Source organism: Eutrigla gurnardus, assembly GCF_963514095.1.
Source record: "Eutrigla gurnardus genome assembly, chromosome: 12".
Taxonomy (NCBI): domain Eukaryota; kingdom Metazoa; phylum Chordata; class Actinopteri; order Perciformes; family Triglidae; genus Eutrigla; species Eutrigla gurnardus.
In genome coordinates, this window is record NC_139926.1 from 16,348,281 (window position 1) to 16,492,459 (window position 144,179).

At 41.3% G+C, this 144,179-nt stretch overlaps 6 protein-coding genes and 1 pseudogene across 12 annotated transcripts in view; 4 read left to right on the forward strand and 3 right to left on the reverse strand.

Moving 5' to 3' along the window:
- Nucleotides 1-189: 189 nt before the first annotated feature.
- ttc21b (tetratricopeptide repeat domain 21B) lies at nt 190-11,569 on the reverse strand. The gene is made up of 29 exons (XM_084023521.1): nt 11,417-11,569; nt 10,957-11,086; nt 10,745-10,855; nt 10,490-10,656; nt 10,214-10,336; nt 9,811-9,968; nt 9,085-9,169; nt 8,834-8,932; nt 8,527-8,719; nt 8,335-8,432; nt 7,802-8,002; nt 7,457-7,586; nt 7,220-7,377; nt 6,869-7,093; nt 6,454-6,692; nt 5,987-6,059; nt 4,064-4,174; nt 3,833-3,971; nt 3,124-3,230; nt 2,782-2,970; nt 2,462-2,572; nt 2,289-2,370; nt 2,036-2,186; nt 1,798-1,959; nt 1,507-1,702; nt 1,080-1,304; nt 806-926; nt 648-715; nt 190-567 (listed from the first exon to the last, which is right to left on the reverse strand). The coding sequence occupies exons 1-29, from the start codon at nt 11,438-11,440 to the stop codon at nt 490-492; spliced, it is 3,954 nt and encodes a 1,317-aa protein (XP_083879647.1). The 5' UTR covers nt 11,441-11,569; the 3' UTR covers nt 190-489.
- Nucleotides 11,570-17,996: 6,427 nt separating this feature from the next.
- Nucleotides 17,997-34,661, reverse strand: scn1laa (sodium channel, voltage-gated, type I-like, alpha). The gene is made up of 24 exons (XM_084023520.1): nt 34,578-34,661; nt 34,354-34,482; nt 33,569-33,660; nt 32,303-32,533; nt 31,830-31,893; nt 31,539-31,680; nt 29,784-29,990; nt 29,337-29,606; nt 28,060-28,431; nt 26,830-26,962; nt 26,504-26,742; nt 26,234-26,407; nt 25,789-26,145; nt 25,119-25,598; nt 23,374-23,506; nt 23,128-23,282; nt 22,821-22,994; nt 22,604-22,726; nt 22,224-22,499; nt 22,069-22,125; nt 21,644-21,778; nt 21,413-21,517; nt 21,041-21,311; nt 17,997-20,913 (listed from the first exon to the last, which is right to left on the reverse strand). The coding sequence occupies exons 1-24, from the start codon at nt 34,655-34,657 to the stop codon at nt 19,736-19,738; spliced, it is 5,577 nt and encodes a 1,858-aa protein (XP_083879646.1). The 5' UTR covers nt 34,658-34,661; the 3' UTR covers nt 17,997-19,735.
- A 172-nt stretch (nt 34,662-34,833) lies between these two features.
- On the reverse strand, nt 34,834-38,579 carry LOC311022443 (sodium channel protein type 2 subunit alpha pseudogene; annotated as a pseudogene). The gene is made up of 3 exons (XR_014599310.1): nt 38,455-38,579; nt 35,315-35,631; nt 34,834-34,968 (listed from the first exon to the last, which is right to left on the reverse strand). The product of XR_014599310.1 is annotated as a sodium channel protein type 2 subunit alpha pseudogene (transcript).
- A 1,376-nt stretch (nt 38,580-39,955) lies between these two features.
- On the forward strand, nt 39,956-43,183 carry slc38a11 (solute carrier family 38 member 11). Its single transcript, XM_084023506.1, has 11 exons — nt 39,956-40,072; nt 40,358-40,432; nt 40,514-40,648; nt 40,784-40,849; nt 40,945-41,051; nt 41,132-41,211; nt 41,389-41,459; nt 42,048-42,209; nt 42,289-42,401; nt 42,717-42,848; nt 42,925-43,183. Exons 1-11 carry the CDS (start codon nt 40,018-40,020, stop codon nt 43,156-43,158), a joined length of 1,230 nt encoding a protein of 409 aa, XP_083879632.1. The 5' UTR covers nt 39,956-40,017; the 3' UTR covers nt 43,159-43,183.
- Nucleotides 43,184-45,081: 1,898 nt separating this feature from the next.
- Nucleotides 45,082-65,755, forward strand: cobll1b (cordon-bleu WH2 repeat protein-like 1b). Of its 2 annotated transcripts, XM_084022483.1 has the most exons (14): nt 45,082-45,388; nt 45,618-45,698; nt 57,758-57,946; nt 58,842-59,046; nt 59,163-59,388; nt 59,497-59,541; nt 59,638-59,732; nt 59,902-60,138; nt 60,220-60,340; nt 62,170-62,392; nt 62,490-62,578; nt 62,747-64,104; nt 64,987-65,136; nt 65,231-65,755. In XM_084022483.1, exons 1-13 carry the CDS (start codon nt 45,348-45,350, stop codon nt 65,098-65,100), a joined length of 3,024 nt encoding a protein of 1,007 aa, XP_083878609.1. In that variant the 5' UTR covers nt 45,082-45,347; the 3' UTR covers nt 65,101-65,136; nt 65,231-65,755. The 2 variants fall into 2 exon arrangements, with proteins under 2 accessions (XP_083878609.1, XP_083878610.1); XM_084022484.1 differs by lacking the exons at nt 45,082-45,388; nt 45,618-45,698 and adding an exon at nt 50,960-51,174.
- A 154-nt stretch (nt 65,756-65,909) lies between these two features.
- Nucleotides 65,910-89,620, forward strand: grb14 (growth factor receptor-bound protein 14). 3 transcript variants are annotated; one of them, XM_084023526.1, is made up of 15 exons: nt 65,910-66,016; nt 69,339-69,553; nt 70,517-70,646; nt 81,479-81,635; nt 83,150-83,271; nt 83,427-83,501; nt 83,598-83,786; nt 84,850-84,960; nt 85,059-85,154; nt 85,515-85,577; nt 86,957-87,073; nt 87,431-87,500; nt 87,609-87,696; nt 88,111-88,204; nt 88,353-89,620. In XM_084023526.1, the coding sequence occupies exons 2-15, from the start codon at nt 69,366-69,368 to the stop codon at nt 88,497-88,499; spliced, it is 1,647 nt and encodes a 548-aa protein (XP_083879652.1). In that variant the 5' UTR covers nt 65,910-66,016; nt 69,339-69,365; the 3' UTR covers nt 88,500-89,620. The 3 variants fall into 3 exon arrangements, with proteins under 3 accessions (XP_083879652.1, XP_083879653.1, XP_083879654.1); XM_084023527.1 differs by lacking the exon at nt 65,910-66,016 and having other exon boundaries at nt 69,189-69,553; nt 83,649-83,786; XM_084023528.1 differs by lacking the exons at nt 65,910-66,016; nt 69,339-69,553; nt 70,517-70,646 and adding an exon at nt 80,682-81,154.
- Nucleotides 89,621-130,079: 40,459 nt separating this feature from the next.
- fign (fidgetin) overlaps nt 130,080-144,179 on the forward strand; it is a 20,936-nt gene continuing 6,836 nt past the window's right edge. Inside the window, exons 1-2 of one of the 3 annotated variants that reach the window (XM_084023522.1) lie at nt 130,080-130,236; nt 131,120-131,154. In XM_084023522.1, coding sequence (XP_083879648.1) covers nt 131,130-131,154 — 25 coding nt within the window. In that variant the 5' untranslated portion in view covers nt 130,080-130,236; nt 131,120-131,129. Of the gene's footprint in view, nt 130,237-131,011; nt 131,155-144,179 lie in introns of those variants that run through there. The other 2 variants (XM_084023524.1, XM_084023523.1) reach the window with 2 other exon arrangements.

A 144,179-nucleotide genomic window follows, 5' to 3' on the forward strand; every position in this document is an offset into this window, starting at 1 on the left:
ATTCATCCCAATATATTCCTCACAAGATAAAACATCTCAGCATTGGTTTTCATTTAAGTGCTCATTTCAAAGACAATATGAATAGGATCAAATTAAAAAATAGGTCTTTACCAGATCACTAGGATTGATAAACAGAAATTTTAAAAACCCATTTTTGTTTTTGCTCCAAAATGTTTTGGCTTTTTGAGGAGAGAAAGAAAAATGCTTTGAGTTGGGTATTTGCCTGAAGCCCTCTGCACTGTTTTCCCTCAGGATTGCCAGCACCAAACAACTCCTATACTCAAATTTACATAGCCATGTGTTTAAGGGGATTTTACCCCAAAGAAATAATAGAAACAACTGCACATTCTTTTTAAACTTGACTCCAATAAAACAATAAAAGTGGATTTAATCAAAGTAAGACATTTTATTACAGAAACATTGGCTCCATCTCTCTCTCTCACACACACACACACACACACACACACACACACACACACAGCTCCAACACTAAGGCCTCAGGCCAGTGCGAGCCTTGTCCAGGATGTCCTTTCTCATTCTGGGATAATTTGGATGAGCAGCCAGAACCTGTGGACGGAAGCAGAGATTATTCACGGGATGAAAACAGATCTGACCTCTCACACCGTAAGCATCCGCAGGTGTCTCACCTTATGACACACATCTATGGCATCGACGTGCCTCTTCGCTTTCAAGTAGTTGAAAGCAAGCTTGTATCCTGAAATAACAACAGCCATTACACGTTAGAAATATAAGTCTTATAATCCATGTATGAATAGGACTGGACATGTGATTTTGGTTGACATACCAATAGTCGGGTTGGTCCGATTTCCATATTTCCAAGCCAGTTCATAGTTGAGTGCTGCATCACGGAATGCCTGCTCTTTTTCCATGATGTAGCCCTGATATTCATACGCTTTGCAGCATGACTGGAAAAAAGTGCAATTATTATCGCAAAAGAAATGTACATAAAAGACCACCTCTACGTCACAAAGTAATCTCCAGATTAAAAGGAAAATGAGAGGAAAGGGTGAATTGTAAACCACATAATATTCAAACATTGACAAGATTTTCAGGCTGACCATGTTGCGTTTGAGGCATCTCTTCAAGAGCTCCCCAGCCATGTCGTACTTCCCCGAATGGATGTAAATGTCTGCCAAAAGCAGCCAGCTCTTCTCGAACTCATCGGCGTCGACAATGCTCCAGTTCATCTTAGCTATGCGTTTGAGCTGGTTCCTGGCTCGGGGAGTCTGCTTCAGCATCATATAAGCCGTCGCCATGGCCAACAGCGCTGGCACGTGTTCTTTCTGAATTCAACCAAAGGCTCCTGGTTAGACCGGATCAATCCGACAGCACCTCCCCCACCGTCCCACTTTCATTTCTTCACACCGAGACCAACTTAAATGGAATGACTGACATTAAGAGGGAGCCCGCATGAATGCACAGCTCTTGGTTCATATTTACACAAGAGAGAGTAAAGTATCTGCGCGCCATGTGGAGTTTACTTACCTCTTTGTTTGCAATCTCTGTGAAAACACTGAGGGCTTTCTCTATATTGGCCTTCTGTTTCGTGGCCAGAAAGCAGTAGTTCTCCAGGATGCAGAGCTGTGTGTGTCCTCCTGCTGTCTGAGGCTTTAACTCTTTCAGCAGCTTCTCGGCTGTTCTCACAGCAAGCTGCTCTGACTCCTGCTTCTCTGTGGAGTTTCTGGGGAGAGAAAAAGGTGAGCATTAATTGTAAATAAATATATACACACACATATATACTGTATAGAATCTCTGTATGTTTTTACAGCCACTTACCCAATTTCACCATCTAAATTTTCAAATACTTCTCCTCCTAAAGTGTCATTGTCAGGGTTTAGGTAGATTTCAATCATGTTATACACAGCGTTTTGACCCCAATCATTGTCTTTCCGCGCTTTGTTGAAGTGCCGCAGGGCATCATTTGGTTCTCCCGTGAACCTGCAAGCACAAGTTTAGTCACTAATCGTAAAGCAGACGTGGCTATTTTCTGTAGAAAACGCTCCTCAAAACATACCAAAGGTAAAGTCCTTTGCAGTAGTTGAACCCAGGGTCAAACTTAGTCCTGGAAGAATATTTTTCTGCCATATCAAGAAATCTGGGAACTTCTTCCAACTTGCCAGCCCTCCTCAACAAGTCAATCAGACGTGACAGCGTCGGGTAATTGTCTGCAAGCAGCAGGTGTTAGTTATGTTGGCTTAACATTTCAAAAATCACAAGTTTACATTTACGTTAATCACGAATGTTATTGAAACGCGGATCGGTTGCACCTGGTTTGCGCTCCAGGAGTTGTTGAAAGTGGAAAACTGCCTGCTCATAATCCTGCTTCCTAAACATAATATCAGCCATCATCTAAGGACAAAGACAAGAAATAACTTTTGTGAATTTGTTCCAAAAGGAAAGGTGTAACAAAACCCGTGGTGAAAGACAGACAAAAACAAACCAGGGTTGCATCTTCGTTAAACTGGTCACTCTTCAAAATGATGCTGCACTGCTCCTGGCACGCGTCCGCCTCATCTAGAGTGAGGTACAACCGTGCCAACTCCAGCATCACCTAGGAACAAGGGGGCGCATTCATCTGAATTCCTGTGACAACATTCTTGGTAGAATAAGGGTAGGGGTAGATCAATTGGACCTTTCCCTGAAATCAAACTATCAACAACTAAGATCACAAACACAAGCACCAGACTCTAAAAGATGCCAGTGCTTGTTAACCACAGCTGCAGTGAGTACACAGGACGTTTTTGATTCCGCTGCACTGACCTTGCGATCGGTCTCACAATACACAAGAGCTTCTTTGTAGAATTTGACTGCTCTCTCATAGCCCCTCTGACTTGTGTAGTGTTGGGCGATCTCAGCGCAGATCTCGGCGGCGAGCTGTTTCTGCGTGGGGACGGCGTCAGGCTGCTCCATCTGCACCCGCTTCAGCACCTTGGCCTGAACATCCCGGGCCTGCACGGAGAAATCACGAACATCATCCTTATCGTGATAAGTTCTGTCTTTTAAGGCACAACAGTCGGTGTTGCTTGGAAATCATAAGCGCACTATTTGATACGAAATGTGCAACTATGAGTGTCAGAGAGCCACATAACTGCAAATGCTTACTTTTTGTAGGGAAAGTAAAGCTTCTTCATTCTTCTCAACCTTATTTTGGACCTTTGCCAAAAGGACCAGATAACGGCAATCATCTGAGAGGGTCGCCAGTTCATTTACTGGGAAGGACCAGGAAAAAAGTTAAAAAGACAACAAAACGATAAACAACTACAAAAAATCAGTAAAACATAGTAGGGAGGTGTTTTAATTTGCTTTACAAATCCCAAAAAATCATATTAAAGAGGCTGTAGCAGACTCTTAAAAGTCTTTAAGCTAGAGTGAAGCCACTATCAATATGAAATTTAGGCTACATGTTTGTCAATTTTGACCTCTCGCCTCAAGATATGGTGTTCCTCAATGTTTTGGTGTGTTGATGTGGTGTTTTGGAGGTATTTTTGATCATTTTAATCAATTCTCGAGTGGTTAAAAAAATATGAAATTTTGCACCAAATCTGTGTAATAAATGGTATAAACCCCAAAATTGATGCAACAGGTGAGCGTGAGCATCTTCAGGTTCCCAGCTTTCAGATGAAGTACACAACTTCTATTTGGAATCTATTGTTGACTTGAAATTGCCTCCTAAAGACCCTCTGTGCCCACCCAAAAAGGACGTAATGGGTCTATGTGGGTCTTAAAGGGTTAAACATTGTTTGTCATCATGACTGAGTCTTCCTGACGTCAGGAGTTTACTGTGTGAGAAATACTGTGACGTCTTACGTACCTTGCTCGTGGACCAGAGCTTGATGCAGCACATTCTCACAGCGCTGATATTGCTTCATCTTCATCAGCAGCTCAGCCAGGTCATAGCGCAGGAAGTTCTGTTGCTCCGTCTTAAGGGCTGCTTCATAGTAATTTATTGCCTGTGTAACAGCAGCCTTGTGTCAACACTGGGGGTTTTTTTCTCTCCTGCGAGTGAATCGTGTTTAACTTTAAGTGAGCGCACAAAACAAACCTTGACGTAGTTATGAGTCTTCACCAGGGCTTTCCCAATCTTGCTGGCTAAAGCACCATCTTTGGGGTTTTTCTTCAGAGCACACTCGTAAACCTCGATGGCTTTCTCAGGCTGAGGATGACAAATGACACGGTTAGTGATGTCACAATTTGTTGTTGGTTTTACGCTTTTGTAAATATTATTCAGGTCTTGTTGCGAACTTCTGGTAAACACATTAAGAGCTGTTGGGAATGTTGGCTACAGATCCAATCTCTGAGCTGGGAAAATGTGTTTGAATGATGCTATCTTACCAACATCACAACCAGACTATGTGTCAACATGCCTGACCGGGAAAGCTTGCCACGCATCCCATAAACCCCTGCAGGTGATCATACCGCCTCCTCTTTTACTTCCCGAGTCATAATAGTACTGAAAATACTCAAATAAATCCTAAATAATATGGAAAGGGTCCATGAATTGATTTTCAGGCAAAGGGAGGTACGAACCACGTTAAAATCCTTTTCCTTATCGGTCACAGGTGTTAAACAATGGAATGTGTTCGATGAAGAAGTCAAAAAATCAGCAACACTAAGTGGCTTCAAGAAACAGTATGTAAATTCAACCGTTGACCGGTACAGATTAATACATGAGGGTTGATAAAGGTCAGAGGCAGGAATCAGCAGACGCTGTGTTGAGACGGCATGGGAGCATAACAAAAAACATTCTGTACCCAAACAATAAGTTGACCCAGAAGCTCGTATGGTCCAAGGCCAATGTCAGTTGTACGTAGCAGGATGTTGTTATAATGTGTATCAACAATGTGGAGATAAATTAGGTACGAATACAAACTGTGACACTACTGTGAGCGATCAGAAGTTCTGAGCTGTGAAGAACTCGACTGAGCCTGTAAATCGACACGTAATCTGTATGTACTATCTAGAGCTAGACTTCAGCTCTGTATACTACCTACTACTGTAACATGGGACTAGATAAGCTTTGGCTTTTCCTGCTTTCCCTTTCGGCCATGTGTAATGTATTATTTGAACAAAGATGAAGTGTGATGATGACGATTTCATTGACATGCCCGAAATAAACAAATAAATAAAATAAAATCTATTTTTAAAAATCTACTAAATGTGTTCTTTCCTAAGCAGTACTTTAGGATTTAACTGCTTGCTGTTGCCGGATTTTTAACAGTTTGCTCTCTTCATTCTCAACATATTTTCCAGGACATTTAACTTCTTCTCCCATCTCTGAGAGCTCAACTTAAAACGACTAAATTTCCCGGTTTTCCAGGGCACATGGAAAACCGAGAACAGCAATTATTGAGCGCCAAATTATTGAGATAAATGCATTTGTACTCTGCCAAGAGAGGAAGTTAGATGTTTATGTAATGTACAGGGAGGGCATCTGATACGCTCACACGTTCCTGATTATTAAAGATGGAGACACCCTGTGTCTAAACAGCGTTTACTTAATTATAGATAATGTTTCATGCCATAACCTCTCAGTTTGATAACTTCACCAGAAATGTGGTCAATTCTTGACCTGCTGTATAGGGGCTCCTCTTTCACAAATATGTGCACTAGCATTGTGGAGCATTCCTTTTACGTTCTCTATATTTTACAGAAACGCACCCCCAAAACTAGATCTTGGTGATGAACTTCATTACAGCTCCAACACAGAATGAAATCAGCATTTACACAGACGGTAAGAAAAGGATAAGTATAATGAAACTCATGAAACAAATGATATTACATGGATGCTACATTTGTATAAAACCTACATTTATACTCTTTCCATGAAGGACAACTTACACCCATGACTTGTTGGAAAAGGTAGAAAGGTAGACCTGACCAAAATAAAACAGCAAATAAACAAAACAAGATTATGCTCATTTAAAGATCCGCTGTGTAAAATATCTCATAAGACATACAGACTTACTTCTTGAATGTTCATGTAGGCATCACCTAGTAGCAGGTATGTGTGAGGGCTGGGCAGCTTCTCCACCATTTCTCTGGAAAAAAACGACATCATATAACATATGGTGCACTTCATTATGTAGACATACAGTATGTCTCTGCTGGTCATCTACATCTCGGCAGTTGATACAAGCAGCATCAGGGACTGCAGAAGACTGGAGGCAACTGTACACATTTCATCTTTACTGGATGAACGTCTTCAGTTAAATTTTGATTTGATTTACTTTATGCTTGTGGTCTCCTGAATCCTACTACGGATGCAGCTGGATGAAATGTTGCTGCACTATAGCTGGATATCCTAGAGTCGTGAACGTAATTGAGTTTCAGCCATTACTGTTCAGACAAACATCTACAGTGCATTAGGTTTCAGACGGAGCGTAGGTCGCTCGTATGTTCAGCTACTATCTTACATTAAGTTGCACTGCTCACCTGTAACAGCTTGCATACAGACGTTTCTCCTTTCTGTGGTTCAGGTATATCTCGGCCATCTTCTCCTTGGCTTGGATGTAGTAGGGCTGCTCGGGGGTGATGTTTCGGAGCATGCTCAGTGCCAGCTCCGTGTCACCACGCAGCAGAGCCAGGTCTGCATTGGCAATAGTGACACGTAGTTCCTCAGGGGTTCCCGAAAACTCATTGATGGCGTCCTGCATCACCTTTGCTGCTTCATGCTGAAATATTAAATCCATTCATAAGTGTATGCTGTGTTTTGTTTGGTTTTCCTTCCTTCGAGGTCAGGCACTACTGGATTGAAAATCTTAAAAACACTCACAGCAGGCTACACTGCTTCACATCCAACGTAACTAACAATATCTGGAGTGCTTTAAATCAAAACTTCAAATGTTACCTGTTCTCCTTTGAGCCACAGGGCCTCAGCTAACTCCAAGAAGACGGAGAGACAGTCAGCAGGACTCAGCTCAATCTTCTTGTTCTTGGACTTGGACGAGGCTCCCGCTCTGCGGACACCTGGAAGATTCATGGCCAACTGCAGTGTCTGAATAGCCTCCGTCAGATCTCCCGATTTCTTCTTAGCCTGAGCCATAATCAGGTGGTACAACGGATGTTCTCGGATCTGGAATGGACAAGAAGTCACGACCCGTTTCCACATGCAATCCTCGCAGTTATAAGAGCTTGAACGCATATCGTCTCGTAAACATTTAGGAGCCAATAACACTGTCCATGTCGATGGTTATCTTACCTCAAAGTTATGGCTGAGGCAGAGTTCCAGAGACTGGGAACACAATGTTAAGTTTCCCTGCAGCAGATGGATCTGTGCCATTAGCAAATGAGCATCTGCATGAGAGGGACACTGGTCCAGACAATGTTGTAGACTGCTCTGAGCAGCGTCGATGTCACCTGAATGAACACAGAAGCGATTTAAAATAGCATTCGCATAAAATAAAAAAACAAAACATAACTTGAATGCAGTGCTCACCGGACTGATATCTGACTTTGGCTAGCAGGAAGACCCCCTGAGGGAGACCTGGCACAATCTTGACCACCGTATCCAACAATGTGGCACAGTGCTGGAGCTGGGGAGCAGGAGGCTGGCCCTGGGCTGGAGGCTAAGACAAGAACAGTAAAGGTTTTATTTACCGCAGAGATAGTTTGGATTAGATTTGAGTCTCACTACAGCAGGATGCACATCTTTGTCATTCTCTGGCCAACCACTAGAGCCAAAATAAATACCTAAACCGATTCTCTTGCACTGGCTCAGAATTTACACAGACATTTTACGACCAAACGGACAGCCCGTCATTGACGAGTCTCCCATTCGTACCTTAGCAGGACAGAGTGCAAGATACTCTTTGACGATCTCCAACAGGAAGTCAGGGTTAAGCTTCTCCAAGTACTCCACCCCCAGAGGCAGGCCCTGCAGTGTGGAGAAGTGTGTTTCCACTGCATCGTTCAGCAGATTGGTCACCTCTTCCTGGGGGCGGCGCTTTTTCACTGCCAGAACGGCGCGTAGATGGAGTAGCTCCTGAGGGTGAACATCTTTTTAATTTACTTATAGAAGGAGAAAGGCAAGATGGTTGGATTCAAGGATAGAGGTCGAGGAAGGTAGCGGAGAGGAAAACTTGACGAGGCAAGGTACAAGACGGACCAAAAACACAAGCTTAATGACAAAACGCCTCACAGGAAGAATGACTGAAGAGCAAATACTGAAGACCTACAGGAACAGCTGCTGCCTGTCCTGCCATGTGCTCTTGCATAGCATTTTTTCTAAACCATGATAAGCTACTTCCTCTCGGATACTCTTACAAGAGCGAAAGACATTTCATGTTGTCAGTATTTCTATAAAAAAGACATTACCCCTGATTTTCCAATAGTTTGTTGAATCTCCGTGAGAAATTCCAGCTGCTGTTCTGCGTCTTCAAGGTGGCCCTCTATCAGCTGGCAACGAATTATACCTGCGTTAACAAAAATAAAAATGTTCCAAAATACAGAGCATGTATGAACTCAGAGTGTCATGTAGACAACACTTGAATAACTGTAACACAGTACCAGTCAACGCAGGAACACTCGTCTCATCCAAGGTCATGGCTGTCTTGTACCACTTCACAGCCTCCTTGATTCTGCCCTGAAGCACCATCTGGTAGCCCAACTCCGTGGCAAAATCGGAGTCGCCTGATGCCACAGAGAAGGCTCTTTCCACCATCCTCGACGTCTGCTCAAGCAATTTCTCATTTCGTCCACACTACCGACAAAAAAGGACAACTGTGAGTGCTGAAATTCCATACGAGTTAAACAAGTTCGGAAGTGATGCAACAAAAACTGTAGCATTTAGAAAGGATACTGAAAATGGTCTTACAACTCGTGTGAAGGCGAGAGACATCTTGTAGAAAAGCTCTGGATTATGTGGCTCCTGAATCTCCAAGCTGCTGATGAGGTTTGATAGCTGCTTTACTGACTGCAAAGAGGGATTTAACAACAGCTTCTATGAATTGATCAGCACTTTGTCACTGCTCCATCATAAATTAAAATAATCAATTTTTATTTGATTTTAATTCCTGCTGGATTGCATCTCTACCAGTTAAGAGAATGTGAAAATGTGAACATCACCTCAGGAATATTTCCAGCTCTACATAAAGAATGTAGAGCTAGCATCCGTAGTGCCTCCAGGTTATTCTTATCCTTCTGTAAAAGCCTGAAATATGATACAAGGTGTGAATTAAGTCCAACTCCTACACTTGATAAGCTTGGATTTCTTTGAGTAATAGTAATAGAATAAATGGTGCTGCTGGAATACTATGTTGAACTCCTAGACACATAACATTAGAACTAAAGGGAACTGGGAAGGCTGCCAAAGGAGGTAAACTATACTGTATGCTTAATGCATGCCTCCCACTTCACAAGTCCCAGTGAGGGCACCACAGCAGCTCTAAGCTTGCTGCAACTTGAGTAATCGCTCGTCTTCTTCTTCTTCAGCGAACCTGCGGCAGTGAAGCCTCGGAACTGTGTTAGACTTCTGCACTTTGGCTCAAAGGCCTTTTTATGCTGTCTGACCCTGGCCAAGGTCCAGAGGGGCGAGAACAAACAATAGCTTAATCAGTATGCACTGGTTTGAAGCATCACGCTTGTGTCCCATTTGCAATTGAATGGTGAGCCATTTGTGAAGGCAGACTGTGTTGTTTTTTTCTTCTCTTCCAACCCTGGTGGTGATTCAGAATGTTTTGGCACTTTATGATATCACAAGAGACACGGTAAACCACCTAAGCCGACCCGAGGGTTTACGCTAACAAAGATGCAACCGTGTGTGTGATTTAGGAGAATTCTCTTGACAATCACCTGTGTGATGCATCTATGGTTTGCTCCCAGTCTTGAAGGCTGAGCAACAGTTTCATCTTCTTGATGAGGGCAGGCAAGAACCCCGGGAAACTAACAACGGCCTGGTTAATCATCTCCAATGCCCCGGAGTAGTTCTGGCGGTATTCATAGTATTGTGCCTAGGACAGACAAAACATCATTTAGGGTGCATCATACACCCAAGCTGGCACAAAAGATGACTATGTCTTTAAATAATTGAAGCAGTGTTCAGGGACACGTTAAAAAACACAGTTGGAAATCCATTAAGTACTATAAGAGGCATAGGGAATATGAAAAACGATAGCATTGTAATATATATATATATAATATATTCAGCTGTAACTGGGGAAGAATATTCAATATGCGTTTGTGATTTCCATTTTACCTTTCCCATCAGGGCAAAAATATCTGCTTTCTCTTTCAGTCCCTCATCAAAGTACTTTCCAGCCTTTCTGGCGTAGGCGTCTTTAGCAGATGTCACATCTATCCAGGCTTTTAGGATTATCCCCTGAACAACAAATCACATTCCACGAGTTCACATTCCGCCATGTTAAAAGAGTCCCTGTTATCACTTTATTCACTCCATAACATTGCAAAAAAAAATGGAAAAGTAACACTGATGGGATTCTCAAACATATGAAAAAAAGAATGGGAATCTCACCTCTCTAGAGCCACTGGAGAGTTTGATCATTCTCTCTATGTACTCCCTCGCTTTATCATTACGCCCTAATAGCCAGAGAAACATCCCAGCGTAGTACAGACTCTTGGGAGATGCACTTTTACGATCCTCTTTGACCTTAGCATCCAGTTCTTGAATTACTTCTCTGTCTGTGAATACAAAGACACTCATTAGACACTAAAACAAATGTGTCACGTCCTTTGGGCAAACATCCGTTACATGATTGTGCTGGCTTACCTGGGTTCATCTTTTTTTTCTCCGCATACACAAGGGCCATTAATGTGCAAAGAGACACATCTCGACCATCTCTGATTGTGTCCAACTCTATTGAGGCTTCTTGAACTTGGTCTGTAGTGATGACATAAAATTGCATGTATAGCAGGTGACAAACACAAGTCTAACCGGAAACAGAGCCCATATATGATGTCATTGTATGCGTGCAGACATACCTTGCATCAGGATACCATATGCGTGGAGAAAAGTGTAGATGGGATCGTTGCTGAATTTCCTCTGAGCAGCTGCTGCAGCGTTGACAGCGTGGTTGTAATACTTGTCATAGCAATAGCATCTGATCAAAGCCTGTGGAAAACCGAGAGAATGCACTGCGTTTGTATGTTACACGTTTATAAGTGTAGTTAGCTAGCTAGGTTATTTAAAGTAACATGGAAACCAACGTTAAAAGAGCTTGGGCTTTGTTTCAGTGTCATTATGTCCGTTAACTTAACGATAACGTCATTGACAACAACGTTAGCTGGTGTCGTTCTTTGCCGACAGCTATTGCTAGTTTTCACACGTCTCCCGATTGTGGTTAACGTTAACTGGTAGTTTTTCTGAATTGTTTTGCCACAACCCGCACTAGCTTAACGTAAGCGTTCACGTTATCTGTATCCCCAAACAATGTCCGCTTACCAACGACGTCTCTTCATCCTCCATCCTGCCTTCAACGGTTACCGACGTGACAATAACTGTCAATGTACTCTCTGTGTTGTACTTTAGGTTGACAACGATAATATTTTAGGATTTTGTTGTCTTTTCCGCCATATTGAACCGACTGCTTCAGCGTTGTCCGGTAACTTAGTAACAACTACAACACTGTATGTTCCCTGAACTTTTTCTTCCAGGCACTATTCTTATTTTGCTGGCTGCTTGTTTACCCCCTCCTTTGGTGTGTTTGGCAGATCTAAATCCCAGCAATAGTTTAATGGCTTCTTTAATGAAAGAGAATACTTGGTGAAGTTGTTTTGGCGATACTTGGTAAATTACGTGGGTCTCTTAGCCTGGAAGTAAGCCTCGCAGTCTTGAGTCAGGGGTAAATAACTCAAACAGGACGCCATCTTTACATTTGAGTCGTGCTAGTGTGGTCTTTGTATCGCCAGGTGGCGCAGTCATCCTTTTAAAAATATGTGATACTACTACTATTACAAGTACCACAAAGACAATAATAATAATAATAATAATAATAATAATAATAATAATAATAATAATAATAATAATAATAATAATAATAATATTTGTAATATTAAAATTGTGATCTAAGGTATGACTGGTGTAGATGGGTTAAAGAATTAAGAATTCAAAAAAACTTTACACAGACACACACACAAAATACTGTATTCCGAGGTTGGTTGAATCTACTTTGAATATATGGAAATTATGTCAGGGAGCTCACACGCTTGGGTTACACCCATACATCATGGCGTTACACTTTGGATTCATGATCAGTAAGCCTGCAGTTAGGCTGGCTTTCTGTTAGTTATGCAGTGGAAGCATGTTTGCATCCAGCCCGTAGTAATTGGTGGCCCAATCTTATGCAACATGCATTGACTGTTGAGCGTGAACTCTTGATGTCTACAGTGTTGAATCCATGACAGGAGCAGCCAGTGACCAGCATGGGTGCAACTGTTCCAAGAGAGACCTTTTCATGCCTTGTCAGATACTATTTAGCACTAACTCTGGCACATAATCATTACTCTCTGCTGCGCACATCAATGGAAGAGTAAATCAGGTTGGTATCGAGCCCTGAGCATGTGCAGCAATGGCAAAAGTCTGTCTACTGTACCACACGATTTAGCACCCAGCTTTAAACACATACTGTTACAGGTGATATCACCACAATGGGTGCACATGACGTATAATACTATCTATTTGGCATGAACTATTTTCTGTTTATTAATGCATTCATTCAAATTAAATCGATCATATTTTCCATCATACTCATACAGAGTAGTTAGGCCTACATGGTAGGTAATCAAGGTGTTGTCCTTAGCAGAGGGCAATAAATACTGCATGTGTTGTTGCACTTACAAAGAATGCATTTGAAAACCTATTAGAGGAAAGACTGTGGAATATGTACCCCCTGGGACATGGTGCTATAGCATTCTAATGGCTATACCCATTGTGGTTTGTACAGGCCATTATTGATCAAAGAGCCATGCCCAATAATACAAGCAGCTCACTTGCAAATTAACTCTTTTATTTCCTCATCCATATGTGTTGCTTGTCATTTGACTGTTCTGTTTGCTCTTCATTACACAATATGCATGCATGTATTAATTAACCTAAAAAACAGGAAATATGTAGCTGGTCAAAGATTTCTGTTTCCTATTGCAGTAACTATATTATTGTAATATGTCATGAAACATAAATAGAAAAAAGGATGATCTGTGGTATTTGTTTGCATGTGTTGTGAGTTTCTGAGGGAGTGGTTCACTTGAAACATTGAGTGTGTGTGTGTGTGTGTGTGCGTGTGTGATTTAGCAGTTGAGATAAAAGTGAGTGTGTGTGAGTGTCTATTAGCACATAGGGAAGGTAGGGGGGTACTCACCACTACCTAATCTAATGGGATTTTCCTCCCATCTTTCTGCAGCAAATGAAATTACAAAGGCGTTATGGGCAGCATTCTCAGATTTCTCTTGGAATTGTTTTTCCCCGTGTCCCTCCGTGCATGCCAGTGGCTGAATCCCGAGCCAAACAGACATCCTCTCACACAACATGCACAGAGCAGCTTCCGAGACTGAAGGGGTGGAGACGGCAGACCAACTTCCGACCTTCTACCCTAATGCAGTCTAACAAAGGAGCTTGATGTCATGTTGCTGGGCAACCGATGAGGAGAATCTGCAGAATCACTCTTGATTTACTGGTCATTAAAGTAGGCGATCTGTAACCCCACCTGTTGGAGCTGCGTGCTGGTTTCAGTCATAGGCTGCATATCAAATCTATTGGCTCTGTCAGTTGACATTATAGGGAAAGATTATAATCGTTTTTATTGTTTTATTTTACAGACTAAGAATGTAATGACATTACAAAAATACTTTAATTATATTTTTTGTTTTTGTGTCTATGTCTATCATGCATTATTACCATAGTTGTAATATTCTTGTTATAATGCATTAATATCACTGTTATGATGCATTATAATGTGATTTACTGTTAGAGGTACTGGTTTTATTTAAGTAGAAAAAAAACCATATTTCTTTGCAAGAACAACTAGAAATGATTATGAACACGCAACTGTATGTTGTATCTTGCTGTATGAGTCCTGCTATGAAGCATTATTTTTGAGTGTGCATAACTATTATTATAAAGTGCTCTAATCAGATTAAAATGCATTATAAGTATGTTTATCATTCATTACAGCCATTATAGTATGTATTCAGCGGCAGCTCAACTGTTCTGCAAACAACATGTGAGCCATAAGGCACTGTGAGTGGGTGTGGCACAAAACTGATAATCACATCAGCATGAGACAGTATGGCAGGAATAATCAGCACTTTGCCATCAGCCTCTTGTTTACTGCCCTCAGGATTCAGCAGTCACAATAGGTAAAAGCGATGTTGGACTGTAATGAATATTTGGACTGTTATTAATAATTAATAAAATGTTCCACCCACTTAAGATGCTAATAGTTTCCGGCAGGAGCCACAAGGCGCACTCAGAAACCAGACTGATGTTTGCTCAAACACAGCTGAAATGAAAATATTGCAAACTGACAATTTTCAGTTCAGAAATTTGAAGGAAATTTTGCAAGGACTTGCTTCCAGTCATGCTTTTCAAAATGTCTTGATGGACACTAATGCTAATGATGGGTTGATAGTTATGAGCATTAAAAGAATGTAAAACTGTAAAAGCTGATGCTTAGTGCTTCTGATTGTGGTTAACACTTAAATAAAATCCCCTCGCTCAACTGGAAGTTAGCACAACAGTCTGATGATTACTCAATTTCAGTCAACCATGACAGTGAATAGTTGCCGGGCAGATATCAACGTCATCAGTCAACAAAACAAAGAAGTACAGGTGAAGAAAGGCATTAGTTCCTAAAAATGCTGCTTTATTTTACATTTATAAATAATTACAGTGAAAATCTGGACATCATGTTTGTTAATTCCATTTTAATAATAAAAAAAAACTTGGTGTGCTCTGACTTTGTAAAAATACCTCCATAACGGCTCAACACATCAAACCGAACCCAAAATGTGGTCTTGAACAAAACAAATCTTAACAACAGAAACATGAATGAATATTATTGAGAATAGTGTCAGCGGACACATGATCTATGTATCAGGTGTACTCATGTACTATGTAAAAGTAAAATGACATAAACTTAAAAAACATCAAAATAAGAAAGATACGGAGTAAAAACAACTGTTTTTTGTTTGTTTGCCCGTCCTGTTGTTTTTAAATGTGCAATAAAAATAAAGTTGACTTGATTTGATTTGACTTGACTATGCATTACAATTTCATATCCACCGCACATTGACAAACTACACTTTGCACTTAAACTTGTCATCGGGATCGGTTCATTAGCCAATACAGTCGGCAAGAGAGTACTGAGTCACCGGAATGTGGAATAAGACCGTCTACTCATTTACTGCCGACACCCGATTCCACCCACTCAGTAAATGAACTGGGTTCACAGAACTGGTTCTTTGAATTTATTTTGGAGCATTTAAATAACTTAACTTAAATAGTAAGGCAGCTTGAGCGTCATCATCCAGCTATTTTACCCAATTTATCCAGTTAAAATGAACCTGACAATGTGACTTTCTCCCTCAGGAACGCTCTGCTTCTCACGAATGTCTCTTCCTCCCCTATTTCCCTCACTTAGGCAACTTTTACGCCTTTAGTTCTATAGATGTGAATTGAATAATATGACAAACTCGTATTATCACAAATGTAAAACAGAAAGGCAGTAACTTACGCTTCACCAGAGCTAGCCCAGCCACGCAGCAGCTCCATATCAAACAGTCTGTTGCCAAACCAAATCTTCTTTCCCCAGAGTTGAAAATCGCCTCTCTCGTCCAAACCCGCGGAATCAAAATGCTAAAACGCTAAACGCTAAAAATGTCAGATTAAAAAGGACTTTGCATTTTCAGGTTCATGTGCAGTGACTACAACATTTAAATACACTCAACAAAAATATAAACGCAACACTTTTGTTTTTGCTCCCATTTTTCATGAGATGGACTTAAAGATCTAAAATTCATTCCAGATACACAATATTACCATTTCTCTCAAACATTGTTTGTTTCACAAATCTGTCTAAATGTGTGATAGTGAGCACTTCTGCTTTGCTGAGATAATCCATCCCACCTCACAGGTGTGCCACATCAAGATGCTGATCTGACATCATGATTAGTGCACAGGTGTGCCTTATACTGCCCACAATAAAAGGCCACCCTGAAATGTGCATTTTTTTGCTTTATTGGGGGTCTGGGGACTCAGAACCAGTCAGTATCTGGTGTGACCACCATTTGCCTCATGCAGTGCAACACATCTTCTCCGCATAGAGTTTATCAGATTGTCAATTGTGGCCTGTGGAATGTTGGTCCACTCCTCTTCAATGGCTGTGCGAAGTTGCTGGATATTAGTGGGAACTGGTACACGCTGTCGTATACGCCGGTCAAGCACATCCCAAACATGCTCAATGGGTGACATGTCCGGTGAGTATGCTGGCCATGCAAGAACTGGGACATTTTCAGCTTCCAAGAATTGTGTACAGATCCTTGCAACATGGGGCCGTGCATTATCTTGCTGAAACATGAGGTGATGTTCATGGATGTATGGCACAACAATGGGCCTCAGGATCTCATCACGGTATCTCTGTGCATTCAAAATGCCATCAATAAAATGCACCTGTGTTCTTCGTCCATAACAGATGCCTGCCCATACCATAACTCCACCACCACCATGGGCCACTCGATCCACAACATTGACATCAGCAAAGCGCTCACCCACACGACGCCACACACGCTGTCTGCCATCTGCCCTGAACAATGTAAACCGAGATTCATCCGTGAAGAGAACAACTCTCCAACGTGCCAGACGCCATCGAATGTGAGCATTTGCCCACTCAAGTCTGTTACGGCGACGAGCTGGAGTCAGGTCAAGACCCCGATGAGGACGACAAGCATGCAGTTGAGCTTCCCTGAGACGGTTTCTGACAGTTTGTGCAGAAATTGTTTGGTTATGCAAACCAATTGTTTCAGCAGCTGTCTGAGTGGCTGGTCTCAGACGATCTTGGAGGTGAACCTGCTGGATGTGGAGGTCCTGGGCTGGTGGTTACACGTGGTCTGCGGTTGTGAGGCCGGTTGGATGTACTGCCATATTTTCTGAAACGCCTTTGGAGACGGCTTATGGTGGAAAAATGAACATTCAATGCACGAGCAACAGATCTGGTTGACATTCCTGCTGTCAGCATGCCAATTGCACGCTCCCTCAATGCTTGTGGCATCTGTGGCATTTTGTTGTGAGACAAAACTGCACATTTCAGAGTGGCCTTTTATTGTGGGCAGTATAAGGTACACCTGTGCACTAATCATGATGTCAGATCAGCATCTTGATGTGGCACACCTGTGAGGTGGGATGGATTATCTCAGCAAAGCAGAAGTGCTCACTATCACACATTTAGACAGATTTGTGAACACTGTTTGAGAGAAATGGTAATATTGTGTATCTGGAATGAATTTTAGATCTTTAAGTCCATCTCATGAAAAATGGGAGCAAAAACAAAAGTGTTGCGTTTATATTTTTGTTGAGTGTATGATGTAATTCTATAATAAAACATACTCTTCATTCATTCATTTATTACATAAATAAAATGTGTCTATATTTTAAGTATATTCTACTCATCTCTGAATTATTATAGTACAATGTAGAATTTACAGTTAATTTAATACATTTTACTCTACAACAAAGTTGGCTTTGTCAGTGTATATTATGTATATTTATATATATAAACAGAGGATATAAAGAGACACAGTCTGACAAAAAGCAGTACACAGTTTCACCAGAACATAGATGATAACAGGGCCATTCCTACTGAATAAAGACTAACTTTTGGTCTGGGAGGATATTTGTCCTATAATCCACCTCGACTCCCTCTCACAGTCACCTCACAGATAAAAACATTCATGAAATGAAGGACGTTACATACATAAAACAGACATAATGTATTTTATGTAATGAAAATAAATAAATGTTTTAGACATACTTGAGGTACATGTCATCTTTATTCTTTCGGCGTTTCAGTGAAATGGGTTATAGCAGTGTCTTGCATGCAGTTTATTTATACACTACAAGCATTATGCATATGAACGATGGGAGATGTTAAAGTCTATGTAATAAAAACATTCTTTCATTATGCATAAAGTATAGTGTACGTACTGGATGTTTTAATTACATGCAAAATATACTTACATGAATGGAAATATACTTCTATAACATGGATAACAACAGATGAAGTTGTGACACAGTCTAGGGTGGTTGTCATGAGACGAGCTGACAAAAGCAACAACACTGCCACTATAAAAATGTAAACAGAAGTAGGAAACATGAGATGTGTGATGCCATGTCCTTGAGACAATCATTCGGAATATTCTGAGCCATCTTTCCTTCAACTAAGATATTTATCATGATAAAGATTGAGAGGTAAACTGCGAAGAAAAAAACAACAAAAAACAACAGTTTATAAAGCACACAAAAACATAAACGGCCCAAAGTTTCCAAACAAATATGCAGTAAAAGATTGAAAAGTAAAGGTTGGAGAGCAGCGTCATATAATCATATCATCAAACACAGGGCTTTGACATATGAAGAAAAATCACCGTCCGTGTAACAGTTTTTCAGACATTTACATTGTTCACCTGCTAAATGTATAGTATCCCCATCTGCCTGAAAAGAACAGATCATTGAGAATATATTTGGTTTTGTATCGTAATTGTTCCATAACTTCATAGTCTTTACATCGAGGTCCATCAGTAAAAACAACCATGAAAGAAAACAGACAAAGGGAGGTAAAGGTAGAAACGAAGAGGAGACCTGTATTTTGAGGAAGTCAAAAAAAAAAAGTGAAGTGATGGTGCTCTCCTGTTTTTAGCAGTTTCATGATAATAAGCAATATTGTAAATGGTACATATAGCGGGCTGAGATGAAGGACGTGAATGATTTTTGGATGATTCAACGAAACTGAATGTGCAAAGTATTTCTGCCACTGATAATCAAACATAATTGACACAGCAGGGGTGGATTAGCTTGGACTGCAGGCTAAACTCATGTTTCTGTATTAAAGACACAGTCATGTCGCGACTGTATTCTTTGCACCATGAAGCATGACAGACAGGGAGAGAGCGGAGGTGAAAGAAGTACACTCTAGCATGCATTATCATGGACAAACCTTCATGCAGGTCGACATTTCTAACCGCAGCTGGATTGGTCAAGTATTCTAAGTGCTACGAGACGAGGCTTAAAGCAGTGCTGCTCTTTGTAAAGACTACCCCTGAAGGAACAACCCTTTTGAAAAGTAAAAGAAGTGTATAAAAAGTCAAGTAACCTAAGCTATGAATTCTCAAAGTAATAACGTAAAAACTGTTTTTTTTTTCTCTTTGCCTGAAAAAAGGTAGGTAATACAACAGTCAGTGATATAACAATAATTCAAGACACTGGGTAGCAGAACTAGCTGCAATAGAAGTCAAAGCATTAACTAATGTGTCTTTCAGAACACTTCAGCGCTAACAGCCAAAAGGCATCCTTGCTCCGGAACACGGACAAAGTAGTCCACAGCTACGGCCTGAAAGAGCCACCTCCCACAAACCCTTTAGACTCATGTAATTATGGTCATTCTGGTAGAGATATCCAGACTGAGGGAGTCCATTGGATGGTTTAAGTCACTTTCAAAGGTTGTAAACATTTTGCCATTCATTAAAATGTCTTTGTCGCGTCTCCAGCACCCGTTCAGTTATAATGCTCACTGACATCTTTGCCCTCAACCTCTTTTTCGCTTTTGTCTTTCTCATATTTGTTTCCCCCGTTTGTTGTCACATTGTTGCATGAAGGCTGAGGGGCTGCTGAAGGTGTCAGTTCACTTTTATCAGCGCTGGAAATGTCTCGGAGAAAATCCTCTTTGCCGGTGTGCGTCGCATCCTTTTGAATGCTGTCGGATGTGCCAGAGGGCTTCATGGCAACGTGATTCTTTGCGTACTCTCTGAACGCTCTCTGGATGACCACGGCCGACGTGTCCTCCTGCTTGCGGCGGAGGGTGGTAGTGATGGGCTCGTAGGACAATTTGGAAGGATTGGAGGCCATGAAACGCTCCTCCATCTGGGCCCTCAGGATGTCCATCTCCCCGCCCTCGCCCAGGACCCGTTTCGTGAACGCAAACAGGATGTCCAGGCAGTGAATGCGTTCACCGCTCACCATCGGTAGATCCATAGAGATCAGTTCCATCTTGTTAGGCATGGCTATGCGTAACGGCGGGTCCAGAGCATCCGCAAATTCAGACAGCCTTCTGTACTCCATGAACTGTGTCGCGTGAGGATCAAAGCGCTCCCAGACCTCGTAAAACGTTTCGAAATCATCCTCGCTTAGTGGGTCGGCGCTCTCCTCAGTGGCCACGCTGAAGTTCTCTAGGATAACCGCAATGTACATATTAATCACAATCAGGAAACAGATGATGATGTAGCTCACAAAGAAGGCAATCCCCACAGGAGGATTGCCACAGTCCCCTTTAACACGACTGCCGGGATGCTCTGTGCTATTGTTACAATCATCTTCGTGATTGTTGAGAATGGGAGCGAGTAGGCCGTCCCACCCTGCTGAGGTGGTGATCTGGAACAAACAGATCATGCTGTTGCCAAACGTCTCAAAATTGAAAAGGTCATCAATGCCCGACTCCCTCTTGACGTAAGCGAAGTTCGACATGCCAAAAATGGCGTAGATAAACATCACCAGGAAGAGTAACAGGCCAATGTTGAACAAGGCAGGAAGTGACATCATCAAGGCAAACAGGAGTGTGCGGATTCCTTTGGCACTTTTAATAAGGCGGAGGACGCGGCCGATCCGGGCCAATCGGATGACTCTGAACAAGGTTGGCGAAACGAAATAATCCTCTATCATCTTTGAGAGAAACATGCCTAAAGAAAGAAAGCAAGAAAAACACATTAATCAAACAAAACACGCACACAGACAAACACACACACACACCTATATATAAATGAATGATTTGATTTGATTTGGACTGCAATGAATGGTGGGTCGTACCAATGATCGACAGGACGACGACGATGAAATCAAAGACATTCCAACCATTTGTGAAAAAGTATTGGCGAAGTGCGATCATCTTCAACAGACATTCTCCAGTGAAGATTACAATGAAGACCAAATTAATCCAGTAGAGAGTTGAACTCTTTTCCTCGGACTGTTGTTCAGTTTCCACCATCATGGCTACCATATTAAGCCATATTAGAACCATAATGACAATATCGAATGCTTGTTTTGTGGTGAAGTCAAAGATGTATCCTTGAATTTTGTTCTGAAATAGACACAAGGCGGAAAAACACAAGTACATTTTAGGTGTTATGAAAGGAAGATGGGATTTGTAGTACAGATTAGATGCAGATTAAAGTTACACACCGCCGGTCTAGGAATAGGCTTTTGTGGTTTCTTTGAACCCAGCTTTTTCATGGCATTGTAGTATTTCTTCTGTTCTTCAGTCATGAAGATGTCTTGACCTCCAAAGTAAAGAGGAGATGTGAGGCACGTTAAATCACAGCAAAGGTGATTAATGCATCTGCATTAAGAGGAAGTGCTTTTACATTTTGCATGTATTTGTCAAACTGTTTAGAACGCATATCTGATACTTATCTTTTTCTTTTGCTGATTGAAATTGTCTATGATGACACCAATAAAGAGATTGAGTGTGAAGAAGGCTCCAAATATGATGAAAACAACAAAATACAGGTACATCTTCAGGTTGATCTCATATACCGGTTGTTCTTCCTGTTATAATAATGACAGAAAACAGAGACATTAGTACATTTATGTCATAATCTTTAAGATTTAAGTCCTGGATGATTAGGCTGGTGCTAACAGCAAGTGTGATTTAATAGTACAGCCAACACTCATAACTTGTATGAGTATTTGTTTCCAGGGAATCCAAAAGCTCAGTTGTTCAGTTGTTTAACTATTTTAAATCTTCCACACTTAGATTAATAATTTGGTGGTCTGAGTTCATGAACATAAAAGAGATTATAAAAATGTAACAAACAGTATGTTAAATGCTAAATCACCTTGCTCCTTGAATCCACAGCAGCATACATGATCTCCGTCCAGCCCTTGAATGTAGCCTTGATAGAAATGAATGATATCCACATTTGCATAGATTCAGTTTTCCAATCAAGCAAAGTATTCACATATACAGTACATATCTTCAGTTGCCACTTACCACTTGGAGCAGTGCAAGGTAACCAAAGCCAACATTGTCAAAGTTGATTTTGCCGTTCTTCCAGCGAGCAACCTCTTTGGGAAAGTCTATACACTGGGACTTGTTATTAACGTCCGATAGTGGGAAATCCGTATTCGAGGTTCTGTTGATACATTTGCCGTACTTCCCCTCGAATAAGTTGACTCCCATGATGCTGAAGATGAGCCAGAAGATGAGACATACCAGCAGAACGTTGAAGATGGAGGGAATAGCTCCGAGCAGGGCATTGACAACCACCTGCACGGCAACACACAAACACAATCTGTCTGTGCAGCAGAGATTACAGGGTACTTGATGCACAACACCGTATGCTTAATGGTCAGGGGTCCAGTGACTCTTACCCTCATGCCTTCGAACCGAGACAGGGCTCTCAGAGGCCTGAGAGCTCGCAGGGTTCTCAGAGACTTGATGGGACCAATTTCATTATACCCCATGAAATTGGCGACCATACTGATCACCGAGACCTACAACACACGCACAAACACACGTCTTAAGAAAAGTGTTTTCAAAAAGTAAGCGTATGTGTCCATCTGTGTTCTCAGACGTGTTTCAACCTACATCAACGATGAGGAAGTCCAGCCAGCACCAGGCATTAGTAAAATACTTGGCATATCCATATGCGACCCACTTCAGTAACATCTCCAGAATGAAAATGTAGGTGAAGATTTTGTCTGCAAACTCCAACACCGTTTTAATGGTCTTCCTCTTCTCGATGTAGACATCCTCAAACGCCTGGATGTGAAGAATGTGTGATGTAACTCAATAAAATCACTGACAAGGGATACAATATACAAATACACGAAATACACAAATCAGGTATTCAAAAACAACTTTGTTGACATGTTTTCCTGCACATTTGTCTTACCAGTGCTCCGCTGCTCAGCAGGATCATGAAAATGATGAAGCTCTCAAACCAGTTGTGCTCCACGATCCGGTAACAGGTCTTCCTAAGCGTCCACCACACCTTCCACCAGCCCACGTCCACGTTAACCTGACAACACTGGAACTTTTGCACACATCCTAAGAAGAGAGAAAGGGGAGATGGTGATTTACCGGTATTAGATTACGCTAAGGCTGTAGTGGGTTAAGTGGTGGTCGTAGTAGTACTCACCATCAGGAAAGCAGGCATCAGGTTCCAAACATTCTTCCAAATCAAAGTCTACAGACTCTCCTCCCTCCCCGCCTGGCAGACCGTCTATTGTGCTGCCTTCAGAGGAGCTGACCTGGCCATCGTCCTCTACGTTCTGCCAGAGTAAAACCAGTGTTAGATGAGCAAACATAACAGTGCCTTAAGGGGATGACATGCTGAATATAAAATACGTTTATAACGTTTTTAAATAGGAGTCTATATGGTTTCTAGTGCTGCCCAGCCACTCCATAACTCCACTTAATGTGGCAGATAAAGGGAATGGTGCCACTGATTAGTCACTTTAATTTAATATTATTTAATTACATAGTAGACGTTATTAATTTAGATAAACATAAATGATATGGGCATACTACAACCATCTGCCTAGCATGACTTTAACCTGTCAAATATTTGCTTAGCCAATTATTGACACACAAAACATCTACTTGTTGTATGATGCATATGAAATATAAAAGCAGATTACATTTAATAAGGGAGAAATATCCAATTAAATCATTGAAAATGTGCAGCCTGGCAGTGTTCTACAGTAGCCTGATGTTGTATGGCTTTCTACAGGGTGTGTCTCCTAATAGCTGGTAGATGAGAACAGCTTGAATGCCTTCCTGGAGGATGCAGCAGCACTTGGCTGCCCTGGGACCAGCTAATGCCGAGCAGGCAATGATGTAAGCATGTTAGTGTGATATATGGTGAGGACTGAAGTCAATGTGTTGATGGTTTGCGCTTCAATCTATCAGTTTTCTGTCAGATGCACTTGAGAAAAATTCAACAAAAACATGAAATATAATGTTGTGTTGGATTATCTAAAGCATGGTTTGCAGAAAATGTTCGTATGTATGTGGTGAAATCAGAAAAGCACTGTTATTTTTAAATTACATATTTCCTGTTGCAGGATGCGAAATCGAAATCTCAGAAAATTAAACACAACTAAAATAAATTGTATTTAAATTAATTTGGCTTTCACTGACATTTGAATGAATAAAACTATTGCAGCATCAACCAAAGTACAAACTGAGAGCTGGAGAATGAATTAAGTCAAAACAAACAAAATACATGGATGATTTGTTAAAAGATTACTGGATGGTTATTTTAATAAATGATGTCCATGATAATTGTAATGTGTAAAGTGTTCTTACAAGTTCTTGAGAGCATCTGTATAGCAGCAGCAAGTAAGGAGCTGCTTTCCTTACAAATCTACATATAGATTGTACACACAGCTATTGAAATCTGAGACAATATTTATATAAATGAAATTCACAAATTAAATAAACAAGGAGCAACAACAATCATATAATACACAGTGTGTTTCTTGTACTTCTTTCACATTTGTGAGCTTGCTTCCGACGCAAAGCACAAACAGCCCCCTTAAGAGGAGGATTCAGCTCCCAAGCACTCAGGCTTAAATGGCACATAATGTAATCTACACACTGGTATTTTCCTGTCCATGGCCTCCCCTCGTTAAAGGATTGTGGTATATGAGACCTTTAGGGAAAACCCACGTCACATGCTCATACCCCAGCGCCATGGACTTAGTCAAGTTGACTACTGCGGTGATTGATCATACCGTGTAGCTACAACAACACAAGCAACAAAACAGAAATCCTCAGCCGTCCATCACACATCATAAACATCCGTGATAAGTAACTACATTTCTAACAGACAAGGCACCTCGACAGACCAAAGGGAACAATCCAAGAGAGCATCCTTACCACATGGCATCCTGGTACATCAGAGGAGGCACTGCTGAAGTCCTCCGTGTTGAGGTTTTCAAAGTCTGACTCCCCCACAGCAATCGGAACAGTGACAGTCAGACTAGGATTGTTGATGAAAGACATTATGGAATCATCACTCTTGCTGCTGACTATGTACTTGTCTCCACTTTTGTCCACTCCGGTCACGTCCCCGTTGCCATTTATGGGAAAGTCGTTGATGGTATGGTTGGGTACGCCATTCGGTCCTAAAGGTTTGTGGAGCTCATCCAGAGATTTGTCCTCACCCTTCCCTTTTTTCTTCTTCCCGAAACAGACGCTGCTGCAGGTGCTACGGAGCAGGGACTTGACGAAGGCGATGCCTCTGTGAATCCGTCCGATGGCGACCTGCAAGTTGTTCATGTCGCCGTCATCTTCCGTCGCCCCCAGTTTGTCAGCGCTGAATGAGCTCAGCAGCAGGGCCAGGAATAAGTTCAACACCTATCACATAATGACATGACTTCATGTGAGATTTCTTCATCTTTTTAGCTGCTGTACTTTCTGATAACAACAAAACTTGCGTCGCTATAAAACTGCAATCATGGGTGGTTATTATTTACATCCATCAGCTAAATCTACAAGAGCTGGACAAGTTGGGCACATGAATTGACCAAAAGAGATGAAAATGTACCACAAGGTTTCCAATAACCATGACCATCATGTAGACAATGATGCACATGGCCGGCTCAGCCACTTCCATACAGTCCCACATGGTCTCTATCCACTCTCCACAAAGCACTCGGAACACAATGAGGAATGAATGGAAGAAGTCATTCATGTGCCAACGGGGCAGGGTGCATTCGGTATTGATTTTGCACACACAGTCCTTGTAGCTTTTTCCAAACAGCTGCATGCCCACCACGGCAAAGATGAAGACGATAATGGCCAGCACCAGCGTCAGGTTGCCCAATGCCCCCACCGAATTACCAATTATTTTGATCAGCGTGTTAAGAGTGGGCCACGATTTCGCCAACTTGAATACTCTCAGCTGTAAAAAAAAAAAAAAAAAAGGTTATTTCAAATCTTTTGGCGCACAAAGTGCGAAATTTCGGCTATGTGATACATATATAACTTACCAGTCTGAATGACCTCAGAACGGACATGCCGCCCACCTTTTCCAAGCAAAGCTCCATCAAGCTCAGACTGACAATGATTCCATCAAAAATATTCCATCTCTCCTGGAAGTAAAAGAATGGGTCCAAAGCAATGATCTTGAGGACCATTTCAGCTGTGAAGATGCCAGTGAATACCTTTATAAAAAGGAAGGATGACCATTAATAAACATGTTTGTTGTTGGGTTTTTTTAAACAAATATGTTCTGTACTCTACCCTTACAGTCCACTCACCACATTGCCCACATACAGCATATTGGAGAATTCTTTGGACATTGGATAATGCTCCATGGCCATAAACAGTGTGTTGAGTAGAATGCAGATTGTGATTGCCAGGTCCACAAAAGGATCCATCACAATTAGTTTAATGACCCCCTTGATCCTCATCCATGCTGGACAACATTCCCAGATGAGGAAAGTGTGGGCAAAGTCATACAGGCACGGAGGACACTTCTGCCTTGACTCCTCAAGCTCTGATGCACACGTGATGACAAAAGCATATTTTGAAAAGTATATATAATCAAGATAGGATACTCATGCCATGGTGTAGAAACACCTACCCTCCATAGTGTTCGTTATGACGCTAGCTATACTGTGAGCTCTCTGTCTGAACTCTGGGCCCTCGAGGAAGTCCATGAACTCTGGGTTTGCTCCTCCATCAGCCTGTCTGTACTCTGTGTCAGTGGTGTCAGCCTGGAGATAAAAAACGAAGAAACAATGAAAGAGAACTGTGCATTAGAAAGTTAGATATTTCTACACTACATTGACTCCAATAAGGAAATCTTACACTAAGCTCTATGCGATAACAACAACACAATACAATAATGGCACCCTGGTTAGATTTAACGGTTATGATTGCCTAGCATATGGATCAAACAAAAGTAGAATGGTAAGGAAATCGTTCCTGTCCATCAGACACAGCATTGCCAGTTAAGAGTTAGAAGCATTGTGAACCAGCCACTTAACGCTCAAAAACTCCTCCAGTAGATCAGTCCTGTGTCCGTGCGTGAGTGAGTGAATCAGTCTTTGTGTCTGTCCACGGCTAATCTTGCATGCTATTACAGTAAACTCCAGACTGTTTTGGGTGCTCATTTGCGGCTGCATGCTCAAGGACCTCTTGTGGTTTGAGTGACTCACGCTTTCTCAAAACCTCCTTTTATTGCCTGTTTGATACCGCCATTGACTCTTTGCTGAATCCCCGCTGACTGCCGCTGCTTTGCAATCAGAGAAACTTTGGGGGAAAACACTCTGCTCACTTTTAGCAGTTGGGGGACGGTGTATTTGATTAGCAGCTAGCAGAACAACCAGTACACACATTGCTGAGTACCTCTCGGCGGCTTAGCCAAAATAAATGCTTAAAATGGCAGTTGTGCCCACGAGAAGGAATGGAGACCCATGCCTTCACAGAACTGGTGCAGATGTGTAACTCTGGACTAAGACTTGCTGTCTAGACAGGTAGTTAGCCAACTGCGGGTTGTATTAATTCAATCAAATGTTACACAGACACACCTGGTGGTGATCTGCAGCTTTCTAACTGCTTGTATTTTTAACAATGCTAGCAGCATGACAACATGCTTGGCTTTTAGTGAAAGCTCGACAACTATTGTGTGGATGGTCAAGTACTTTGGTGCTTTGGATGTTTGTACTACTGGCAGTACAGAGTACAGTGCAAAGTATGATTCCAACACAGAAATGAAACAAGAACAAGAAAACCGAAATAGACAGAGCTATGGATTATTGGCTTTAGGCAAATGAAAAAGGGCCATGTGGGTTAGACAGCCCTTTCTTACGTTGTCTCCGGTGGAGGCCACATCTACTGTTACTTTCGGCAGAAGAAGCCCCACAGGTGACGATGGGAGTGAATTCCCGCCCACCAGAGACACAACCCCATTGCGGTCTACAGAGCTGTGCTTGATCCCATTGGGTGAAAGTAGGAGATGTGACAAGAAGCTGCGCTGGCTCATGCTACTGCTGCGTCGATCACAACTCCGCGGAAAAAACAAAGAGCCCCTCCGACTCAGGTTGTCCTCGAAAATGCTGTTCTCATCATCGGCAAAATCATTTTCTGAGCCCACACTCTGCGCTTGACTTCGGAAACTGAAAAGGCTGGTCCTGCTGTTCCGTCTGGATAAGAAGAGGGGTCCACGAAAACTCAGAAAGGACTAGGAGAGAAAGATATTCTTCAGTAGATACATGATACATGCTGAGCGTAAAGAGGGAAGAACGGTGACGCATATGTGCAAATGATATAAAGGTGATTTCTGTGGTGAGGGGAAGAAAGAATAGTCTGATGGTGATGATGAGGCTGATGATGGTCATTATAATGTCGTTGGGGAACGTAAAAAACTGCAACATCAAAAATAATAACTGTTGTAGTATGGGACGGATGATGATCATGATGGCGAAGAAGGAATAGGTGATCATAAGGATGATCACAAGTGATGATGATGACGACGATGATGATGATGATGATGATGATGATGATGATGATGATGATGAGCATTGTAAGGAGGAAAATTGCAGCAAAAAAAAAACATCTTGATGACGAATGACAGCAAGAATATAAGGACTTGATGAGGATAAAGAAGATGATCATGACAATAATGGAGACAATGAAGATACAGGTGATGGTGAAAAGAAAAAAAGTTGCGATAGCAGTGAATAAAGCGTTGCATCAGGCTTAATTCCATGGCATGAAAGCGAACGGAAAATGTTTAACTAATTTGTGAAGGACCAGGAAAGTGAGCAACATATCTGCCATTCAAGAGAACACAGTGTTTTGATCTTTCCTGATGCCATCTTATTTTTTTACATACTGTGGTCGCTGGAGGAAGGATGAATTTCAAGCAATGCTACTGTCTGACAGGCTCGGAGATGAATCAGCAACTAAATTATTACGTGATGCTTAATACAAGTTGTTGACATCGTCTATACCACTGTAATTTGGTGGGATTTTAAACTGGAAACATTTAAAACATATATAATACATATATACACATTCATGATACATAGGTAGCAGAACATCGCTGTTTTCACAGACAAATCATATTGAGAGATCATACTGAACCTGATGTGCGGATGAGCATTTCATGTCATAGTTGAGCTGGTTTGGATCCACAGAGAAGCGGCAGTGAGCTTTCTGCACACTGTCCTGTGTCTCCGATTCAGGACCCTTCTCATCAGCCCCTTTGCCCTCCTCCTCCTTTTTTTTTTTCCGCCTGTTGCGTCTCTCTTTGGCACTTTTGGAGCTGAGCTTGGACTTGTCAGAGGAGCTCGCAGGGCCCACGGCATCATCGCTGGCCTCCCCAGTCTCTGCAGCAGCTGCAGTCGCTGCTGCCTAGAGGGTGACAGGTGGAATAAATCATTTTGATTCACATATTGTTCAGTTTTTGCTGATAACATCGTCAGAAAGGGCGTCTTCTATTTGGAAGAAACAATACAAACTGCTCTTTTTCTGCATTGAGTAATTATATTGTATGTATAGTATTTTATTGGAATCAGTTGGGACCTGTACCTGAGCGTCCTCCTGCTGCCGTTTCAGCTGCTCCATCATGGCCTGAAACTTTTCCTCCTTCTCAATCTCCTCCTTTATGGTGGCCTGGCTCTGCTCCTCGTAGGCCATAGCTACCACAGCCAAGATCAGGTTGACCAAGTAGAAGGAACCGAGGAATATCACCAGCACGAAAAACATCATGTAGGGCTTCCCAGACGCCCGCAACGTCTGGAGGGAAAATAAACAATGTAGTGATATACCTGCTCGAAATAATGTCCAAATAAGCATATGATCATCTCGGTTCTCAAGAAGCTATCATGAAATACATGTACATTATATAAAACGTAATTAATTTGATTAAATGCCCAGGGAAATTTGCTGTTGTGACACCATCAGGCCAAAAGTTAAAATTAAAAAAAATATAAAAGAAAATTAACAAAGAGTCACTGACATACAATACATTTGGTGTATTACACAGTATTATACAGTGTAGTGTTGTATTACTGTTTGCTTTATTTGATCAAACTTCAAGCCTATTCAGTGGCACTAGGCCATTAGGGCCATTCAAGTTGTGTTTGCCTGACTCACAGTGGGACTCATCTTTGTTCCTACTGAACAAGGTGCACCTCCATGTGGAGGTTTGTTTGAACACTAAATACCAATATTGTAATGTGAAAATGCTTTGTGTCAGAGCCCGTCCTTAACACAACAAGCACTGGCTTTTTGTGTATGTCTTTAGAGAAGCAGACCGTTCAAATACAGCATCCCCCACCACACATGAGATCAAATATTTCATCAACTTGCCACCAAACCAGCTGGTTAAGTAGTTTGCTTCATACAAAACACAGCTGGAACATGTGGACTTAATTAACACTTCACAATAATTATTTCAAGGTATTAAGGAATTTAACACGGCTGTTAAAAAATACCAGGGCTCAAAATTTGGAGCCAAATGGAATTGAGTGCTTTTTGGCATTTCTGTGTTATCCTTACAGAGGTGACTCATCTTCACACTGCTCACTCATTCAATTACAGATCTGAGTGATCTTTACAATGACTGACAAAATACATAAATATGTAACACAGGAAACATATTCACTCTTGTTCAATACGTTTGGCCATTAACAGTCCTGTATGAATACCTTTAAACATTGGGTATGTATTTTAATTTAATTTATGTCAATAATAAAGAACATTATTGGAGTTTAAGTTTAAAGTTGCCTTCCCTGTGGAGCTTGACTTGGGCCATTAACTCTGCTCTCTCTATATAGGCTGCCAGCACGTTCAAATTATACTGTATGTAGAAACAACATTGTCTTTTTTACGCAGATGACACTCAGCTGTATGTTGCGGCTTATCCTGAATGCTGCTACAGTAAACTGCAGACGTGTAAGTGCTCATTTGCGGCTGCATGCTCAAGGATCTCTTGCGGTTTGAGTGACTCACGCTTTCTCAAAACCCCCTTTTATTGCCATTGATTCTTTGTTGACTCCTCACTCACTATTCTTAACCTGCCCCCGGTCGGTAGGGGCCACAAATGATTACAAAGCTGAGTCAACGCTGCTCTGAGCACACACACGCGCACACACACACACACACACACACACACACACACACACACACACACACACACACAAACACACATCTATCTATCTTGATAGATATGTCTATTATTTACTGAAAATCAGTAAAAAAAAAAAAAAAAGGAATAGAATAAAATTATAGGCACAAAAAAGCTAAAGCAATTAAAACATTCATTCTAATTCCTTTGCGTACCTGCTGGTAAAGCTTTTCCCAGAAATCCTGTGTCATCAGTCGAAACAGAGAGAGGAAGGCCCAACCAAATGAATCAAAACTGGTGTAACCATAGTCTGGGTTCTTTCCCGCTTTGATGCACGAATAGCCCTCTGGACACTGCCTGCAACAAACAGAGAGTATGTGAAGCTCAGACGAATCATCCTGGATTCACACTGCAAAGTAATGTTACTAAGAAACAGTTGCATCATACAAGGATTTTATACATTCTATGTTGTATTTAGTCTTGTAGTGGTTGGGTAATAAGCTTACCCAGCTGCACTACCGTTTCCACAAAGCAATGGATCTGGTTTGCCTGGAAGGTAATAATGATTGCCTGATGGAAAAAGACGGAAAAATATACTTTTTTGTCAGCAGGGGTTGCAAAAAAAGTCCTAGATATACATTGAATTATATTATAATTGCAATTCTAATGGGTACACCTAAGTACAAGAGTCCTGCAATAAATAAAAAAAGTAAATATGTTGACACCCAGGTTAGAGCAAAGTCTATTCAACTGTGTAACTGCCTCATGTAGATGGAATATGTTGCAGAGTTCTTGTATTTGATGGTAGAGGAGCACATAATAAAGTGATGAATATTGAAATAAAACACAAATATGATGTTCTATTAGCTTAACCTTTTATTTATCCTTTATGTAAGTAATACCATTTATGATTTTTTTTTTTGTGAAGGACCAAGCTGTCACTTACTCAAAGTGGAACAGAGGAAAGTTTATTACTCACTGCTATTGAGTATGTATGCATCCCAGTCAAAAGCCTTTTCGTTCAAGTCGGTCCCAGATGTGACATTCATGGTGGAATTATCAATTGTCCGTATACACTTTTGCCTTAAATGGCCCATAAACAGTTGTAACCCTATAAGGGCAAAGACGCTCAAGCAGAAGACGGTGAGAATCATCACATTGGCAAGCTTCTTCACTGACTGGAACAACGCACCGACGATGGTCTTCAGGCCTGCAAAGATACAGTAGCAGGTGTTACTCTGACTAGTCAATTCAAAGACACCGTCAACATGAACATGAAAAAGTGAGCTCTGTCTTTAAAAGGGTACTCCACTGATTTACTGGTTTAATGGTCAATGCAGCACAGACATATTATCATATTATTATATTGTCTTTTTTTGTCATTCCACGCATTTTCTTTGTCTAATCTGGTGCCCTCATCACCCATAATGATGGACAGCTGTGTTAGGTGTATGCTCGTAGTGGTTATAGCCTCAAGCTGCAGGCATCAGACCCCAGTGGTGACTCAATTGACATCAATTCAGCCACAAAAGGCTTGATACGACCTCTTCACGGATGTAGTATTAGTCCTCAAGACCTGCAAACTGACTTTGTTGTGTAAAATCAGTGGAGTTTCCCTTTAAAGTAAAACCTTCACGCTACTATCTTAGCAGTAAGATGAAGATCCCTCACAAGTAGGCTATTGTGGTGGTTTAATAGCAAACACTAGAAATGCCACCCAGCTTAATAATATTTTAGTTAAAAACTAAATATGGCTATCGGACACAAGAAAGTAACACAGGAAATTAAGATCTTGCATGACGTTGATATTGTACATGCAACAATAATGGGAGGCACCCTCACCACAGAGGCCTTAACCACAAACAAAGAGGAGCAATTGACTGACAAGGAATAGTGCAAGAAACAATAGGAGCGGATTGTTCAAAACACTTAAGCACGGAGCTCACAGAGTAGCTATGCAAGCTGAACTAGCCTCCTGAGGCTGGAGAGCATAGAAGAACATCACATTTTGCTGCGTGAGATTCCTGGTTCCAGTGGTTACACTGCACACGAGGGTCAAACAGTTGGACCTGAAAATGTGACACACCCATCTGAACCAGATTTTTTTTCAGGATTGTGGACGTTCAGATTGCTGAAACAACTCTGTGATAACGGGAGGGGAGATCACTGGAGGAGGGGAAGTTGAAGGGTGGCGGGAGAAATCGTGCAAGAGGCTATCTAACACACACTTGCTCCTACTGCTTACCTGGGATAACTGAAATAGCTTTAAACGCTCTCAGCACTCTGAACGTGCGAAGGGCTGAAAAATTGCCTAGATTTACAAACTCTGTTACATACCTGCAGGGAAACTTAGAATTACTATTGGAAATCGACTGAGACAACAATACATCTGACATAGATTGAAGCCATCGATGTGAAATAGATGATTTCATGTTCACACATACAGAATCAGGTGAAGCGCTCGACAGTTTAAACCAAGGCATGCACACCGGTGAAGGCGGAATGATAATGAGGTCACAGTGATGAGCAATAAGGCCACACACATTCAAAGGTTAAGTCTGGTGATATAGTATAGTGTTGTTATTGTCAACAAATCCCATAAAAAGACTAAAACTGTGACATAGTTTATAGTAATAGTAATAGTGTCCAGCTGTTTTAGAAAATGATATTGTCTTTAAAAAAAGTGAAAATATATATCTGTGAGCCGTTTTAAAAGATTAACATCTTCAGTGGGAATGAATGGGCTTGTTGCCGAGTGCCACAGAAAGATGTTATCAGCATTATTGGTTTGCAATTTGTTGACTGTAACAAAAATATAGAATAGCCTTAACTTTAAGACCTAAAAATGGCTTTGAATGAAATGATAAATGGTAATATACATAGGTAATATGTCATAATCAACACGTGGTATCACATCTTAACAGAAGCATTGCTTTTACTAGTGAAACCAGTTAAACTCATCCATACAAATAACCTTTGGGGGAAAAGAATGTAACATCTGCTCAAGCATTGTTGTGACTGACTACTTACGCCATGACAATGACACTGAAATCCAGCCAGTTCCAGGGATCTCTTAGAAAGGTGAACTTCCCTATGCAAAACCCTCGAGCTAAAATCTTAATGAGGGATTCAAGTGTATAGATTGCGGTGAACGTGTACCTGTTGGAAACATAAAGTAGTCGTTAAACCAAACTACATTTTCACATTCATGAAACATGATTGTTAGGCGATGTGTAAAATCGTGGGAAACTCACTCCATGTTCTTTGCCCAGTCAGGGGGTCGACTCAGTGTCATTAATGCACAGTTGGCAAGGATGGTGCACATGATCACCATACTGAACAATTTGCAGGCGCTTGTCAAGGAAGCCACTTATTTTATTAGGGATAAAAGCTATTTTTTTTGTTGTATAATTCATCATAAACTCATGCAGGGAGGCATTGTAAACAATTCATATAGGACAGTATTGTGGGCTCAACATAGACGTGATTCATGCTTACCATATTTATACCTTAATGTAAAGGATATGAGTGCACCAAAATCTTAATTGATATTCTTCTAAGAAGATTGAAGGGGCTCAGGAGGTTCAAGGCAGGAGCGGCGTTGAAGCGGAAGATGAAGTTCCCTTTGTTTACTACTATAAAAGTCTGACAGGGAAAAAGAGATACGTATAAATACTCTTATTTCTTGGCTCACTTCAAATATCTCACTATAGCTGACACAAACAATGATTGATGTCTACTTACGACTATTAACAGCACACATTTCGCCGTACAAATTGCTAATGACATTTTAGTATATTGCTGATGAACCTCATATAAATCTATTTTACTGGCCTGGACTTCCTGTCATCTAAGATCCAAAGCCTCTTGCAAACATTTCCGTACAACTCTCCTTCGGCCCCTTAAGGAGTGGTGAACCACAAATAATACCTTCATCTTGACACATTATTGGAAAAATACAAATGTGTGTCTTTAGATCAAGCAGACCTACTTTCTGATTACAGTAGAAGGGATCCATGTCCTCCAGCGGTGTCGACACCATGCCTTTAGGAGTATCCCCATACAGAAGAGGGAGTGATTTGCCCGCCTCCAGGTCACGGCTGGGCTTGAGGTCGTTCTCATCTTTGCGTTTTCTCTTCTCTCCCTTTGGCTTCTTGGCCTCCTCCTCAGAGATGCGTCTCTCGATGACTTTGAGGGACTCCCGACTGAAGGGGCGGAAGCTGTGTGAACCTGGTGGTACAAGCAGCTGTGCCATCTTTTCATCCTGCGCCTTCAGAGTGAACGGCTAGCCTCCAACATGAGAAAGGCCTGAGGGGTCAGAACACACGAGGAGCTCCCATCAGAGGTGGACAACTGAGCTGTGTTTAACATGGGATGTTGTTTCATTGAAACTCACTCCTGGCAACTTTCTATTAGCATATTAGAACGGCTGTAAATGGAGAGGAGAGGAAAGCGGGTGTGATTCTGTTCTTTTGGCCAGAGATCATCATCTCTGGAAGTGACGGGCTTTAATGAGCCTGAATTGCCGCCAGCCCTGCTAAATTTAGACGTAATTATCTGCTCCTCTGTAGTTAAAATTAAGATTTGACATGACAATGATCAATTCCAGGTGAGATCCTCGCTCCTCTCCTCCATCCCTCAAAATGAACAGTCTGCTTTTTTTCCCGAGACGGCGGAGGAATAGATCCATCCTCCTAATATGATGTGTTAGGCAGAACCTGTGCAGTATTAAATATGAATGCACTCTAGACTGCACTGCATCGGACCGCACCGGGTGCTCTGCCACCGATGCTTTTTGTCTGATCTGAATGTAACAGTGTAATAGAATACTTCCACACGTTGTGTCTGTGATGCAAGAAATCAATCACAAACGCACCGGTCAATTAACTGCCCACAGCACTGGGTTGTTCCTGTGTGATGTAATTGTGACAACAAGGAAGATCCAATTACTGAAATAAAATAAAAAATAAAAAAAAGCTTTGATTTTGAACATATGTCTGTGCACGTAGTTTGCATGTCTGCTTCGATTTTGGGGTTGTACAATATCAGCATCTTGCACACAAAGCACAACGAATCAACAGCGTGAACATTGCCTCCAGTTGCCGAAAGGTTCCGTGTTTGCCTCGCACAGTGAGATGATCACTTGTGTGTGCATCGGCGGTGCTGTCATCTCTGTGATGGAAAGAGGACCAACTGCCAACAACCAAACTGCCGATGTTGTCAAAGGCAAAGTATTCAGCGTTGTGTGTGTGTGTGTGTTGTACTGTATGAGAGTCCAAATTAAAGGATGTGTTTTTCTGGTTTTGTACAGGTTTTGGTAAGTGGTGCACATTTTTAATGGATGATATTGTTCATGCTGTGGTCTTTATGAGTGAAACATATATGTGATATATGCATCATCATACTCTAGTAGCCCTTTGTCACAGCCCCCCCTAATTGTTTATGCACTATCACGTATGGTACAGTAAGCACTGAGCCCCGGGTTTTCTTCTGCATCAAGTACACTGAAGGTACCTCTGATGTGATGATCTACAAAGACTCCAACTTAAACAACACCGGAACAACTACAAGACAGAGAAAGTTTTAACTCCAACCATAAAACAAATGTTGGTCACCCTAACAAGGTCAACCTGCAGCCACTCACCTCTAAAGAGGCATGCATCATTCTGTCAATCCGTCCCCAACTCATTACACGCAACTTGAGATACGAGACGCCACTTTGAAGCTTCAAATAGTCCCACTTCAATTTATCTGCGACCTGTCGGCATCGTGACCTCGTGTCGACTCGCCTAAAATGGATATATTTGCCCCTCCCCCCCGAATCTCGCTGGAAAAGACTGTCAACACATTCGTTTGCTGTTTGCTACGCACCATACATTAAACGCCGTCCTGCTGCCGAGCTTAAAGTGACGACTGACCCTGGCCTAAGGCCACGTCATACACCAACAGGTATATTAAACACCCACACAGTGACAAACAGAAGCTCGGCTTGAATTGACCTCAAAGTGGAAGTGATAGACTATTGCAAATAGGTAAATAGGCTTATAAAAGCCCCAATTACATAGGCATTCAATTGTGTTAATCGTTAAGTTTGGTTATATTTTTGATTATCAGAATTATCTGCCTTCAGGATTTTTGCCAACATCTTTAAAGTGATTATTGGAAGCAGACTTCAAGAAAATAAAGACTGGGCTTGGTGCACATTTTCTATGTCAAGACAAAACGCACATGTTTAAGAGTTATTGTTTATGTAATAATTTCTCCTCTACACTGTCTTATAGTAACACTATATACATACATGGTTATTAGGATGCCTTTCACTAATGAGCAGGACACCTGTATCCAGAATGATCACAGTTCAGTATCTGTGGACTCCGTAAGGGATCAACACACTTACAGCCCTTGAGTGCTCACTACTAATGCTCGCTGCCTCCTCTCACAGACTACAGGATCAGGGATTAGAGCTCGCTCATTCAGGGCGTTGCCGAAAACGCTGATGATGAGGAGCTGTTAACATAGTTCTCTGGAATAAAGTGACGTTCTTGAGTGTGTATGCGTGCCTGTGTGTGTGTGTGTGTAGCCTAATCTCTAATTGACAGCAATCTAATAATGATGTTGACAGTCATGCAAGCAGGAAGTCATCTAAGATGGAGTGTGGGCTAATAGTTGCCGCCATGCCCATTAACTTCTGTAACATATTGTAGCCCATCATTTGCACTCTCGTCTTTTGTCCACACGAGGAACAAGAGATCAATCCCCTTTTTATCTCTCCACCATATCAGGCCTTCAACACATCACAAACGATAACATCTAACAATTTGACATATTGTGAAGTGTGAAACCCTGGCAAGCAAAGTTCTTTAAATATGAGGTTATTAAATAGGCTAATAGATCACTTAGAGCATCCCACCTGATAGATAGATAGATAGATAGATAGATAGATAGATAGATAGATAGATAGATAGATAGATAGATAGATAGATAGATAGATAGATAGATAGTTTTACTCTCAGCTTCAATGTTCCATATATATATCATTGACACACAAAAACAAACTTTTCCAATCAATTTTTGCCCGTCAATGTTGAAAAAAACAACAACAAAAAACACTAACAGATTCTGTCAACTCACCATCAGTTTTCCATCCTCGACAGGTGAATCAAATACGCGTGGAAAAGCTTCACTGTGTGTAACATGTACGTCCGTTTAAGGTGTTTTGACGACTTCTCCCAGATCAGAACTGGTTTCCTCGATTCCAGAGAGAGAGAGAGAGAGAGAGAGAGAGAGAGAGAGAGAGAGAGAGAGAGAGAGAGAGAGAGAGAGAGTTTCATCCGCCCCTGTGTGCGGCACGCACTCATAGAGGTTGCTAGTGCTTCCGGATGTTCCCGGGTACCGAGTGAGGCCATGGTTGTGGGATGATATTGTTGGTGGAAATGAACCTGGGTCATTCTCGGGAATAAAGAGGGATTTCAACTGGCGGGAATCCTAAACTAAAAGCTTAAACCACAACTATGAATCAGATTGTGTGTGTGTGTGTGTGTGTGTGTGTGTGTGTGTGTGTGTGTGTGTGTGTGTGTGTGTGTGTGTGTGTGTGTGTGTGTGTTGGTTGTCAGAGTCTGCAGGAGTTTACAGTTATTCCAATGGGCCAGTAATTAATCATCAGACCCGCTGCCTGTCAGTCAACGCATCACATTGCAGCATCATCGGATCGCAGAGGAGGTATAATCCTTAAGTGCCCTTTATTTTTCTGTTGCATATGAATAATAATTCATTTTGTGAAGTTACTGATTTGACTGCGAGTGAGGACATTCATTGAGAGTCTGACGCCACCTGGTGGATACAGACAAACTTACTCCAATTCCTACTTTTTCCCCCCCGTGAACAAAGGGTCCTTTTTAAAAAGTCAGCGTTGCAGTACATTAATTAAATACTTTAATCCTTAATTTCCATGCATGTGTCAATACATATTTTCGGCATCACCGCTGCTGATTTGCATCGCATTAGAATGCACTCAGGTGTTAAGTTGGGATTCATGAGGGAGGCCCAGTGTGGTTAAGTTTCATAGGGACTATTTCTTCAGTGGGTATTTGAACTTAATAAAAATAAAAAATAAATAAAATAAAAATCCGCTGACTGATGATGCTGAGCACATTAATGAACACATGAATGACCCATCGTGCGTAAAAGTAAAATACGCACCTTCTCTCTCAACTTTGGGCTCACACATATAGATCAGCTATAATAAATGATTGCCACAGATATTAAAGTCAAAGAAAAGCAGCCGGCTCTGCGTGTATTTGTGCCAGGGTGCCATGCGGATGTCAGGGGGTGGAGCTCAGCGCCGGATGGCTTTCGGCCCAGTTTAACCCCAGAGATTAGTGCCATGACCGACCAGGGGCGCTGTTGAGTTGTATTAAGACTTTAGTTGAGTAAAACAGGCTTTTAAATATATCAACTTCGCCTCATTAAACCCCAACGCAAATATGTGATCGTTATTTGGCCGAAGAGAAGTGGACAGAGAGGAGCGAACATCATGGCTCAGCAGGTAAGTGTTGCTGTGGGACAGGATCACCAGGCGGACTGTTTCTGCTGTGTTTATAATAACTGCTCCACGTTCTCATTTCCTAGCAAAACAATGAGGAAGGGGCCACATTAATTTCTTCACAAAAAGCTGCTGGAGAGACAAGAAGTTCAATGATATCTGCATCTTTTAATTTCATCAATTCCATCATAGGATCTGGAATAATAGGTAAATATACACTTCACAATTCAAGTAGTGTTGTCTGACAAAAGCTAATTATTTAATGACCTGTTACTATGTATTGATGTTCATTTATGCTGTGAAATGCAGAGATGAATACAAAAATAATTCTTGTTTTTGTACAACAAGAGAAGCTTTCATACCCTTCAAGCCCTGCAGCGGTAAACCCTCTGTGTCATATGACTGCTGCCTGTTGCCCCCCCATGCTCCCCTTTAACTCTTTCATCCTCAAAAAATACCTTAGTCATTATGATTTCTTTCTTTTTTTAACAGGTTTGCCATATGCATTAAACCGGGCAGGGCTCCCCTTTGGCCTTCTGCTGTTGGTAGTTGTTGCGTTGATCATAGGTGAGTATATTAAGGTGTCCTTATGAAGAATGATGGATTTGCCGAATGATTATTAACATTACACTGTGTATTTGATGGCAGACTACTCCATCATCTTGCTCATTAAAGGAGGCAACATGTCAGGCACAAACAGTTATCAGTCACTGGTGCAGAGCACCTTTGGTTTCCCTGGATTTCTGGTTTTATCTGCGCTGCAGTTCCTTTATCCTTTCATCGGTGAGTTGCAATGCAATAATCCTAAAGTTGAATATTAAATCATGTTTTTTCTATTTATTCTATTCCTGTGGACCTCGTGTAACACCGCAGACATGAATGCTAGACGGATGCTTCACCTCTGTTTTCCTTCCTCAGCTATGATTAGCTACAACATCACCACCGGCGACACGCTGACCAAAGTGTTTCAGAGGATACCAGGAGGTCAGCGGCATGCAGATAAAACTACACAAGCACGCAATGAATGCTAGTAATCACCTGTTCCATTTGTGCGGTTCTAAGTCATGTTGTGCTTGCAGTTGGTCCGGGTCACATCCTTGCAGAGCGTCGCTTTGTGATCTTGCTGTCAACCGTCGCCTTCACGCTGCCTCTGTCGCTTTATCGAAACATAGAGAAGCTTGGGAAGGTAAGTCCCATCAGCGCACGGCCGTCGGTGTCTCTGAGTGATTTTAAAGCTGCCTGTAAAACATCCGTGTGTGTTACCAGGTGTCCTTCCTGTCTATGGTGCTGACATTTACCATCCTCATCATTGTAATCATCAGAGCAGCTACCTTTGGACCCTACATGTATGAATGAATATTCAGCTATTTGCTAATCCATAGTGATTTTTATTGAAATGTTCCCGTGTATGAACCGTGGGGTTCTTTTTTTTTTTTTTTATGAACACACACCAAGATGCTATCATACAAACATAATCCTGTGTTTCTGTGTGTCAATGCCTGAATATAAATATCGCTCCCCAGCCTCCCCACAGAGAACGCATGGGCTTTCGCCAAGTGGAATGCCGTTGAGGCCGTTGGTGTGATGTCTTTTGGTGAGTTGGGCTGCATGACGCCGACGATGGAGCTGCCTGGAATATTTTTGTTGCTTTATGTTGTTAGACAAATACGTTACAATACAAGACAATATGAAAAAATGTTAATATAAATGTCCGAAAGCTTCTTCTTCTGCAGCTTTAATGCACAGCTCAAATACAAAAAGATTGAAGCTACATTATTAAATCACTGCACAGAATATTTGTAGTCATCTCCTCCGGATTATGCCAACAAGTGAACCCTGTGAGCTCAGTCCACCAAGGCCTTCGCATTGTGGTGAAAATTGTGGCCTTGAATCAAGTGCCTTAATGATAGCTGCTCCTGCTACAAAGGAGGTCATTTAGATGGAGAATACAGTGCTGTGTAACCTGAACTAAGACAAGGCGTAGTTGCAGTCTCTCAGTCTGACAGGAGATGGATATGCTCACTTCACAGTCAAATCTATTCTGCAGCGAGGGAAAGAGGCCCTTTGGGGTCAGACAGGGTAGAACGACTGCTAAAGTTTAAAATTCTTCATGAGCATTAGTTTTCAGTGTCTCTTATTATGGATGTGAATGCAACTCTTGACGTTCTGCCCATGTGTCTAGCCTTCATATGCCACCACAACAGCTTTCTTATCTACGGTTCCATGGAGCAGCCCACGCTAGCTAACTGGTCCCGGGTCACCCACGCGTCTGTAGGCTCTGCGCTGATAATCAGCGCTGCGTTTGCCGTCGCTGGCTATACCACCTTCACCGGCTACACACAAGGTATCAAGCATGAGATCACTCCTTTTCTTTCAATATCACAAATGTATGAATCTCAACTCTTTTCCTTTTTTTTTTTAAGGAGACATTTTTGAGAACTACTGCAGAAATGATAACCTGGCAACATTTGGTCGCTTCTGTTTCGGCCTCAGCATTATAACCACATTTCCACTGGAGTGTTTCGTTACACGAGAGGTAAGTGATACGTTTTTCGTTCTCCGGCCTTAGAACACAGTAAAACGTTTACATGTGTGAGGGGGAAGTGGTATTCGGAGGGTTTCAGCCAGAGATGAGGCTTTGTGTGGATGAACAAAACGAAAGGGTGGTGCTTCACACCCAATCGCTTCATGCAAGGTCCGCCCGGCGGGTAACGGTGCAACAGCTTTAAAGGCTTGTCACTAAGTCCTCCTCGGGCGTGTGCCTTTCCCACTCCCGACCCCAAAACATAGAGAAAATGCATACAAAAATGTCCAAATATGTGTGCATGAAAACACTGTCTCACTCTTTCAGGTGTTAGCCAATGTCATTTGCAGCCGGCATCTGTCAAATATGGAACATGTAGCATTAACGTTCCTCATAGTCGCAGCTTGCGCGTCAATATCTTTGGCCTTTGACTGTCTGGGAGTCGTTTTGGAGCTGAATGTAAGTCATTTTTAACCGTTTACCTATTTTTAGTTGGTAGTATGAGTGTTTAATTGTACCTCTTTCTCCCCTCCAGGGTGTCTTGAGCGCCACACCTCTGATCTTCATCTTTCCATCCGCATGCTTCCTCAAACTCTCCCCCAGCCGCTGGTACCAGGGTGAAAACATCATTCCCACCATCTTGATATTAATTGGCTTGTTTGTGATGATCACTGGTTTGACCATGACGAGCCTCTACCCTCAAGATTGTTCACACGGCGCGGAGATGTTCTACTGTGCAGACGCCAATGCTACTGTACCACCTGTATGAACCCCCCATACCTTTATGTACTTGATCTGGGGCTCTCCTTCATGGTTTGGGCTCTAGTGTACTGAGTTCTTATTAAGATATATTATACTTGTTTTGTTTTTTTGTTTTCTACTAAAACATGTTTACATGCCTTAAAGTTGTGCTCCGTAACATTTTCATTTATTTAATTGTCTTTCAAGTTACTATCTATCAAAGAGTGCGTTAAAACAATGGTGATTGATCATGTGACCCACTCATGAAAGTGGGGAATTCGACTTGATGTACCCGCCTGCAGCGCGCTACCTAACGTGATGTATTGTGGGTCGAAAACGATGCATGATGGCTAGAATTGTGTCCGACTTAAAGCCCAAGTTATGCTTCCGCGTTGACACAACGCAAGGGGGCTTACGGACCCCTTACGTCCTTGCGGACCCCCCTTACGACGCAACACCAACGCAGCGGCATTGGCTGTGATTGGTCCGCTAACTACATCCGCTGGAGACCGCTTTTCCGGTTTCCACTCATAAACACTGCCATTTAAACTTTTTGTACTTTTATTGTTTGCACCTTGTCGCTTTTGCACAAAGAAATAAAACACTGAAAAATTGTGGATGTTTAAAGCCGGAAGGTAAACAAATAGGCTGTAACGAGGCTAACGACGATATATGTCAAGAGTCTCGGTCGGTCGGTCAGTCTTTTACAAAAAACATAGCGCCCTTTACCGGTGTGGCATTGAATTGCATTTCGACACGTAAACCCAACGCAGAACCATCACGGTCTCCAAGCAACTGCGTGGCCGTTGCGTGATCACTACGCGGAAGCATAACAGAGGCTTACACTTCCAACTGCTGAGTCAGGCTCCCTCTAGTCTAAAGTGTTTGACCAGGTACATTCAATTACTGCTGACTCACAATGGAGGATCAAAAGGCAAGTAATCAAGAAGAAGTGACCGCGAACGAGGGAAAACGAGGATAACTGACGTCATACAATCGACACTGTTTGGTCTCCAAAAGAACTCTGTCCGAAGGTCCCAGAGGGTCGCCTGCAGCTCCATCTACCGCCAAAGAGGCCGCTAGAAGCAACGCATCTCAAGTCTTACAACTTCAATGTTTAGTGGAGCTAAATCTGAATGGCCTGTTGAATCACATGTATTTTAATCCAGGAAAAGCAAGTTTCTAACGACATGTGCCATTTAATGTTACACCATGAAATGATATTTTAGAAAACAGCATGCTTCCAACTCTGTGCCCTCAGCTCTGGGATGACCTCTGTCAACATGAAAATGCCCCGTATGCAAAATCCATTAAGAAATGTGTTCACCTTTGACCTATTTTCACCTTTCAGATGAACTGCAACGCTGACTGTGAATCAATACTTGTTGCCAAACGTCAGTGCCAGGGGTCACTAATGTTCTTGCGACTTAATAGGAGCAAATTATATTATTTGCTTCTAGTCAGTAGTGTAGTGGAGGGTATACACAGGCATACGGGGTATCCACCACTTTTGCTGGCCCTTCAAACAGTATTTTGCAGCATATTAATTTCCATGGTTTTGGAATAAGATCACCTATTTATATACGTTTACGTACATATGTTTAATTTGTTGATTTTCTTTTGGAATAAATAGCTTGTTTTAATATTCCTTTTTTTAGAATCTTGTGTTAAGTTAAATGGTCGTACCAATATCCGGCCACACGATGTCGCTGTGGACAACATAAACATGTATTAAAAGTAAGTACAAAACAACAACGGTGATGTGTTGTGATGCAGCTTATTTCCAACTTCACGATGAAGGGCTTTTGCTTGTGTGTGTTGTTTTTATGAATCATTATTTCAATGGACGGTGGTGTTGGGGTTGCTGTCCTCGCCAAGAGGTAACGTCGGACTTGATGCTGAACGCCTCACCGGGACCCTGGAGGGGAAAGTAAACCGTATCCGAGAGACGCCCCACTTTTCCAGCACGGCGTTGCGATGCAGTGCTGCTGTGGATGTGCCGGGGGAAGTTGGCAGAGTTGTCTGCGGTGTCGGAGGCAAAATGCTTCACACACTGGGCCAGACTTTGTAGTTTAAAAGGAGTGGGGTGGGGGGGTAGTTTACCACACTGGAATGGTTTGCGTAAAACGCGGAACTTCACAGCGGAATTATGGAGCGTTTCTTCAAACAAAATGTATTTGTAACAGTCCACGACTAAGTTTCCCTTTGTGACGACCGATGGAAGTTGACAACTGCGTCGAAAAGCAACTACATTCATGGTGAGATATGATTTAGTAAGCTGAATGGTTTGCACTGTTTCCCCGTAAAAAGAAGGAGAAGGGGAGAAAAAAAAAAACCCTGATGACCTCATGTGGGATTCGCCCATATTTCAGTATTTGCCAGTTTGCATCACTTGAAAGCAGCAGGTTAGACCAAGCTTTTATTAGTTTTATGAATAATGTAAACGTTGACTAACATGAATTGTGCCTTTTGTTCGTGCTTGACCAGTCCGAGGGATTTTGGTAAACCAATCCGTTTAGTCATGGATGATCCCGGATCCCAGTCCCATCCGCGGAGCCCTGGTGTGAGGTATGTGACGTTCGTTTACCAGCTGTCATAATTGTGTGTTTTATGTGTCAATGACGGAGAAAAACCATTAGACTTAACAAGACCATGTGTGTCCAGACATTTTTTTTTAGAACTCCTAATTTATTTTGAACCACACTTACATCCTAACATTTTTGTTTAGAAAATAGAATTATAAAAACAGCATGAACAATAGAAACAAAGGCATCCCCATCTTTCCCCATCTTTTTATTTAATTGCAGCAAATAGAAGGCCATGATAATATAAAGTTCTTCCACCTATGACACCATGTGGTGCTGATCACAATGATTGCTTGCAGGCAACCAGCTGTTTTTTTCCCTCTCACCAATCTGTTTAAGGCATGAGTATAATGCCACCTTTTGTAAAATAAATAATAATAATAATAATGCAAGTTTCAAATAACACTCCCCCCTCTTTCTCTCAGTGCATCTCGGTGACGTAGCAGTTGTTGTAGGCGCTTTAACCTTTGACCTCCCCTCATTTCCTGCTCTCAGGGTTCTACTGAGACATTGCCTTGACCATATGTAGAGGTCATGGGAAGTATTTTGCAGGCAAAACATTGTGACTCCGTGATGAGCCTGGTGATGGGTTTCCTCGTGGAATTCGTGCATCCGCCGGGCTTGAAAGTGACACTCTATAAAATAGCGATTGGTCATGTCTACTAGTCAGAGAAAATCAAAGTGAGAAGGGCTGCGAGGAGATGACATGATGGAATCAGCTTTGGTTCAGGGACTCGAGAGATGATGTCAGCCGCTTGTGTTTCAGTGGATGGAATTATTACAAAAAGGGGGGGGGGGGGGGGGGGTGAGTTTCCATAGTCACCATTCACTCCTTTGGCATTCTGAGGAGATCAGATACATTTGGTTGGGATTTAAATCAGAGGTGAGATGGAGAATTTCAACATATAATAGTTTCCAATCCAATATTCTGAAAGTTTCCAGTCCTTGCCCTGCATACTGCAGCTTCCCCCGTTTGTAAAAATAGCATTCAGTCATTTCATCATATATAGTTTTACTAAATAAAAAAGTCTCTGTGAGTCTTATATTCATATTTCATAAGCATTGTGTAATCTGGGAGCACAGCCACGCGCCTTGGCAATGGAGAGCAGCAGACAACTTAAATCTCTCTGTGGTTTGACTATTATTTGGAAAAGTAAACTGCACTCTTCCATAAGCTGCTGGGACGTGAGTCGGGGGGGCGACGCACGCACATGTTCTCCGCCTTATTTGTGGCTTTCTTATATTTGGAGCCAATAAACTTGTTGCTTCTCACTTTTTTCAAACGCGGTCATATGTGAAGCTACGCTACGTTTGTTCTCCACGTGAATCGGCCGGCATCACTGGGCTGGCTGTTCTCCAAGCAGTGACGTCGCTAGCACACACGGTACAGCGTTTATCATAAGGTAGCCCGTAGCGAAATCCCAAAGCGTAGTGTTGTACTGGGTCATTAGGAAAAGTGATTTGAAGAAGCTTTTATTGATGCAAAAATCACAATAATTAACAATAAATTGCATTATATTTTCTTCATTGTAAATCTTAGAGAAGCGTATACACTCATTTCTATCCTCCAAGTGTTCACTGGTTGGAGCTGGCCCTGCTAATTGGACACACCTTAAAGCATGATCTCACATGGCTGGCTTTCCACAGGGCAGAATGTGGAATTAGTTAAGGTATTGTGAATCCTCACAGCTGTTTCTAGATATGCAGGCAGTCCAAGGGCACAGCTGCTCACAGGAGTCTGCCGATGAAAATGATGGCCGGCCAAATGTACGCAAGTGGGCACGTCGAGTGGAAGGCATGTCAATTTTGCTGTGACTTAACAATTCACTGCAAACGACATGCGTGATTCCAGTCTTTTGGCGGACAAATCACAAGGGATTTGTCTGATTCTCCAGAGACAACAAGGCTTTCTTAGCTCAGGGAGAAAAAAAAAATACACAAGTTGGTCCGCAGCATTGCTGCCCTCGGAGAACCCACTCAGATCTTCCGTGCTCGCGAAGCAAGATAAAGGATGTCATTCAAAGACCTCCACCCACTAGATGTGACGGAGCAAGAGGAGAATTAATGCACAGCAATGAGCTTGTGTCTCTTTTTGAATACTGGGGACGTTTTACGGATGCTTTTCTGCCTCACAGAGCTAAAACAGACAATATGGCTACCATCCAGGGGACAGGGAATAATAGGTCGCCTTTGTTGCCACACACTGAAGCCAACGCAATGACCGTAAATACCACTGAATAGTTCTCGCCGGACAGTTATCAACCTTATGAATCCTGCTTGTTTCTTGTATATTTTGTGATTTATTTGCAACCTGTAAAGTAGATCCTGATTCTGTATTTATACACTGTTGATGTCGTGCACAGCAGCCTGTCTGAACGGCTCCTTTCTGAACTGGACCCTCTTTGTTTCTGTCACACACTCTTCCAGGGCATAACAGTTGGATGCCTCCCACTCTCACATTCAGAATGACCCGACATGAATTAGCCCTTTGTGTGTTCTCAATAGGAACACTTACTTATCTCCAATAACATTCAAACAGTATATGCGACAAAGGAGCAAATTGCGTTGATCTGCTTGACCTTCATTATCAGTGTTTGTCTTGTTCAGATGAGATATTTCTGCGGCCGAGCCGCTCATGAATGACATTGCTGGAGTTTTTACTACAGGTCTGGTTCGACAGGACAAGCTGGTTTGCAATTAGACAATCGCGGACAAATCATGAATCCAAGTTTCCACCGACATTAGAGCAACAACGGCCACGTGTGATACAAAATGCACACCTTGAGATCGTTCTCTAGATGGCACCATCTGTGCATATGTTCATACTGTTGTATCCATGCAGGCGTTTGTTGCTTAATGTTGCATAATGTTTTATGTGACCTTTATTTCTCAAGGATAATCCCATTGAGATTAAAAAAATGATTTTTTTATAAAGGTTCCTGGTTAAAATAAATAAAGACCACATAAAAGAACAGACTTTAAAACAACCGAACAGTTTCACACAAAAGAGACGGCAAACATGAAACAACCCATACAATTGCATCAGTCGAAGAATTTTCATTCCATGATGGTGCAGGTACATTCTTGTTTTTAAAAAATGTGCGTGCTGAAATAATCTGGTAGAAAATGTATTTGTAGCTCACACCGAGATGTGTCTGGAAACTTTAAAAGTGATTTCACACAAAAAAAAAAAAAAACGGTGCAATTGAACGTCAAAATGTAGTTGTATAAGAAAACAGGAGAACTAAGGACTTTTGGTCTCAGTTTCTTTCAGCGGGGGAAAGTTGAAGGAAATCTGACATTGAAAGATCAGGACGGTCGTGTCGTACTTGCCTGGAGATTGTGCGTGTGAGAAACAGGGTGTAACCCTTGTGACATTAAGATTAAATGAAGTTGAGGTTTGCTCAACATTGAATATTCGTCTTTGCACACTAAGGTCGTGAATGTGTCGGCTTCAGTGCAGAATTACTGTTTTGCCTGAACAAAAAGATCCCTCTTTTAGTGAGACAATGCTGCGTTGTTTCACATGAAAGGATGCCGTGTGATAGTTATTATTATGACCCAAGGGGTTGTTTTCTTTCTCACCAAGTTTATCTTAAAGTTGGTCACCAGAAGATCATTACCTTATCTGTTTTTGAAGAGGTTTTTTTCTGTTAGTTTCAGTGCAATGTTTAGAGTGAAACTATGTGCTGCTCGGAGATAAGGTGATGGTAATGTACCATAGCGGACCCCAGTTCACTCACATTGCATAGGGAACTGAGAGATCTCCCCCGTGTAATCTCACATCTCATTAACTCACTGGCTGACAGACCTGACTCCGGCTCTGCTGTAGTACCAGGCACTACACAACACGGGAGTGCAGGAGTGAGCCCCCCCCCCCACAGAGGGTCGCAATACTGAGTGAATCAGGACGAAACGGATATTAAGCGCTACATCGCGGGGCTCATAAAGTCACGAGGTCGGTCCTTATCAGCATTCAGCATATTGATGTTAAGGATGCCCTGAGAGTTTGAGTGTTGCCAGGCCTGTGCTGTGGGAAAACTTTTTTGTTGTTGTTTTGCCTGCAATAATAAACGATACACATAGGAAGTGGGACTTCTAGGGTCCCTGTGCTCTTTCCCCCCCCTAATCTCCTTCCATCCCACACTGCTTATGAAGTAATGGCCTTTCCAGAACCTCTTTAAAAAGCCTGTTTACTGTGGGTGACCTCTCACCAAATTACCAGCTGTGGATCTGGCCCTGTGTTTTGTCTTTCCTCAGGGACCCCCGCCCCCCCCCCCCCCCCCCCCCCCCCCCCTTCTATGAGACTCTTTAACTCCGCCCCCTAGCCGGCTCCTACACCCTATCTCCATTCACCAGTCCACCTCCTTATCGCAGTGGTGTTTGCAGAACGAGCCACATTCTTAAGTGAAAGTGGAGGGGCTGCTGATAACTGGCAACGAGTTTATTTCACAATGGAAATCAAGTTTTTTTTAATCTTTATTTAAACCTTATTGTGAAGTGTTGATTAACTTAACAATAACAACATGGGGGGGGGGGGGGGACTTCCAAAGGTGGCGCTTTCTCTGCCTGGATCTGTTAAGTGGAAGCTGCTGACAGCCTCTTTTGACAGCTTTTACAAACACTTGTACCCGACTGCTTTCATGAATGTTTATTGACTTCAGAGTCATTGCTCTTCACGTTGATGCTCTTGAGTTTAAAGCAAATGATGTGCAATTATTGGAGAATTTTACAGGGGAGGACTTAAATGTCAAAAATAATTCAATAATGTGAGGCTCCTCAGGGTTTTTTTAATGGAGGAACTGCTTTACTGAAAGGCACCTATACGTTTATGCACCTTCATTAAGCTCACCTGACAAGTCTTCTCACATAATTCTCTAATGAGTCAGCTCTGCAGGAGTAAGGTGTGGCTTTTTTTTTGTGATGAAAAGCAAACCAAGGTGAAAATTCCTGATTTAAATTAGGGAGTGTTCCACGTCCTTCAGTCCCTCTGACTTGTTCTGTTGCTCTGATGATCGCATCACGCCCGTCGTAATCACAATCATCATCCGTGATTAAAACATGTTAATTTGCCATATTTACCATAGCCTTTGTCCCTATGTTCCCGGGCTGCCACAGTGAACGCATGCTGCACTGTGTTTCACTGCCCTGTTGCTTCACAGGCTCCGCCCACAGGTTCAAGTCTGCACAGGGGGAAGCAAAGCTGCTTACCTTTTCTGCTCATGGCCGCAGGGGGAGTGCCACTTACGCACTAGTGAGCCGAGAGCTTTGAGAGACGCAGCGTGGGGGCAGACGGGATTTAGGTGGAGGGGACAGATTTCTGATGTAAGAGCCTGGGCGTGGCATTAAGGTGGGCCTTTTGGAGGCTGTGCTGATAGGAGTTTAGTCTGGCTGACAGCTCATGGGAGATAAACAGCAGAATGGAAATGATTTGAGCAGGGACGACCTTATGCAAAGAGGTAAGAGCCGCGAAATGAAATGTTGGCATGCCGAGAGGAAAAGCAGGTCCGTCACACCTGCCCTCCAAACTTCTTTTCCTTGTAACGTCTGAAGTATTATCTTAACAACACTGCTTCACTCACTTCCTCCAGAAGGACCTTGATATATACTGTAGATGGCCTGTGTTTTGACTTGAGGTGGAGGGTGTGCTGGGCATGTTTCAGCCTGTACACTTGACTGTATGGCTGGCTGCTAAGCTGCAGCTATGTGGACTTCTGAGTGTTTTTGTTTAATTCTTCCCCTCACAGAACTGTTGCTCTTGTTTTGTTAAAATAATGTGGGTGTTGTCTGAACGTGTGACTGAGCAGAAGGCCCTCTTGTTTGTTTCTTTGTGCGTGAACCCACCATTCCCCCAAGGGGCCGTGCGGCTACCCGGCAGCTGCTAACATACCGCGCTAGGCATTTCTTGCTAATCCTCCGAGCTTCTCAGAACCTCAAAGGACGTTTCTTCCACTGCTTTGGTCGGGTCTCTTTTCGGGGCTGCTCCCACCTGCTTATCGCTGTACGTTTTGATCCAGGATTTGCCCTGAAGGGATTTTAATTGATTGGCTTGAAATGAAATACGTGGAAGTGACAATGTGAAATGTTTCTGGTGGAAGTTATTGCCAGCTGGAACGAAGTGTAATGGAATGTGGGGAATTTGGATATTCCTTTTGTTCAGCTGGTTGACTGCTGCTGATATTCCCATCATTTTCTCCATTATTGGTTACTTGGAACTATGGATAGATATGTATTTCCACCATTCTTCAAACATTCTCTTTCCTGTGTGTCTCTCTGTCATCCTGTCCTTTTCTCACACAAGCACTAAAGCTTTTGTTTTTACACAAGGAGCATCTGGATATTATAGCGGCCTTTTTGTTCCTCTTCATCATTTTGAGGTTATTTAGAAGTTTATCTACCTAACCAACCACATTTTAATATTTCCCCTCCCTTTGTCAACTTCTCCACCACATTTCTCCTCAGGTGTGAGGCAGGAACATATTTGCATCACAAATCATCTGTGGGCTGCGGTTAAACCAATACACCATTGGTTTCAGAGTCCACTTGTTTACATTCGCGATGAAACGTGACCAAGTGACAAGAGACCCGTCGTCGAGCATGTCCTCTGGTATTGAATGGGCTCATCTGTGAGTGTCGGACCTCCCAGGGAAACCCTGTGGATGAGGCATCAGCAGAGTCAAGCTTCAACACGTCGCCTCTAATTCAGCAACAGCCTGCGCTTCTGAAAACACACACACACAGGCCTGGATGGCATAAACAAACCGGCCTGTGTGTCCGTGTCTGTCACCTACTGGAGGTGTCTTGATAAACATCACTGATGACACAGCTGTATAAACCGGGCTGTCCCTGAGACTAAGGCAAAAGCTATTGTGCTTTTTTTGCCATGCTCATTTATGCAAATATCACGTGGCCTTTTTCTTTCTTTTGAAAAATCACGTGTCGATTGTATCAATCAACTCGCAAGGTTTTAGAGTGCGGGTAAAAGGGAAAAAGTTGACCCACTGTGCTAAAGGATTATAATCCTATTGCCAAATAAACAGTCAGAGCCATGAAATCAGGACTTTGTCCCCAGTGGAGGCCACAGTGCGAGTGTCCGTTTCAGCTAGTCTGCCGACATATGTGGTCCTATTTGGTGGCTCCGCACCAACCATGTGTAATCTGTATAATTAATCATCCAACGCTTCCTTCCGTCCTTCTCACCATCCAACTGAACGGACCAGTGGGATTGAGAGAGGTTATTTTCAGCACATCAGTATATAAAATCACCGCTCCTGATCCTTAAAGATGGACGTGATGCGATGACAGTGAAGTTACATGCCATACTACCATTGTAGTCCGCTGTTTTCTGACCAATCAGGGGGCTGAACGTCCCAGGAGTGTCTTGGAACCCATCGGCTATATCGGCTGTATTTCTGGGTTTCAGGTGCAGCCAGCGGACATCCGGGCAAAGATTTACTTTTCCGTGTGCTGCTCATTGTTTGCCGTCCGATTTTGCAACCCGTGAGAGTTGATAGATGACGTGTACGACTAGATTATTTCACAAGTAGCCAGATTACAAGCTAATTGTAAACCAATGAAAAAGCTAAATCATCATTGGAAGATAGCTGGTGGGTTAACTTACTTGTTGGATAGAAACAAACACACGCATAGTGTTTTAGTAGTGACACAAAACAATTATTTATCAACATGAGGCTCAGCAATCAGCAGACTGTAACTAAAACATTCGACTGTATTGATTGTCTTCCTAAAATCCAAACAATAGGAGAGCAAACCGGTTCAGAGACATTTAGTGTCTTCTCACTGACCCCGAAAGAGAACTGTAGGAGGAATCATTGTTGATTTGTAATCCACATGTGTTTTTAACAAAAGGGGACTTGGGTAATCCCTTTATTGCACATGCTAGCTATTATTTTCTCAAGCTGGAGAGCTGCAGTCTAAACATGTGGATGTATCAATACTGCATCAGGGTCATGAGTATGCAGCTCTTCTTTCTCTTCCCTCCGATGTCTCCAGTCTGCAAGTCGGCACCTCAGTGGAACAGGTCTTTCAGGTCAGTCAAACGAAATTGAAACAAAATTTCATCCATTACAAAACAGCAGAAACAAGCTGACAAACTGAAAATAAATGTTTGAAGAGAACCTGACCTTTTATAATGTTGTTATGGCTAACATGTCAGCATAAAGTTGAGCTTCTTGGCATTTTTTTGCCACATGGCAAATGTTAAGTCAATTATTCATTTTCAACTAGCGCTGGGCGATATTTCATATCTCAATAACAACATCACGAGGTAGTTTCCTGGTTATTCAATAAATTAAAAGTTGTGTGTTCTGTGTTAAATAATTACTGGACAAATGAAAAATACTGAAAAATCACCATCACAGCATCAACTGAAATTACAGAGAAAGAAATGTATGAATATTTCCAGCTATACACAGACGTTGTTTATAAGCATGCACACAAATACAGACTAATCAGATTAAGACAATAGTTTGATCTGATTTTTTGATAAATTTGAGTTAGTATGTGCTTGTTGTTATCAATTTAGATGGCATCATTCTGTATCGGGATATCTCAACATGATTTAATCATGACACCTGCGTGTACGAATCATCATATTGAATTATAACAGCCAACCTTGTAACTTTAGTTGGTCTCCAGAAACTCCTTAATGTCTTAAAATGTGCTTACTAGATTTCTGTCTGTCTTCACCAATTGGTTGTTAACTTTGTCTCCTGTCTGATCCAAAGTGATCTCATTTAGTTTTGGAAAGCAACGGAAAGCTGGCAGAGGAGCAAGACCAACTCATACACTAAAGTTATGGTCAAAAAGTGGCTATGGAGCATTTCCAAACACCTACGCTGCCATCAAATCCTGTCCTGCTTTTTCACAGTCCCTCTCTCAAAATGCTAAATCTGCCGGCTCTTATTTCCCCTTGGAGAATCCTTCCTGTGGGCTGGTAGCTTAGTTGGAACCTGTAGAGGTTGACGAGGGTCACTGAGGATGCGCTCAGCCTTACTCAGAATGAGGTCTTTACACACCTCAGTGGCTGACATGTTGTCACACCCAATGTCTTCCTGTCTGCATGTCCGAGTGTGTCTGAGCAAGATGCAGAAGTTGCTTTCCCAATTGGCAGCGCGTGTGAGTGGGTGAAGGAGGGGCACATTTTTAAGGCACTAGGTAGAAAAGGAGCTATAAAGATGAAGTCCGTATAAATAAAACCAGACATACAATACAAAGGTTTGTCAGTGTTGTTGAATATATTGTTTGACCTCTTTAAACTGTTCTTATTTGTGAGTTACAGTGTTGCTTTTCTTGGACATAGTTGAATGGAAGGTGCACCAGATGTTTCCTGGCAACGACTTTCACTTCACTTAAACCTTTGTGACGTTGCCCCAAGTTCTCCTGGCACAATCCAATTTAGTACATCAAACTAGCTAGTAGTTACCTAGAAGTTAGAGAGGGTTTTATACACAATGTAATGGATTAGGCCAGAGGTCTTCAACCTTTTTCAGGCCAAGTACCCCTTGACTGACACAGTGGAGAGACCCCTTATAATAATTGTTGACAGATTCATATATTTATAGAACATATTGTAATTCTATATTGGCATTTCTACATCACAATTTCAAATTTATATATTTGCTTATTAGATGTATTAATGTTAATGTGTACTTTTTGGACATAATTTACATTTTAGAAGAAAAGAAGTTTGGGTTCATATAATTTTGGGGACCCCCCTGCTGTAACTCTGCGGACCCACTAGGGGTTCCGGACCTGCTGTGAAGATCTCTGCTATATTTGCATTTCTACATCACATTTCACCTCGTAACATTAAAAAAATAAGAAGATTTATATTTGTGGAAATATAAACATTTTTGGAAGAATTTTTGGGATCAAATAATTTCGGGGGCAGTAACTCTGTGGACCCCCTAGGGGTCACGGACTCCTGTTGAAGATCTCTGGATTATGCTAGCTGGCACTACCCAATCAAGGGGTCCCTAGGAGATAGTTTGAAACCTCTCAGTTCATTTGACTTTTGTGCCTTTCACTTTATTCTTTCAAGAAAGTGTCAAAGTTGTTACCGTCACCCAGAAACACATCAGAACAGAATCAACAAGCAGTTCACAGTATATCATTTGGGTTTGCTCGTTATTGTCTGTGGTAGATGGTGTGGCTGTACCATCCTGGCTTCTGGCGCTATTATTATTAAAGATGAACAGATAACCGAGTGCGTCTCCGTTGTGTCCACACTGCTAACCGCTTGTTTGTTTTTCTGTTGCTGCCTCAGCTCTTCTTACAATTTCTCAAATGATTGCGCTGCCTGTTGTCTGGCTGACTCGGATCGATGAAACAGTTTCACTGCATGTACGGATTTCAAAGCCTGCCAAGCAGTTGCTTCAGGAAGAGCAGACGATAAAGCATTGCAGTAAAAATGACATTTGTAGTTGTCTTGAAGACTATAATAGTCACCGTAAAGTTGTATCAGGTTTTAATGATATTGGGTTTCCTCATCATGGTTGTAGCCATTTTACTGTTTAGTATTAAGTTATGTTTATGTGTTTTGGAGCTCCTTGTGATGTGAGGTCGAAAAATGCACATTTTCTCAGTGGGTTGCAACCGTTTATTGGATCATAAACTATTCCAAGGTGATTTATGTTTTGTAGGATTAACAGCCTTGTTGGTAAAGCAAATACTGTGTTTTGACTTCATGATCAGCATATTTACAGAATGTGGTAACCATAAATCCTGTAGTAAATCAAAATGTACGTGTATAGCTGAGTGATAGGTTTCAAATATGTCATAGCCTCTGTGTTTAAGGACAGCCAGCCCCATAGCAAGACTAATAATCCTTTGCTAGACATGCCTCAGTGGAGCCTGTGACCTTGCATTGCTCAGATTCCTCTGTTTGTGCCCCCACCGGAGACTTTACAGGCTATAATTCAAGGCATTGGGTCTGAAAACGCCTGTTTTATCTGCGTGCTGGCTGAATGATGTGAGACTTGAATGTCTCTAAAGTTATTGATTCCTTGGCCCGCTGAATAACGTGATGACCCGAGCTGACTCGACGTGAACTTACGTTTACTTCGGTTTCCTTTTCACAACATCCGCAGCTTCTGTTTCAACGCAAATCAAACGTGTGAGTCAGCTCACGTAAAAACCTTTATCATGGCGACCCTGTTCAAATTAAATCATCCTTTTTTTGTGTTTTTCCAGGCAGCAGGTTTTTGTTGTTCACCAGCTCGCCAGAGCATTACGAGAATAGTGTAATTATCTAAAATGCGTCACGGATTTACTGTGTGTGACTGTCCAACAGATGGTTGTCTGACAGGAAATCTTGGGATGAATGAAAATCTGTGTTACATGGAATATCTTGGTGATTTTTTTTTTGGTTTGGTGTGGCTCACCTGGTCAGACTGTAACCCTCACGTGGCTGCTCTCTCTCCCACACTGTATTGACACAGTTACCAGGAATGTTAAGCAATGACACGACAAGCCAACACTGAAAAAAACGCCCTTCAAAACCCCAAATGTTGTTTGTTGTCGTCGGTCACACTGAAAACAAAATCGCAGCCCACCGAGTGTTCACTAATGCATGGGGTGTTGCCTCCACACTTAAAAAAGAACATGCACTACACTATAAATCAATTTTTTAGCACGACATAAAAACTGCACTTTCATAGACTATCTTGTGTCTCATTATCTCTCACATGTCTGTCCATTCGCAGCCGTTTCTTCAGGCTCAATGAGTAAATCTGTCCACTTGGTTGTCTTGTGACTTGTTTGCAAAGTGGACTGGAGCCGTTTCATGTAATAGCCTGCGCTGCTCTCTGGAAACCTGAGGAAGAAAGGATTCCTTTCATGCTGTCTGCTGCAAAAACTGTCTTCAGATAGCAGAAACAATTCCAATGGCTTTTTTTTGTATTTATTTAATTTCATTTAGGGGAAAAACATTCCCAGTCATCAATTTGTCAAGTATCAATTTGTCAGATGCAAATGGTGAAGCAACTCTATAATAATTTACACTTTCTTGTTCAACTGCAGGGTGTCGACTAAAAGCAAAGCCCCATCGCCGCCAGGACTGAAAAAGCTGGACTCCCCAGGTTTCTCCCAGTGGTACCCAGAAAGTCTTCATTTAACCATGGACCAAAAGGAGAACCTTATTGATAAAGACCTCTCTCTGGTCGTGGTTCTGCCTGGCGGAGTAGAAGAAATGACCACGGTCCACGGAAGGTATGCTTAAGAGCGCTGTCGGGCCAGTGTGAAGCAAGAACGCCATTCTGTATTTCTTCACCCTGACAACTATTTCGATATTAAACACTACATCATGATGTCATGATTAAGTCATCGCATAAAGTGCAGTTCCAGTCAGACTGAGTCGGATAGGTGGAGTAGCAGAGCGTGTTAGTTAATATTTGTACTGGAAGCAAATTCCTGCATTTCTTGATTTTTTTTTTTCTCTCGCAAAAATGATGCGAGCAAGGATTCAACAACTTCCGCATCTCAAACTGTGGAGACGTTCTTGATCACATGCTTCGCTATGATTACTCTGCACCACCTACAGGTCACCATGGCGACACATCAGCACGCCAATGTTTTTTTCTCTCTTTCTCTCTGTGTCCTTCCAGAAGTCTCACTCACTCACAGAGCTCATATATCCCATCAACAGAGTTTACTCAAGATATCATTATCTCTTCCCACACAATGCACACAGTTTCTAAATGTTCTTGTCTGGGTGTTTTTGCACCTTGGCTCCTTGAGAAATGACTGAGACCAATCCTATATGAAAGAATTAAGCACGGAATTCTTTACCTCCTTTTCTCCCCCTTAAACCCTTTCTAAGTGCCTACACAACAGAGTTAATGCTTTATTTTGAGGATTAATTTTAAGGCGTTATGTTTGACCTCGGTGTCAGGAAAACGACTACTGTTGCTACTGTGAATAATGTAAATGTGTTTCCGTACATTCTGCACGGCTTTTGCAAAAAAAAAATGTTACTGATAATCATTAATAATGTCAAATCGTACATATTTTCCCTTGATTTGAAAATTGCTATTTTTTCAGCACACGTCTCCTCTCTTATGCCGAAAATGTTTTCCGTGTTCATCGTGTCCTCCGTGTCTTTCAGCAAACCCATAATGGATCTGTTAGTGACGCTTTGTGCAAAGTATCACCTGAACCCATCAGGCCACACCTTGGAGCTGGTCACCGCCAACAAGAACAGCACCAAACTCAAGCCCAATGCTCTCATTGGAACGTTGGACGCAGAGAAGATCCTACTGAAACCTAAAGGGGAGGATAAAAATAAGAAGACAGGGCCTCAGATGCCTGAGGTGCGTTAAACACACATGACACCATGTTGGCTCAAGCAGTAAACACCATTATTGGCTGTTCCGGCCAACAGATTTGATCAAAGTTTTTTATCTTTTTCTTTTTGTTCATTCTCCAGGCAACTGTTCGGATGGTGATAAACTACAGAAAGACCCAGAAAACGATATTACGAGTCAGTCCTCGAGTTCCCCTGGCTGAACACTTAGCGGCCATCTGTGAGAAATGTGAATTTGACATGGAGACTACGGTTCTGTTGAGAGATTTCCAATCACTGGTCCCTTTGGACTTGTCCAGCTCTCTAGAGGATTATGCAATCAGGGAAGTTTATGCAAGAGACACTAAAGGTATGTCCTAAAAATCAAACCATATGTGACATGAGATGTTGGCACATTTACCATTCAGTGCTTTTCCTACTGGATGCCATCATCTCTAAATGCTTGTTGGCTTTGCAGGACCACCTGCCTCTCCTGTGTGTCCAGCCTCACCAATTCATGCAGGTATTTCCCTTTGTAAGCCGTATGATTGATATCAACAGAGATGTCATATTTCCAACCAATGTTATCTGACAACTGTGTTTATTTATTTTTTTCCAGGAACAGTCACGCCCGGCAAAGATAAAAATCAGAAAGAGAAGGAAAACAAAGGTCTCTTCAGCAAGTTTAGAAAAAGCAAGAAGAAATCTGACCAGGTTAATGCCGTTTTGATACTGTACTGATGATGCAAATATACAGCTGTATCAGAAAGTAACTTGCTCAGAGGGAGGTTTGTTGACTTTGGTTTGCCATTGGCTGACGGGGACAATGTTGTTTGGGAACAGGCCTCTTATCATGTCCTGATTGGATGTTTGTTCTTTAAAGGCAATGACAGCCAGCGCTCCGGCTTCTCCTGTGTTTGTGAGCAAGCCTCGACCTCTCAGCATGGCCTTACCCAGCTCCAATTCGTGCCCGCTCGGCTCCCCGACACTACCCAGCGATATACCAAAGAAGAGGCGGGCACCCCAACCCCCGCTCCTCGTGTCTCAGAGCTGCCCCTCGGACCTCAGCGCTCGCCGGAGACTCCACTCTGAACCCAGCGCCCAATTGGACCGCGACCAGGTGAGTGACTTTTCAGACTCTGACATGTTGGTATCGCACTAAAATGCTGGTAGTGAGGCCACATGCTATTTCTGTGTTTAGGTGCAATTAAGTCCTGGGTCCTCAGCAGAGTCTTCGCTGAGGAGGACGAAACGCAAAGCTCCTCCGCCACCCACATCCTCTACTGCTGTAGTCCAAGAAACACTCGCTCTGGATTTGCAAGGTTCGTCTTCATTTATAGTTGTGCATTTTCATTGTATCATACATTTAATATTGCCATTGTCACGTGTACTTTAACCTTCAAGACAAAGAAAGGTATTTTCAAACTTTGCAGCACGAGTCTAGGATTTGTATGACTCTTGTGCCTCCTAGTGGACATTTTTGAACAGTGGCTCATTTGAAACATTTCTTACAGTCCTGTTGAGAATTACATTGTAGTCAGAGCAAATAATGGCAAATTATTAATCGAAATAGGTTTAAATCTGCAGATTCTGCTTCATTTGTGAATTCACTCCTCTTCATTTAAGGGTTTGCGCTTCACTGGTTCTGGGTGCATGTTCTCTATACTTCCTTTTTCATTTATTGTTTTACCTCGTTGTCCGCCTGCTTCTATTAATCTACCTCTTTTATCTAAATATGATAACATACTCAATGCAGGCTGTTTAGTATTTTGTGAGTGTGCTGAGAAAACAGTCATTTTGCTACATTCCAGATTATTGTAGGTCTGAATTCCTTGGTGTTTTTACTCGGTTGAGTATAATTACCTTGCTTTGACATACTTTCCTGTGATTGTGTAGACACATCTGAGCCTCACTGTATTGTCCTGTGAGGGAAGCTCCACCCGTCCTGTATTGAAAGCAATTTAAATCTTAGACAAAGAATATAAAAAAAAAAAAAAAAAAACTACAAAGGTAAACTCAATAGAGCTCCACCAGGTGTATCTGCAAATACCACTGTTGTATTGTGTGATCGAATGAATGCGTCCCATGATTGGCTCACCCGTCGTCTGGACACCAGTGGGCCTGAACGTGTCATAAAAGTCACTTCTTTTCAAACTCAAAAACAAGCGAAGATGAATTCTGACAATTGGCTGGAAGTCATTAAAAACACACGAGTGGCCCCGACCAGCTGGGTGCCGGTTCAGAGTAGTGAGTGATAAGTCAGCAGGCGGTCAATGGCGGTATAAATCGGGCAATAAAAGATGCTTTAAGAATGCGTGAGTCACCGCAAACACGAGAGGTCCTCCAGCGTGTGGCCATAACTTTGTTTTAAAGGATCAGTTCACACAAATTACAAAGCATATTTTTGCAGTTTCCGTTGATGCTATCTGGTAAAGTTGTGGTTTTATTTGCTGTGGTTGTTAACATCTTTGCCGCAACACTTGAAATTGAAATTACATTCTAGGAACAATATTCTTTTAATTGCTGTGGACAATCTGCAGTAAAAAATACTGCAAACTATCCACAGGAAGGTCCGGATTTCCCTAAGTAATCAGGATACTGTCTGTTGAGTTTCTCAACAAAAATCAAGTACATTCTGATTTGACATTTCAAAACTTGTGTCTTGTATATTCCACACACTATAGCAGTTTAATTTCTTGCGTAGGCAGAAAGTTTAATCATCACAAACCTCGTACGACTGCTGTCGACATGTATACACCACCGTTTCCGTCCTCCCATTGCTCCCATTTTTTTTTTCAAACAGTTATGTTCACATAGAAAGACCACTTCCTCTGCTGTTTCCCCGACAGCCCAGTGCTGCTCACTAGATTTTGAGATCAGAGGCTGAGAACAGCGAGAAGCTGCAGTTTTGTTTAAGTAGCCTTGAAATTCCTTTTGCTCCCTGCTTCCCTGTGATGCACTTCCCTTTGACTGCTAAATTAAGAACCAGACAAGGGGGGGTCTGGGATTTAAAGATTATTAGGCGCAATTCATTCATTTTTGTGAAAGATTTCCAGTCACATTAACAATGTGTTTATACATTTCAGCACAGATATCCTTGAGAAAGTAAATGTGAATGGTTTTACATGACGTTTACGATGATGTTTTACAGGGGGTGTAGCTGCTAACACACTGGGGGAGATTGTGGAGCAAGAGGAGTCTTCTGCCTCTGTAATGTCTGAAACTGCTAACGATACCCAGGGAGAGGACGGCAGCCTCGACGCGTCTGCCGATGTCTCATTGCGTTCCCCGTCCCCAAACGCGGAGACGCCGACCGAGATGTCCACGGAAAGAAATGGGGAAGATCCGTCCCGTGATCTGTCCTCAGATGGCAAGTACGAACTCCACTGTTGACTTCTTCCAGCCTCGGTCACGTGTTAACTTCAGCATTAGCAATACTTCTAATTCCTTCTCTTTGCTTGGCCGTTGTAGTCAACTGCAGAGCGCAGTGATTGATTCGGCAACTCTAAGTGATGTGAGGACGACTGATGGCACGGACTCGCCAGAACAGGCAGATACTAGTGGGTTTGCACTTGTGTTACAGTATATCTTTTATACAGGTCCTGCAGATATCTGGCACCTGCTAATGTATTTTGAATTTCACCTTATTTTATTGTTTTATTTTAAGTGTTTTTGCTTCTAGAAGACACGCTTCTAGTCTCACATTACAAATGTTCTGCTCCGTACAGATAGCGGCCCGGTTGAAAATGTAAGCCAACACGCGGTCTTTGAAGACTCGGCACCTCTACACCCCCCGAGTGTTGAAGGCGGTTGCATTGCTGTACCCGGCAGCCTCCCTCCACCTGTGATGCAGGAAGCAGAAGCACAGACCTCTGTTGAGGCAAACAGCACATCACGCCCCGCTGGAGAGGATGCTCAAGTGCAAACCGATTCCCCACCACCACCACCTGTGCCTCCACAACAACACACGGACAAAGTCCTTCCCTCAGCTAACGCCGCTGCCTTCGAATCAGCCGAGAAGAGAGATGCAACCACTGTGACGGAGGAACCGGATACGCCTGATCGCGTCTTACCCCACCCCTCGGAGACTCTCTCACGCCAAGACCCGACACCGGGTTCTCCCGCCGCAACAAAGGCACCGTCTGTTTACGCCACAAACTCCGAGCCAAAGCCCAAGCCTTCCAACGAGCTTACGAGGGACTACCTCCCTAAGGTGGGAATGACGACGTACACCATCGTGCCTCAGAAATCTCTGGAGAAGCTGAGATATTTTGAAGTCGCACTGACATTGGAGCCGCCGCCTGAAGCTCTGGAAGTGGGCCTTAACATGGAGTCCCTTCAGCTGGAGGAGAGAACGGCACCGGGGGGGCCGGAGACGGATAGACCCAGGGAAGACTTACTGACTAGCACTACTAATACCCAAGACACTGTTAATGAAAGTATACCTGAATCCATTCATTCCTCGCCCCCGACCACTTTACCCGAGGCGGATGACAAGAGCTCATTCTTGGCTAATGGGGCCTCTCAAGCAGTTTCACCAGCAGAGGTCAAGGAGATGAAAATTCCACCCGCAACTAAACCTAAGCCTGGTTCTTTCCGCTTGGCACAGCACAAAAAAACACCTGGGTATTATGTAACCTCAGCAGCAGAAAAGAAGCTCGCCGCCAGTTCTGGCTTCGGCCAGAGGGAGGCTCAAGGAAGTGTAGAGAGCCCTAAGTTACCGCCGTCTCCTCTTTCGCCTCCTGCGCAGTGGAGAGAGGAGACAACAGGGGCCGCTCATGTTGAGCTGAGCCCCGCGGGTGATGACAAGAGTGTAGCCATCACACGAATGACTCGGCAAAGTAGCTTGCCGTCTCGAGAGCCAAGTATAGGGCTAAGCTTGGAAAAATTAAGGAGCTTTGCGGCCCCTAGGCCCTACTCTCCTGCAACCCCGTCCCGCTTCGCCCAGGCAGTGTCCTCTGCTGTGAAGAGGAGCCACTCGTTTACCCGTGGGCCCAAGTCACCTCACTTCCCTGTTTCACCACCCTTCTCCCCAGTCACAAGTCCCTCGTCCCTCATTGGGTCAAAGGGATTATCTGAGCTCAAGGTGAGTCCTCATAGCATAGCATACCTCCATTTAAATGTCTAAATAAAGATGAAAGCAGCAAAGGACTACTTTCTCTGCCACGGGTTGTAGATGTATTATAAAAATATATGAATGCTTGAGCAGAAGAGCACTTTGCACTGCTGAGCAAAGCAGTTTTTGGTTTCCCCTTAAACGATTTGCATAGAAGTGGACGAGTGTGTGAGTTTCACGCAATGGTGCTTTAGTTGGTTTTTAAACTAAAACCACTTTTGCAACTGCGGTGCTCTTTTTGGTGCCGTATCAGCCATTTACACTGTGACCTGTGGAAACTTATTGACTCTCATGAACGTTCGAAAATGTTATAAAGCAGCAGAATACTTTGTAGGGTTGGAACTATTTCTGGATTCACATGTCTTTTAAACACTTAGCATTGGGAAGCTGTTTTAACCTTTTTAAGTTTTCTTGTGAATGAAATACAAAATAAATTAATTAAATTATTCCTGCAATTAATTCCACCAAAAATAGACTCAATGATAAAGGCTGTGTACCCCTAACCCACTGCTATCTGACTTTATGGAAATATAGAATTTGTAGTTACTATCATGACTTCTTAAATTATGGCAATAATAATTAATAATAGACCCACATGCATTCCTGCACCACAGAGGTGTTTACTGGAGCTTTTTATATCACATTGTGTAGGAACAATCATTTTTTTTCTCTGACAACATTTAACTGTAGAAACACGTGTCTGTGTTTTTGTCAGACTCACTATAGTTGTTTTATAGGCTCTTAAAATACCTATAAAAATAATACTGCAGTCTTCCCTTTTTCCTCTTTATGTTGTCTGACACAGTAAGTCTTCAGTGATTGCATACATTGTGTCTCTCTTTAACGTCACAGGATGGTGAAGACAGAGAGGTGGGTGGTGACAGCGGCTCCACTCTGCAAGGAGGAGAGGCTGAACCACCGTCCTTTAGTGGGATTGTTCAAATAGCAGGAGAGAGCAGTCTGTAGCAGTGCCTTAATTCTTCTGACAATATATCATCTACTGTAAGCAAAATCCAACACACATTGCAATATGATGTCACAACAATGTTCCCGTAACACATGCGTGAACCATTTGTATTTCTTCTTCTTCTTCCAGGAGGAGCTTATCTCATCTACTTTGTTCTCCACAACCCGTTATCCCATGACGCAGAAGCAGGAGCTGTTTTTGTTTTACCTCTTTTGGTAGTCTCCCAACAGTGTACATGTTGTATTTTGAGAATTAATAATTGCTGTATTTTTGGTTTATTTTCTCACACGTCATTATGTTATATCCCTGGCATTGACCCACATATTTTAATGCTTCCCTTTTTATTTTACGTGACGATAACCTTGCATTTAATGCATTACTGTTGTGAGTGAACAAGAACGTTAAATGAGAAAATTTCTATAAATTATTAGAGAATTAATTATCTAAAGTTAAACAATACTGGATGTGTAGGTCGGACCATGTCTGTCCTATGGTACTTAACTGCTCCTTGGATTATACATCACGTTACACATTTAAACAAATCTATATTTAAGATATTACAGAGTGACGCTATATGCAGAAATACACTGAGGTGCACAGCACACGTTGTTCTTGTCAAGCAGTGCTGTTGTGAATAAAGCTTTTATCATTTCAGTTGCCTTTCGTATTATTGAGTGAGATTTATGCATTGGGAATGAATTGTCATGAACCCGCCAAACAGATCCCGTTGAATGGGGCAGCCTCTTATTCGCGACAGGTAAAACGTGATCACGGCGTGTGACGTCATGGGCACGTTACAGTAGAGCACCTGTGCTACACGTGTACGCGGTGAGCGTCATCCCCAACACGGGAGCAGCGACATGAAGGCCAGCTCTCAAGGTTTTCAACTGGATACCCCGCTCGAAGAGGCACAAGGTAAGAAGTATTACAAAAAAATAAAATAAAAAAAGGACGTTTAAAACGGGAATAACGGCAGTTCGTCGGCTTGAGCTGGTATAGAAGGAGCAGGAAGGACTGCGGAGGATTCGCATTGCTCTGTATTTCACGTCATTTTGGGGGGGTTGTATGTTTACCTTCGTGTGTATCGCATTGCTTTGTAATGAACTCGAGTCACCACACTCTTACTCTGAGGAATTCTCCCTAAAAACGCCACGTTTAACAACCCGGGAAAAGCCGGAAATGTTGTTTGAAGTGTTGCGGACGACAGTTCACAAACTTAGCAGTGATGAGCTAACAGTTCACATCAAGGTCGCGCGCTTCTCTCCCACGCGCTGCTAAATAAAACACAAATATGCAGAGCTCCCGGCCATTTAGAGGCTGTTATCAAAGCGCTCATCTGGACTGAAAGTGAAGATAATTTCACGTCAACCTGGAACGACTGTTCTCCATTATTCCCACTAACACCATGACATGTAAAGCTACATATCTCACTAACGTTTGCTATTCATGTGCATGAAGAATTTTCTCTTCCTGCTTTTAACTTCATTTCAAGATATGAAGTGTGCCTACTTAACTTTTCACGTCATGTGCAGTTCCAGCATTTTACTTACTACGAAAACACTTCCTACTATCAGTTGCAATTAAAAAAAGAGATGAACAACTGAACCCTATATATTCTTCAGCACATTGTGAGCTTAGACAGTGTGTCATTGAAAAGAGAATGATTTAATTTTCAAATTGGGTGCTGTGTCACCAAAACTGCATCAAAACATAGTTAGTTGCTTCCTTCTTCCTCATAACGCACCACAAATTGTCCACTGAATTGACAGAATAGCTGCTAGAATACACACAATAATGATTCTTGCGGGCGGTGACACGAGTGACACGATCACTGCTGTCGCACATGATGAATGACTTGGCGTGGATTTTTGTCCGTAAAGATGTTGCTGCAGCAAAAGTGTTAATCCGACCACCCTCTCCTTGTAGTTTCGGACAGCTGCTGCTTCGCTCCGTTGCGTTCCACGTAAACCGAGTGAAAGAGTGCACAAATGCAGGAACCTTTCCATTTCATCAGATGGACGGAGTGCATGGGGTTGAACTAGGCAGCTGTGGCTCGACTTAAACTCATGATGTTCTAAAGCATGAGAGATTTAGTCTTTGTTATGCTACTAAAGGAGAGTTGGTGAACCCACAGAGCACTTTGTAACTCTCTTAAAGCCACAGAGACGACGTTAACCATGCCTATCCCAGCATGACATTTTCTGCTTACGTTGCTGTTAAGTCCCAGCGGTTCCTCTTTAGTCCACTGTGAGGCTCATTGAGCCACACACGCCTAGTCAACCCCTCCTGCTATGTGATGAGAACATCCCCAGGAGGAGACGAGAGGTGGTAATGGGATCCTATGGGTGGGGGGGAGATGGAAGTGCCAAACAGTACTTTATAGTACCAGTTGAGCATCCAGAAGCTCTTCATTGTGCTCGTGTTTGAGGGCAGTTGTGCAACATGTGCCATAACGTAGTCTGTGGCAGGCAAGGTTGCACTTCTGAGGTCTTACCTGTTGTTACAGCTGTGCTAGGGACACACCCAGCAGCTGCAGGTTGTTGGCCACCGTTGCAAAATCAAGGTGGAATATCTAGTTTCCACCATGCCCTTGTCCATGCTCTGCTGAGGGGTGGCCTGCATGAGAGAAGCGATTAAGCATGGATGAGTTGCTATCCCACTTTTCTTGTTTATTAACTACATTTCAGAGCAACAGTGGAAGCACTGTGTCTTTACTACAAACACCTTACGAACCTGGCAATCAGCAAGCAGGTCGGCTAACTAAGCGGAGGTACTTTTTGGTGCAGTAGCACTGAAAGCAAAGCTGATATGGGTCATTGGCAGCAAACAGAGCTTAATTAGACCAATTAGTCTGGATCCATGATGTCATTTTTGTCGCTAAGCAAAAGTACAAGAGGGCCTAAACGGCTCCTGTTATTTGGATGGGTGGAATGTGTCAGTATGAGGGAATTAATTGAGTAGTTTGTCATACAAAACGATTGCAGTGAAATAATTATTACAAATACATCTGCTGCTTTGACAGTTAGTCTTGCAGAATGTTTTCCTTTGCAGTTATTCTTTGGTGCAACCATTCTTATACATTTAAAAAAAAAAGTGTCTTACAGTTATGTAAAACACTGTTATTAAGTCCCTAAAATAGATTTGGCATTCATCCTACACCAATGTAATTAGCATTTGCATTGACTGATACCAAAAGAATGTGTTCCAGGCTATGGGTTATTTCTGGCCCTCTCATGCTGCTTGGGGTTTCTTGTCCTTGTGTCAGAGCACCGATTTCCCTGTGAGAGAATTAAGCTAAACCACACAAACGATTTGCATTCAGCAAGATGAAATTCACGACCCTTTATAATTCTGAGATGCAACGTTTGAATGTTTCCTTACTCTGTATTTCTTTACGTTTTTGAGGTAAAACAACTGGCATTTGACAACCACACCAGTCATATTTGCCCAAGTAATCAAGTTAGCCTTGCCTTCTGTTAATGTAGTGAGGTATTGCTTTAACACTATGCTGCCTGTTAGTCTGTATATCCAGTAGCATGTCCTCCCCTGGTCAGACTCTGTTACACATTACCTTTCAGAAAGATGTTATCATCCCCACCATCCCCCACATGGAGCCTGTCACTGAATGACACAGCCCACAACACAACCAATCCCCTGGGCCTGCTACCACAACCACATATCTTCTACTATGCACTCAGTTTAAAGTGCAATTTGAATCCCTGTTCGAAGTCCATGACAAAAGTTTTATAGTACTGGCGGCCCACACGGACTCAATACTGAGGAAAAGACACCCCGTTTTGTGTAACTGCGCTCTGTATTCACATCTCTGCCTTCCAGGTTGCAAAGGTAAATTTATCAACAAAAAAACAAAAGCAGGGAAATTAAAGCAACACCATTAACAAACGATTGAGGCTGAACAAATTAGGGGAGTATTATTACACTACTGTGTCAGAGCTTGGATGGCTGTTTTGAGAGTCATTGTGTTAAAAATATCTTTATTGTGGTGGATCATGTTTGGGTAGGAGGGATCGTTTTGCCCCACTGGGCCTGCCTCGTGGGCAGCAGATGAGCCGGTGTGTGTGTGTGTCTGAGTGTGTGTGTGTGTGTGTGTGTCTCTGTGTGTGTGTGTGTGCGTGCTCTGCTGAGCGGTTAGGAGAGGAGCCCCGCCAGCCAGCTTGCACTAACTGTGCTCTGCACACACTCCAGTCCAACAGCTCGTCTCTTCTCTGTGCTCCAGATGATGCCTTGGATTTAGCCGGCCCACATGAGTGATATGAATAACACACTGGACGGAATACACACTGCTGAAAGCCTCAGAGAGAAAGCAGAGATTTTTCAGAGTGGTAAGGGTAATGTGAGTGGCTTTCCCAGCCCAGCCCTCATCCCTTTGCGAGCTCCTTTACCAGCACCAAATGCCCAGAAGATTAGGACTACGCTCTGCAAGGGGAACAGGTACGACTCATTTTCTTTGCACTTGCCGTGAACGACGCCAGTCTGTGAACAGTAAATGTGGTTGCACTAAAACTGAAAGTTGCGTGTTCTACTGTACACTTTGCAACGTGAGCCGTCCTGCAGAAGAATAGTGCACTCTTTGTGTTGGAAAGCTGTTGTGTTGACTTTTGTACCTGTAAACGCATTTAGCTCGACCCAAACGCAGCTGTCATTTTTGAATGTATTATTTTAACAGTGCAGTTAAAGACCTGGAATCAAATCAAGCACCTGTTAGTTTGGTGGAGATAATTAGTAACTCAGTAACTGCTGTGTTTGCAGAGCAGTAAAGAAAGTGTCAGTCAGAGAACAGCCCTTTTCAAAAATGTAGGCCTGTCATCTGCAAGGGCACTGAAATCCTACTCCTCCTTGCCTTACTTAATACAAATGAATATTGTATTGTAGATGATCACAGTTATTTTCGATTAATTCAGACGTTAGATCAAGGACATGTTAAATGTGTTTTCGGAGTGAATAACAAAACCTCCTGGCTTCTCTTTAGTCATACGTTCATGTGTTCATTAGCTAATATGTGATAGTGGTAAAATCTGCGGCAGCACGCATGCATTATGTTATGAAAAGTCTGATGGCTCTGTGTCGTTTATGGACTGCTTCATTTATACCAGCCTATCTTCAACATGGGGACCCGTGCAACAGGATCCAGCCATGTTCTTGCAGCTCTCTAAACTAAAGATTGCAGAATCAGTCTAGACAAGAGACCCATCGTTTTTATTGATCTTTTCAAAAGTTTGATTTTTTCCACCGCAACTTTCTTTTAATATCACTCAAACTGTAAATTCTGTATCTGCTTGATCCAACATTTCACTGAAGATTATGTATACCAGTATGCTACTTTTGAGTCTTATTCAATCCAAAAGACGTGACATTTCATGCATCTGTTTCTTTCTCTCTGTTTTTGTCTTTCAGGAGCAATGAAGAGGGAGAGGAGTCCTTTTCTTCCCCTGTTCCAAACCCTCTCCCTGAGCTTATCACCTCGACCCTCTCCCCCGTTGTCTCTGAATGTTTATTACCATGGACCAAAAGTAGTGCAACTCAGGTGAGTGTGTTCCATTTGTTGTTATTGGCACAGTGACGCTAACTTTAATTGGAACAAGTGCCAGAGAAACAACTGCAGGACCTATTTAGATTTAAATAAATGCATAGTTACACGTTTGGCTTGTGATTTATCTAAAAAGTCATGGTATGCGGTTTGTGAGTATGTAAATTAGTTTAAGCGAGGAGATAAAAATGTCAGCATCTAATTTCAAATATCTAATTTTAGGAAAACTGTCATGGTAAACAGTAGGATCTGAATGTATTCATCACTCCTCCCATGTCCCATCCAACATCATAGAAATACTTTGAGAGGGCACATATCTTTGCAAATTAAATAAAGCATTGACTGAGTTGATATTTGCATGTAATCTGTTAATTAAAAATCTGTTGTGTGTTTTTGAGAATCAATACAGTATCACAAAACATGACATCCGATGTAAATTTTCTTACACCCCTATTGGGTTGTGGTGTGTTCCTTGGCTTTGGAACCACAGTTGTGAGCTAGTTAGCGGGTCATTTGCTGCTTACGTTGGAGCATATTAACTTTTTTGGTTTTGGTAAATCGTTACCCTATAATATAAAAGTGATCTAATTATTTTGGAAACAGATGAGCATAAAAAAACTTTAAAATGTAAAAGGAAAATAAAACAGATTGCCAAAGAACTTTTCAAGTAAAGACGCAGACTTCTCATCCCCCTCACTGACACAATGCCAGCGATACACCCCTCATGGTGAACAATCGTTACTTGATTTGCTTATCTTTCAGGAGAAAATGTATTATTATGCACAGCAAAAAAAAAATTACTTAATATGACCCGATGATCTGTTGTTGATTTGTACATTCATACAGACCTCGCTGCCAAATTCTAAAAGGAGAGCACATTCATTATGTTGGAAAGCTAACAATTATGGGTCCACTTGAAAAGTGCATGGCTTTGCAAATGGATTTCGTCTATACATTTTCCAGGGCTGTTAAATGTGTCTGGTTTGTCAACCGCTAGTTATTTCCTGGATGTGGATCCCTATACTGTATGCTGAAGTTGATTTCAGGAGTGTGTGTGTGTGTGTGTGTGTGTGTGTGTGTGTGTGTGTGTGTGTGTGTGTGTGTGTGTGTGTGTGTGTGTGTGTGTGTGTGTGTGTGTGTGTGTGTGTGTGTGTGTGTGCAGTGGCAGGGGGCTGCTCGAAGCAATGACTCATAGGAAAGCTTGAAATCGCAGAGCTCAGCAGTTCTCATGTGTTGCTGTAATCCTGAGACTGAGAAGAAAGGGGGGGAAAAAACAACATAAACTTGTGTTTTCTGAAGTAGCCGTACTTGTTGTATATGTGTGATTGGGTATTTGTTCCCTCGCACATATTGTGGTCAGTTTGCTCTATTGTCTTCATTGTGTCTCGACAAAGTCTCAAAGGAGCCCTTCTATTTTACTCCATCCTCACACAATTAAAGGTTTCTCATCAGCAAAATTACAGTGATTGCGAATTACCCTGTGCTCTCACCAGACTTTTAGAAAGGGATTTGCACAGATTTTCTTTGATAAATGCGAGAATAATCCTCAAGTCTCCCAGCGAAGGAGCAATATGACACCCCGTTGACCTCACGCTGCAACAATGTGGCTTCCTTGTTACCAAATCTTAGAGCGCTCCTTATGTATCTCGCTGATGAGGCCTGTGCCTGCACCTCATGGGCCTGACAGCCTCTCACTTAGCCTTTTCAGCAGCGGCATTGGGAAGACAAAGGGAGTATGTCAGAGCGAACAGCTGTTTTTGTGTCACAATCCTCATGTCATAGGGGTTATGACCCTCTTTCAGTAGCACTCAAGAAACCAATGACATCATTGTTCCAACTGTGCAGCACTTATCCCCTCACCCACCCATTCTAACATTTCTATACAGGCAAATTGAATCCATTGAGCCTCCCAGTGTGGCGTTTTGGGCAGAAATGTTCCCATCAGTTACAATAATCTAAAAATAATAATCATCTATTAAGGACAGGTTAATAAAATGATTAGGCTACTGTGGGAAGATGGCAGCGCTATCAGTCGATATGGCAGCTCAAAGGGGAGAATGATCAAAAAAATACTTTTACTTTGTGGCGCAAATATGACAAAGAAACGGTTTGATTCGACAAAGGGTGACACGCAGCACTAACCGAGCTGACGAGCAAATAGCATCCAGTTGATCCTGAGGTATTTGGCGCATAATTGGCCTTTCCAAACAAATAAGCCTTATTAAAAAAAAAACAGTCCAATTCACAAGATCAGCGCTAATGCCACATGAGGTTGCAGTGAAATTATTAGCGTTTTCAAAGAGTTGGTAACTGGAGCCGATTCATTGTGACAGAATGGAAATTAATTCTAAATGCGGTTTCTCTCTTTCACATTGAAATTCTTCGCCTGGAAATTATATATCCGAAAATAAGGCCAATTGCACTCTGCTGAAAAACCTTCTGGGCCCCAGATTAATACATTTGTACATGCATATAAAGTCAGTGTGTTGTCAGTTACATGAGAATGAATTGTATATTTAGTAGTTTATGGCAACTGTGATTGTCAACTCCGCATGTGTTCTAAACTACCTCAGCTGTTTGGGACATACAACTGTGACATTACAGATTACTTTGTGAAATAAAATCCTCCTGCACTTTTGAGTTTGACCTCAGGGAAAAGTGCTCTCTGGAAATACCAAGGGTTCAGCTTCTAAGACCGCTGGCTCGGCCGCAGCACAATGCCACCGCTACTCAAATACACAACAATTAGCGTGACACGATGATGCTGTAAATATGTCGCGTTGAGAAACCCGATGGGTTACAAGTTGGCCGTCGTGAAGACACTTGACCCCGTGTTGATATTGTTAATAAGGGCAGTGGAAGCTGGCTTTGAGCGCAACATGAATGAACCGGCATATCTTTGTGATACGATGGCAAAATAAGAAGGTTTTTGAAGCAGTCCAATTAGCTGGCACAGCTCACACTCTCCAGGAATATAGTGGGCAGTCATGCTTGGACTCTTACCAGAAATCGGAGCACACAGGCAGCCTGCATCCAGACGGTGTTGAGTGTTCAGTTCGGCCATATGACTCAGAGGAAATGCCTGCCCCTACTGAGATGGAATTTCAGATGCAACGCTCACCATGTCCGTATTCGTTCACGTTGAGTTGCAGCTTCTCCTCCGCAGTAGATGTAATGGGCTCCTCAGGGTCACACAATAAATATAAAACATTTATTCATGGTCTCTCAGTTCAGCTACTTAATATTTTGTGATCAAACTATGCTTTGCTGAAGCCATACCATATGTTTAATTTGAATGTTTATCAACCTTGGGTATATCATTAAACCATATAAAGCAATAGCTCAGCATGAGAGGAGTTGGACTTAAAAGTCATGCTCTCTAATCTCTGCACATAGCTTCCATTCCTTGTGCTTAACAGAGTATGTATGCACATTGTCCATCTTTATGGCCTTTCAGGGTTTTGATGCAGGTTTGACGCTGCTTGTTTTTTTTTAATATGCAGTGAACACGGATAATGACTACAGGATCATAGGATTGAGGGTTATTCCATGACCAAATATAGCTAAAAACCCCAGGCAACATTGCCTGTGTCAGCAGCGCGTGTACATCGTGGAACCTCTTCCTTTTTACTTTGGCGCCCATGTTGACAGGTTAGAGCAACCACATTGCGGTTCGGCTGCGTGTCGGCTACTCTGGCAGGAGGCGTTGCCTTTTAAAGAAACAAGAGTTTTCATGTGGATCTGATTTTAACATGACTGGCTGTGCCCTTGCGTGCAATATTGATACTGCTGCATATCTCTGGCTGTTTTTGATAGGTACACTGTGATTTCCCCCCCCCTGCCATGCACTCCTTTCCACCATATTCACCACTGCTACTCTGGTTGCCGTCTTGTTACTTTCACAGAGCCTTGCAAGGGGTCTTGATTGAATCAACCGTGGTCAAGGACAGTTTGTCTGGAGCTGGCTTTGTTATGGGAGTTGTGGAGACTCTGTTATCATTCTGGCTCCATTAATTCCAATTCATTTTAGCTGCGTGATAACTAGCAGCGTCTGCTTGTCTGCGCTCTCACAAGTCGGTATACTGTGTTTCCAGATAAACTGGAAGCCTGTTGTGGGAGGTTCTTCTTTTCCTGTCTGTTCTCATGAGTTGAAATAGAGGACAATGATTGGTGCTAGTGAGAAAATATAAGAAATATATAGGGCCATGTACATTTTGAAATGCAGTGTTCGTACTGTTTTGTTCAAGGGTTGCAAGGTTGTTGGTGAAAAGAGAAAAACATAGCTGCTTTAGCTCTTTGGGACGCACTTCCAGCTCACTGAGTAACCCAACGTATTCACATTCAGACAGCTTTCACACCACAAATAATATACTGTATAAATTATACTAAACTACATTGTCTGAGAACACACCAGATATTCAGTACAGTAATACAATAGCATGGCTGAATGAGTTTGTACGTCTGTGGTCTTCATCAGACAATGAACTTCAGGCTCCTTATGGTCTGCGAATGTCTCTCCCTTATAAATGCATTCATTGCTTTATTGAAATGTGCAAGCAGTTACAACATGCGTTTTTCCTCACTCACATTTCTGACGACTACTCCAGCATAGTTCCATGTCGTACCAGTGGACCGTTATGGTTAAACTTGAGGCAAACCATTCAAAAGTATTTGAACTAGAATATACTAGTCAACTTTTTGAAAACCTTTGTTTTTATTAGACACTGATCTAGTTTAGACTTGAACATGGGTGTGCCTTGTAAAGATAGCATACTCCTATTCACGAGGCCTCTTTCTCTCGTCTTACAGTAAAACAGATGTGGGCAGTGAGAGTAAGAGCTATTTTGGACCTCTAATTCTCCCTTTCTCTCTCTTAAATGGGCTTAAATGGCGTGACCATATTAAGATACAGTAGGGCCAAAGTGGGGCATGAATAGCAACACAAACTGCCACTTTTCAGAACATTAAGACGAAAAAGACTGAAATAATGATGGATGAATGCCAATGAAAAGTAATAAGACGCAGGAGAAGTAAATGAATAATCCAAGGCAGCTCAGTCTGAATGTGTTCGCAGGAAGAATACAACTTATTTTAATGTAGTTTTTCATTATCTTAACAGTTGTTAAACTGTGGACTTTTATAATGATTGCTTATCCTTGAGCTATCCTTGTCTAATATATACCAATGCAAACATTTCATTGACTATGCTTATGAATGCTTGTTTAGTTAAATAGATGGTGAAATTAATGATAATTAATACTATTTGGAATAATATGTAGTATAAAAGTATTTTAGTATTTTGAGACTTAAAATAGCTGTTTAGGTTCTGGCTACAAAGAAAGGAAAACAATCCGATACATGGACCTTCTGGGAAATCGTCTGTTCATGAGAAAATCTTCTTTTTGTTTATTGGCACGGCCTTTCTAAAAGGAGAGAAAAGGAAAAAGCTTTTACAATCCCAAGGATAAAGGAGGAGTTTGTGTTGTGGGGAGGCGACATGACTTAGTTTCTCACACTTTCATTGTGAAGGATGTCACTGTAGCATCTCGCTTCCAAATGGGTTGTTCCGTGCTATATTATGGATTATTAAACGTCCCCCCAGCTACAATTTGAACATCATCCTTATTTGCGGTTGCTATGTACGGATCACATAGTTAGTTGTGCGCCAAATACAGAAGCATGAATTTCCATGCGAGAAGAGTCACGTTGCCTGCCATCACGCCACTTTGTCTGCAGAAGCGGGTAGGAAACGTACATCCATGTCCTCTGTACTATTGCTTGTGTTCCTCTGTATTAGTGAAGCGCTGACTTCTGTTGATTGCCGATCATTGAAGCTGTCTTTTTAGATGCAATTTGCCTGTTTTTTTGTTTTTTGTGAAGCACGTTCTTTGGCTTAGATGCTACATCTCATTTGATGGTAAAACCCAGTGAGTAGCCGGCTCAGTGGACTCCTGGCATATACTGAAATGTAACGTGCAAATGACTTTAATAAGGAGCATAACTGCTGGACACAGAAAGCTCAAAAGTGAGTCAGTATATTAATTTAAAGTGTTTTTTTATGTATTGTCTGTGGAGCCATGCTTAGATTCGCTAGGACATACATGATTGTGGTAACAGACCTTCTTGTGAACCATAGCTATTATCATATAAATATGATGGTAGAAAAATGCACAGCTGCATGTTGTAATGATAATACGTATTTCATATGCTGCAAGCGACCTCAAGTGTCTTTTCCAACACATATGAGTCAAATATTTTGTGCAAATCCAATCCCAAGTTTAGCAGAATGTGACCAAATCACTTTATTTTTTTAGATGAGACTGCAGTAGCTCAACAGCAGTTTTTTTTTTACTGTGTAAAGCAGCTTCTAGGTTTCCAGGGTGCTTATCTGTGTAGCATGATAACATTTGTCTGATGTTGTAATTCTCCACCCACACTGGATGCTCCGTAAAACATTCTGGCTTTTACTTTGTATTTTCCAATTGGCCCAGTTCTGTTGCAGCACGCGGAGCGCCACTGTTTGGCTAATATTTTGGAGCCATTTGCTGTCGGTGGAAACAGCACCTGGTTTAGCCAAATAGAGAGAGAGTCCACTGAGGATGAGACTGTGAGGACATTTCTTAAAGGTTTCTTAGATAGACGAGGCTGGAGGCCACCTCCAGCCCGCTGCTCCGTGATAGAGCTGCAGCTGTGGGAGTGCAGTTCAAGGTTAAAGCGGAGCAGTCTAATTGGCAAAATAGCTCACAGTGTCCCGTCCTTGAGATAAGGTCTAATAGAAGAGTTTATGTTCAACAACACAATATGTAGTGCCGCTTAGTCGATGCCTGGATTTACTCCGCCTTGTTCAGAGTTTTTTTTTGCTCTTCATTGAAGGTCTCTGTAACACAGCACAGTGTGTTCTTTACCCCCTACTTCACCCCTCACATCTGAGATACAGATGCAGCACTATAAATCACATTTATTAGTATATGGTGGCACAACTTTTTGTTTGTTTTGTTTTAGAAACATCTTTATTTGTCCACCAGAGGGCACTGACAAGACAGTCTCTCTAAACATCCCGTATATCTGTCATGGTCCGTGTAGTTATGGGATTTTCTTAAAACTATCGTATATTGATTTTAATTTGCCAAGAGTATATTCTGCCCATACTGTGTCTTTTCTTGAATATCTTTCTGCCGGTTTCATCAGACTTTGCGAGGTAAAGACACTGTGGCAGCAACCAGTTTGACAATTAAGACAGCTGATTTGACTGCTTCTTTGGAGGAGGCGAACATTTCATTTTTGTTTGCTCTGCTGTTTTTATTAAGCCAACCATACTGTATTGTGTGGGCTTTGAAACTCTTTTAATGTTGGAAGTGTCAACAGTGGCCAAAGTTGCCTGAATTGATTAATTCAACCATTCATTAGATGCTATCTTTTGTAGTCAGCTTTAAAGTACCTTAAAATAAGGTTGAATACCGATATTAAGTACATCAAACCTCGCTAGTACTAAACTAAGCAAACATAATGGTCCCTATGGTGCTACTGTCATTTAGGTAGTACCACATCAGATTCAAATTAAACTATCCGCACATTGTAGAGGCACCTGAGAAAATGAATTGTTATCCAATAGCATCTCTGTCAGTGTAGCAGTTGCATATTTAAAAAGTGAGGTCTCATTTGCCAGTTTTCCCTTTCTCTTTTTAAAGTGACAGTCGTCTTAACAGAGGAGTGACAGTCCAGGTAACATTCTTTATAAGTGCCTGTTGCAACATAAAAGGTGTACTTGATTGACGTGACGTATGCTCGTCGGGTCAAAGCATGTTTACATTTGGATCAGGGTTACCTGCCGATGAATGCACCTCTGTGTTCACTGTTCGCTGATAAGCCATCAGCCGTTTACACAGCATGCTACCTCGCCTGGCCATTCATTAGAAACTCTCAACCAATGATTAACAGTACCTTCCACTTTATGTGTTTGGTGTGAAAAATTATTTATAAGTTTGCAAACCTTTTTGAGGAAGCAAAAGTCATTTCACTCTGACATATGCAATGATAATGATTAGACCACTTTGCACTGTGTATTAGGTAAGTGCTGTCATTTGCACCGGAGCCCTCCATTATTACATCAAATGTAAAATCCTGGACTTTTTTATATCAAATCTTCCTTTTTGATTCAGCACAGAATATTGTCTGTTTGGAAACGCGTGCTGGTACATATCTCCACGACTCCGGCATCTGCTAAGTTAATAAGTGAATCTAAATCGTTCCGCAGAGCCGAATTCATTTTTAACAGCCTCTCTTTTAAACGGCTTTTGAAACCATTTCAGCACCGTTTTGGTGCCTTAGGCCAAACACCCACTATTTGACATCAAATAATTGATGATAATTATGCAAATGTTACCAAAAAAAATAAATACTACCACAGTAACCATGGAGACAGCACTCACATTTACAGCTGCTCTGCTTGTTTGGTTCTGATGCCCACACTCTCCAGCACAAGTACAGAAGTTTGCTTCAAAGATATGTGTAACATCAGGACACTTCCAATGTCTACGTTAATCCATCAGTCATTTTTTTTACATTTTACGTGAACATATGTTATACGTTTAGGATTTTGGTAGGAAAGCATGCTTCATGATTAGGTTTGTAACCGACTCTAGGATTTAAATAGCTTTTGCTGCATTTATGAAGCCTTCTAAAATTCCTCCAAGGTCTATTGCAGGGACTCAATCCCACATGCTGTGTTTCTGCTGGTGTGTTGTACGGTGACAACACAAGTTAAAGGCCACAGAGTCTTTCTCTTTGCCACAGAGCCCTGAAGCTGCAACCGGTGAAGCATACAGTTCGTATGCACCGTCTTCATCTCATCTGTTGAACACATTAGCTCCCTCAGAGTTGCTAATAGGTTTTTACAAAACTTCAATACACAAAATCCTGCTGTGCAACACTGTGCGGTCTCTGCTTTCTCCTCTTCTTGTAAAATGGTCACGTAAGAAGCCCGAGTGAGAGCTAGGATTCATTTAATATGAATCATTTAATTTGTTTTAATTGTGAATGCATGTCTTCACAACATCCGAACGACCATTTGCACAAAACTGACTCTCGCTCGGTCTGCGTACTGCAAACATAAAGTACATCTGCCACGCTAATGCACCAAAAAGGTTTCCTCACCCTCGGACAAACCCTGCCCTGTTCCTGGTGAAATGTGATGCCTGAATGATTTGATTTGGCCAACTCTCAAGCCACTTCCTCACAGCGGCTTAACAAGAGTCCGGGCTAGATGCTGTTATCACCAGCAGAGCAGCAAGTTCATACTTTCAACAATTATGGATTTGTTTATTTTTAAAATGAATATAATTGTTGCACTGTTGTTCTCAGCTCTTTGTGATATGGTTCGATAATTGACCTGCAGTGTTGAGTATATTAAAGCATTGCCTGCTGAAGTAATCTGTTTAATATAGGCCCTCGCCTTTGTGGGACATCCCCAAGCAAATATATTTGTCTTGTAAGGCTCCAAGCCAGCTGATTAAACACTAAATGGTTTACACTGAGAGATGATGTCATAGCTGGAGGCTCCCATTTGCTGATGGCTCCTTGAGGACTCAAACCTCAGCCCTGCTGGAGAGCTCTGACCTCCTTTCTCTCCACAAAAGGAATCTTGCCTGGCTCTGCCCAGCTTTAAACTACCAATAGCACTCATTGAAAGAAGAGAAAAGAGACAGTGGTATGGTCTTTACTTTCCCTCCATGCCCCTTCTCCGCACCCGCCCTCTATCAGCTTTAGAGTTTAGAGTTGACCCAACAAGCATCTCATTTAACCAGCACCTTTTGTAATTGCTCTGTGGACTTTTGGAGGGCATTATTCAGGGAGCTCTGCCTGCCATGTTCATGGAATGGAGAGGGGGGTTGGAGCCCTGTGACTCGCTCCCTCTCGCTCCCCCCCTCCTCCTCCCTGCCCTACCCATAAGCCAGACATGGACCAGTATTTCCTAGTTTATTAAAACTGATTTGGTGCATAAGAGATGCTTGAAGTGATTTATTACGGTGATCTTAGAGAAGGCGAAACAAGACATGCAAGTAATCTTTTTCTCTCTCAGTTCAGACTATGTTGAAAATGATACAGAGATGTTATTAGGTCCGACCTAGTAAGGTGTAAAAGGGACTCTAGTTAATGATCTCTGGCTTCTTGATGCTTAGTGGTGGAGAAATGTAGCAGGTGATTTGGTATCGAGCCCAACGTTACAGATATGTGCAGTCGGGACAGTGCTGTGCTAAGAGGCAGTTTTGTCTAATTGCTTCCTTTCAGCTCCGCTGCAGCACAGAGCGAGAGAGGGAGAGAGGGAGAGTGAGATAGCTAGAGAGGGAGAGAGTCTCATTCGTTCCCAGCTGACACTCGCTGTGCTGTCAGACCCACGTTGTTTATGTTTCTTACAAAAGCTGTCTTTTGTAATGCTGTGCACTCAGCCATGCATAGGCTACAGATCTTGTCCAAACTCAGAACTCAGCTTGGCTCCAAACACGGAGGTAAGTTCTGCTTTCAGATGGATCCATTATTTAAGTGTTTTGAAGTCGCAATATGTGGTATTGCAACATTACTGCAGGTTACTAGCTCAAATATTTACATCCTGGAACACATTGTTCTCAACTTCGAATGGCCTTCGTCAACAGTCATTTTCTGAATATGTTGCTGCTGCCATAAGAAACGGGCACTACCTCACTGTTGTTTGGTGGTCAAACTGTTTAACCTGTGTGATACAAACTACATTGTGTGTGTGCTCCTTGATGGTAAAAAGTCTCCCATCCAACCTAGACGTTGAAATAGTTGGTTATTCAATGCTTCTGTTTCAGGTAATCAAAGTTTATAATGAAGATAACACCAGCAGGGCAGTGGAGGTTCCCAGTGACATCACTGCCCGGGACATATGCCAGCTGTTTGTCTTGAAGAACCACTGCATCGATGACCATAGCTGGACTCTTTTTGAGCACATCTCCCACCTGGGAATAGGTAATGTTTTTCTGTAAAAATTTGCATTTTGTGGGGATGTAAAAAATCTCAATCACAGCAGTATCCTAAACAAATCTTTAAATGTTGTGAGAGTCTAAAATACTGTCAGCTCAAGTGTTTTTCATTTTGGCATTATGATTTATAGTATGTGTAAAGCATGTGATGGTAATGTTGTTAGTCCTACGGGCGAGGTTTGATGGGAGTGGTGGTAGTTATTTGGGGTGGTGACGTGGCGATGTGAGTGGAACAGAGCACTGTCCTTTTCACTTGTTTTTTCCTTTTTGTTGTTAAATCCTAAACCAATTCTGTCCCCAATCTCATTGTGTGGAATGAGGAGAGCTAATGTTGCTACTAATTGTGTCTAAATTACTCTGAGGCATATATTATGTATATTCCTTGCCTAGAGTATCAGGAGTTAGCCTCCAGTTGCATCGCATTAAAAAAGCGTGCATGTATGCAGACAATCACTGTTATTGGGGTATAGATTGTCTCTCTTTAATTTCAACCCTACTAGTATTAAATGCATGGATTTTGTTGTGGAGATCTACATTTTCAAGACTCGTAATCGGCTGCTGCAGATTTGATCCATTTTAATTCCAAGCATCAGCAGCTATTAAACTGTTGGAAAGCCAAACACCAAATGTAAGCGAGGAGGTTGCACTTTATTACAGAAACGAGTTGCTTTAGATACATTTTAAGTGGTACATAGCAACACATAATTTGCTGTTAGCTTTAACATGTACTATCATGCAAATATTTGTACTTTAAACAATACATCTGCATCCAAGCCTGTTAATATATGCCCATATATTTGTCAATGTTATACTAACACGTATCTGCTTGGGGACAGTACGAGTGCATACAAGATTTGTCTGCAGCATTTGCAGACTATTGCTCACATTACATAATTCATCCATCTGTTCTGTCCTACCATCAATGTTTTTTTATTTATTGTTTTAAATCAAAGCCACATTGCTATTCAGTGAAAACCATGGATTTATAATATTTTGTATTTTACTTTTTCAGATAAACTAACATTAAATGAGACTGTTGCTGTTTTTTGAGTTCATATCTATACATAACCAAATTTAATCATTTACAAAGCAAGGCATACAGCATGTAATTTCTCACAATTCTATTACGCGCCATTTAAATCATGAATAGCTACTTGTTTTCCGATGACGTATTTGCCTTGATGTTGTCCATGGTTCATTGTTCAAAGCGGCTTCACATGGCGATCTGATGTAATAATCGAAAACAAGTCTCTTCATTCATTTCAAGTTCTAGGAAATAATTATTGCTGGTTATACTGGTTCTCTTGAGATTCTCTCATCTGGTGGTTACACATTGATATACAGTTAATATTCAAACTCTGTGTCTACAAATAAAGCAGTACATCTCTTGTCAGGAAATCGTTTGCAAGCATCTTTGCATTGTAATCCTTTTGAACATTTAAGCTTTTGTGAGAAACAGGTTATTCTGTCATTGATTTCCTTTCCCCCTGGTCTCACTAGAGAGAACCATTGAAGACCATGAGTCTGTCATGGAGGTGCTATCAGGCTGGGGAATGGATACAGACTGCCGGCTATATTTTAGGAAGAATTATGCCAAGTATGAATTCTTCAGGAAACCCCTGGTGAGTTTGTGATTACATTGTGCTGTTTATGTGGTGCTGGGTTCATTTTGAGATATCCTCTCTTTGAACCAACCACCTGTATTCCCACCACCGTGTGGTTTGTTGAGGAGTTTTAAACGGTGTTGTAATAACGAATGTTGCTTGCATATTGGTAGGACTTTTTCCCGGATCACATGGTCTCCATATCCAGTGAAACCAATGGGATGGTGGATCACTCTCAGCTTGTACAGGTATCAAGTTATTTCTGTTTACACTGCACTCTCTTTGCCCTTGAGTGCCAGTTGGGAGGCTCTCACCTGTCTGAATGTGTTTTTTTTAACCTGAAGAGTCTACTGCACACACCCAACTATGGACAAATATTTCTGTACCCAACACAGACCTTTCTCAACTCCAGCACTTGTCCAGAGATACACGGACACCTCCACGCCAAAGAGCAAAGCAGGAAGTCTTGGAAGAAGTTTTATTTTGTCCTGCGGAGGTCAGGGCTTTATTTCTCCAATAAGGGAACTTCCAAGGTCAGTGAAACAAAGTGACTTGTTTATAGAATGTAAAATGTAAAAGCAGATCACTAGATGGGTTATTTATTGCATACAAATAATTCTATTGCATGCAATTCTATTTTGATATGCGCGTGTTATTGCATTACATTGGTCTGTTACCCTTAAATGCACATACTGTATTTAACACTGTAATGGTCTGTGATTTAATAAATGCTTGGTGCCGAATGGAAAATTAAAATGATTTGCTAAATCTTTGAAGTTACAGCTTAGTCCTCTGTTGGTGCAGCGAGTGTGGGGTCACAAGTTCATCCTCTCTATGTATCTCACTCATGTTGTGAGAGGGCAGTGGAACAGGTTGAGCTTGATTTCCCTTAGGTCAGCCGGCGTACCATCCAGGCAGAAACAGGACTCTCAAAACTGCTGACAAATGAAGCTTATATCTAGGCACCCGCCGTGCCAACGCAACCACTTCTCAACTGCTTTAATTTCCTACAACAGTAGACCTTTTGTTGTCGGGTGCAGGGAGGTGTTTGGTATGGTGCCCACTTTTACTCTAGCAGGTTTACCATTCATCTGTGGTCCGACACATTGCTAGTCAGTCAGCACAGCCTCTAACGGCCGTGGCGTTACTTTGAATAAGGAAGTAGGACCGGTGCGTCACATGAAAGCAGAACAATGGTAATCTTTGTGCCTTTTTTTTTTTTTTCTTTCTTTGAAATATATCTTTGGCACTGATAATGTCTCAACACAGCCCCTATACTTTTATAGGTCAACACACCCACAATGACTGATAACATAGTTTATTTATTGAAAAATATGCATTGTTTAAATGTAAGTGCACTCCACCTTTTGTAGTAAATGAGCTCTTATGTTCATTCTGTCTGAAAGATTAGAGAGTAAGTTTGTTTGAAATATCGGTGGCATTTATTCACTGTTGGGTTGTAGCTTTCTAACACGACTGAACGCAACAGATTTACAGGCGTGTTGTGGAGATGAATACTAAACTTTGATTTGATTTTGCGTGAAAGTTCATAACTTCACTGTACTTTTGTTTGAGAAAGATCTCTTTGTTTTGCAGGAACCGAGGCATCTCCAGTTTATTGCCGACTTTAGCGACAGTGATGTCTACACAGTACTGTCAGCCAAAAAACTACACGGAGCGCCTACCGATTATGGCTTTTGTGTCAAGGTACCAACACTTTCTAGAAAATGCCAAAACTGTACAACCGAGTATTGATTCCCAGCATGCTGAACTCCTCTTTGTCTCCTCGTAACGTCTCTTTCCAGTCCACGAAGTGTATTTCAGCCCGGGACTTGAAACTGCTCTGTGCCGATGATGAGCAAACCAGGACCTGCTGGATCACAGCCATGCGTTTGTTAAAGGTTGGTTCGCTGGTCACTAACTGGTGATGTCTAAGAGGAGGAATGCTGAGTCAGTGCTAGAATCCCATTTTAGCTTTGGGAGGAGGTCAGGAGAAACTACTGAGTGATGCTGGATTAGCACTCCCACTCTTTATAGACACAGCATGTGTTCATTGTCTGGATATCTGATAGATACACTTTAGAGCATTAGTCACTCTCCTGCTGATCTATAAATAATCCACACTAAAGTGCAACAGACTGCTTTATTTATATCTGCGCCTTTTTATCACCACACTCCGGAGCTACTGAAAGTATTATAAAGTTAATGTGTAATACATATTTGGGATTAGAATTTGAAATGCCATTGTTTCTGTCTTCCAGTATGGGATGGAACTGTACCAAAACTTCATTCAGCCACACCAGAAACAAAAAGCTTCACCAATGGTAAGCTGAAGGTCTGAATTTGTGTTTTGTTTTGTCATGAAACTCACACAGGTTACCTCCCTGTTTTAACTTTACATTGTAAACTTATATTAACAAATCAAACAGCAGTTTGAGTTAATGTTAATTAACTCATTGTGTTAGTGTTTCACATTTCAACATAATACCTGCCAAGCAGCAAATGACAGCTGTTAAAAAAAAACCATTTTATTAAGGACTTGGTGCAACAAGCCCAAAGCTGAAAAGTGAGGATTTGGGACATTGTATATGTATATTTTTATGAAAAGCGTCTTTATAAGGCGGTATTATGTCTTTTTTTTATCTTGTTCCACTGCACCCAGTTGACCCAACAAATCTATTAATGCCGCAACACACAGTAGTGTAGTAATTCAATTGCATAGGACAAATGAGGCACCTTCAGGGTTTTAATGTGAGTTTGGTGTCTCAGAATAGCCTCAGACTCAGTACTGGAAGTATTTTTGTGGCAGTGAACACGATCTATTTCTGGCTTTTTGGACATGTTCGTGAACTGTCCGCGATCTAAAAATACACAGTGATCAGCTGCTCTCAGATTTAACAACTCATCACCTCTTCTTTGCTGGCAGAGGGTCATATGTGACCAACAGCCTCGCTGAGAGGATTAGCTAGAAAGATAGGGGAGTACACGAATCTGCCAAATGCAGGGTCAGGCTGCTGACTCGTCTGTGGTTTACTTGACAGATTTCGTTAAACACGCTACCATGAGACAAAAACACTTCATATGATCACTGAAAAGTAAATAAAAGACAATCATTTATTTCTAAGCAATGCTGGGTATCTTGACATCATTGGAATTGGGCAGGGTGAATAAAATGGACGGGATTGCCTCCATCTTCAAATTAAACACTGCTCACTTTGTTTTAACCACTGGTTTTAAATTGTAAGCTTAGTAGGTGGGAGAGGAACAAATGTGGCAATTTAAAATCTGCTTGGTAATCCTGATGAAGAGAATTTTTCTTGAGGGTGTGCAGCGAGCCACTCACTACGGCAGCTTAAAGGACTCAGATGTGCCCATGTGTCATTCTTTTCAAAGCCTCTCTAATCCCTTTTCAATATAGTTTCTGTCTGGAATCATCTAGAAATGATGAAGATGGAGTCACGTTACTCGGACACTAGGTGGCAATACAGTACCATAAGAGCTCAAAAGGCAGTCTGCTCCCCTTCCACAGTGTATAAAGGAAATCACCCCCAAAAAGAAGGGGGGGGGGGGAAACTGGGTAATTTTTTTGGTCATGAGGAAAAAAATGAAGCAAAAACAATAACAACAGGGGGGTTATTTAACCAAACATAAGCTCATACAGTTAATACAAAGATAACATTTTAATGAATGTGTGCAATTTCAGAGGAGTATCTCTGAGAATTCACTGGTGGCCATGGACTTTTCTGGCCAGAAGAGCCGGGTGATTGAAAACCCGTCCGAGGCGCTTTCTGTGGCTGTAGAGGAAGGCCTGTCATGGAGGGTAAGTCGGGTTTCACCCAGCTCACAGTGTGGTGCATTTAATGACATCTCTCATATAAATGATTCTTTAAAAAGAACGTGGGCTAATCCAGGAACAAATTATTCAAATGTCACCATGACATATCGTGTATGTTGGTGTCCAGTGTTACAAAAGTTGTTCACATAGTATTTTTTATATATATATTATATATATATATATATAACAATATTCATACACAGTGGCTTAAGACAACGAACTACAGCTTGTAATGTCAATAGTGACAAAAGCGATTACTTTTAAAATGCAAAAGCTGAGAGAAGTGGGATATATCATCATTACTTGAACTAATATTGTTGCTGAAACTCGTTTCTCTCGTAGAGGAAGAGTTGCCATCGTCTGAGCGGCCATGGGAGCCCGTCCACATCACAGAGCTTAGTGTCCAGCATAGGTTTGTTTGACACTTTTTTATTATTATTTTGATAATTTTTTTTTATTTGCTTTCTCTACACAAGTGAAATGGATCATTTCTAACATGTCGTTTCTTTTTGTGCTTCAGCTCTCCACTTGGGTCAGTCGTGGTTCCATGGCAAACTGTCTCGGGATGAGGCTCAGCGTCTGATCACTCAACAGGGTCTAATCGATGGGTAAGCGGCCATACTGCTTCTTTTTTGTGTACATTATGTCATCAAAGACTTTTTGGTTGTAGGTGGTAATACATACATAGTACATTTTATATCATAGTACAGTAAAAAAAAAAAAAAAAAAAAAGTAGTTAGATAAGAAAAATAAGATATAACAATAAAGAATAAGATATGAAAAACATGAGATTTATTGGCATTATCTACATTTGAATGCATCTTTACAGAAAAATTCTCTAGTAGCCCATAATAGACTTGACTTCAGAGGCAGTTTGTCCCATTTCTTTCTTTTAATTACTGGCAAATGCCAAATTATGCACTTGAAAATGTTTTAGATGAATTATTTAATTATCTATATTTTTGAAAATATCAAATGGTTACAGTGAGAACAAGAGTTAAAATAGTTGTCTTTGTTTTCAGAGTATTTCTTCTGAGGGACAGCCAAAGCAACCCGAAGACATTCGTGCTGTCGCTGTGCCACATGCAGAAAATCAAACACTTTCAGATCTTACCTGTGAGTACAGTCCTCCGCTTGGATATACAGTGTTTTTAGCCTCCGCATTTATGCCGTGTGTGTGTGTGTCTGTGTCTGTGTGTGTGTGTGTGTGTGTCTGTGTGTCTGTGTGTGTGTGTGTGTGTGTGTGTGTGTGTTTCCTCTGCAGGTGGATGATGAAGGGGAGATATTCCACAGTCTGGATGACGGTCATACACGGTTCACTGACTTGATCCAGTTGGTGGAGTTTTACCAGCTAAACAGAGGTGTGTTGCCCTGCAAGCTCAAACACCACTGTGCCCGGATCACCCTGTGAGCCAGGGGACCCAAGAGACCCCCGAGGGCCCACATGCACCTTAACTCCAGGGCCTTTCTGGACAAACACTCCCAGTGTTCATGTGCCTTGAAGAAGAAGAAAAAAAAAGATAAACAGATTGAACAGCCATGCTAACTGAAACCACTGTTATCCTGCACTATCGTCCACATTCATACGGTGCCACGTGGTCCCTCCCTCTATTTTTATTTTTCAGAAAACGCTGAATTTGACAATGGACTGTAGAATAACTGCCTACATGTGCTTAAGTTGATGTACGGTTTTGTCTGGTGAACATTAGTCTCTGGTCCCGTGACCTGCCCATGTGTGGCAGTAAAGTCTAAACATGACTGCAAAAAGCTTATGATTCTAACAGCATCATGACACCAGTGAAAGAAAATATTTTTTCTTATTAACACACAGTAGCTGGAATTTTCACTGAAAACATTACAATGTGCAGTTTGTATACAACAATCATATAAATGTGTCATCATTTTTTTATTTGAAAATATATCATGCTGGGAATTTATAGAACACAACATCTCTGTCCTGTTAAATTTGAGTAAAACTAAGCTAACTTACTTTTCATTGTCATTGTATTTCTAAGTATTCAGGTTTTTTTTTTTTTTTTTTTTTTAAAGAAAATGATTGTTGTTTTATATTTGAGAGCTTTAATGACCTCTCAGGAAGAGTCACTGTGCATGCCATGGAAGCTGGACTGAGACTGCTGTAGAGAGAAGGAGAGGTGATGTACAGCTGGAGAGAAACGGCACACGACCTCACTAGCCTGCACTGTACATTCATTTTAATTGTATGTGATTAAATGACATGTTTGTATTACATGAAATCAGTTGTGATCTTGCTCTAGAATGAGGGCAGAGAAATATATTGAGATATATTGAGAGATGAATTTTAGATATAAGCCATTCAGATGGAAATCAGAAATACTGTGCAATCGATGGTATCTGAATTCAGTGTATATTTAAAATTTAGTAGGTTTTTAATGAAGGTTTTATATTTTCCAAAGATTAAGGTATCTAAAACTTGGGCTGATTTTATTTTGATGTTGTTACCACTGCTGTGGAAAGACGGTGTCGGATATATTTTTGGTTTGATTTCAAAAAGCCAAAAATGTATCTAAAAAAAAACAAAAAAACAAAAACAGGTATTTCAGTGATTAAAATGAACATCTTCTGTTCTTTTTTTTTTTTCTGGACAACAATGCATTGAAGAATTTTTAAATATATAGTCTGTTTCTAATTTATGATTTATTGTCACATTTAACTATAAGCTGCGAGGTTAACACACTTAAGGTAAACCTGCGTTTATTTGATGTTTAAAAATTGCCAGCAGTTGCTGTAGAACGATCCACTCGTAACTCTGAAGCCTAGATGAGATCTGGGACGGTGTGAAGCTATCGGCCACTATATCTCCTTATTCTATTAAACCCTATTTATAGTCCTTGTATGGTAAATAGCTTATGATACAATTAGAATGACGGACAATAAATCTGACCATAAAATGTAACCTGAGCCGTTTCATCAGCACACAGTGGGGCGCTACTCTGTTCAGAGAGATTTATTTTATTGTCAATACATAATTTTCTAATGAGATCCAGCACAGTTAAATGTAATCTCACTATATAGCCTATGTATGGGACACGTTAGCCTGGCAAATATCATTCTGTGAGACGCATATGTGTATATGTACACATACACTTGTGTTCTCCACATACATCATTTTTATAACCACCAGATGGTACTAGAAGCATTTTGCTTTTTGCTCGTCCAGGTTGACATTTTTTTTAAAGCATAATGTGTCTTGTGCAATTTAAATTACGTAAGATGTATAAAATGTGTCGAAGATGCAAGATAGGTTCACGTTGGCTCAAAAAAGTTGCTTAAAATGTGTTCAACTAAGACTTCATTGCTATTGAGCATCTAACCAAGAAACATGCATAAAGTAATAAGAATGAGTAAGTGGACTTTTTAATGACGCTAATAACAACCCCTGTGTGCCTCTTCTTTCTCTGTTAAGTAATTTAAAATTACAGGCGTAGTGAAAGCAATATATTTTTTACTTGCAACAGAATTTTGCAACAGAAAAAAAAAATGGTTATGGATATGAATGTTCCCTCCGCAACACTAAATGGCTGTCTTGTCTTGAAGCATTTGTGTTAAACAATCTTCTCTGTTGTGATACGAACACATTGCCCCCATACCTCCTCTGCTCTACTTCAATAGCACGTTTTTGAAACAGTGCTCACATCCAGGAGAGATGCGCACACACTGAGAAGTCTTAAATGCACCCCTGCTTCCGAGGTCTTGTGCTAAATGTTGTTTTGGATGTATTCCTGCCATTGATCGGAGTCTGGCTGCAGGGGGAGAGATGGCAGCTGGGAGAGACTGCGCTTCCTTTAATGAATTCATCCAGCGCTATCCTGCCCAAACGGCCTGTGGATACAGCGTTTCTCCCAGTAAATAAAGACCCTCTCTCCGCTCCGTCTCTGGCCCTCATGGACGACCGGCACCGCTTGTAACACTTCTCACCACTACATCGGATTTACTCCTGCCTGCACTCTCACTCTTTTATGACTTTAGGTTTTTGCTCTTTAGAGTTGTCAACTTTACTCTTGTTCTTGAATGCCCCTCTCGTTGTATTCCCCCCAGTCTGTATTCAATTATCTGGCTTCATTGTCTTCCACCAATTACTGATCACTGCCTCTCCAACGAAGTGGAGACCTTGCTGTTTGCTCTGCTCTTGATCCACAAAAAGGGCATTTTCTCTGGACTTGGGTATGAGTCTAGGCAGAGCGTCCGAGGCAGCGGAGCTCGGTTTGTTTAGGGGATGCGCTATAGTGAGGGTTAGAGGCTTTAACTTTACAAAGGGCTCTCCCATCAGGAGCATCTCAAGCCAAAAGCAAATCCAACAGCTCTTTACTGGAGCTAGAGTGGCCACAGTGCAGTGGAGCAAAGATAATCATGAGCGGTGAAGAAAACAACATGATACAAACACATGGTGTTTTGCGAATTATTATGCCTATGTTGGGCTACGCTGCACAGCTGTGGTGCTGTTTTTGCTTTGACTTTTATTTTTTAAGAAATCTTAATAGATTGTGGATCAGAACTGCAAATCAGGTGGCGAGGATGTAGAGTGCAGTTACTGCACTGAGGCTTTTCTTGTTATGAACAATGCAAATCCAAATAATATTGAATCATTTTTAGATACAATTAAGGCATTATAGGTATTTGTTGCACAGATACTTAAAACCCCATGCAGTGCATTCTCTATGTGTTGCTTAAAATGATGAATAAAAAGAAGAATCTAGGCATTTATGATGAATAATATAAGCAATGGCACATTGCCTGATGTTAAAGCAGTTACTGCAATAGCAAGGTTTTTAGAGTCTGATGTCTTGAGGTCATGTGCTGTTAACATACTTCTACCTTCTATGAGTGTTAATTTTATGCAGATGATGGCGTTTTAAAGAACAGCACCAATAGTGGTACATTCATTGTAAACCAGCTCCCACAATTAATGCCTTTCCTATGTTGTTAGACAGCGCATGAGATTTTTCGAGGCCGCGGTTGCGTGTGAGGGGGAATATCCTTGCTGTATTGAGCCTCTTTGGTTGTGTATTATGTCTCAGATAATTGCCCAGACAGTGCTTGCTCTATAAATCGCCTTTCTAACCTCTGATGCATTTTTTCTGGGGGTCTTGGAACTAGCAAACGGTAAGTGCCAAGCTTTGTTAATTACAAGGATAACACAGGCACTCGTCAAATAATGGATGTGGTTTGCAATTTCAAGTTTTAATAATCAATTACTGGCAGTAATTCTCTGTGGAGTCACAGGATAGTCATTAAATCTCAAAAGGCGAGACGCGAGCACTGTAGCTTTTTCCAAAGCCCTATTTTTAAATACATAAGGGAACAGGGTCCTCTTCAATCCGGTGAATTTTGTTGCCTTGTTGCAATGTAAAGTAGCTCAATTAGACCTCGGCAGCGCTGCTTGTGGAAGAACGGTTAAAGAGTGAGTGATGAATGATCATATTAATGCTTATTCCTGCAGGAACTGAGCCACCAAGGACAAGAATGGAAAGATGCTCCGTTGCGTTAAACTGCGGATCAGCCTGTTTTTTTTTTATTTATTATTATCCTTTATTATGAACAACTGCTTTTATTATGTTGAAGCCAGAAGTTTCATGTAAGACCAAGTCCCATATGAACTCACACAAAGCAGACATATCTGTCGTTGGGCTGAACACCTCAGTAACTGGCCTCTTTGATCCTAGCAAACAGGTAGATGTTGTGGTATCGAATCAGTGCGCTCTTTTTTTCCCCTCCCCTCCTATACAGCAGGGTTCCTGTTATTGTATTTTCGAGTCCACCTTCAAAGCTGAAACATTGCAGAGGTTCTTTCTGACCTTGAGAAATTAACATGGGAGGACTGGCTTTGCTCCGAGGGAGCCCTATAGAGGCCACGTCCCCTCCTAATCCCCAGTTGAAAGGCATACCTCTACTGCTCAGACCAAACAGTAACATCCCAGCAAACCCCCAGTGTTTACACAGTATCGGACGACACATCAAGACATAAAACATTTCATTTCTTTTGGGTTATTTAATCCCGGCATTTTCTCTTTGTCACTGATGTAGTTTGTAATGATGCGTTAGTGTGTGTTGTGTGTATGTCAGGCACTGAGACGAGAGAGGGGGGTAGAGAGAGGATTGTCCTGCACAGATGAACAAACAGGGAATCTGAAGTGCGGCGCCCTGTGTGGCTGCCCACCAACTGAACAACATTAAGGCAGTCCTCCATGTAAAACCTGCTCACTTCTCCCACTAACACTCGAGTTTGGCAAACGGGCAGCGGCTCAGCGGGGAGGAGCTCTCACTGGAAGGCAGACGGTGAGCTGTGGACAGCGGGGAGACACAAACCACAGCGTCTGGTGGTGATGGACTGATGTTTCAGGTGATCAAAAGGATGGATAAGAAAGTGGAAAACGACAGGGGTGGCACCGGGAGGGGGTCTCGGAGAGGAAAAACATTTTTTTTTTTTGGACTTTAAAACTAGAGAGACATGAAAAAGCAAAGTGAAGCTGAGATGTTTGACACTGCAGCAGTTGGGTGGATATTATTGCGCGCACTTAAAAAAGTAGACCCCAAACTACTCAGATTTGCTTCCCCGTGATCGCTATCATTCACGAAAAAGAAACTCCAAAAGGACATGATACAGTGTACAGTATATCACGAGGCAATTTACTTCAAGGTTGCAGAGCAGAACTTGGGATGATATACTGTCCTTTCCTACATTTCCTACAAAAATAGGTCAACAATGTTCACAGTGGCACACACTGATAAACAGCGTGGCGCATGTCCACAAGCACATGTACACACGTATTGGATCAATTTACATTCTTGCCTCCTTCTTCCTCTCATTTACATGCTGTGCGAGTGACTCCTGAACAGGGTAGGAAGCCTCGTGGAAGAATTAGGAAATGGTCCGTTTCTGAGAACACAGTAGAATGGAAGCAGAGCAGCATATGCTGGGATTTGAATGGTCAATCGATGAATAACCCAGAGCAGTGTTTTTCGGTGCAGATTGGCAGGCAGCGGCAACTGTGTGTGTGTGTGTGTGTGTGTGTGTGTGTGTGTGTGTGTGTGTGTGTGTGTGTGTGTGTGTGTGTGTGTGTGTGTGTGTGTGTGTGTGTGTGTGAGAGAGAGTGTGAGAGAGAGAGAAAGAGAGAGAGATAGAGATAGAGATAGAGAGATTCATCCTTCCCCAAAGTATTACGCAGTGGTCAAAAATATTTGCAATGCCAGGAGGTATTTTGAAAAATATTTTGAAAAAAAAAAATTCAATACCGCGCTGACCTTTTGCTGGGCATTTCTGAAGAGATTCACTCCGCGCCTAATCTGGCTCAGAGTCAGGGAGGATCTGTGTTACTGTACCAACACAGTCCATTTCAAATTATGTTAATCCATTCAGCTCGTACACTTACTTTGATGCCTCTATTAAAATATGTTGTTTTAAATGCAAGTCCAGGTGGCATACTACAAACTGAACAAGAATAATGTTTTTTTTTTAACAGAACAAGAGAGTAGCCTACCATGAAACTGACAGCTGCCTGTATTCTTTGAAGGAAATATTATATTATATACAATGCAGAAGTATTTACTTCTCTTTCATGAAGATTTCATAAGCGTTAATATGCATCAACATCTTTATTATCATTATATGTTTTAATAGTATTGTTATTTTATATGTATCTCTATAATTATTGCAAATCCTTTAATTATGGTTTAGGATCTGACAGATGAGCAGATGTGAAAAGGTCCTATCACCACAAGAGGGCAGAAAGTATCCAAACACACACAATTTACAAAGTACACTCAGGAGCTACTTATTTTTAAGAATATACTGTTGTAGTACAGACAGCGACCAGAGGCAGTAGGTATATTGCTATCAGGGTTTTGTATTGTTTTAATGGTCCTTATGATGGTGTACAACATTCAATTAGAGTTTGTGGTTAAATATCAACTGTATGTAGCTCAAATATTTCCAAATATTACAAAAGCTAGACGGACATTAAATACATTCTTTTAAAAAAAGGTTGGGAAAAAGAAGAAATCTAAAATTAATGAAAATGGCAAAGAAAGAATTTAAAATTGGCAGCATATTTTCAGATGAGAAACAGTGAGAGGACAATCTTGTCACTGATTCAAACAGAATAGTGAAACAAGTTTTGGTTTCACTATCGCCATAGTTTCTGGTCTTCTCTAATTGCCATCCATAAAGCGAAATGCTTAATTGTTTTGTTGTTTTGTGTTTTTGTTGTGTGAGCCGTGCCATGAAACCAGTTATAGTCCCCAGGATTGTGTTTTCACTCTGCAAAGCTGAGACTTGCTGACTAATCAGCTCTCTAATGCTGATCGATGTTTGTTGGTGTGGATACTGTCCCATAAGTTCTACGGCAACATGGAGGAATGAAAGTAGCACACATTAATTACACATTGAGGCCGTGGGTAATTTGAGGGCAAAGCCCCACCTGCTAACATATAAATCAATATATTTCTGGTTTAATGTATGACACAAAAATGCTGATAAATGATACTGTTGTTATTTCTGATTATTTTACAACTGAAGGCCAGAATGTGTTGTAATATGGCACAGATTTGAGTCGGTTTTATTACCTGTTGCTCAACTTCAATTTAATTTGCTATTTTCCCAAGTACTGTTGTCATTGTTAGTTTGTCGTTTCAGGAGTTAGTGTTTCTTCTGAAGTAGCAGTGAGATATTGTTATAAAACCAAAATATTAGTAAAAAAAATATAATAAAAATGTAATTATTTTGTATCCCTTTATTTTTCCTTATTCTTTTCGGTATTGGAGTAAAAGCCTCAACCGGACTGAACCACCGTCGTGGGCGAGGGGTGTGTCATGTAGTCGGTGTGATTGGAGTTGAGGGTGCTCAAATGTGGCATACTCGCTTGATGGATGCCAAGGATGCATGACAACACACTGTTGAGTGAGACACAGTCACTAATAGAGCTGGGTTCAAATAATCGAATTTCTGATTAAAATCGATCTTAATTTGAATGTTCCGATATCGATTCATAAAATCCCAGGATCGATCTTTTAATATGTGCCTTTTCCCGTGGATGCATGAAGTCTCGCCGTTAGTCTCGCGTGGCCAGCCTTTGGTTCTTCGTGCAACGAGATCTGACCACGTGAGAGACTAGTAGTAGTAGTAGTAGTAGTAGTAGTAGTAGTAGTAGTAGTAGTGCTTTGTGGTCAATTCTTAATATAAACATTAATATTTTTGATAATGCACCAGGTTAGAGGGTTCCTTGTACAATGTACAGCAATAGTTCTATGAGAATCTATTTCATATCTGAGCAAAATTGGTATTGTAACTGAAATATCCCTAACCGATCGATATCGAATCGGAGATTAAATCGGATCCGGACCTTGTGAATCGTAATCGAATCGATTCAGGAAATCAGTGGCGATACCCAGCCCTAGTCAGAAAGCAGTCAAACTGGTGTCAGGTGACGTAACCGCTTACACAGACAAATACCAAATCAGTTTAGAACAACAAAAGCAAATGCAATGTGGTGAGAATGCAGACCTCATCTGCCAAACAATCACAATTTATCTCAAGCAGACTGTAGGCCTTCTGCAAAAGATGAACACTTAAGAGTGGTTCTTATCAGCACTCCCTCATTAGAGCCTCAATATCATCCAAAATGTCGTTGTGGACATCCAGCAACGATGGACTCTGAGTGAATGTTTAATGTAGCCAAACTGCCAGCTGACAAAAACGCCATGAGAAGGATCTCTGAGGATTCAGTGGACACAAGCACAGCTGGATCAGCTGTTACACTTCACCGCATAGATCCCTTGTCACTGGATGCAGGTTTGAGAAAATTCTGCAATGTCATGGACCATCTGAAACTTTCCAGGTGAGTTGTAAAGAGGCTCCATGGATGTTGCACGAACCAGAGCTCAGGTTGACTTCAGTTCCAGTTGTGCCACAGGGTGGAATCCACAAAGATTTGTTCCCTGTGCTTGATTTGTGATGCATCACAAACCTCTTGTCCCCACTGATTCCCTGCTTTCCTGCTGCAATGTCTTCCATGTCTTCCGTTCCAGTGTGCAAAATACCCGTGGCGATCTGGCGCTCCGGTGTTATGCCGAAGTCTTACACAGACTCAATACGCAATATAGCTCACAAGATTTCATGAGTGCAAGTGAAGGCAGTTTACTAGTCCATACATGCTTTGCATACACATCTTTGAGGCTATATTGTGAACAACAAGGCCACTCACTCAAAGCAGCAGCTATACCCTGGAACACACTCGCCTTCTCTTTCACTTTTCAACCGTACGTGCACACACTCGAACCCGGCACGGACCTTGGCTTGACTTCTCCTCATTGTCGTCCTTGTATCCAAGAAGAGGAGCGACGATGTCCTGCTCTAATCCAAGTCCTCAAGATGGCTCTGGATCAGATTTGTCAGGTTTAGGTCAACAGGCTCTCCTCGCACAACCTGTTGCGACTCTGGCTGACTGTCACTTACAGCAGCGGATCCTCTCTTATGCTCACTATTAATATTTGTGAATACATGTTTTAAATTTGAATAGCTAATACAGTGGGTGTTGTGAAAACAGCGTCCTGATTGTCCTGCTGGTGTCGGGTAACGGGAGGTTGCAGATGCACATTCCCCGGTGTTAGTGCGTGTGTGCATTCTTTTAGCGCCTTTACACAATGAAAAGCAGTCGCTTGCTCATTCTGAGAGCTGTTTGCCACAACCTGGCACCCTGCCTTACAGCTCAGGAACCCAAACACAGTTCTGCTCCCGACCAACTGGTTGGACATGAACTAAGAGCATGAAGGATAACCAGCATCCATACAGACTAGTAGAGGTTCCTTTACACTCAAATGTTGCGGTGAACATTCCCCAAAGTGTTTCACTACTTAATAAAGTACGTGTCAGTTCACCCTACGTCTCCCGAACACAACCAAGAGCCTCGAAAACAAGACTAATATATATTCCGCAGCTATTGCGAGGAAGGACGACTGAAATGTGCGTTGAAGTAAATAAATAATAAAGAATTAAATGCCCCCCCAAAAAAAAGCAAAGATAAGACAATGTTATTATTCTTGTAAAGAAAATTTTTCAAAACAAGATACTTTTTTTTTTTAAATTAACAATTGTCCCTCCACAGTCCCCTCTACCTCTCTATCATTGCCCAGGGGGCTTTCTCTTCCCTCAGATAGAGGCCAGCATGAGATACAGCTCGTCCTTCAACTCGGAGATTTACAGCACAGCTCACGGACTTATTCAATTCATCAGCGAGCCACAATGCATACACATTCCAGCACTGATCCGGTAGGCAGCGATGTTGCCTCGTAACCGCGTTCACGCTCCCATTTCATGTTACCGAAAAAATAATATGAGCATTTTTTAGGACGTTTTTTTTTTACTGTTTTGACAGTGTGCTATTTGTTTACTTTGTGCTTCCTTTCAGGCGGAGGTTGAATGGAGGCTAACGTCAATCATACCTCTGGACCTTAGTTGTGTGCTTGCTAACTGCCAGTCTCTGCCCCTTATTATAACACAAGTTAATTGAATCCCATTCCAGAGCCGTCCAGATGCTTCTGTGTGTGTAAAGGTACAAAAGTGATGGAGCAGGTGTAGCAATATTTGCACTTAGAGTATTTTTCCACTGAATATCCGTTTGCTCTGGTCAGACATTTAAGAGAATAGTTCTTGCTTTGTAAACCCTTTTCATATATTGCTGGGCAGTATTCCTATCTTCCTGTTTTCAAAAGAGTCCTCTTTGACCCGCATACCAACAACAGAGAAAGACTTCAGCCTGAGCCGCCACCGCCGCGCAGTTCGGTCGGCTTGCCGAAGATGCACCGAGCAATGGGATATGGACAAAATGGCCATGACCTCGGACATGGCAGCGCACTAAAGAGAAAATGAATGCATCTTTGACCATAACAGAGTGTTGAACACAGGGATCATATTTATGTGTAATGGTTTGCAGAAGTGGTCAACTCACATGGCGGTGGATTAATCGCTGTCGTATTTCTTCATCAACTGAAATGTGGCAAATGATTTACTAGTCGTAGCCTAAACTTGTGTGTAACTGCGGGACAGAGAAGCAGGAATAGGTGAATGTTTTGTTTTTGGTGCTCGAAGTGGTTGCGTTCACACACGCATGCAAACGTATGCACTAGTACTATTAACGTGAAATAAAGATGGATTAGAAGGTCCGATATGCTAATGTGCATCACTGACCATTTGCAAGCTTTCTTTACAGTGCTAACCTCGAGGGAACAGAGCCAGAGAGTCCAGTATAAGGGAGCGGTTGAACCTCGTCAGCTGTGTTCCAACAATCCACTTTTGGTCAATGTTGATTAATTTTATATGAGGCCAAATTGTCATCTTATGGGTGTTTATTGTTCAGGCAGTGGGGCTAAGATGCTAGCCGTAGCTTTCACTTGTTGTCATAGCAACGTGGTCAAGCAACGTGTTTACTTTCTCTATGACCTTCATAATAAAGTAGCAAATTTGCGAGTTTTTTATACAATAAAGAATCTTGCCCCCCTCTCTCGCCTCCGTTTTCTTTTGGCATATATTCATGTGTACAAGTTGCTTGGATCCACAAACACCGGAGGTTTGCCGTTGCTATGAAAACAAGAGAAAGCTACTACTAGCATCTTAGCCCAACCGCCCGACCACTAAACGACCTAACATGACAATTTGGCCTCATAAAATTAACCGACACTAACCATCAACAGCCGACCTTAGCAAAGCGTTGTCACACGTGAGGTATTAATTAGAAAAATAAATGCAACATTCATGGGATTTTAGCTAGCATAAATGCCGGATGTTAGCATCGTAATAAAGTAGCATATTTGCGACTTTAAAACTAGCAAATTTGCTCATTTATGAAGGTTGCAAATTTTGAATATTATAATCGAAAATTGCCCACCTCTCAGCTGTTTTTCTTTTTTCGTGTGTACAGTGGCCCTAATACGCCGTCGTAGAGAGAGAGAGAGAGAGAGAGAGGTCTTGAGGAAGACTTCTGTCTTTCTTCAGCGGAGCCAAATGTGCCAAAGACAATGACAAGAGCCAAGATGCAGCCTGTGGTGGTCGCGCAGCAGCCAAAACATTTTAACTGATCATGTGTATGGTCGGCTAATTTAATTATGTAATCTGATATACAACCTGCGGTGACTGAATGCAGCCTTCCCTTTGCTGGCTGGTAAGTCATTCCCTCTTCTTATTAATCCCACAATATTAACTAGAACATCTAATGTAAAAACATATATATATATACAGTATATATGTTTTAAAAAAAACATATAAATATAACACCTTGCTTACTATATAGGATTTTTTCCCAGATGGAGGTACACACTCACCGGGACACATTGTATAGTACAGATGATAAAAGTATACACACTTTGTTCAGGTGTCCTTGCTTTTGGCCATACAAGAATAGTATGCACTCTACACCATGCAAACATGCAATTAAAGTAATGCACAAAGAGGTCATTTAGAAGGTGAGCTATAATGTGTAATCAGGACACATATATGAGATGTGTTAGTTTTTCTGTTACTTATTTTTTTTTTTGTAGACTGTTCATTTTGCAACCCGTCCACTTTGAGGTTGTTACATATAACGTCACCGCGTAACCTTCTGTCTTCCTCTTCAATTTAAGTGCTGTCGGGGCACTTCAAAAAAACAGTCCCTCGTTTTTTTCCACGGACTGGAGAGCCATGTCACAGGAAATTGAAATTGCAAAGATTTGACATTGTAATTTTTTTTTCTTTTGCAAAGGAGGCTGCTCCTCATATCTGTGAAGCCGCACTTGAGATGAGGATAGCACAATTTCAGCACAATTTCCCCAAAGTAAAGCCCGTGCACCCGTATATTGTAGCCATTGTCAGGGTGTGTTCAGTCTTCTCTGAGTCTCCCGACTCATTCAGAAATATTACTTACCCACATTGATGTCTTCTTTTGCTCTGATGATGACTATTACAGTCAAATAAGCCGTTTTCAGCAGTCAAAAGCTTAATGGTGATCTATGTATAATTCAGTGGAGTGATGCAGAGCTACATTGTTGTCCATCAGATATTTTTTCCCGGCACAGAGCCTCCAATCCTCTCCTCAGGTCAGAATACACGCTCCATCGAGCTATGCACTCGTTGATTTAGGCCGTCGTCTGAGCGTTTAAGCCACAGTTGGGGAACTGTACGATGCTGTTCCTCGTGTGAACCGACTGCATCTTCTCCCCACAAATTAAATGAAGTCAAAAGAATTAAAAATCAATTCATGCAAACAAGTCAATACATTCCTTTCAAAATAAGACGCTCAATATCTAATTTCATCCCTTGTAATGTGTGATACCTTCCAATCGAAAGCAAGGTGATGCAGCTACAGTCACATCTTATTTTTTCATATGAACAAACAGCAGTCAAGGGACACATTAATTTACAAAATCAAACAAATAACACAACCATCTCCAAAAAAAACAGCCCATATAGTCATATTTGTATCAATATGTTATCCTGTCAGTGAGTTGTGCTGTGCACTGCTGTTGACTGCCTTGTGTTTTCGAGCTCTGTTTGAAAATGCATTACTTTCACCGTGTGAGGAGGGGAAGCAGCTCCCGTCTTCGTTCTGACTCACAGCTGTCATGCGGTTTGTTTACAGGGACAGCCTTTTGAGTTAAATGTTATGATGAAGCTGACTGACTATCTGATGTTTAACAGCTGATCAGGCCGCAGGTGACCAGGACAGAAAGACAGTATTGAGTATTCATCATCTCTCTCTGGGAAGGTAACACATTTGAAAGAGGACACAATGAATCAGGTACTGAAGGCCAGTGTTTTGAGTGGGTTGTAGATGTGCTGTAATACTGGCTGGTTCTGAGAAGATACTGCCTAGAGGTGATCCAAGATCACATTGCCGGAAGATCAGTGACATATTTTTATCGAAAGAAGAAATACTTATCATGGCAGATTATATGCAATGCTGTATAGTATAGTATCCAAATTATATAAGCACCCCTTCAAATAGCATTACCTATCAAGGTCACCTGTGCTAATAAGCACCAATGCATTTGAATAAAATACCAAATGTCATTATGTCAAGCTATATGCTGCTTTTAATTTCGTTTAATTTCAGCTGTCGTATGACATTGTTGCCATGGATTTGCCCTCGGTTAATTTCCCTGCTTTCATTCTATAACACATTTCAATCTTTAATGTGACATTAAAGACAGGGAATGGGCAAGCAAAATATATTATCCGAAGATGTATGTTTTAAAAACGACTGTACAGATTAATTGTGAAACTACTGCATTAAGAAACCTCTATACTTAAATGTATATACTTCTGTCAAAGATGTATGATAAAAAAAATATAAAAATAACCTGCTTATAAAACAAACTATATAAAACGAGGTAATGTGACAAATAAAACATATCAGGTGCATAAATGGCAAGAACCATATAAAGAAAAGATACACTAATGTCGCCTCATGCCTCTCTCATACAGACCATCCCAGGTCTCTCTCTCTCTCTCTCTCTCTCTCTCTCTCTCTCTCTCTCTCTCTCTCTCTCTCTCTCTCTCTCTCTCTCTCACCCTGATTCCCCCGATGTCGAAGAAATGGAAATGCATGCAATCAGGATTCAACACGTGAGGTCTCTATGATATAAATTCAGGACCATAGAGGTGACTGAATAATAACATTAATGACATTTTTGCATTGACTAAAAGTCAGAGTTCCCCTTCATTAATTTTCCCTCTCACTCTTAAGCACTAACATTTCTGCTCCTCAGCCTGTGTTGGCAACAAAGCCACTTCTGTCCGCGTGGGTTCTTTTCACTAAATGGCATAAAACTTGAACTGCTACTTTGGGGATAATGCTAACATTGTGTGAATGAATGCACATCATCAGGTAGATAAGAGCTGATAAGTACAATCAATGCCTTTGAAATAAAGATGACAAAGCCGTAGGAAAACCCAGAACACTGATTATCTCCCAAAAATTGCCACCGGCTGTCCAGCCAACTGTCAAATCTTTTTTTTTTCTTTCTTTTTTTACATCTGACGGCTTTGCATTTCAATAAAACACACAGTCGTATAACTAATATCCTTATCTTTTGTTCCCTCCTATTGTTTTTTTTTGCTTTTGATGCCGTCCTGCTATGATTAAGGTTTTTGATAGAGATGGACTCAATCTACTCGTAACAGCAAACAAGAAAAGGATATCTTTGCCTCTAAGTGGTACATACAGTAAATTGAATTGGAAATGCATGGTATACATTACATATATTACTTTTAAACAAAATCTGGAATTTAATCTGACGACGAAGTGATCAGATGTCACTTTTTCTTTCTGTCTTTGTTTCTTTAAGGGACACACCATCTCCATCCTAACCTGAGCTCTTATTTGACCATGAATAGTGCTTTCCCTCCGGAGCCTTAGATTGTTATTGTACAGGATGGCCTTATTCCTGTTAAAGGCCCGGAGCCCAAGCTGGGACATCTCTCCTTTAAATCAGCTTTGGGATCTCATAGACTGCACTGATTTCCTTGTAGGCCTTTGTGCTCTTAAGAAGTGATCACCCTCCTCCAATGCCCCCGTGGATTAAACAGGGCAGGCTGGTTCACTCCTCTCTTACTCGGCTTCACAACCATTCTACCTTTGTAGCCAATAAAAGGCTAACTACAAAAGAATGAAGCGATGGGAGAATCAATCTACTGGAAGCCTCCCCACAGTTTTCTCATCATTTCTCGTGTCGTGTGTCATCTCGGATTGTAACACAAAAAAAGCCGAAACCCAGTGTGAGGGATGGTTCTCTCAGCTATTCAATGTTCAGAGAAGCCAGAGCGTGAAAGGGTCTTGAAAGAAGTGTGAGATAAGTTGTGTTTAGGAGTTAAGTGGAGTGTGTGGTTGTTTGTGGATCAGAAATGACAGCTGTATCTCTATTAAACTACACAGCTGCTTTTACTGTTCAGTTAAATGCCTATTTTGTCCGTGGTGATTTTTCTATTTCTACTACAATATATACAGTAAAGATGTTTAATCCATATTCTTTATTACTGTTAATGCCAATTAGGCTAATTATGGAATACAAAAAGACAAAATGTTGTTGATTATACAGCTGCCAGTTTTGTGGTGGCCCTGATCTTGCTCATACAATTCTACATCAGCTAAAATATACGTGTCACTAATTATTCTACATTGAAATATTTATTATGTAGAATACTTGCATATGCATTAATTAAGGCAGCAAACATTTCATCTGTACATTCATATCTATTACACATGTGTGTGCATGTTTTATGTATGTGTATCTGTAAACATTATTTCAACAACAGTTATCTGTCTGCATATTGTTGTATATAAAAATGTGGTACAAAACTTAATAAAACTTGTAATAAAACAAATCTAAAAGCAGATTTTTGTTTTTCATAAGTCCCTATGAAAATACATTGGATTATTGTTATAATATTAATTTCTTTCAGGCCTTTGCCAGCGTAATTTTCATAGCTATTAATAATAATAATGTATGTGGGATTAAAGAGCTTTCCTTATTATTCTCCATATAACTGCTACTGTATCTCCTTTGGTCTGCTTGGCTCTACTCGGTGACTACTCCATATCAGGGGATGAAGCTGTCTGTTCAGGTGATTGACACAAGCCTACATTAAGAGGTGGTTTTGGAAATTAGTCCGTGGAGACCCTTTGGAGCCGAGCTGGAAAAGGAGGGCTGTCTCTGAGAGGAGCGGTGCCTTTTTAACCCCACTCATTGGTATGCCGATGCGCGAGTGGCAAGCTGCTCTCTAAATGGCTGAGGCATCCTGGCTGGTACCCCCTCGACACGTTCCTGCACAGACAGACCCCGTGGAGAGCTGCCAACAATATGCAGCCCGGAATCCTCAAATTACAATGGGCCCAATTAATAATCACATAGTTAGTTCATATTTTATAGCTTATAGAGAGCTCAGTAGAACAAAGGCTACATCAGAAAAGTATAGGCTGTTTTTTGTTTTTTCTCATAACCATGACCAAGCTTTACTTTAACACTGTGATCTCTGTTTTGTTTCACTCTGAATGCTAAAATTTGGGGGTTTTTTTTAATGATGTGGTAGCTTGACCATTCTTTCACCCTACTTTTAATTCACTATTATGGGCAGGATGTCTATAAAAAAATACATAATAATGGGACCACTAAGGGATGGTCATGAAATTTGAATGATTCTGTCTTGGAGGGATACACCAGGAAGTAAGATGTATACCTAAATCAGTAAAGCATTGCTTTAGAGCCGGTTTTTGACCAGTTTAAGCCCCTTTTCATACATGGAACAGCTTGTGGCTATATTTGAGGTTTGGAAAATGTGTCCAGAGAAGGAAGTAGTCTATTCTTCCCTTCATATCGTATTCTTTTCTTTAGCTCATGTGCACATTACCCCCTGAAAATATGTAACTAACAAGATGTTTTAATTCACAGTAACTATAACGCTTGTTAATGTGTTAGCCAATATCATGTTCTTCTAATCGCAATTATGTTGGGCGTTTTGCTGCGTTACGTCTCATCATACAGAATCAGCGTGGACCTCTCTATGCCGGTGATGATTTTCAGATTTTTGACATGTTAATTTAAAGTTGTTAATCAGATGTAAATAGGCAAACTGGCTTCCCGGAGGCTGCCTTTGAAATGCAAATACAGGGTGCAAACAAAGGTGGGGTGGATATAGGTTCTGATAGAGCAAAGTCATGGAGGTGTAATACTGTTCATATCTCATTAGAATATGAAAGACAATAGCTATGTTCCCCCAACCTAATAAATCTGCTGTGATTATGGCGCGATTTAAGATCTATCTATCTATCTATCTATCTATCTATCTATCTATCTATCTATCTATCTATCTATCTATCTATCTATCTATCTATCTATCTATCTATCTATCTGTCTGTCTGTCTGTAGCCCTGTACAAAAATCATATGAGTAACAGAGCATAAAAAATAATTAACAGTATATTAACATGATGTGTTAAAAAAAAGTTCATAAATAGATTTAATAGTTCAAATTGGTTAAAATATGTGCTGGTTAAAAGCATAAATATAATATCTACAGTGTAATAAATAAGACTATTTACAGTTAAAAGATCAATTCCTATAAAGGTCTTTAAGTTAATTAAGTCTATAAACTATCTGTGATCCGAGAGAAAAGGAGAGAGGAAGAAGCCGTGTTTAACCTAACTGTTACCTGTTCAAATGTCAATCATTTTTTTTAACCTGTTTTGTCTTTGGTTGTAGTAAGACCACACGAGCCAATCCGAGTAAAGTCACTGTGCAAGGGGCGGGACTAGCAGCGCAGGTTAGTGCGGAGAGTAATGAGCTAAGGTATTGTGGTGTGGGGAGCATTGAAGTTGTATCGTGAAGGTCGACTACTCGTTGTCCTGATATATAAAGTACTTCTGTGTGACCTCCAAGAGGTGAATATATGTGTGCCTGTATTTTGGTGCTATATCTAACTGTTATAGTGAAAATAGCCTGGATGTGTAACACAGTTAGCGACGTGCTAGCTAGCGGTAGCATCCGGTGCTAATTCCTGAATCTATGCTAATTCGACATGAGATAGCGTTTGATATTGTGGCTCAATTCAGAAAAATATGCTTTAAGGAGACGGACCTTGGAGAGAGAGAGAGACGGGTTTTCCAACCGATGGCCCCGCTGTTCTGCCTGTTCTGCCGTGTCCGGTCCTGCTGTGCTGTGTTTTCTTCATTGTGACTTCTCTACCGCGCCGTTTCCCGCGCGTGTTTGGATTGTGACTGCCATGGCCATTATCATCGCGAGACTCTCATTCCACATTTACTCCTGCCAAAAACACCATGGACTTGTGAGTACTAACATACACATGCACATGCTATTATTTTGTGCTCGGCTCAGAGTGAAGCGGCCATTAAAGTTTTAAGGCTCACCGCACACAAGCTTCCATAAACAGGCCTGCAACGGTTAAATTATAATCTAATGTGTATTTCGTATGAATGTGTGTGGGCCCACAGGTAAACTGTTGAGTTTTGAGAGTATAAAGTATTAAAAAGGTACTGAATGTATTTTATTTTAAGAGTATCAAACGAAAGTCTTTTAAGTTAATAATTCTGTGCATTTTATTTTATGCTAAAATATGTTCAACTCCTATTTTAATTTTGTGTGAATAAATACCTGTGAAGGGATTATTGCATTTAAAGTACAGTTGTGGTGGTCATTATTAAAATAGCAAACCTTATTAAAGGTACTCATTATTAAAGTTACATATAAAAAAAGTAGTATTTTCCTACAATGAACCCAAGTATTATGTATTAACCACTCTAGCTTTATTTAAACTACATGGAGCCTGGGTTACATGTCTGTCTGTCTGTCTGTCTGTCTGTCTACTGGGTCACTGAGAAGCATTTGAAATCAGGTGGGAGGCTCCAAGTGATCGTGTTAAGGCAATTTATTAAAAGTGTCCCATTATGCATTATGTTAACCTATTATGTGTATAATTTCTATTTCTTCTAGTATGTGTTCATCTGTGGCATTATGGTAAATAGGCTCATTGAAATGTTTGTTCACAAACAGTGAGCAGTGGGAAGTCTGACAGCAAAGGGGGAAGCTGAGATATCTGGCTTGAGTGGGGATTCTCTTTTGGCAGACTGATGCATGTTTGGTTTGCTTGAGTGATCTTGATGGTACAGGTGTCATGGTAGAGACATTTGATCTTTGACCCCAAGTCTGAAAATGGATAAAATAAAGACTATTTAAAAAAAAAAATTAATTCGGGTGTGGAGTTAGAAAGAAGTAAGTTTGTGGCGAGGTCCAACGAGAGAATGCATGGGAAGAAGACAATATCTCTGGTTCTACTGTGTCAATTATTTTAAAACTGTCCACAGTGCAACAATAAATTGGTGGGCCTGTATCCCCCTTTTTAACAATTTGTTGCATAGCGATAGACGGAGAGAGATGCGTGGACAGTTGAATCCAGCAGTGCACTCTGCCACTGGTCAGCCAAAAACTTTGTTGATGATTTGCACCTCACTCTCATGTCTACACATTTCCAATTTCAGGAGGAAAATTGGGAGTCCTGAGTGTCTGAAGTACCATTTTCTGACTCTATGGAGTGGAAAATAGGATTCAATTCCTGTTCAACACCTCTTCATTAACTAACCACCAAATGCCGGCCACAAAAAAGTGCTTGTATCAAAGAACTTTGATAAGTGCATTTCCACGCTTCTTAAAAACTGTTTGGGGATATTTCACCGGTGTTTTAATGCTTTGTGGGAAAAAAAGTGCACTGAAACACTAGAGAAGTCAAGTTTTGTGTAATTATTCGCCGTGCCTTTGCAGAGGCTGGTGAATGCACTTTTGTTTAAAGAGAGTAACCCTGACCAATCCCTCTAGAGAGGTGTTCCAGCTCCCGGTGTGTACCGCCACTTAACCAGACTCACAGACATTAGCCACCCATGACTTTGCTGCCAATTCAGATTCGACACCCACTGTACTCCCCATTAAAATTTTACAGGTCAAAAATTTAAAAGGCAGTTAAAGAAATGTTCTTTTTCATTACATGTGACAAAAAATGAGTAGGTCAGCCTGTGGCATAATGGCACAGTAATTAGAGCCTCGCGCTTTGATAAAGTGTGACTGTAAATCAATGTAAGACTAATTAATCAATATTTTAATTATTAGACCTTTTAATGAACATTTTTGTTGAATTCCCCTGGATCTTGCCACCATATTGGCCTCCTCTGTCATCATTAGCAGGAACACTGAGGGTTTTTTACTGTGCTGAATGTGCCATCATCGTGCAATGAATGGTGACATCAAGGAGCTTTAATTCTCGGCTTTCTTTCTCTTGATGCTTAAGCTAAGAATTAGCTCTGCCTAGATGTCTTGGTCCTTTGGATTCCAGTTTCTGACTAATTAATCGTTATCATTATGACTCCTCTGCATGTCTTTCTCAAATCAGCACTTACTAATTGCACCGTTAACATAATGTTAATAGTATTACGCTTAATTTACAGGCGTTGCATTCATCGTAAAAACAAACCTGTATGAACATTTATTTTTATTGCACTCACGCAAAACAAATACAAATCATGTTGAGCTACAGTGTTTGTCGTGCCAACTGAAAAGTCTGATCTCTCAACTGCAGCGAGCACGTACATCTACGAAACCAAAGACGACAAGACGATACATCCAAATAGGCATTGGGTGAAAGGTTCCTATCTGATTACACAACCAGGAATAGTTTGAGTGTAAAACAATGGAAGGGGTCAACTGTAATGGCAGCAAAGTAAGCGTGCAGTTGCTATGGTAACTAACATGCAAGCAGTGCTATTCTTTCCTTCTTTTTTTTTTGCACCTTTGTGGGGATCATATGTCAATCAGTTGGTTTGGGCAGTACAGATTACTCTTTGACTTTCTGTCATAGTTCATTTCAACAAACTGGCTCATTCTTTTTTTTTTTTTTACGCAGAATACTGGATACCTTCGAAGCGCACGGTTATAATGCTATGACATTGTTTTGCTATTTAACTTAGATTGTTAATTTTACTATAACATTTCTCATAAAAAAATGTATATAAATGTTAAATAAAAAAACGAATCCAATGCATTTTAAATCTTTTGCTTTCCCCTGTTTTGTATGTAGTTTCTGTCTCTTGTGGTGTTGGTTTCCTGTTTTATTTTGTAGTCCTTCTGTCTTGTGTTGTCTTGCTTTACTTCCTGTTCAGGTTCCCTCCTTTTTTCGGTGTCCCAGCTGTGTCTGATTGTCAGTCTTGCCTCTCGTTCTCCCCAATCACCTCAGCATGCCCTTGTGTTCCCCCACCTGTCTCTCGTTGTCTTTATCAGCTCTTGTGTATTAAGTCTGTGTGTTCCCTTTGTTCCATTGTGCGTTTGTCTGCTGTTGTCAATCCACATCCCGATCTGTCCTTCCTGTCCTGCCAGTGTGCGTCTCCCGGTTGTATTGGATTCTTCGTTCATCGTTTTGTAAGTTCGGTTTTCTGTTGGTTATCTTGCTCCTTTTGTTCATTACTGTTTTTGCCCTCGTGGCCTCCCTTAGTTGAACTGTGTTTTAGTTTCCTTTATTCAATAAACCTTTTTCTTTTCCTTAAATCTGGATTTGGGTCCAAAACTGTGGGTGCAGTCGAATAGTCAAAAAATAAGGTCCTAACTCCTATTCCTTGACCTCTGGGGAAAACGTCACGGGGTTAAGGAAAGACGATAGGAGAACACAAAAGGACTTAGGAATAGTCGACCGCGGTGCTCAGAGAATCCGACCAGACTTTCACTAAGCTACGTCATTATAACGCAGCTGCTGATGATTGACAGCTGATGATCGGCACCGGCGATTGATGTGCGTCTGCGCTGGATAAACTACAATAATGGACTACAAAAAGCGCATCGTCCACTTCTCCACATGTTGGTTTTATCAACAGCTGGTTCACTGACCGGCTTCAGGTCCAGCAGCTCCTCCTTCCTGTTGCTTTATTTACGTTTCATTTGTGGTTTTAGTTTCTTTTTGTCAAACATTTGTAACATGATTGAAATAATAATAATAAAAAAATACCATTCAATTATCACTGTCCACACACATTTATCATCACTATTCCAATTACTATATGTCTGCTTGAAAGTTATTGTTTAATATGCAAATACGCATATTGTTTGTTTTCATGAACGGCCGAGGTGTGCGGCACTTTAAATGTTGATCTTGCTAAGAATTGTGGGTCGGTGTAATCTCCTTTCCTTTCGTATAGGAAGGTCTGTTGCATCCTATGCTAAAGGAGCTCTGAAAGGAAGCATTGGAGCTCCTTTCCTTTGCATTTAGAGAATTCGAACGGCTCTTATCATGGCGGCCACTTGTTTACTTCCGGGTCACTTCTTCAGTTAGGAACCTTCCTAAGAGAAAAAGACTATACTGCACCCATCGACACTTTACTGCACTCGCAAAATCCAATAACAGACAGACAGGCTGGCTTGTACTTTTGCCTTTGTTGGTTGGTTTAGTTAGCTATATAAAAAATGTCGGGAAACGTGGGGACTTCATTCTGCATAATAATTAGCTATATGCTTCCGTTTCTTTCCATGATGATGGGTTGTACAACAGCCAATGGGCTTTCAGTCCAATGGGACATTTTTTGGACCATTGGTGTTTTGGAATAATGGGTCATTGGGACAGTGTCTTGGAACATTGGAACCAAAGGGAAAGCAGCATGCTTGCTGTCATTCGTGGATGACTTTACAGAAATAATCAGCTATCAGTCAGCGGTGCTTTCAAGGTGTTTTTCTTTTGACTTATTTTCACATTGTGACTTTATGATTCAGATTGTTTCAGATATCTGCTCTTAAACTAGCATTAGGCTTTTGCTTACTATTATTTCTATCATGAGACCACGATGCCAGACAGCCAAATCAATGATTTCATAAAACACAATCATGAGACGGCAACATCAACAAACTTTTCCTCGCTGTGTGTCCACGGAGAAAAAACTCCATAGAAATGGCAGAGAGAGTAGCAAATGCAGCTGTGACATGGAGGCAGCAGTGGCACAATATTGTTACTATAAAGTGTCATTATCTATATACAATGTGAAGTTCATTTAGATCAAGAGAGGGTTTTAATCCATCCAAGAATACACAATAAAATGTCTTCCACTAGTCACTGTTCCAATAAAAGTAAGGAACAAACACAAATCTAATGTCCAGGTTGCGCTCGCTGAGGTCAGGGACGGATGACATCACTGCAGAGGGATGAATGAGGTTGAATTTGTCACACAAAGCTTGTGTATCAAAGGCTTTGAATCAGAGAAAATGTTACAGAAAAATCTATATCCTGATGGCAGGACAGGTATGGAGCAGTGAACTGACTGAAATATTTTGTTTATTTTATGTTCTTTGTTCATCACCAGTAAGTACGAACTTGTGTTTAAAAAGAGAGTGGTTTCTTTTGTGACATTAAGTTTTTAGACCATCCCCACTATCTGGTTATTATTGTTAATAATGCGTCTTTAGCAAGCAATGAAGCATTTACTGTTTTGGAAACAGCAATATCGGTATTCACAAAATAGCTTGATCATTTTTTTGTTTTTTTTGTTTAAATAATGCACTCAAACAATGGAAAACATAAATCATTCAGCTATCGACAATAAAGTTTATGTAATAATACTATTTTAGATTAAATTTAAATCAGCTCTGGTAACTGTCAGTTTGTTTGATGATGACTATATTACAACAAATGACACAAGGTTATGACAGATGGAAAAAATGGAACATCTAAGATCATGGCCTTAACCTTAATCATCTATTAACTGGGAAACTGAAAAAATCCCACCTTTTAATCTCCAATTCAAGCTCCGCTACATTATGGTGGATGTCAATATGTAGCAATTCACACAGTTAAAACAGCTAACAATGACACAAATTTAACAAATCTATTCAATCAAATCTTTTCACACGGACATGTCCTTGCACGGGGTTTTGCACGAGGTTACCCCGTTAAGTTAAAGCTCACATTTTGAACTTGGAAGCGATTTCTGCTGGAAGTCGATCACTTCGCGGCTACATTGCAGTAACTACCTCCTTCTCTTTGGTTTGGTTATTCAAAGGGTTTCATTCTTCTAAGAGTTGGGGGAGGCGGGGTCATATTAGCAGGGCTATGAAGTGGAAGAACAAGCAAGGTTAATGAGCAAGAGTAGACAGAGCAGTGCTGACACTGGTGAAAGAAGAAGGCAAAGAGAGGTGAAAAGGGAATGCCTTTGTTTTTGATAGTTGAAACACATGGTTAACACAAAAAAAACAAAAAAATCGCCAATTTCCCCAACTGCATAGCTTGAATGCGATGTTAACACATTGACAAGTGATAATCTCGGCTAGCAGGAGTTATGATTTGCCTATGGGTTGGCTTCTCTAAATGGGATTATACAACTCATCTGAGTGTGGCCAGTGAGTGTCAAGCTACATCTTAACCACGACTGGCAAAACTGTGTGGAGCTCATCTCCGCTGAGGCAGAACTAAAATCTGGAAATAATCAGCTAGTGGGGAACATGAGAAATTCTCTAGAAAACACTTTAACGCCACTGGAACCCACTGCTCCTCAAGATTGGATTCAGGTACCTAATCCCAGGCGGCAGCTGCCCCCCAACACAACCCCCCTGCCCCTCATCCACCCACCCCTCCCCCTCGCTATTCTTTCATACAGCGGAGCGGAGCAGCCATGGAGTGTCAAAGGGGGCAGAGACACTGCTGTGGCTGACACCTGCTGGGCGCTATAAATATAAAAAAAACTGGAGCTGCCATTGTTGGTTTGTACTGTAGTTCTCTCTCCCCACTCTCTCTCATGGGCCGATGTCTAATTTAATGCAAGCTGAAGGCGTCTGCCATCACCAAACCATTAGATAAGCAAGGCATCCAAGTGACCCAACTGATTCTACCCAACAGCAAAGCTCTCGACCTAGATCAGAGGAAAACCATCGCTGTAGCTGATGTTCCACAGAAAACCAACAACACTACATTTGATTCAAACTGTTGCTTGAATTTTAATACAATAACTTGTTATCTGTTCCGGTCTTTGTTTAAATTGCCGGGCCGGCAGCGTGAACAAGTTAGCGTATGAATGGCTGTCATGGCCACCACTGCACTGTGTTCATACGTTGGCTATAGCCGATGACGCCTCCCTCAGGTATAAACACTCAAAGTGCTGTGAGCACTGTCAGATGCAAGCTGCCGGCTCAGCCGGCGGCATGTTGACAATAGATATGCTCTGAATTTTGAATTTAGCACCTTTTTCATTTGCTTTTAATTTAAAAAGTTGTGATTTGAAACATTTCTGAATTCAACCTTGTAATTTTTATCCATTTCATCATAACATTTTGGAAATGCACCATTGCTGTGATGCAATCAGGTGTATTACAAGATTTTGATCATCCTTGTATCAATACTCCCCACAAGCATTATAGTTTGTAAGAGAATGAGGGGTCATAGCCGGAAATCCCAAGATATCGGTCGGTGATGGAATGAACTCATAACGAGTCTTACCGCTAAGAAGCCAATATGTTCCTCCCCAAGAAAAGTATTACTTTAATACATGTAGTTAATCTTTGCATCTGACCTGGTCAAATACCTTCAGGTAATGCAATTTGCCCCACATGTGCTAATAAATACTCCCAGAACCTGGTAAAACTCAACGTCCCAGCAGATGTCGGGGAGACAGGGAGTTTTTTTGTTTGAAGATCTGCATGATGTGAACAACATTCTCTGACAAACGGCCGAACGGCCACACGTGACCCAATATGTTACCTGTATTATGTTACATTCTTCTGGGAATGGCTCGTGGGAAAATTGTAAGCAGAGTGTGTGTGTTGTTTGGAATTATTTTTCCTCTGGAAATGTCCTGGTTATATTCTCCTAGAATGACGGGAAAGTGCTTCATTCGTCGGTTTGCTTTCCGGCCTTTTCTCCACCTCGGTTGTATCCTACGCTGCCGGTTAGACGTGTTCTTTACAGATGATCTCCTCTAGATTTCCAATTTGCAGCGCTCTGACTGTTACAGGAGCAGCGGTGCTTTAGCAGGGCCGGAGAAGCCCCCCCCCCTGCGCTCCCTGAAAGTGTGACACCTCCATTCCATGCTCTTGTCAGTCTTGAGAAGAAAAAGTGGATTAATGTCAGTTTCGGGGAGCCTCACAAAGCAAAGTGTAGCTTCGAACATGAGTGTGATTCTTGTTGAGACGGTCATCTGTAGCATCTGTCAGAGGAGGAGGGGAAAATAGAGGGGGGGTGGGGGGGTATAGCGGGAGAGGGAAGGGGAGAGCTAGCACTGCAACACATCGGATACCAGCAGGGTCATCAGATGTTGCCTGTTTAGAAGCAGAGGCTTAATCACATGTAAGCGGCATTAGACAGCCGTGTGTGTGTGTGTGTGTGTGTGTGTGTGTGTGTGTGTGTGTGTGTGTGTGTGTTTTCTCTGCCAGACCCTCCCCCCGTGGCCTTCCCCTCCACTTGATTTTCCCAAGAGAGACCCTGCTGAGAAAACGACAGGGCAGCAAAAATGTACAAAACCAGCTCTCTGCTGGCTTACACTACCTTTCTCTGCTTATATAGAAAATGCCTGAACCAAATCAAAGAAATAAATACATTTAAAAAAAAAACACAGAGCAACAATCCTGCTCACTGTGATCCAAATAAGCCCAGCTCTATTACCTCGAAACATGACAATGTATTTACATTTTTAAAACATGTCTGATAACACTATAACTGTTTACCGGAAATAAATTGTTTGTTTTTTTTTCATTAAAAATGAAGGTACATTTGCACTGACTTTTTAGAGGACAAAATACAGCATATATTATACAAACATCCAGTAATCAACATTATATAATTTTAAACATTCTACAAAATTAAAAAAATATATATATATATATTGGTAGCCTAAATAATATAATTTACACAAATCACAATAAACATACATTCACCACAAAAATACCAATATAAGGTGACATTAAAAAGGTTTATATGCATCAGTAATATTTGAACACTAGGAGGTAAAACAAAGTGTTTAAAGAATGAAGAGCATAAAAGATGGATTTGTAATTTCAACTGATTTGACCACCTTTTGATTTCAATTATCCAAATGATGCTGATTGGGCCATTGACTATTGGCAGACTTGAAAGCATTAGAAGTTTTTTTACTCACATTTAGCAGAGTGGAGGTGAAATGTGCCAATAAATATGTATTAGGCTTTGCTGTTCTCTCATAGGTCATATGTGCATTTGTGTTTAGGTCCTCTCCTTGATAGTGTGCCACATGGCTGGTTATTTATATACTGCAACCTAGCTCTGGCTGTCATCAGTGACAGCTGTGTAAAGTTGACTATTAATCTGCAATTGATAAAAAAAATAAAAAAGAGGCTGCTGCAAGGAAGGGGGGATCTGTTTCTTGGCTGCTTGACATAAATGAATGATTAAAATGCTCTTATTATTTAAAACGCCCTGCTGTATTTACTTCCCTCTTTCGCTTCTTTTCATTTTTCATAGTTAAAGATGACTTACCACTTGTACCATTGTGTTAAATCATTCTTGCAAGGATAATAATCTGTTTGTTGTTTCTTACAACAATTAATACATAAACATAAGTGGTGTGTACAGTATGATTTCTAGTAAGATACTGTTGCAGGACTGAGAGCAGGTGGAGCATCCTGTATAATCATCACCACACAGTGTATGAAAGCATTAGAAGTGGTCGATTTAAAGTTGTGACAGTTCAAGGGAATCGGGAGCCATAACATATTCAGAATGGTCCAGAGCAAGGTCAGTGTTTTAGTGCCTCTCCATGTCTATGCACTGAAGCAGACAAGGATGCAGCACATTTCATTTGGGACCGCCGGGGGAAGACAATGTAGAGCCATGACTTGTCTAGACGCCTGGTGCTCGTCCTTAGCACGGCGGCTTAATAACAGCCCTGTGTTGAAATAAATCTGTGACCCAGTCTGTGCCTGTATCAAGGAACCAGCAGAGGCTTTGCACCCCCCAGACGCAGCAATGCACTCTGTCTGCTTTATAATGCATGCACTTTACATCGCTATGTACTGGGTGGCTCGGACTTGCCTGATTGACCTGCATTCCAGCGCCAGCCCGCTCTCCGCTCCCCACACCTGGGGCCCCGGGGCTGGCGTGTGGCTGTCACCGGCCATCGCCACGCCACGCGATTGATGACGGCTATTCACTGATGAAGCTGTATTCATCATTCCTGTCCAGGGCTGCACTGACCAGATGGACCCTGACCATCCATCCACTGTCAGGGACACATCTGTTCCCGTTGTTGCTTAGAGTACTAACAAGTCACCTGCTCCCTGAATGGCTGGTGTCAGCCACAGAGGGATGGATGCTGCAACATGCCGCCTGTTAAAGACGGGGGAAACAAAAAGCCGCTTTAGACGGAGCTCACGTTTTCGGCTGAGTTCCTCACTCCTGTTTTCTGACAGGTTGGTTGAAAGGAGAGAAAAAAAAATAATTGAGAAGAGAGTAGTTTAACAGCTTTAATCTTAACATGACAATCTTGCATTTAACTATTTTCTTGAAGGCTAAAATTGTCTTCAATTTTTTTGTTTGAAAAGAGGTCCAACACTGGCTGGAAACATTCCATCCACTGACGTTAAAAAACGGCTGTCATAACTTTGAAATAGTGTGTACACTAACACACTATCCTTGTCAACTTCGTTAAAAAGTAGAAGTGGTTGCTTTGACTGTGCAAAAAAACTGAAGGAAAAGCCGTTGTTCTGCCAGGTTTCCCTGCTGCTTTTGACCATCTAACCGCCTAACTCCACACACAAGGAAGAATGACTTGTATGAGGGCTGCATCCAGTTTTGCAACAGGGCCAGCCTCTCAGGATCCGCACTCAAGTGGTTCAGAGGCCTATTTAGCAGGTCTGACTTCATTAGACTCCCTGCGAGGAAGCTGAGTGTGCCTGAGGAAGCCCCGCGAAGTTCTTCATTGTCTTAAGACTCAATTGTAATCACCTTACTCAGCGTGACTGACAGAAGAGCTCTCTGGCGTGATTGAAAGTATTGATCTTTTGGCAGCTCCCTCTCCAGACATGTCGGAGATGCACAATCACAGCTCTCACTTTAAAAGGGAAAAAAAATCTCTTCATCTGCCTTAATCATCTGATCAATAATTAGCATTGGGACGGTGGGGGCCTGAACCACGTGGTCGGTTTAGGCTGCTTTCAGCCGCCTGCCTCTGTTTCCCACCGGGGAGGAATCTGCTGAGTAAAGCTGATCTGGTGGACTGGGTGGCCAGCGAGGGCAGGGTGGAAGCCCAAACAGCAATGACTTTCAGATTCATAAGCTCCACCCAGCCGGCCAGCCAACCCCCCCACACCCACCCCCACCCCCACTGTCGTGCAAGATCGGCAAGATTTCTGTCACCTTCAGCGATGGCAAACCGCCAAGTGCTCTTGGAACCAAAATTCATTCTCACAGCATCCTGTCGTAGCAGCATGAACTTGTTAATCTTCCGATAATTGCAACTTTACGCTCGATCACGTGCGAGTCATCTCAATAAACATCTAATGCATCTTATTACCAGCAGCATGCCATGACAAAACTACTTTTTTTTTTTTGTGCATCGTGGACAGGCGGTGATATTTTGTCTTCAAGGAATTCATTTAACAAGCTATGGAGCAGTGCAGCAATCTGGCCCCGTCACAGGAGCCGTCAATAGTTTACTGAGCCGTACACCCACATTAAAACGGTTTGTGACACATCTTTTCCATGGAAACACAATAATGACTCTCACTCGCTGGCCAAGACCACAACAGTGTGCTTTGGGGCTGCCCTCAAAGTAGGACTATTGCCTGCATGGTGACAGTGTGTGTGTCCAGAACCACAGAGAGGGAATCTGGAAGTCATTATCACTGACATCCTACTGCCAAACCTTTTGATTTGAATAAAGCTGGTCAACTCCATCGCCGTACAGACACCTAATTGTCGGTTTAGACAATAACGAGTACAGCCTGTTGTCCGTTAGTCTGTTGTTGTCTCTCCCTCTCTGTTTCTGCCCAGGGGCCAGTGTACTGGCCTTAGGGTAAAAAGCACAACAACATCGGACGAAGCGCGTGAGGAAGAAATCACGTCACGGAACACAACATAATAATGAATCAGAAAACAACAATCATATTCCAAAAAAACAAATGACCCGTCTCTTAGAAATCACATTTTTAACGAATTAATAAACAAATGTTTTTACTGACCGCTTCTGCAAAATGTACTGCTAATGGAAAAATATCAACTCTTAGCAACAAACGGTGTTATTAGTTATGTTCAGGCAAATCAAAGCAGAGCAGGTTAGGAGACGATGGTTAAAAACATGACATCGGAGACTTGAAAAAAGGAATATTCTGCTACATACTTGATAATACACACAATCACAGCCTCAAATAAATACAGGGATACAAATCTTCCACCGAGGATTCATTCTGATGATTACACTTCTATTCTGCATATCATTTAACGTGTGTCTACCCTTCATCAAACACCATTTGACTATTGGTTTGTAATTAATAAAACGCAGTAAGGTAAGCTCTTCTAAAAGCCTCCTTGTGTTTGAGTTGATTGCAACCCAATGGTACTGACCAAAGCACAGACAAACTCATCAGCTAATTACTGAGGGTATATAGAAAGGTCACTGAACAATTAAGAGAAATTAACCCGCAGGGGACTGTGACACACAGCTCACAGAATAAACCCTACGAACATGAAAATGAAAAGTATGGTCTACCTCACAAACGGGATGAAAAGGGGAAGAGAAAAGGTAATTGCGGGGACACCAAACACGAAACCTAAATCTCATCTCTCTTCTGATACCAGCGTACCCCCGAGTTTCCTGTGAGATTCTATTCAAGAGTAACAGGTCCTTTAAGCAGATCCCTGTTATAAAGCAAAGTGCATAACATTATCATAACAGAGCCAGCTCCTCTGGAAGCTTGCAGTCACATCTCGTCTCCGCCAGAATAGATGTGTAAAGTGTTTTATTTATCATTATCTGCTTTTGCGGTACAAAAGCATGTAATTTTGTGGTGTGTATCCAGATCGGGAATCACCTTCCCACAGGGCTATTTGGCAGCGTATTGTCAGTGCGGCGATAAAGCTATCGATGATAAGAATGCAAAGGGAAAAACAACCTTCTTTTAAACCAACCTTGAGTGTTTTTCACACTCACACTGCTCTCCTGCTATCGTGGCTGCAAACAGGAGGAGATTAATTCCGGTGTTTGTCGGCATGGATGTGCTCATTGCTCTGCTCATTGCACTCAATAAAAGAAAGCAAAAAATATGAAAAGGCATTCAGCATTTGAAAAATATATTTTTTTCCACTGTCCGTATGTTAATTAAAAAAAAAGAAAAGAGCTTTGAATAGTAAGATACGTGCAATTGTATAGCATTGTTGGTGACAAACAATGAGCAGGGGAACCAATTAGTGTTTTTAACATCAAGGAATAATTGAAAAGAAAAATCCTCTATGTTGTGATTTTCAGCCATTTAGCGAGGTACCTCTTTGTTCGCGTAATTGTAAAGCTACTGTTGCATCGCCTTCCTCGGGGCCGTGTCTTGTTGGAGATATTCCAATGGTGTTTCACTTGTTGAGTGCATTACTGTGCTAGCTCAAAAGCAAGCCGGAGCACACAGATGGACTAGCCCCGGCACACACAGTGGTGTCTCAGAGGCCCAGAGGGCTGCATTGTTATTATCTGCTATTCAGGAACTACAGACGACTCCCATATAGCTCACAGTAAGGTGCTGCTCAGTATCCGGACACGCTTGAAATCGGATTGTGTCATCACACTCCTGCCTTCTTGTGCGTGCTTACACATTCTGCAAGTTCTCGGTGCAGCTGACGACTGAATTCATAGATTTAATATTTTATGTAAAGCAGAGAAGACATGCATATCCTATTTTATAATGCATGTTTGGGAGACTCTAATTAGGCATCAGTAAAAATGTTACTTTAGTAAAGAAGTGTAATGTGTACATGATGGTCAATAGACCGGGATCCACAGCCTGTGTGGTACATTTAAAGTAAGGGATGATGGTTTCAGTGAAATGTTCTGAAGGCTAAAACTCCACTCATAATATTTTTGACCCCACACAACCACGCAAACATTAATCATGCTTTAGTTTCAAGTGGATATAGTAGAAAAACAAACATTCGTTGTATTTTTCACAAATACAGTGTGAATATTTTAAGCCTTGGCACATAAGTTAATTAACATTTTTACGTTGTGTATGCTCAGGTGACATAAGGGTGGCAGCAAAATGTATTTGCTGCATGTGAGTAGAATAGAAACATGTTTTCTTTAGGAGACATTGAGATGAAGATTATGATTTCTAAATTACAAACAAAAACTCTTTAAAAAACATTCTTGGTTTCGTTTTGTCTCTCATCGTTTTGTCTGGATCGGGTCATGGTTAGTTTTGTGTTTGTATAAATATATGAGGATGTATTTGTATGAGTGTATTTGTCATGTAGGACTATCCTTGTCCATACACGTGTAGATGGCCATACACATGGGTGAATGGGTGATTCTGTGCATGAGCTTGAATATATATACCTGCCTGTGTGTGTACGCGTGTGCGTGCGGATGTGTTGCCTGACGCCGACTCTGTGCTCCCCTGCTCATGCACAGGCACTCCGGAGATGTCGGCGCTAATGGAAGCCGAAAGCTGTCGTGGCTGTATTGATTGCGCAGACCTGCAGATTATTGCTCTGAAGAGTGACCAACAGCAGCCCACTAAGGTAAAAAAAACTTCTCCGACCAACAGGAGTGGGGATGCTCTACGAGGAGCAACATGGTTAATTGTTTGTGGTGTTCGCCGGCCCCTACTGCTGAGGGCCCCGGGGGAGAGAGGCAAGTCCAGGGCCTGACCTTTCCCTCCCGTAGCCAGCCTCGTTCACATGGAGACTGAGAAAATGTATCGGTGCTTCTTGCCTGGACATTGCTCCAATTACCAAACAAAAACAAAATTGGAGCCCTCATCTGAAATAGGAACGCCGTATCCTTTGGAGACGACGAGGTGGCTTATGCTCTGAATTCTGCAAAAAAAGTGAAATACACAGTGAGTGATTTTATAGGTCACACTTCTGAGTTTTAGTAATCTTTGTACTGTTACAGCATGTTATCACCGTCGTATGTTAATCTCTACCTCCCACAAGGGTGTCGTGAGCTTGCTGATCGAGTGAACAAATAAGTAAAAGTCCAATCGCGTTACAGACACCCTGCTAAACGCCTCCATTTATTGCTGCACAGATGCAATGAAGAGATACATTAGAAAAAGCAGACCTGTGTCCTGGCATGTGGACACACTCCATCAGCATTCAGCTCAGTAGGTTGCAATTATAATGAATATTAATGACTGTTTTCTCATACATAATACTCTCATAATGACTCTACAAAGTAAATGCAGCCCTCTTAAAACAACCATTTATCATAACTACGCACCAAAGCAGTAACACTGTCAACCACTGGAAAGACAAAGCCATCAGCCAGGCTCTTTAAAACCTCACATGTACGCTTATGACAAAGGAAGCATCTAATGTTTCTGAGAAGAGAATTATGTTTTATATCACATTGTTTTTTACAATACAATCGACTGAAATATAAATATCCATCCTTTATTTTCACCTGGTTATTAACTGGATGGGTTGTTCAAATTCTGTCATTTACTCTGAATGAATAAAATATAGGCATTTAAGCATATAATGTCAAATCATTCACACTATTATAAACATCCCCGACTGTTCAATGAACAAATGCATTACAGCAACTAAAACCAAATGAAATTCAGCACTGAAGAGTTCTTCTTTACCTCCTTCGAATACCTTTTCCCGTGGGCCATTAAAACAGCAGAGGAAGCCTCGCTCAATCCTTCCAGACATTACCTGTGAGCGACTGAACCCTATTTGGGAATTGGTAAAGCGTACCGAGAAATAGACTTGGAATAGAACAGCCTGACAAATTCCATTTCACATCTGAAGTGGTCTACTTGTGAAAGATCATTTGGTTTGGAGTGAGTAAACAGAGGGGACTCCATCGCTCTCAATGACTTATGTGTGAAAGCTGGGGGATTACGGCCGATCAGGAAGACTTGGAAAAGCATTGCCTTGCAAAATGAATCCAACCGCGGGTCGCTGTGTTCCTCGAGCCTCTCGTGTTTGTCTGCGATGTCGGGATGTCGTGAAGGAAGCTCAGCATATACATGCTCATGTTTCCAACCTACAGTGTTCATGTTTTATTTGCGTTAATTACATTATCTGTAAATATGTTTTGGCACCCAGAAAAGTTAATTTTTTTTGTGCAATTTCCATCTTTTTTTAAAATTCCTGTGATGATCTCTAACTTGCTAATGCCACGGCTGAGATATGAGGAGCTTTAAACCTTAAATGCATGCGTGTCTTGCGTGTCAACTTTCCTACAACCCACAGGTCACATGTTCAACACAAATTAAAATAACATTCGTTGTGAACTTTTACATTATAATTATAACCCCAAGACACAATTTTGCCATTTATTTATTGATTTATTTTCAAACAAATATAGCAACTGAAAAACATACTTTTTAAACGTGAAATCTTTTAATACTGCCTGTTATATACTTTACTTTAAAATACATATTGTTCTTTGTAAAATATAAGCTCATGCCTTCAAGAACTCATACTTAAAATAATCAAGATGGATAATATTTAAAGGTTTAACTTTGTGTTCATATTTTCAGAACTGAAATAAACGGTATGGTAAAACTTGCTTTGTCATGAAGCTGTATGCAGACGTGTCATTGTGACCTATGATCTCTGTGGTTCACCTGGTAATTAAAAATGTTCCTATCATAACTGATATGAATGGTGACCATACCTATTAACACTTGTACCAAAGGAACAACATGTTTTAAATACCGTCGCTGTTTCTCTCCATTTTAATTAACCACAATTTTGGAAAAATCAAATGTTGCGTGTTAGTGGGCTTCAGTCTTGGGCACAAAATAATGTGCGTGTGATGGGCAAAGTGGCACTCAGTCACTGTGGAGCTACTGAAGCTGATAAAAGGGAGAGACATTAATTGAATGACCTTGGCATCACTGGTTTTAATAAGCGGACGTATTTCAGTATAAAAAGCCTGCAAGAGGAGAAAACATCCAGATCTTTGACCGCAGCTTGAATGCTGTTTATTCTTGGGTCCAGATGATGTTTAATTGTTAAGAAAGTTGAATAAATGATGTTCGGTGAGATCATCAAGTCACGAAGGGTGTTTTGAAGCTTTAAGGGTCATTTTGGTGAAGCTTGAAATGGAATGCTAACCGTTATTAACCGATATGTCACAGGTTATCTTAAGACTCAAATGTTCAGAGGTACTGCATTGTCCTAGATGGCTCAAGAAAGGGAGGGAAAAACAAGAGAAAAGACTTTGACGTACTTTTAGGAACACTTTATTGGTGGTGAATACCTGAACCCCAGCTGAGGGCGGACACTGGCTGCTATGACAGATCCATCAAAGCAGCAGAAGCTGTCTCTGCTTCCGCGGACTCCGACGTGGGCTCCGCCCGCTGTGGAGAGCCGAGGCCTGCTCTGCGTTGTCCGCTGGCACCCGGCCAAACTGGCCCTGCTACTATTGTCCTTCACCCACCAAGCTCTGAAGCCTGCTATTCAATTAAGACCCATGAACTTTGTGATGCATGCTTCGAGAGACGCTTTAAACAAGCTTCCACTATCGGGAGCGTGCATTTAAACCACCGCAGAAGCCCTTCTCGAGTGAAAATCGTGACGAGGGGACTGCAGAGAGCCCTTTGTGAAACATTTTTTTGTCGTGCTTTCTTGCCGACCATATGACGCCGTGTGGTACAGTATGCCCCGGACCAGACTTTCGAACAGTCGCGGCATCATCTGGTGTATCTGTCACATCCACAATTACATTATTGCTGTTTCACTCACGCGAGCCACTGTGTCAGAGCTCTCAAAGCCAAACAGATGGAGCTGGTTGGCAACAGAAGGCATGCGAATCATGGATCATTTGATTGGAGATCTTATTTAATTATTCAAGTGGCCATGTTGGAGGAGACTCAATACAAGTTGCCTACTGTACAATATGCGCAAGCAACTGTTACAATATTCAACTAATAATGAGTTGCAAAAAGCTTAAGACACTTTGCCTGTGGGGTATTTATGAAATATCTGGCTTGCTTTTATATTAATTTATGTGCTATGCTGTAGTCTTTGGATTGATTTCTCGATGGTTGCATTAATATAACATACCTACATATGCACGCAAGAGTAGCTCATAAACTATCTCTGCAAACACTTTGAGGTTTGTTGTTGATTCCGTGCGAGCGTTATGAAACCTTGAATCTGAGGTAAAAAAAAAAAAAAGTTAGAAAAACAGAAAATGTAGCGTTGCCTGAAATAGTTTGTCGAAAAAACAAAATGAGCTGTATTTAACATTCAGGCACAACGCTGAAAAGTGACAATTGCTTATCTCCATGGAGATCAATAATGGCTGCAGGATCATTGTGTAAAGTGTCTGCAGGTTTAATGCAGATAGGATGTCATTATTATTTTCTTTCTCCTAATGACCATCATTATGCACGGACACTGATTGAATTCCATTTGTTACCTACGTTTGAGCCTGAGTGGAATAATTACCATTTAAGTATCTCCATTAAAATTCATGCACGGATGTTCATACTCAGACCTTCTTTTAAAAATAACTAAAATATTCTTTGAATACAAAATGCGTTGGCTACAACCCGGCCCTGCTTTAATACATCAAGTCTAATTGCATGTGAGTGTTATTAAAGCATGTCTTCTTCTTTTTTTTACGGTTTGTATATTTTCTTTTTAAATGACGGGAAAAGAAAAAGTAAGAAACCCTCGCTGCTCAGTTGCTATCAATGCAGCACACTCTCTTAATATTTAATTAAAATGGATCTGCTGGTAAGTGTGATCAATATCCAGCACCCTGTCTAAATTGCTTTTTCAACCTCTTGTGTCACATACAAAATAAATATGTTTTAATAGTTACATACATCCTAGTGTTTTTTTTCTCCACAGGATAAAGGCTTATTGTGTTATATTATATATATTAAGATATGAGTGAGTATGTTTCTGCTGTTTCTGTGCTTGTCGACCGCTACAAACGTGGACGACAGCTTAAGATGTGATTTCTTTCCCCCAAAACAAACCCGTCATAGGTCTTTCAGCCTGTTTGCTTATCCGCCGGTGCATGAATCCAGCACCAACAAGAACATGTCACTTCTTGTTTCTTGTTTACTGGTGGTCATCCTGTGTGTGTGTGTAGTCACCCAAGTGGAAACAAGCATGTTTATGTTGCAGGTAAATAAGGCAGCCTTTTCTCTAATATAGCCATCTTTCTGTAAATACACAGCTGTGGCTGAACAGTGAGCCAGTAGAGGAGAACGGAGAGGGGATTTGGCCACACCTAATCAATCACTGACAGATTACTGCTAAAGCCACTTCCATACACATTAAAGAGGGACAAATGCAGAATTGCAACCGAACAAGTTCTAGTTTTAAGCCAACAGTGGGACTTCCTGGTGATTTATCAAAGTCACTGCTGCTGAGCAGCATGCCTGTGTGATTGTAGTTCACAGCAGACAGAACTGAGGCGCAGCACTGAAAGGAGTGTTTATGCCCTGAGCTGTGGCACTGTCAGCCTTGTGGAATTTACTGTAAATCACATTGCTTTTATTGCAAGATTTAGTAGCTTATCCTCTGTGGGCTCTATTCACTTCAAGCGTGTCCCTATTAGGATTTTAGCCCGAGTCTATACAGGGACTTGGATACACATCTAGAAAATAATGTGGGAAACCAAGCCTGTGATTTAGCGATTTTTTCCCCCCCCACATCTTTCTCTTTCTTGCGCTCTTTTTGTAAAAATGTGACTCGACTACATTATCTTAAGCCCCGGTGTGTATATTATTTCTTCTCAAAGAGCTGTTTTTTTCTGAAGAGGACACTGCCTCTGATAGCCCAGAGTTACAGTGCAGCATCTTTGCAAATTATTTTGTCTATAGCATCATTCCATGAAAAGCCTCAAATCCGATTTGGGTAAGTTGTGTAATAATAGAAAATATAAGCACGGTTTGGAGAAGGGAAAGGGACATTTTTTTTTCTGGTGTAAGATTGATTTTACAAGCTGTTTTTATTACACAATGTTCAACAACAATCCCCATGAAGATGAGTCAATAATTCTACAAACCACTGATCAGGGGAATAAAATCTCCTTTGTTACATCGGGATGCGTGATCCTGCGAGGAAAGGTTTGATGCAGCTGGTTTCTCCAAAGTCAGTGTTTCATGGCAGAAACAATAAACGCCCGGCAACCTCGCTGAAGTGATCACACATGACATAAGAGTCTGTAGGCAGAAGGTTAAAAAACAGGCAGTCACGTGCCATGTAAACCCTTAACCTCATTCCTGGGGAAATGAACAATTCCACTGTGTGTGTGTGTGTGTGTGTGTGTGTGTGTGTGTGTGTGTGTGTGTGTGTGTGTGTGTGTGTGAATAATACATGTATATATCTATATTTATATATATATATAATACATGTGTGTATATATATATATAGATATATATGTATATCTATATTTATAGATATATAGATATACATGTATATCAATATAATCTATATTTATAGATATATTGATACACAAGACAGGAATCGGTGTCAGCAAGTGTTTTACATCCACTTCAAATGGTGATTCCTCATTACAGGTCTAATAAACAGGTGTAATATCACCCGATATTCATCTAGAAAATACAGGAAATTTAACATGAATATGTTGTTGTTGTTTTTTAATTAATAAACAACTCAGTTTAATCAGGCAGTTTTTTTTTTATCTTTCCAGACACTCATTTACAAAATCCCTAATCTGAAATGTTGATCTGAATTTGCCGAGCACTGAAACCACAACAACTGGCTAACTTTGTATTTCCTCGAGGTCTGATCCGTGTCAAGGAGGATTCAAGTGTGTGATGGACATGAACTGTGATCCCTGTAGCTGTATGTGCGGGTGTCTGCATGATGTGTGTATTGACGTGCTGTAGCAAGAGTTCAGGGAGGCAGCTGAGCAAAATAATTTAGAATGTCCTGCCTGCTGACACAAGGACAAAGGCACAGACTGAACATGCCCATATGAGGGAGGAGACAATGGACGTGGCTACCTGGAAATGCACTGCTGTTGTTTTCACCGTGACCTCCACGGCACACAGAGATTTTCACAGGCTGTTCCTACAAGCACGGACACTCACTTCTGGTCGAGCCAGCTGCGTATTAACAACATTATTCTGGGATGAGCGCTAGCATCCGAGCAAATTAAATGTCATTATGATCATTTATATCAGCCTCTTATATATTGTGTGTTTAAATCTTGGACATATTTCACACAATCTCATTTACTTTGGTCTCTTTTTTTTTCTTTTTTTTAACACTGCTAACAGGGACGGTATGAATGATACTGGAGTGTATGAGCTTAAACTGTCATTCAGTGTCCTGCCTTTTGGGTAGGATTTCTCCAAAGAGCTCATGCAGTCGGAATTAGCATGGTGCAGTCAAGGGAGTACTGAAGGCTGAATCAATGTATCACTCCTAGGGCCTTGGGTATGGATATGAGAGGGCATAATGGGACTTTTGTTGCCGATTCTCATATCATGTGTTGAACCAGGGTCTACCCCCCCCACCCCATCCCCTTTTACAAGGCCGTGTACAGATAACAGAGAGGGGCTGGAGACTATAACCTGAACAAGTGTGAGTCAATCAGTGAAAGAAAGATTTAAACAAAAATTAGTTTGACATTGTGGGATTATTTGCTTTCTCGCTGAGGGTTGGATGAGAAGAACAATAGCATTTATACATTTGTCAGATATTGTTCGAAGCTGCAGCTGGTTGCTGATTAGCTTAGCATATAGGCTACAGATAGGAAACAGCTTGCTCCGTTCTGTCTGAGGGTAACAAAATCTGCTTACCAGCACCTCTAGAGGCCTTATAGCGTTTATAAATTAATTTGCTCATCAATACATTTTTCTCACTTTCACGCAGAATGTGAATATTACGCTGTGAAAAAGCGACATACTTTCTGAGCTTTCGCACTGTGAATAAAGGTATCAACTAATCAAGTTGTGTGGAATGAGTTGAGTTGCATCCAGTACATTTATTTTTAACAACATGGAGGCTTCATAGTCAGAACCAATTATTTGATGGATCCTATAGTGATAGGAGTGATCCTATTATCACTCTTTTTCCCTATTTCCAGTCTTTGTGCCGAGCTACGCTAAACTCAATGGTCAAACAGACATTTGGGTTGATTGATTCATGCTTTGGGTAACATGTACGAAAACACTTCATTATAATAGTTGGTAGCTATTATTATGTTATTGTATGGTACTGCTCAGAATGTCGCTAACATGCGGCAGTCACTCAATGAATGGATGAATGGATGAGCGTGAATCATTGTCTTGAATTAAGACGTCAATGAGTAACTGTGTAACTGAAGAGACCTAATGACTCTTTTGAACTGGGACGTCTGCTGCTTGTCCAGGAAAAACAAAAAAATTGCTGCAGTCAACTCACATTTCTGTAGAATTGAATTGAGGGTAAATAGTCAACCTCCATGGAAGTAGGATTCTGCATTGAAATTAAATACATATAATGTCCAGAAGTCAGGGTCTCTGGAGATCCAGACACCAGCACACACTTCTGCTGGGTCAGGTGATTTAAAAAAAAAAAAAAAAATTTGTGGAAATTGTTGCTTTTTGTACGTTCCATGCAAGCTTATAACTGATAATGCATTGATGATTGAGACGTCAAACGTACATGCGGGCCAACCTTAACATATTCTGCAAAATGTACCGAAAACGTTCGGAAGATCGGATACATTTTACATGCATCAACTCCAAGGAAATCTGAGAAGAATGGGTCCGTCCATCAACAATAGCTAGCAAGTAGCCTATAAAGAAGAAAAGGTGGCAAAAATTCCATCCATTTTTTTTTCTCCAGTGGATTATGAAACTGTGACCCCTACATGGAAAACACACAATACAAGTCAGTAAAAGGCAACTGTTGACAGATCGACATAGCAATGTATATAAAGCTTTCCAAATACTTGAAATAACGCATCCTGTTGGCAGGATCTATAGGGAGAAATAGATCCAACAGGCTCTAGAAGTGTGCACATGATGCAGTTGGTGCCAGATACAGAGACTACAGCACAGGACAGGAGGAGGCAGTCTCCAGCGGTGCGTGCAGACACTCGGCCTACAATTAGGCTAAACTGTTAATAGCCTGCATCAAATGTTGTCGTGATAGGCTGCCTGCGAAGCGACGCTTATAAAAAAAAAAAAAAAGGTTGATTCCCTTTGAATTTGGCTCGCGCCGCACAGATCATGCGCAGTGTGCAGCGTGCCGCCTTCAGTCAGCGGAGCAGCTGTCCAGGGTTTGGAATTCCAACATGGCAGAGGCTGTGGTCAGTCTTCCCCTCACTAACTTGGAATGGTTTCACATCGCGAGCAGCCGCGCTTGACCTCAGCGTAGCCATTCGTCTGCGCCCTCGCCGGATCGATGGTACTATAAACCCTGACGCTGCTCTGGCACCTACACAGGTAAGTCGCATCCTGTCTGTCGGCGATGTTGACAATTAAAAGAGGAAACGGAACCGCGCGGCGGCTTATATACGCGCAGAGACGAGACCGAGGGTCGCGCATCGCGGATCCGCAGAGCAGTCCGCACGGCCGGTCCCTCCGCGTTTAAATAATAATAATAATAAATAAAATAAACGCCGTGAAGTTTCGGGATTCGACCGAGTTTTGTGTGTCTTTCCTCGCACGGCAGCCCGCGTCTCGAACCCGCGTCTCTTTAATAACTTTCCCGCAACGAGAAGTTTCCGCATGTCAGCCTGAATAAAAACTTGCCGCGATAAACCGCAGGCGGGAGGTTAATAGATGGGTTGTCATTGCGCTCTTCGTGGGACAACTGCTGGCAAGTCATCTATTTAAAAAAAAAAAGTAAAAGGAGGGAGGGATAGGAGTAGAGTAGGGGGGGCAGCGGCACCACGGTGGGTAAGCCTCTTCCACTAATAGGCGGCATGAAGAATGTGGGTTTTATGTCATCCACAGTCTCTCACATGCGTCCTATTCTCTCGTTTCAACTCGCGCAAGAAGTGACAGGCTCCAGCCGTGGCTCTGTGCCTTTCCTGCCTCTCCGTCCAGGCCCGGTTTATTTTGTATTTATTTATTTATTTCAAATTTCATTTCACTCGCATGTTGCGTTTCCCCTTTGGGTTTACATCGCCCTTAATTACACGACTTAGATGAATACATGAGGGAAGGACGAAGGACCGTGCTGTTTTTTTTTTTTTTTTTTTTGAAACTTGTGAAATCTGATAGCTGAAGGAGAAAAAAAAGTGGCTGTAATGAGACGCAACCTTTGGAATTCCTCCTCGTGAAAATTCCGTTTCTGCTGTTTTTCCCCTCTCTTTGTTTTTAGGCTTGAAGACATGATCACTAGCACCAGTATTTATGGTACGTTCATTTTTCTAATTATCATTCATGTTATTGTCATTTTTTCACGGATGTTATTGCTGTATATATGTTTTTGTGCATGTTTAGTTCATCTTAAGAAGTTTGCTTAATTAAGGTTATTATAATAATTGTGCATAGAGATAAGGGCACACATTATGTGATTAATTTCATACAAGTGGCATTATGAGTTAGGCTCCACATATCTTCAGAATTTCCCCCCATTTTTATTTGGTTTGGTTTCTGTTACTGACATTCTTTATGTGCAGTTTTCTTCCTCATTGCACTGCTTTCATATGTTTGCATGCAGAACTATAAGAGTGTGATTATGTTTGCCTAATGTTTGTGCATTTATCCAGAAGAGTTGCAAATATCCATTAAGAGATCACATTTTGAACTTATTCATTTTCTGTTAAATGTCATTTTTTTAAGTCATAAATCAAATATTGCCCTGAAAATACTAAATAGGAGATATTATAATGACTGATTTAAAATGTAATTTATATGAAATGTATGAATTGACTGTAGCTCAGGATGTCTTTTAGAAAATTATTACCTTGAGTGAAATATGTATGAAACTATAAATTTAGCGTCACAGTTATTATCTGGTACAAGTTGCATCACATATAACTACAGCTTGTGTTTAATCATTTGAATATGAATGATAATGGAAAAGGAAATAGCACAACAAAAATACTTCTAACATAGCAATGCTATCATATTTTGACATGATAATTATTCTTAAGGTAATTTGTTTAACACCTTATGATGCACAGAATTACCTTCTGGGAAAAAGTCCTACGTGGAATTATTTCAACTTTAATTTAGGAAGTTGTCATATACTTGCTTTTACTTGTGACACCATGTAACAATTCACTAGTGTTGTTACAGAACGAGTTCAAAGGCAGCGTCAGAAATAGCTGTTATTCACGTTCCAGTGGAAATGCTTTATGACAAGCCAGTAAATGGATCTGAGCACGGATCCAAAGTCAGGAGTAACAAGTTGTGTGCTGCCTCTCTATCGCACCACACTTTGTCCTGAGCGAACCCCGTCAACCTCCATCCAACAATTTACTTAATTGTGTTCACACATTTCATTTGCATGTTTTCCTTTGAGAGGAAATTAACATTATCAGCAGTGAGCTGAAGTATGTTTTCATTCCTCTTCAAAAAAAATAACAGCATTGCAGCATCTGTCGCTCACTGGGGGGAGAAGGGAAAAAAAATGTACATTACCACCGCGTTCATTAAGTTTGAGTGTTGGCTTGTAATGTGTTTTTGTAAAGTGGGCATTAAATGCGTTTGTCAGGTTTTCATGTTTAGACATCCCCCCTCTCCTCCACACCCCCCGTATGTGCAGTGTTAAAAAAAAAAAAATTATAAAATAACTGATGCTTACATATGGATACTGAGCAGAGTGGCAAGTTTAGAGCAAATTAATAACATTTAAATCCGTGCATACACTCGCATTCTGAAATACTCTGTTAAAATGTATATTTGACATCTCAATATCAACTAAGAACTTCAAATCACAATAATGTTTTCACGCTGCAGTATGTTCACAGCAAATTATAGTGGAAGTTATCGTATGCATGTTCATCATGAAAAAAATTATAATGCATCCATTGTGCAAAAAAACCCCTCCTGCGTCGATCATAATCATTCTCTCAGATCTTTCATCTTCAATATCCTCATTATCAAGAACAACCGGAGGATATTTATCAGAGTTGGGTGTTTTCCACGTCTGAGCTCCTGCAGCGTGTGAGGTGATTCTTCCAGGTCCTTACTTAACCCCGGACACCTCTGGCGTGCATGGAGAGAAGCTGACAGCTCTGTTTATTTCTGATAGGATAGCACTTAGCAATCTGGGCTGTTGCTCGACGTAAATGTCTGAGTGGAATCTGACGACAGCTGATGTATGTATTATATATATATATATATATATATATGTATATATCATTTTATTTCTTTCTAGAAATGCAGTGTTTGTCTGATTTTATGACCATTATATCATTCAGTATATATCCTTGATTTATTGTTTGGTTCCTGAATCAACGCAAACAAAAACGCATCTTCACTGCTACTTACAAAAATCTTCGACCTGATGGTGTGATGTGTTTGTGTGAAGCTACCGCTCTAAACGTCCATAATCGGAACACTGTTAGTGATCGCTAAAAATTGACAGCACAACCATTATTACAGGGAAGCGCTATCCGACGGGGGCCGACACCTTTATATACAGTATGTGCACTAATGATGACAATTAAAGCCAGCTCCCGAATACCTTGAGCTGTCTGTGTACGAACCCCTCCTGGGAGGTGTCTCCAACACCGTCTGTAAACTGATGAAATATTAATCTTTACAGATGGATCTATTTGTCAGTAGCTATGAGAAATCCCACTCAGCCCCTTGACTGGATTTTATGAGATCAGTGCAGCATTGTCATCTTTAAGCAAATGTTGTTAAGTGGTGTCTTTCCCGTTTTTCATATGAAAGCAAGGGAGTCCCCAAAGGAGTAAGATGCTATAGAAAGGACAAAAAAACCCTCCAATCTTTCTTCTTCTAAGTATTCTACGTCTTCCTCCCTCCCTCCCTCCCCTCTCTTTCTCTTTCCGTCTCCCTCGCTCTTGTATCCACATCTCTTTCGTTTCCCTCATGGCAGCTTGCTATGTTATCTTTGTGTGTTTCTCTCTACGCTGACAATTCTTGCAGTGATCTAAGTTGGACTGCATTAGAAAGTGGAGGCAGCTGTCTGTTGCTATACTGAGGGACGTGTTTGCTCTACTGCAAAGATGAAGGACCATGAATCCTTGACATCCTGCCTCCCCCCCCCCCCCCCCCCCCCCCCTCCTCCCGTCCTCCTCCTACCATCTCATTTAGACACAGCGACTGTCTGCTCAGACTTGTTTTTTTTTTTTTTTCTCTCTGAGTGACAGCATATGGCATGGACATTTTCTAAAATGCATGCGCCGACCATTGGCTGCTTGTACTTACCCTTCATATGTCTCTGAGCTACAGGCCTGTAATTGTTCCTCTCATTCAAACAAAATGCTCTCAGTTTAATTTAGTTGAACAGATTCTTGTGGGGGAAAAAAAACAAAAAAAATGGATATTGGATATTTTGTCTTAGTCTTTCACTGCAGCTCACAATTCAAATCACTCCATGGATTTGTATTGTAGCATATATATTTGATCATAATAAATGGTTTGAAGGATCATGTGCATGTGTGTGTGTGTGTGCATGTGTGTGCATGTGTGTGTGTGTGTGTGTGTGTGTGTGTGTGTGTGTGTGTGTGTGTGTGTTTCTCTTTGTGCATGTTTTCCCCCCCGGAACAAGTCTAAGGGAGCACACAATGCATTGTTCTCTCTTTTTTTCCCTTTTTTTGTTGAAGAAATCTTTCACATTTACATCGTATGATGTTTTTTTATGATCTATACCATAATGCACAATGTGCTTGTAGAGCTTAGGGTTCATTAAATGAATCACCTTCATAAGTCGTGTTGTAAGGCTGATTTATCGAGGCTATATATGCCAGGCATATTGTGTATGGCATTTATTGCGTATATGGCATTTGTTGCTTTAAACTCCTTGTTCTCCTCGTTTCCAACGCGTTGAAACAGAGGCTTTGTTTCATCTCCTTCACACGAGGTGTCTGTGCACTCGGAAGGAGACGAGGCAGCTCCACGTCTGTTGGGGATTGGCTAGAATAGACAATCCCCAGGTGTGCGAAACTAGGTTTAGCACTAAGGCTTTTAATCTGGACTTGTAGGAGATTCATGTGCATTCATAGATTTGCCTCTGTAATTATCATACCCCCAGTGGCAGCCAGAGAGACGTTTGCCTAAATCACTGATGTCCTCATTACACTGTTTACATTTTAATAAGACATGCTAAATTCTTGATTTTTCTTCTTGTTTTTTTTTGTGGCTAAAAATATTGGAGGTCTTCCCGCCGTCTTCCTGGCAAATCGTGGACGATGCCCAGAGTGTTGCCTGAACTCGTGTGTGCATTTGCACAAATAAGAGAATTTTGTCTTGTTAACGCAGCCCCTGAACATGATTAATAATGTAGCATTGTGGCTGAGTGTCATTCATAGGTTGCTTTATGAACAAAGTCTGAATGGTCTGAATAAGAAATTATACAACATCGGCTTCCATATCTTTAAATTATGTCTTGGGCTAGAATATTTATTGTGGCTTTCAGGCAGTGAATATACAACCCTCAAGGACTATGATTAAAAAAAATCTACAATTCCATGACTTTTGAAAATGGCTGGCACTTTGAGCTGTCATTGTGTGCCTGAGTACTGTTGCTTATCATTGAATAACCTTGGTGAAGAGAGGTGTTTTTTTCTTGTCCTTCTTCCAAGGTGTTTTTTTTATTTTTTTTATTGCATGCTGTTAGGGAGTTTCGTATTGTGAGAGAGGCAGTGAGTCTTTCACAAGAGGATAAGAGAAAAACTCAATATTTTCGCTGTATTGAAATTCCTCTTGTGTTCCCACAAAACAGTGTCTGACTAATCTGGCCATCGAGGCCGCCGTTCTAGCTGAACTGAAAACCCCGCGCAACAAGAGAAGCTTTAAGTACTTTTTCGCCGCACCACATTTGACATCTTCATTATACATAAATCGATGTGTTTGAAAATGTTCTTTTCTGAGATTCAAAGTGTCAAATTTGTCTTGATGCTGACCCATCTTAATCAATATAACCCCTTAATTATGAACACCAAGAGGCTGTGATCCCACCGCTTTGATTCAACATAAACGTAGCAAATTTAATAAGAGATCAAATATGTAACCGTAAGAGCAAAATTTCTTGAAAAATGTTCTCTCATACAATCACAGTGCATGTCAACTATTTCATTTTGTCACTGCATGACAATATACTAGTGCTAAAGGTTTTAGCTAAAACGGAGATCAAACGAGATGTGAGCTATGAGTGTTTTTTTTGTTGCAAAGTTTCATTCATCCTCCACGGAGTCTGACAGGTTTGGCTTTGTGCCAGCCGCTGGCAGAGGGGGCCTTGAGTGCCAGGGACAGGAGAGGATGGGTTGAGGTCTGCCTGATGGCGTGGAGAGAGGAGGGGGGGGGGAGGAGCGGAGGGGAGGGAATAGGGGATAGAGGGGTGAGCACACTGCCATAATGGTTTAAGGTGTCAGGCTGCGGCATGGCAGCGGGTGTCTGCAGTGACACTGGGACGTGACCACAGCAGCATGTGCAGCACTGAGACCGGACCGCTGGATGTGTGAGAATCGCCGGTGATGCCGCGTATTGTTGTCGTAAGACGATCTGTCCGTTAACTGCATGAACCAAATGAGTTTTCTTCAAGGCTGCGAGGAATGGAAGTGAACCGTTAACTGATATGCCCATCACAGTTGCTGTAGAAATAATTAAATACGGAACAATAACAACATGTTTATCGTGTAATTACCGGTAAATTAATGCATGCATTAATGCAATTAATGCAATTTAAATTCACAGACACGCTCCTTTTTTTCCCCCTTCTCTCCCAATGATGTGCACAGTGTAAGTGAATAGTCACTAGAAGTCTAGTTTCCTGGCGTGTGGCCTACTTGACAGTCCCTCTTAGAGTCCACATGGAATTAGATTAATTTAAATCAGAAAAATAAGAGTGCGAAGAAAAAAAAAGAAAAAAGGAGGGGGAAAAAGAGCGCTCAAGAGTTGAGCATCATCACCGAGCTTTATGAGGGCTGACACTTCTTTTGTGTTCATTATCAGGAAATCACCTCAGGGAGACGTGTTGACTTTGCATGGTCTAAAATAGCTGTTACAGTGGACTGCCCCACGCTCACTCGCTTCCACGCAAAGTATCTGGGGAGGCAAGGTTGAAATACCAAACGAAGGATTCGCTGAGAGAAGCTAAACATAGTATAAACTCCCACTTTATAAAAGGATATAGCCATTTGTCCAGTTGCGCTGTCTAGGATGTTATGTGCACTAAAGGATGCTCTGTTTAATAAGTGTGTAATCCACCTGTGCAGAAAGTGGACAGAATGCTTCAGGTTTTTAGCTTTTTAGTTTGACCACAGATAATTTATTTCCTGGGGTGAAATAAAAACAAAAAGTATATTTTAATCATTAGATTTGTATCTTGATTTAAAGAAAAGTCTATTCACATAATGTCATTGTGCCATTAATACGTGTTTGCATGGTGTATCGCATCGTTTCCATCCCGTACAGAACAATAGCGGCTTCATTTACTTGGAGCGTGATGTTTCTGCAGTCCAAACCCTGACTGCATCGCCTCTCCCACATCTTTAAATGGATCCCATGAGTCTTCTGCTCTGTTGTTTCCATTATTCATTTCAAAACTTCCATGTAGCATGGAGAGGCTAGAGGGGTGAAAAATAATTTTGTGTCTGAAAAAAAATTGATGTAGAGCAAAGTCACTGCTTTATGCAAAGTGTGCCATGCCTGGGGAGCGTGTGAGCTGGCGTACTGTAGGAGGAGTGAGTGCTCGGACACTGTGTGTGTGTGTGTGTGTGTGTGTGTGTGTGTGTGTGTGTGTGTGTGTCTGCGTAGTGCTGTCAGTCTGTCAGTTAGGCCTAATGTGGCTCCCTAGAGGTACCTGGGGGAGACCCATCTAGCACCCAGTCAGCCTCTGCTGGCGGCCAAGTGGTGACAACGGGTTCCCACAGAGAGAGGAAGTGTCATAGTATGTATGTAAACTAGTGACAGATGACTGGAGACATGTGGCCTGTAGACACTGGGCCTGAAAGTAAAGCAGTTTTGCCTCTTCGTCTTCCTTTCTCTCTCTTCCCACTTGAGACTTCAGAGAGTGAGCGTCGGGCTCCGCGAAAAAAAAAAGTGCGGAATACATTGACAACAAGTCAAAGATGTGAATATAAAGGATGCAAATCATTTGGCATGAAAAGACACATGCTGTGTGCAAAGGTTTTGTTCGCCTTTGAAAGGCTGCAGCAAAGGAGTGAGGAGTTTTTTTAGCGTTGCGGAGCTTCAGGCAGCTTTTCTAGGTCACAGGTCATGTGGGTCAGTGTTACACTCCCTGCAGCCTCACTTCAACCCTCGGTCTGGAAATAGAACATGCAACGTCACCCAGCCAGGAGGGAGGTAGATTCCAGACCTTCAGTGGCCACGGGGCTGCACATGTGGAATCTGCTCGTGTAGTTGACCCCAGATGTTTGAAACTCAGAACGCTCCCAGTAGGATATTGTTATTTCATGCATACCCAAATGAGCAAGGTTGTGCGAATTGCCTTGTACAAAGTGGACCAGTACACCGAGACTCCTTCACTGTCGGCCGTCCACGATTCATCAAGGGAGCTCGCGCTAGCCAGAGGCAGATTTATTTAACAGTATCCACATAACCTGTACGAGAGGCAAAACATAACAAATAAACTGTGGAGTAGATGCAGGTTTTTTTTTTATTTTTTATTGCATATTTCAGCCAGCAGGCCGTTTGCCTACTTTCTTCTTTTGCACATTCACTGTAATGGACGGAAAGTTGGCACGTGAAAGAGACATTCAGCCATGTGAAGAATCACAGAAGCCTTTTTTTTAAGATTTCATACGAGCCTAGCAATCATTGGAACAGATCTATTATTAGTTTCATTACTATTTTTGTTAAAAAAAAATTATATTATGAAATTAATCAAATTCTAAAAAAAAAATGAATATAGTAGTTGTTCTAGTAGCTTGAAGGGGTTGAAATTTGCAAGACATCTAAATGCAACCCTGCATAAAGTTAGGTTTTGCAAAAGAGGTTTGCAGAATGAGCTTATGGCTTATTAAAACAATAAAACACAACATGAACAGACACAAAAAGTGTTTTCCTAGCACTGTATACTCATTCAGACTGCTGTTCCCTGGAAAGGCAGACAGGGAGTCAATAGCTTGAAAGGGTGCAATGAAAGGTCACCAATCAGTGCGAGTGCAAACTGAAATTGAAAGACAACGTGTAACTTCATTTGCTTCTTGTTTCGAAGCACTGTCATGCATCACCTAAAAACTCAAACTGATGCAGTCAAATTTTTGCATTTATATTCATTCATAAATAGTTTAACATGTTTCTTGTGGCAGAACGGTGCAGTTCTTCATAATTGCGGCGACATTGCTTGAATGCAGAAAGCAGACATTTGTTTCATCATGGTTACCATGACAGCGACAAAGATGAACAGCGATTCAAATATTTTGATGGGCGGTGTTAAACATTTGATCAGTATTTGATAATTAGATGGGATAAATGATTACAGTGTTGTGTATATTGTAACATAAGGGCATAGTTGTGAGTAATAGTGGCCATTTGAGAGAGAGAGCTGCGTGTCCAAGTGACACCTCCTGGTTCCCGTTTTCTATCCGGGGAAGTAAAATCTATCAACGCTGATGAGTTCATGCTCCATGAAATATATCCGTGCCAAACTGTTTATTGTGAGCTCCGATAGTACCATTGTCCTATTCTCCATTCTATGTGATGCAAAGAACCAATTCACATTTGAGCAATGGGTGACCCCAGGTTGTGTATATTGATGAGTGGGATTTGTTTCTTAATGGAATTGTGTCTAATTAATTAGCTTTTAATTGCTTGAACTATGTACATGCAAATGTGGCACAAAGTAGAACAATCATTGCTTTAAACTGCTCATTGGGGTTGACTTAATGTAATGGAGGAAATGTGTTTTTGTGGTGGAAATTTCACTTCTTTTCAACTAAGGTGAGGAACAGATTTACAACACTTTCTTTCTTTTGTTCTTGCTCATTGATCCCCATCTGTTTAAGCTTCATGTATCTATAGAAGCATAGCAACAACAACCTTATTGACTGGGAGACGTGTTCCCAGCGTGTATCTGTTGTTTCAGAATAATGCACAGCGCTGTTTGTTGTGTGTAGGGACATGTACAGTGGACATCGATAGACAGAGAGACACGGTTTCTTATCCTGTTTGCTTTTTGTACTTGTAAATAGAACTTTTTCTCCTGAATTTCCCCATTGTAGGAGTCCACAGACAGAAGGGAAATGAAAGAGAAGCGAAGGGACAGTCAACAAGAGAGTGAGCGAGAGAAGCAAGCTGTAAACAGCTGTTAGTGCCCCACAAAAGGCTGTTTCCACGTAATCATTTGTTTCTAAAGTTGTGATATTTGGACAAATAATCATCCGTATCACAAACAGCTCCTGCAGCTGATTGGTTCATTTTCAGAAGAAGAAATGTAGTGTATTTAAATGGACGTTATGAAGCTACAGTGTCCACATTTGTGTGTGTCTCTGCCGTCTTACCGTGTTTTATTTTGTGACTTCAAAGTGGTTGGAAAGAAGAACGCAGACTGCCGTTTAATTAAACATATTTCACTGAAATGCTTGGCCTTTGTAGCTTAAGTGGCCATTTAAAAAAAAAAAAAAAACATTGGAGCCAGACACCAGCAATATGGATACAGATTATACAGAAAACATTATGGAATATAAAGTTCCATAAAGTGAAAAAGTGTAAATTCCCCAAGATTACAGTCTTGTCACAGTAATAACAAAAACACAAGAAAACTAGTTGGTTATGTTTGAGTAACCACACTTAGGTTTAGTAAAAGATCATGGTGTGGTTTCAAATAAGTACATTTATTATGCAACTTAACATTAAACATTAACGTAATACTAAAATTAGTCAACGTTGTCTAACGTCAGTCTACTGGGTGAAAGTCCTGTGTTTGTTTGACATATCCAACCACCCATACGCAAAATTACGCAGACTTTGATTGGAAAAATATTCGTCAAAAACAAACATAATCCATCACTAAATACGTTTCCATCGAAACAGAATTGACGCTACAGTTTTTAGGAGATCAGACGGCAAGTCACAGGATTATCTAAGAACGAATCGATATTAAAATTATTTTTACATGCTTTTTAGTTCTATTTTTTGCAAATCTAAGAAATATTGAATTCCTTTTGAAACCAAACTTACTTCTAAAAGCAAATGCTGTAATTCAGCTCCATAGTGTTGGACTGACCATGCCACCTTAGCTCTTAGAAGTCATTGTTTGCCAGTGGGTGAACCAATCTCCTAGACGGCTCTTTCCTTGTAAAAGTTCCCCTTTATGGCTTCACTACTGCACTTCAGTAACTTTATTACAGTATAGCTGGGAGATTTCTATTTCATATTGACCTAAGATTGCTTCAGTTGTCTCATTTCACCTTTTGTCTGGCCTGTGTTGGAGAAGTGACCTTCTTTGAGTCTTGCAGTCGATACCGCAGAATGCTTCAGAATGCTTCGACGGAAAGCTGCCATGCGGTTACAGGCAAGCGTCCCTTTTCTGTTCACTTGGCTATTTTCAATTATAGTTCCGTTTTGATCTTTTAATCAGTTTAATTTTTAGGAAACAATAAATAGAACGACATTTCGGCCCTGACTGTCCTTGTGAATGAAAATAAAAACCTCACCGTTTGCATGAGTGGAATGTTTTTGGGCTAATTGAAACAAATCTGTTGTTTCCGTTAGTTAGGTCCTATTGCGTTGTGCTCTGTGCGATGTTTCTGTCAAAGAAAATATGTTTTTCATAATATATATTGTTAATTATATTGTGGTTGGCCAATTAATGCACCTGCAGTTTGTATTGCAATGTTTTTTTGGTATATAAATGCTTAAACATTGACATATAGCAACCAGCAGTTCTTCAGTGTGTGTGTGTATATATGTGTATATATGTGTGTATATATATATATATATATATGGGCGTCTTCTCTTTGAATCATTGATGCCACTGGCTGTGTACATACACTATTTCATTCTGATATGTATTTCAGGATCACTCTGTGAAGAATGAGATTTTTTTTACCAGGTTAACATGGCCGTAAAGTCTAATGGTTGGAAGTGTAATCACAGTGTGAATCAGACCAGTGAACAAGATAATCTGTTAATTTCCAATGGGGCTCGGCCTGCGGGTTTGTAAATCCGTTGACTGACCCCCGGTGCCAATAAAACCTCTGCCTCACACCTGAAGTCACGATGTGCTAAATGTGATCAAAACAAATCCATAAAATATCACCAAATTATTATTTTTGTTTTGTTGGTTCCCCTCCCCTACCAGCCTGATTGGACTCTTCCTTGGGGGGAACAGGACTTGGGGGAATGAAGATGTTAGTGAGTAGCTTTCGGTCAATGAGCCTTAATGTAGCAAGATCACAATCTGCTTCTCTTCTCTTTTGAAGTGTGTAAGTGATCCCTTGAGAGCTAAAGTACCCAAATTCATAGTGAAACTCCTGTAAAGCCGTTAGTTTGTTAGTCTACTTGTGAGCGGGGAGCCGTTAGTTTAGCATGCGTATGGATTTTACTATACTTCGGGTAGTAAAGGAAGATGTAGCCTTGGGGGCTCCTTGGCCTGAAGAGTCATGGTTTAATTAACATCACAGAGACGGAGGAATTAGAGCTCAGAAAAATCCCGATTTACTGTATTACAGGGCGAAAAAATGAGAAATACGCGTTCCCCTCAAGCCAATGGAGTTTATCATTAAAGGCAGCCCAAATACCCGAGGGACTTGAGAATATCCAGGGCATGTAACAAAGAATGCATATAAAAGTGGAAGATTTCAACATCTGTGTACATGAGAACCACTGTGATGTTTGCCATATATGGGGTGTAAGATATTTACAACAACAACCAAGAAGGTCTGTTGGAAAAAATAATGTCATTATTGTGCTGTGGAATCGAAATATTAAGGATTTTTTGTGTCTTCTTCTGTGTCGTCATCCCTCTGAATATTTAGGGAAAACATGCACACATATTCTACCTATTACTGTCAACAAATCCCATGAAGAGACTAATAGTTAGTTCCGTACAGTATCACTTAGTTAAAAGCCCCTTTGTATTATACTTATTATGTCAGGGACTATTTTCTACTGCGCGTAAACACACGTTTGGTGCTTCAGTGAGTATTTCCAGCAGCAGGGTGATGTATTATAAAACCAGTGCCCATGTTAATTCATCAACTCCAGGACTTCCTCTGCTCTCGTCCTCACTCTTCTCATCTTTTTTTTTTTTTTTTTAATCATCACTTCGAATGCCAAAACATTTACACAGAACACTTATATGTGTTATACTACCTCTTTTATAGACAGCCTACTTTAGCAGTCATTTAAAATCCAGAGTGGACATTTGTACAGATGAATTATGAAATGATTCCTGAGTGGGTGCATTTGCATCTTCCCATTACATTTCAGCTGAATTATTCAAATAATCAACAGCTCTGTGCCAGCAAACAGTCGTATTCTGTTACTCTTACAGCCGCAATTAAAAACGAGCTGCTCTGTAGATTGATTCCTACAGTTTTAGGAACTGTAACAGGAACAGGCTTTCTCACCACTATCTTGTGTGCAACACAAGCATTGGATCGTCTTCCTGGCAGTATTGCTTAGACAGAACTCATCCTTCTAACGTGGGATGATATCGCGACACTGTTGACATCAGTCCAAGCAACCCCATTGTCAGGCTGAGCAACTGCTTAGCTGTAGAAATAACACATTTAGTTTTTAGTCTTTGTGTGCCTCAGAGTAATATGTGAAAAATGAATGTAGGTGACATTTCTGACTGAATGTATGCAAACAATGCATGAGAGGTGTTTGAATATTTAATTTTCGAATTTAATTTAGCATACGGCTCAGTAATGATGATTAGACGTAGTGAATGTTGTGATAGCTAGACTTGAGTCGTGTATTTTCATTACTGGTTACCACAGTAGGCTTTAAATAACAGATTCTGCAATATATATTTGATATATTTATATATTATTATTCTAAGTAAGATACTTAACATTATGTGATCAATGAATGTGTTTTTGTGAATTCCCATACAAGACCATATTTATAATTTATGTTCTTCGTAGTGGTTGGTGGGAAGCCATTTGGGGATCATTTCACTTGTACTAGCAACCCCCACTGCACTGGTTGATCGAGACAAAGACTGCACTGCACATAGAAGAAAGCCTTTTAGAGGAAATTCAATGTCTGATTATATTAATGATTAACTCTTCTGTAATTCAAAAACCAGATATCTGCACCCCGCTCAC

Coding starts and splice junctions, on each gene's coding strand:
- grb14 (XM_084023526.1), top strand. CDS start 69,366: ATGAGTGATATGAATAACACACTGGACGGAATACACACTGCTGAAAGC. Junction 83,502..83,597: donor ATCACTCTCAGCTTGTACAG/GTATCAAGTTAT, acceptor TTTAACCTGAAG/AGTCTACTGCACACACCCAA. Junction 84,961..85,058: donor ATTATGGCTTTTGTGTCAAG/GTACCAACACTT, acceptor GTCTCTTTCCAG/TCCACGAAGTGTATTTCAGC.
- slc38a11 (XM_084023506.1), top strand. CDS start 40,018: ATGATATCTGCATCTTTTAATTTCATCAATTCCATCATAGGATCTGGA. Junction 40,433..40,513: donor AGTTGTTGCGTTGATCATAG/GTGAGTATATTA, acceptor ATTTGATGGCAG/ACTACTCCATCATCTTGCTC. Junction 40,649..40,783: donor GTTCCTTTATCCTTTCATCG/GTGAGTTGCAAT, acceptor TTCCTTCCTCAG/CTATGATTAGCTACAACATC.
- scn1laa (XM_084023520.1), bottom strand. CDS start 34,657: ATGGTGATCATGTGCACCATCCTTGCCAACTGTGCATTAATGACACTG. Junction 28,432..29,336: donor AATGCTCATCCGCACATCAG/GTTCAGTATGAT, acceptor TTTCTCTCCTAG/TCCTTTCTGAGTTTTCGTGG. Junction 22,126..22,223: donor ACCTTGCACTGCTCCAAGTG/GTAAGTGGCAAC, acceptor ATTTCTATCAAG/GCTACATTCAAGGGCTGGAC.
- ttc21b (XM_084023521.1), bottom strand. CDS start 11,440: ATGGAGGATGAAGAGACGTCGTTG. Junction 7,094..7,219: donor GCCTCAGCCATAACTTTGAG/GTAAGATAACCA, acceptor TGTCCATTCCAG/ATCCGAGAACATCCGTTGTA. Junction 3,231..3,832: donor AGCTCTGGTCCACGAGCAAG/GTACGTAAGACG, acceptor GGTCCTTCCCAG/TAAATGAACTGGCGACCCTC.
- cobll1b (XM_084022483.1), top strand. CDS start 45,348: ATGGAAGTTGACAACTGCGTCGAAAAGCAACTACATTCATG. Junction 59,733..59,901: donor GCAAGAAGAAATCTGACCAG/GTTAATGCCGTT, acceptor TGTTCTTTAAAG/GCAATGACAGCCAGCGCTCC. Junction 60,341..62,169: donor ACTCGCTCTGGATTTGCAAG/GTTCGTCTTCAT, acceptor GATGTTTTACAG/GGGGTGTAGCTGCTAACACA.